The 140,127-nt window shown below is 53.8% G+C and overlaps 2 protein-coding genes across 7 annotated transcripts; one reads left to right on the plus strand and one right to left on the minus strand.

Annotated features, from left to right (window-relative positions):
* Positions 1 to 2,021: 2,021 nt before the first annotated feature.
* On the plus strand, positions 2,022 to 62,082 carry STARD8 (StAR related lipid transfer domain containing 8). 6 transcript variants are annotated; one of them, XM_080366227.1, is made up of 15 exons: positions 2,022 to 5,285; positions 9,709 to 9,742; positions 46,931 to 47,002; positions 49,566 to 49,647; positions 52,371 to 52,434; positions 53,385 to 54,757; positions 55,892 to 56,065; positions 56,576 to 56,735; positions 57,032 to 57,230; positions 57,371 to 57,581; positions 57,842 to 57,956; positions 58,314 to 58,529; positions 58,973 to 59,190; positions 59,370 to 59,546; positions 60,209 to 62,082. In XM_080366227.1, the coding sequence occupies exons 1-15, from the start codon at positions 5,241 to 5,243 to the stop codon at positions 60,324 to 60,326; spliced, it is 3,258 nt and encodes a 1,085-aa protein (XP_080222353.1). In that variant the 5' UTR covers positions 2,022 to 5,240; the 3' UTR covers positions 60,327 to 62,082. The 6 variants fall into 6 exon arrangements, with proteins under 6 accessions (XP_080222353.1, XP_080222352.1, XP_080222351.1 ...); XM_080366226.1 differs by lacking the exon at positions 2,022 to 5,285 and adding an exon at positions 6,651 to 9,173 and having other exon boundaries at positions 9,329 to 9,742; XM_080366225.1 differs by lacking the exons at positions 2,022 to 5,285; positions 9,709 to 9,742 and adding an exon at positions 32,467 to 32,831.
* Positions 62,083 to 62,102: 20 nt separating this feature from the next.
* Positions 62,103 to 91,626, minus strand: LOC308053956 (relaxin receptor 1-like; the record flags this gene model as incomplete). The annotated part of the gene is given in 9 exon segments (XM_080365945.1): positions 62,103 to 62,407; positions 62,744 to 63,252; positions 63,370 to 63,498; positions 63,500 to 63,524; positions 63,891 to 64,184; positions 72,049 to 72,150; positions 72,153 to 72,372; positions 91,054 to 91,121; positions 91,512 to 91,626. Coding segments are annotated over 9 exon segments (1,764 nt in total). The 3' UTR covers positions 62,103 to 62,105.
* Between the last annotated feature and the right edge of the window lie 48,501 nt (positions 91,627 to 140,127).

Here is a 140,127-nt window from a genome sequence, read left to right on the forward strand (position 1 = left end):
AACCTGCCCAAAGCAGTGGTGCGTTGCGCCCAGGCGGGAGCCGAGCCAGCCGTGTGCCCCTGCGCCCTGCTCCAGCCCTGCACAGGGGTGCACATGCAGTGGTGGCAGCACAAGGAACAGGTTGGTTTGCCGGGTGAGTGGTGTGTGCCCCACGGGCAAAGGCCAGGGCATTTCCCCTTGTCCTGGTCACAGCACCAGCCCAGGCGGTACATTCATAGCCTGTCTGTCGCTCCTCAAAGTAGAAGCAGCAACTGCCCTGCTGGCAATAACTCTCCTTTATTGTTAAATGGCCTCTTTGTGTGTCAAGGCTGATCACGCTGGATGGAGATCTTTCATAATCAAGCCTGCATTGGTCAAAACTGTTCCTGTACTGATCCCGTCCCACGGCATTGCTCCTGGCGCTGCCCGCCACCTCCCAGGGCAGTACTCTCTGGCAAGCGGGGCTGACGTGCCGCCCAGGGCGGGTGGGTGGCAGAGCCATGGTTCCCTGCCTGCCCAGGGACGTTTGGCAATGCCTGGTTGAGCAGCAAAGGCCAGGAGCCCCATTATGAGTGACAAAATTAGGTACCTATTCCAAGAGATGACATCTGTTTGAATGGTTTGTTTTCACAATCAAAACCAAACAGTTTAGACTCTCATCTGTTAAAAAAAATAATACACAGATTTGAACAGTTTTCTCATGTTCCTGAATGCACTGTTGGAGACTGGAGCACACACACTGAGATTATTTTTAATGAGGAACTTTTTAAGGGTAAAGCAGTGGTGGCAGGCAGGCAGGGAGCTCTCTGCAGCATGGGGCAGCCGTGGGACAGCAGGCACAGGAGGGTGTCTTCTGCTGCTCTTTGATGTTCACGTGTCTCGGCAGGCTTCTTGTGGTCCAGCCACTGTGGTGCCTGATGCATCTTTAATACCAGGGCACCCATCTTGGCAGAGACCCCTGGCCTCTTGGGCTGGAGCCGAGGTCTGTGCTAGGGCTGGCATCTGAGCCCCAGCCGTGTGTGCTGGATCTCCCCAGCACAGCCCCTGCAGCCCCTCACCCAGGGCCACAGCAGGGCGGGTCCAGTGCAGGAGGGGTCAGCCCTGTCCTCACAAAGGCACAGTCCCTGCAGCCACCCTGGTGATGCTTCCCATGGGCAGCAGGTCTTAAGTCTTCTCCATCTCACATTCTCTGGCCATGCACACAGTGTCACAGCCCCAGTCCAGCGCTGCCAGCCCTGCCCCAGCATCACCCGCCCAGCAATTCAGCATTATTAAAAGAAAAGGGTTACTGTTCCTGCTATGCTAATAGGGCAAAAGCCTGCTCTGCAGTAGCTGCTCCCTTCCCGACCTCAGGGAAATGCCTGCATACAGCGGCAAGTGGAAAATCACTGCATGTTAATGGCTCAACGGGGCTGCTCGCTGCACGGCGGAGCTTGCCCCCTGCTCACACCTCTTCAGATGCCCCACAGTTTCCAGAAGAAGTGGAGCCAGCCCTCGGAAACAGTACCAGCAGTGATGGTGGCTTCTCTTGCCGACGAGGACGCTGCCTGGCAGGCTGCAGCCTTTAGCTGTTATTAACGCTAATTGTTATTAATGCTGCGCCTGGTGCTGTTGAGCAACAGCCATGACAGCAATAGCTCATCAATGGGACAGGAATAGCTGCTGGCCGCAGGGCTGTTCAGAGGTGACATGGGATCCTCTGGGGGATGAGCTGTTGTGAGAAAAGGCTGTACCTGTTCTACAAAATACTGGTCCTGTCCTGTGACTTACAGAGAAAGCAAGGTGTTTGTCACAGTGCTGGGTCTGGTTGGTGAGCATCCTGGTGTCTGTCCCAGCTCTGGGCACTGTGGGCAGCGGATGGAGCAGGGCTGGCATTCACCATGTGGAAAACTCCTAGTGAATGTGTAGAGTTCTCCTTAGAATCAGCCTTTTAAAACAAACTCAAGTATAGAATGGGTTTTCATGTAAGTCTGAAGGTGACAGTGATACATACATATATATACATATAAAATTAATAGAAATTGCTTTTCTTTTGCTTGTAGATGCCTGTGGAGCTGGTACATTAGAAATATTGGGAAGAGACAAATGCAGCAGTGGAGTCTGTGTCCTGGCATCTCTTGGCAGAAATACACACTTGGTGTGTACAGGCTTCAGCCACTTCACAGTGGATCCAGTCCCCAGGACCTATTCTTACCTCAGCTGGTATCCTCGTGTGCTGAAAGAGGGATCCTAGATTTAAAATTACTTGAATGCTTTTGGGATGACTGGATAGGAAGGAGCTATGCAAGTATGCAGAAGCCTCTGTGGTTTGTCTCCCAGGCCCTGGGAAGGAGACAGCTTTCTTCTATTTGCACTAATTTAGGGCTTTTTGCTTTTGGAGGAAGTGGAAGAAGGACTTCATGCTGCCAGACCAAGCAGTGAAGTGAGGTGCTGGTGGGGTCATTTCTCCAGGAGTGCCTTTCTGGTGGGCTGGTGTAGTTATGGTTAAATCTGTGGGGCTGCCCCATTTTCTGCAAGGACTTTCCTGGTTTTGGCAGGGTAGAGCCATCTTTGTTGGTCAGTTGTGATTCCCTTGGGGATGGCTGTTCGACACCTGACTGCTACTGACACAGGCAGTTGCCTGTCCTGCCCCCGAAGCAGAGCGCAGTGCTGACAGGTGAGCCCCTGGTGGGAAGAGGAGCCCAGCGGGGCACAGCCCAGCAGTGCCGCTGTCCCTGCAGGGACGGTCCCTCCTGTGACAGCTGCCTTCAGCCCCAGCTCTGGCAGAGATGGAAAGGAAGGAGTGTGTCTCCTGCACCAAAACCACACTGAGGGCAGGAGGTCTAGGTACCTGCTGGCTCATGCACACGCATGTGCCCCTGCCCGCTTGCTGGTCTGGCTGGGTGTTCTGCAGGGGATGCCTTTCTGAGGAGAAAGCCAGTAAGAAGTATAGAGAAGTCTTCCCAGGTCACCTGGAGTGATGATGGCAGTGAGGGACTTTTGCAGGAGACTGTAGTGGTGATGCCTTTTGGTGGCCCTGCCGCAGTGGCAGGTCCCCTGGCAGCTTCAGCACTATGGCAGCGGTACCCAGAAAGCTGAATGGGACCTCTGGAAATGGGCACTTGTCCCAGCTGCCTTATTTCACTGCCGGCAACTATTTGCAAGTCCTTGGAATAAAAACTGTGTCCTGTGAAGCAGCAGTGAGTGAGTTATGGAAGGTGCCTTTAACTCCTGTGTGTACCTTCCTATGGGTAAAACGCTCGTAGGAAAGGTGACAGCAGGCAAGCGTGCCATAGAGGTGAGACTGACTTCCCAGCCCCAGGTGTTTAAAGGAGGAGAAAAGAGGCCGACACGCAAAGCTTACACTGTGCTGCGGTGCCCCCAGCCCTGCTGTGCTGGCCCAGTAATGCCGGGGACACAGCAGAGGAGCTGCAGCCAATGCCAAGCCCGGGAGTGGTGCCAAAACCCACTGAGAAATGAGCGAGGGGGAGATGGAAGGAGGCAGCTGGGGCTGGGGCTGACACCGCCTGTGTGCTGCTGCTGGGGCCATGCCAGTGCCATGCCAATGCCACCAGGGCAGCACTGCAGATCCAGGCGGGCCTGGGGATGCTACATGAGTGGCAGCGCCCTGTGCCATCTTCTCCAGGCTGCTGTGTCATTGTGTTCCATGCTCATGTCCTTGCCTTATCTCCCTGCTCCTGCTTCCCATGAGCTGTGACTGTGCCCTCTGCTTTGGTGAGGAGAGCACCAGCAAGACTGGCACCGATCCTGCTGGAGCAGAGGTTTGGGGTGCAAGCACACTCCTTTGGCCCAGCAGTGGTGGTGGCCAGGAGGAGCTGTTGCACCCTTGGGACGTCCTGTGCTTGCGCTGCTACCAACCCATGTCCCACCAGCCACAGCTCACTCATGCTTGGTTTGCTCTCTGCTCCTCTCCCTGCCGGTCCTGTCTTCCTTGGCACTGGTGACAGGCAGGAAAAAGCGGCAGAGGTGGCCCCAGGATGGGCAGCAGCTGTCTGCAGAGGTTCTGGTCCTGCTTTGGGGGGGCCCAGCATCACATCCTGCTCTGCCCTCACTGACATTTGGCAGCAGGCTCAGCTGCTGCGTGCACCAGTTGCTGGGGTATTGCACTACAAATGGCACCTTGTCCGGGGGGAGAAGCCACCACGCTCCTGCGCGCCAGCACATGCTACCCACCTGCTATCAGCATGCATGGACCCAGGGCTGTGCACGGGCAGGATCGGCCCCTGGGACGCATGGAGCCAGGCACCAGTCTGGGGTGGGTGGTGGGCAGGAGCGGTGCCGCCAGCTTGCTGGGCATCCACCGCGTGTCCTGTGGGAGCGTGGCTCAGCCCGGGCGTCACTGGGCATCAACTTGCCATAGCTTTTTCTGAAATGATCACATATAACACCACTTGGTGGGGGTTTCTTATGTGCCTGCAAGATTCTAGCCTGGGGGGGCCCTGTGCACTGGATGGCTCGAACAAAAGCTTGTGGCATTGCCTTTTATCACTGTCCTTCTTGCAAACAAATGCTAAGCTCACCCACATGTTTGCGGAAGGGAGCTCAGGAGCAGTGAATGGAGCCGGAGCGAATGGCTAGGCCACATTTGATGACTGGGGAGTACTTTTTCCTTATGTTTTTCTCCCTGCTGGGGTCAGACCTGCAGGCTTGCCAAGCGGTGCCTGCTGCTCTGTGTGAGGCTGGCCACAGCGGAGTGCGGGGGCATCCGGGCATGATGGTGTGACTGCGTGGGTACAGCTTGTCCCTCGGAGGGGGAGAGCGTCAGGAGCCCTCTCGAGCGCAGCTGTGACCGCTGCTGGGGCTGGAGTCAAAAGCTAAACTGTTTGGGGTTTGGGTTTCCAATGTCCTACATGTGCCTTTGACAGCCAGACTCCCATTTCTCCTGCTCTGGGGGCGTTTCTTTTCCCACTGCCTGGGAATGGGAGCACTGCTTGGTGTGTTTGAGGCAGGAAGGAAAGCCTGGAGCTGTTTAAAACTCACAATCTTCAGGGAATTTCAATCGCTGTCCAAGCCTGTTCACAACCAACTGAGTAACGGTGCAGGGTTTGAATCGCTGGCCCGCCTCCGCAGGCAGCTCTGCCTCCTCCCTCCCTCCCTCCCTCCGCCCTGCCTGCGCCAGCTCTGCCCGCACTAGGCTCTGCCCGCACTGGGCTCTGCCCGCTGCCTGCCGCAGGCAGCACCCATGGGAGTGCCGGCGTGGGCTCTCCCTGGGGCTGCGGTCTAGGGGGGCTCTGTGTCTGCCACCCCCTGCCCAGCCCATCATGCCATTGCTGGATTTTTTCTGGGCTTGCTTCAAAAGAGCCAAGGTAAGGGACTGTCTATTTGAATGGTGTCCATCTTTCTGACAGCCTCCTAATTTCAGGAGAAGCTGCCAGAAGGGACAGCGGGGGAGGCATCTCTGGAGGGGCTGGGGCTTGCTTACAGTGCTTTTGACATCTGCTCCAGAGGGATGTCGTGTTGATGCCCCACACGCAATGTGAAAGGTTAATTTTGGATGGGCTGCATGTGATGCATTGGTCCATGCACGCTACGCTCACCCACTACCCACCAGCCAGGTTACCCGTGCCCCGGCATGAGCAGCGCTGAGGGCAGGCAGGGTGCTGCACCTGGCCAAACACCGGTGTGTGCATGGGTGCTATGGTTATAATGCAATTATCAGTGGGCTGTGTGTGCTGCCAGCCGCCTGGCACGGTCAGCACAGGCCAGGCTGGGTCCTGCCATGGCACAGCTTGGGTGGTGCAGCTGGGCTGGGGGCACCCCTGCAAATGGGGGCTCACCTGGAGGCTGCTGGCATGACAGCAGGACCACGCTGGGCTTTGCTGACCTGGAGGGATGGGGCGGCTGCGAGTGGGATGACAAAGGAACAGCAAGACTGGAGGCCTTGAGTTTTTAATTTCCTGCAGCAGTGGTTCTTGCGGCATCTGGTATTTTTCATTTGGGTTTAATTCCTCATCTGTCGCCTTAATAGTGTGCAACTCTCTCTCTCTCTGACTGCCCTTGTTTGCTGTGTTGGCTTCATTGTATCACAGCCTGTTCCATGTGGTGGTACGTGTGCTAGGTAGATTTTGGAGGTGGTGTGAGTATGGGTCTCAGGAGCTTCAGACTGGAAAAAGCAGTAAAATCCCTTTACAAGCCGCGCTGTGCACCGGGCTGTGTCAAGCAAGTGGATCTGCCATGGTGAAATCAATGTGGAATGCATGCTGTTCCCCCGGGGTTTCAAGCAAAGCTTAAAATAGTTACATCTAAAAATGACATTTGTGAAATTCATTAATAATATTAGTAGCTGTCTTATCCCAGCTGTCTCCAGAGAGTTTAGCAAGTCCTTGTTAACCCTCCTTGTCCCCACGAGCTGCGTGTTGTCACTGCCAGCGTGCTCATGGTAGCACGGAGACGGAGCCCGGGTCCTGCATCCCACCTTGCAGAGCTGCAGCCCCCAAAGGGTCCAGCGTGGCCCGCGCTGGGGTGCCCGACACCCGCTGACTTTGGTGAAGTTGAAGGCAACCAGCAGATGGCTGGCTTCAGCCTGTCACCTCAAGCCAGACAAGGGGCCGAGTGGGCATGGGTGGCAGGGAGGTGGCAGAGAGCTGCTGATAACTGTGACATGGCTTCTGCCCTCGCTGTCCCCATCCCCCCGCCCCCCCCACCCCATCCCCCCGCCGCCGGCTGCAGCTGCTCCTCTGGCTGCAGCCCCGGGCAGCACACAGGGCATCTCCCCACCCCGACACATTCCTGGCCTCCCTCCCTGTCTGAGGATACTTGCCCATCTGAACATTCCGAATTTACTAATTAAGCTGATATTTGTACTTTTGCAGGATGCCTGGAGCAGTGTGGGGACGGAGTGTGGGCAAAAGTCATTCATGGGTCTGGGAGTAAATTTGTCCTTTGAGTCTGGGGCAGTTCCTCCTCACTGTCACCCCAGGCACTGCGGTATCATGGCCAGGGGACTGTGACAAGGGAAACACTAGGCAATCAGAGGCTCCAGGAGGTATTTGGTATTTGACTCTTTGCCATGAGATAGGTGGCCTTTACACTCCGCGTGAGCAGAACAAGGGTGCAAGCCCCTTAGCTCACCACCTCCAGCTACCTGCCATGGGGAAAAAAAAATAATCTGTTTCAGTAAGTGTAGGCAAAGTGGTGCTTCCCTTGGACCGGTGGCCCAGCAGTGAAGGATGGGGACTCTTTCTGGATGCTCAGAGGCGAGGGCCAAAATGATGTTTCTGATTTTTGTGCTCCCTCGTTATCTCAGCCCATGAGGGTCTTGTCAAACATGGCATCACAAAACCCCAGATAAATGGAGCTAAGGGTCTCCCTGTTAGATGTTACAGGAACCTTCTTTCTAAGTTTGGGAGTGGTTGTGCTCTTCGTGCAGTTCCCTGTGCTGGTTTTAAGCTTCCCATTGCTCTGCCTGCAGCAACACAAGTCTGGTGGACACTTCATTTCTCTCTTCTTCTATTGGCAGACTTCTGTTTCCATATTTCCACTTCAATTCTACAGCAGCCGCCCCCCACAAGCAAACAAGACCTGGCTGATGCCTGCCTGGGTCCCACAAGTGCTGGACAAGCCACTAGGAGGCTTTGGGAGAGGAGCAGCTGGGGAGCGGCTCTACCCATCTGGAGCCAAGAGCTGCTCCCAGGCCCGAGCAACTGGGTGGGCTTCGGGGCCAGCTGGCCCCCCAGGAAGCCGAAGGGACAGAGAACACCACCTTTCTGATTTCCCTTGGTGAGCACTGATGGTCTCGCATGCAGCTGAGGCTTCTGCTTCAGCCTGGTTTCCCGTTTTCCTCCCCGTGCCAGTGTTGCTCAGCTACTTGCCCTGAACAGCGGAGGAATTTCTTGGAGAGGGAGAAACATGCAGGGCTCTGTCTGTGGGATTAAAGCTTTCCAGGTTAAATGAGGTGGAGCTGTGGCTGGTGAAAGATTTCATGGGAAAAAGGCATTAGGGCTAAGACATGACAGCAGGGGAGAGACGGCTCCCCATAGCAGCCTCAGCACTGGGACCGGCTATCCCTGCCCTTGCTGTGGGCTGGGAGAGCAGCCCTACCTCACCCCTGCCAGCCCTGCTCCCACTCCGTGGGCATCAACTGCATGTGCTGGCTGCAAGGCTGATGTTTTCAGAGCTTGTGATAACAGACATGATAGGTGTCCCAGTGATCATCTCCCTGTCCAAACATTTTCAGCCCTGATGCTCTCCAGTTGCCCACATGCTGCCAGGTTGGGGCTCAGGCGTCTGCCCAGGCGCTTGCTGAGGAGGACAGAGCCGAGCACACCGCTGGAGCCATGGCTCCCTGCACTCCTCCCCAGTGGGAACAGATTCAGCAATGCCAAACGAGCCACAGGACACCGGTGGCCTCCCCATGCAAACGCGGGCATGCTGTGAGGTTGCAGTGGTAGCCCTCGTCCTGCTGAAGGGCACCTCTTGGGCAGGTGCTGTGGCAGAAGCCTGGCAGCAGGGAGATGGTTAAGTCCCCCCGCCCCGGGTCATCCCCAGCCCTGCTGCCCGGGCAGGAAGAGGGTTCCCGGGTGGCCCGTGGGAAAGGCCGGCTCAGCAGCGCTGCATTCCTGCAGCGATCCCGCTGCCCTGCCGGCACCTCTGGCCCTGCTCGGCAGGGCTGCGGCTGTGCTGTGGGGGGCTCGCCAGGGTCTGGGGAGGGGCGTGGGGAGGTTGCCGGGCTCTGCGCTTGCCTTGGGACCTGGGCAGTGCCAGGACCCTCCGCCACCTCCACCTCCGTGCAAATTGCTGTCACCTCCCATGTGCTGGCGAGGCTCTGCTGTCTGTAAATCCCATTTCCCTTGGCTTTGCCCCCACATAAACTATCCCCAGGCAAGAGGCAGCCCCTGTGCGTGGTGCTGGTGGCCCCTTCCCCACCCTGGGTGCTGTGCCCATGAAGAGGCCTGGGGAGCGAGAGGCCACCCAGCTTTCAGCTTTTCTTTTTTTTATTTTCCTCCTTTCTTTATTGTTGCCTTTCCGTGCCTGCAGGCACCTTTGTATGCTCTGCTTCCAGACCTGCTGCGATTAAATTATGGACATCTCCACTGCCATCTGTGCAGCTGCACAGGTACCAAGGGACATGTTCGGGGGGACACCAGCCCAGTGCTTCCTCCACCAGAGTGAGGGTCTACCCCACAGCTTCCCCATCAGAGGGTCCAGAGCCAGGCCCAGCTCCAGCATAGGAGCGGACATGGGTGTGATGCACGGTGGGTGGTGCATGGGCTGTGGATGGCTCAAGGGTGTCACCTATGGTGCAGAGCAGAGCACCACGGTCCATGCTTTGGGAGGAAAAGACTGCGTCCTCCAACCTCTGTTTTTATCCCTTGCTGTGGGTCTGACAGCCCTGTCTCTTCTCTGGCAGCTTTGCAGCATCCTTGTGAAGCTGTCAGGCAGAAAGGTCCATCTCTCCAGCCCCATCTCTCTCCCTGGCTCCCTCGCCTGCCCCATGGATGCAGAGCTCCTAGTCCTGGCTGCCGTTCCTCCTCCGATGGCTTCCAGCAGGCCGGGAGCCATGGTGGTGGACGCATGCTGGGCACACTGCATTTGCCCAGTGCTGTGGCCTTTGCTAGAACTCTGCTTATCCTTAGAGCTGCAGCAAGCACTGCCAGTGGCAGCCCCTCTCCTGGCAGAGGGGAGGCTGCAGTGGGGACTGAACATAAGTGTGAGTGGTAGGAGTCCATGAATGTGAAAATCAAAAGGATAACGAAATTATTTCTGTTCTTTTTTTCTTTGTTTTCACAGTGCTTCACATTGCTAGAAGATAAAAAAGATGCAGGTAAGCTGCGACAATGTTTTTTGGGGTAGGAATGCCTTTGCTTTGGGGTGGGCAGGGGTTACGGGAAGAGGTCTGTCCCCTTGCTGGGCTACCGGATTATTCTGCCAGTGCTATGATTTTCCCCCTAAACTTCTGTTTTTCAAAGGGGTAGCAAAGGCAATAGGTGTGAGGCACTGCCAGCCAGGGCACCCACCAGCCCCAGCTCGGTCCCCAGCAGGCACCCCCACAAGACATGCCCAGCCCCTCTTTTGCCCCATCCCTTCCCCACTCTGCCTGCAACTGCGGCTTGGCCATATGTTGCAGTAATCACCAGGTAGTGGCATGAAATCCCAGCTGCTGTGTGTGCAGAGGAGTCCTGCAGAGAGGCATGAGCCCCATTGCTGGCGTGTGTGCGCTGTCATAGCTGTGCCAACGTGGTGAGCCGTTCAACAAGCACAGCACAGCCCTGCAGCAGCTCTGCTCCTTTCTCTTTCCTTTTCAATTCTTCTCTTCTTTGTGGGTGAACAACTTTGTGCTCCACAGATAATCTCATTAGGAGTTGCAGAGCCTGGAAACTGCCATGCCATAGGAAGGAGGAGGGTCTCCCCTGGCTTGCAGCCACCTCAGCTTTGTGTGATTGAGATGTCTCACCAGTGACAGCTGGACTGATCCATGGTTATTGTGCATGTGTCCATGGGCTGCTTCTGCTCTAACTATCCCTCTGCAAAGGTGGGGGAAAAGGCTGGGGGTCGGGGCCACCCTGCCATGGGAGGCTTGTGGGTGCTGGCGAGGCTGGGGGCTGGTAGTCTGCGGGAGGAAGAGGAGGAGGTGTGTGCCTGTGAGGTTGGGGACCAGGGATGGGGACGGGGCTATGGGCTCCCAGATGGAGCACAGCCAGCTGCTTGTTTTAAGAACACTGCAGGGCAGCCACTGCCAAGCGTGTCTGAAACGGTGCTGCCGGTCCTGGCTGCTGCTTTGCCGACTGCAAAGAAATGCTCTGGATCTTGTTTTGCCCTTGTGTTCCACCCTGGAGAAACAGCCCTGCTGCCAAGCGTGGCCCAGCTCGTGGGAAAGATGGGTAGAGGTCCCGTATTTTATAACGTCACTGCTTGGTGGCATGGAGAGTCTTTGCTCAGTGTCATCTTCAGAAGTAATCCTGGCCCAGCCCTACAGTCAGCTTGTGTCACTGGCTCTCAGCAGCTCTGGAAGCGGAGGGACCCTGGAGTGCTCCTCTGCCCTGCGCTGGCTCCTCTGCCGCGGGCACAGAGCTCAGAGCAGCCCCCGAAGCCGATGGCTCTTGGTGGTGAAGGGAGGAGCGGTGCTGCCCATGCTGCTGGCCAGAGCCTCCAGTGCTGTGAAAAGGGAAATGCCGCCTTACAGGGAGCCTGTGGGATGTGCCCGGGGATCTCCGAGCAGTTCCCCTAATCAGAGGGCAATGTTTTTCACCCACATAAGGGTGAGGTGAGCACAGGAGCCCAGGAGCACAGGAAAGCTCTGGGCAACAAGAGGTGCTTTGTGAACAGAGCTCCAGAGGTAATCCTGGGTGGTCTCTCTGGCCCTTTCACCGGAGTGATTAAGAATCAAGAGCTTGTTAAAAAGGGTTAAAGAGCCCTGTGCAAGGGAATGGGCAGGGAAGACTCCTACAGATCACATCTATGGCTAGGCTTCTGGGGAGGAAAGTGATTACAGGTTTTTTTCCCCTTGGTTAAAACTGCCTGTAAAATCTAAGTTTCTCCTAGTGAAGGCTCAGCAACATTCACAACAAACCCAGCTGACACTCGTCCACATCCCAGCCTGATGAGCTCCATGCTGCTGGAGGGATGCTCAGCCGTCACGGTGTCAGGCTTGTGTAGGGGTCTGAGGGCAGGAGAAGCAGGACCCCTTGTGTACGTGAGCAGCTGCGTGGTTTTATGCTGAGGGATTTATCACCTGTGATTCGATGCATCGGCTGGAGCCGTAGCGGGCTGCTCTGCATCACTGCAGTCCACGACAGCATGGTGCCTGGTGGAGTGTGGTTGAAGCTCTGCCTTTCACATGCTGGACTTGGAGCCAACCTGCGGTCAGTTCATACCCTCTGCTGGGGTTTTTGAAGCTCTGAGAAGAGGCCAGTGCAGTTGCTTGCTGTCCTCTTAGCTGATTGTCCCTAGAAGCTGTTCTGACAAATGGGTCACTTAAGGAAACATTCAGACAGTGGTCTCAGGAGACATCATTCCCTTCCCTGATGACTTTTTAGTCTCCTTGGGGTGGGTGCCCAGAGGACCTCAGCTCTCAACACAATGGCATGAGGCCGGATGGAGTTGGTTCTGTGTTTGTCCTGGTAATTGTTGGGAACGTGCCTCTCCTGGCTTTTCCATTGCTTCCCAGAGCCTGGCCCTGATTCCCCCTATGGTAGCGCGGCTCTCCCAGGACACCCAGCAAGCTCCGGAGCTGCTGCCCAAGGTACAGGCAGAACCGTTCCCAGCTCCCAGGCTCCGTCCCTGCCTGGAGCAGCCAGGAGCTGGGGCTGTGCTGCCACGGCCCCTTCCCTGAATGCCAGCTGTATGAAGTCGCTGCAGCTTCCCACTGTTATTAAAATAGCTGGGTATGCCGTGCTCAGCTCCCCAGTGGAAAACAACTTGGATGTCATCTGCCTTCTTGGAGGTAACATTTCAGCTGGAGCACATGGGGACTCGGTCTCCTCCCGGCAGCGGCTGCCAGCCCAGTGGGGCATCGCCGATGCCTGTGCCAGCAGCGAGTGCCAAGGGAGCTGGTGGACAGTTGTCACCCTTAACCCACCTCCACGGGCAGTCACAGTCTCTCAGACAGTTTGCATCGAAGGAAAAATCCCAGGACTTCAATTTTTGAGACAAACCAGCCAAAGCTGTACAGTGGGCTACCCACACAGCGGCAGGACCCCACCTCGCACTGCCGTGTGGTCCCCTCCTGCAGGCAACCCCAGGCTGTGTGGGACGGCTGAGCAGTCCCAGCTGGGGCCAGATTTCCATGGATTTCCCAACCCTCCGCTTCCTCTCTGATACTCACTTCCCGTGTATTGTTCTGGACAAAGCAGAAAGGAAAGGCTTGCAGACCAGCCATTAAGGTGAAAAAGGCATCCTCCAAATAAATCCCTGCTGACGGCAGCATCAGGCCCCTCCAGAAGTAGGATCGGGAGCATGCTCTGCAAATGTCATTAAGTAGTGGCTGCCTCTAGCTGCTGAGGGACAGGGACTGAGCTGATGGCTTCTTTCAGGGCAGCCAGGCATGAGGTTGTCACATGTGGGAATTTGTCACGTGTGGGAATTTTTCACTCGTGGGAGGTGTCACGTGTGGAATGTGTCACACGTGGGAGATGGTCATGCATGGAAGGTGTCACGCGTGACACATTCAACATGTGACAAATTCCACGCGTGGCCACCTCCCACGCGTGACAAATTCCACGTGTGACACCCCTCCCCGGTGGGACCCTTCCCCGGCGGGACTCGCCCCCCACGCGTGACACACATGCACACCCACCCACCCCACCCCCGCGCATGACCCTCCCCCGGTGGGGGACCCCCCCTGTGAGACAAACCCCCTCCACGCGGGACCCATCTCCCCCCCCCGGCGGGACCCGCTCCTGGCGGGACCTTCCCCCGGCAAATTCCTAGTGGAATTTGTCACGCATGGAATTTGTCACACGTAGAATTTGTCTCGTGTGGGAGGTGTCACGCATGGAATTTGTCGCGTGTGGGAGGTGTCACGCATGGGAGGTGTCATGCGTGGGGGTGCGCTGCCAGGGGCTGGGCTTTGTGAAATTACTGAAATTGCTGCTTACCTGTGACAGACCCTCCTGTGCCCCACTCCCGGGCTCCCCCCTCACAGGGTTTGCCGCTTGATGTGACCTGTGCAGGTGCTGTAGCAGAGCCGGGAGGGTCTCTGAGCATCTTTGCCCCTGTGAGCTCCTATCAGCTGAGCCTGGGTTTCCCACTGGAGCCGGCAGAAGCCCCCTGGGGGTGGAAGCACCCCCTTTGCCCTCCTCCCCATCTGGGCAGGATAAGCTATCTGCGCCTGTGCCCTTCACAACCCGAGATGCTCTGTCCTCAGCTGCTGGGGAGTGTTTAATTCGGGGAACTGTGGATCTGGCCCAATAATCCATCTTTTTCAGCACCAGTATTGTCTGAGCTTCCCAGCCATGGCAGAGATGTTCAGTGTGCATCTCTCGGTGTGATCTGTTCCTCAGAATAAGCCTTCACCCGTAGCTGCAGTGTGGCCTGGCCAGTTTTCTCGCTGGATCTCACCCATAGCAGGGGAGGGTTTGAGTGCTGGCAGGCGAGTGGGCAGCATGGGCAGCAGAAGCCAGGCTGCAGTGTGGGCAGCATGAATGGATTCCCAAAAATGTCTTGACCTGTGGCTTGGGCTGGGCTGCATCTGGATGCTGCCTTCCCTGGTAGCTCAGGACTGAAACTGGCTTTTGCTGAGTGCGTGTGGCTGGGGGGGGCTGCCTTGGGGTAGGCACAGCTCTTCTGGGGTCCCGTTTATGGTCCCCTCTAAGGGCCAGGCCAGAGTTACTCCTTTGAGCCCATTACTGGAGCTTTCCCAGGTTTAGGTCTGGGTGTCCTGAGCAGCTGGGTGGCTCCTGCCCTCCCTGCTGGGAGGAGGAAGAGGCAGCTCCCCAGCCTGTTCACCCTTCCTGGTATTTTTTCCTAGTATCCAGCCAGCCCCAAAAGGCCTTTGTTGAATTTTTTTCTTGTCCCTTCTCAGCAACACCCTTTGGACCATCCTAAACAGCCTCTCTCTTCTTGCTGGTGGTGGCTGTCCAGGTGCTGGGCAGGGCACCTCCAGCTCCCCGAGCATCCCGCTCCAGGCTCTTCTATCCCTTCAGTCCCCCCGCATTAATGCCTTTGCCAGGCACCCGGGTGAGCGGACACGTGTGCACAGGCGCACACTGGGCACCTTGTGCAGGCGGCGGGACAGCCTGCAGGCGCTCTGCCATTCCTCAGCAATATGCTGGGAACTATTAATATCGCCAGGCGTGAATGTGGCTCATTCATGGGGCGGCGCGGGAGGAGCATGCAGTATGCGCGATTTCTGCTCCTCCCAGCATCCGTCCCGGCAGCACAGCCTCGGCTTTCCAAGCGTCAGCGGGACAAGTGGGCACCCGGCGCTTCAGTCCTGCCCTCTTTGTTCATAGTTCAGTGTCTCCGGGAGGTTTCCTGCCTCTCTGCCCCCACACCCTCCCTGTTCCTGCTCTGCATGAGGAAATGAGTGGAAGAATGCTTGAAATCCTCCTTTGTGCTGAGCGCTTTTTCCACTGGCCATCACTGTGCTGCTGGGGCCACCGGCTCTGACCCACCGCGGTGTCAGGCGAGAGGCAGCCCCTGGCAGCATGAAGGGTTGTGAGCTCTGCCCTTGCCCAGCCATGCTCCCTGCGCTGGGAATGCTGCTGTGTCTTTCTGCCTCTGCCCCTTTCCCACTTACATGGCCAGAGTGAAATAGCAATCTCGGTCAGCACCCCAAGGCTGTGCACCCATCCAGAGGTTTTGCTCACCCTCCATCCCTTTCTGTCACCTTCCCCAGCAGCTGGGAGCAGCACATGTGGATGTTGGTTACTTCTGGGGGTCAAGGCTCAGCTGGGTTCCTCGTAACCTGACCCCCCCTCTGACCCCTTGTCTGCCTACAGCTCTGTAGCAGGGTGCTTGCAGCCTTCATTGCTTTTAGTGACCTCCCACTGATGTCCACCAGCACCGATCAACAGCCTCTCCCTTTGCCGGGGCTGACTGTGGCGGTGGCACTGGCTCCTCACTCCTCAGCGGCAGGAGCCCTTGAACCCCCTGCCCACTGCCCGGCCTCTGGCTGGCAGGAGGCTCCCTCACACAAAGCTGTATGGAGACGTCCAAGTCAACAAGGGCCTCACTGAGAGGGCTGCTGCCGAGAGCCCCTTCCCTGCGGAGGCGAGGGCTGTGGTGTGCAGACGGCTCTACAGGGCTGGGGGGGGGAGCAGAGGCAGTTGGGAGGTTGGTGGGAGGAGGGTCAGGAGCTTGGGGCTCAGGAAGGCAAGAAGGAGATGTACATCAAAAGCCTCTCAGACTATCAAAACAATGGAAAAAGCCTGGTTTTCTTGCCTTGATCCTCACACGTTAGGGTGCTTGGGCAGCACTCCAATAAGTAATTTAAAGAGAAAAGCTGGTTTGTGGCAATGTACCTGCTCTCTCTCTTGCTTTTCTGGTCACCCCATGCCAAACCACTGCCTGTCTCTCCCTGTGTTGCATCTGTGTTCGCTATCAAGCCTCTTGCTCAGCGTCCTGTCACTTCCCCTCACACTCTCCCTCCTCTCTGCTTCTCCCTCCACACTCGGGCTGGTGCTTCCTGACCTTCAGCCCTTTTGCCTGAATTTTCTTCCTTCGTGTCCACCTTAAACAATGTTTTTTCCACCTCTTAGCTCCCCCTATTCCAGACCCTATCCCCGTTTTCTCCTTCGCCTTCTTGCAAATAGTCAGTGGCTGGTCCTGCCTGACATCTGGCACCCAGAAGCCAGGCTGCACGGCGTGCACCGTGGGGGGATCTCCCTCACCCTGGGCTGCTGAGGTGGTACCTGCCCAGCAAGGAAATCCCCTGCAGCAGGGGGGGTGCAGATTTTTGGGAAAACAAGTCTGATGAGAGCAGCCTCTTGGTGCCTTGCTGTGGCTTTTGCCACCTGCTTGCTTTGATGGGCAGGGAGGGCTAGGAACAACTGGGCATCCGTCCAGGAACTGTCCTGGGGGAGCAGCCTGAGGGACCCTCGTGGGAGCGCAATTGGGCTGCAGCTCCTTGGTGTCCTTGCCCTAGAGCCCCCAGCCCGCTCCAGGGGAGGCCAGGCCAGGCCCTGCAGTTGCCGCTGCCAGTCTGGGAGGGGAGGGAGGGCGATGGCGGAAGGGGCGGGGGGGTGTGGGCAGCCCCCTCCCCAGCCTGCAGCGGCTGCGGCTCCGGGGTTTGGCTTGTCCCTGCGCAGCCCTGGCAGCGGCCCTGGGACCTTCAGCCTCGCTGCTGGGGACCGGCACTAGGGACCGGCACTGGGACTCCTCTTGGCTCGGCAGCGCCACCGCGTCGCTGGGCCGGGCTGGCCCCGGGGGGGCGGTGGGATCGCGGGGGCGGCGGGATCGCGGGGGCGGGCGGATCGCGGGGGCGGACCGAGCCCCGCACCTGCCGCGGCCGCGCTCACACCGACAACAGCCGGAGCCGCGGCAGGCACAGCCCGACACCCCCCCCGCGGCGGCGCCGGGGACAAGGGGTCCGGCCCCCCATCCTCCTCCTCCCCCTCCCCCCCCCCACCCCCCACCCCTCCGGCTCGCCGGGGCTCAGCTCCCCGCCCGCCCCGCGGTTTGACGGCGGCGCAGCAACAGCCTGACGGTAAATGCGCACCCGCGCCTGCTGCGGGCGGGGGGCCCGTGTGCTGGGGTGGGTTTGGGGGGGCATCCGGCGGGCTGCGGGGGGCGGCTGCGGGGGGCTCCGCCGCAGATGGAGCCGCTGCCGGCCGCGGCGGGGCTGTTACCTGTGGCTGGGCACCGCGTGTCTGCGCAGACACGGTCCGGTGCGAGGGGGCTCTTGCTGTAGCCGGGGAAGCTGGGAGCTGGTGTGTTCCCTGATACCCTGGAGCTGTTAGTTGGATCCCCGTCATTCCCGGGAATCTCAGCAGCGTGCGGGGCCAGAATCCGCAGCTTCCACTGGAGCTGCTTGTTCTGTGGCTGGCCTGTCCGCTGCCAGCACCCCAGTGCTCTGCGAATGGGGGGTGCGGGTGGGCTTGTCGCCAAAGTCGGGGATAAGAAAGCTCCTTGAAAAACGTAGCACTGAGAAGCAGGCATTCCTAATATTGCAGCACTGGATGCACATTCGGTGGGATGCATCCAGTGCTGCAATACAGGAATGCCGCTTCCCAATGCTACGTTGGTGTTAAGGTGTTTTCTTTTTGCCGATGTCAGTGACAGGCTGGCTGTGGGTTTTGGGCTGCCTGGAGTTTCTCAGGGCTACTCTTCCCCCTCCTCTAGCTGGGATTACTGACAATTAAAGCGGTGATTGGAGAAGCACAGATTTTCCATCTGATCCAGAAAGTCAGTGAGTTCATGGAAAAACTGCATTGACGTCAGTCAGGAGGCTTCGGATCCGGCCCTTTCGCTATAACGGGGGGAGGCTGGACTCGGCGTGCAGGCTCCTGGCACTGTGGGCACGTGTTCCCAGTCAATCGTTTCTCTTGGAGACCTTCGGTAGAAATGGGCCGGTTTGCTGTGTGTGCATAGTTTGTCACGTTGTGAGCTAGCACTGATCTGTCGGAGCGTGCTGCCAAGGTGAGATGCTGTTTTATCAGGGGTTCTTTGATCGTGACTAACTTAAACACCATCTCTTTGTGTGTTTGGTCTTGTGGTTTGTGTTTTGGAACAGCTTCTTGGTGCAGAGGGCAGAGGAACCTCTTCTTTTAAAGAGCTTCGTATGGTCCCAGGATGTCCCAGCACGTATCGTGATGTTATTGGCAGGAGTTTGCATTCTTTTCCATGTGCATACTTGAATTCTTATCAATGAATATGCTTTTTTCTGTTTACATTTTAACAGAAATGCAGTTAAGAGAGGTAGCAGTGCTGCTGGAGCAGGCACAGCAGCCACTCGCTGCTCTGCACACATGTCCCAGCGGGCCTGCTCCTCACCGTGAGCTGGTCAGGGAGCATGGTGAACCCCATCAGCCTCGCTCCATTCTTGTAGGGAAAAAATTAGCTCCCATCCTTATGCCAAAAGCTCGTCAGTAATTTTGGTATGTGACAAAGCATCAAGTCCCAGTGCAGAGCAAGTATCAAACCTGGCTTCTGAGGCGGCACTCACATTCACTTCATGTACTCGTGCTTCCTCTGGAAATACTTTTCTAATGAAAGACTGGCTGAAAAAATCCAGTGCTTCTCTTAAACATTCCTCATCTGCATTGCCTCAAATGTCCAAAACTGAGCATATGCATGGGACAGGGTGCCAGCAGTTTAGTTTTGTAAGATAAAAAAACACGGTTATGCCTAAGGGTGCTTCAGTACTTCCTCTTGGTTTTTGTAATAATTTCAAAAAGATTTCAAGGTTCTCAAAGTCACTTGAAGTCAGGCAGGGGAAAGATAGGTTGCCCTTTCCCTGAGGGTGTAGCAGAGGTTGCTGCATGACTTTGCACCGAAGGAACAAGCTGGCAAGTTGGCTGGCACCGAGCCCCACAGGTGCTGCAGGCAGTGCCAAGAGCAGGTCGCCTGGCCCCTCTGTGCCACAGTGGAGCCTGGCAGTGGTGGTGGGGAGGCAGAAGGGGAGCTGCTGGAAGCCAGGTGCTGCCCTGGCTTTGCTTGCCTGGTGAACCCGGTAAATCATCCCCCAGTAGAGAGGAGAACCAAGTCTTCTTCCTTAAGCTGTTCATTGCTTGAAGACCCTGAAACAGTTTGCCTGTTGCAGGGGTTTGCAGGCTTGCATTTATTTGCACTTTGCGTGTTTTTGGAAGAGCTTTTATGTTCGGAGGTATGTGGGAGTTTAATCCTCCAAATACAGGCAGTGTGTTGGCGGGGAGGCTGTGGGGGCGAGAAATGCCTCCTGGCATGGTCAGTGCCAGGGAGCTGCGAGGGTCCTGTGGGACAGTGGGACCTTCCCCGGGGCTCATCTGCCCAGCCCAGTGTTGTATCACATAACACGAGTATCTCCTTCCATCTCCGCCAGCCTGATAATGGAGATGTTGCTCCATTCCTCTGCCCACCAGATTTGGTGAAGCATGCTACTGCCAGAGCCCAGGGATGAAAGCTGAGCTGGTTTTGCAGTATAAAAGGCTTTCAGGGGCAGCATGCGGGCTGCAAAGGCTGGGATGATGTTGGTTTTGCGAGGCTGCCCGCCCCATGCTGTGCCCGTGCTGGTGGCACAGCAGTGGCACGCTGAGGCGAGAGGAGCTGCCTGGAGCAGCAGCACCCTGAGCCATGGGTGCTGCCGAAACTGCCCGGGGCCAGCTGAGGCAGGAGCTGAGGCATGTGCGGCAGCGGGAACATCTGCATGGAACTGGAGTCTTCTCATTTCCCAACTTCCCTTTGCCCACAAGCTCTTCCAGCCCCGCTGGGAAGTGTGAAGGAGATGTTTGATTGGATTTAGCGCTGGAAGAAGGGCTGCACTGGAAAGCGGTTGGAGCCTTCCCCGGGCCAGTGGCGAGCGCGGAGGAGCCGTCCGGTAACCTTTGTGCCGAGCTCCTGTGTGCTCCAGGGAGGACCAGCAGCGTGCAGCCACATTCCAGCAAGGCCGGGGGTCTCCCGCCCAGTTAATGATTGAGCCACGATAACCCTTCTTGTTCGAGCCTTTCTGAAAGTCATCTCCGGATACTTACATTAACTTTTCCAGGTTGCTGGGGCTGGGCACGGAAATTTAAAGAGACAGGGTCTTTTCCTACATTTGCAGCAATAAGTTCTCTTTTAGGTGCAGGAGGTGATGGCTTGCAGGTGCTCATTGTCTGTTTGCTTTCTGGTTAATTTGACGCATTTCTGACATGGTTCTGCACAAGGGATTGCTGGCGGTGCGGGGCTGCACTGGCCTTGCTCTGCCATGCTCCAGGCTCATCCCTCCTCTATCTCATACTCCTCTGGGGATGACTTTGGATGCCATCCCTGGGCTTGTGGGATGCAGCTACTGCTGGGTCCAGGAGCACCCAGCCCCTGTCTGCTCAGTCATGATGCCCATGGTGGCTGTCTCACCAGCCCGCTGCTCTTCCCTCTACCGCTTGGTTAATAATTGACAGGGTCCGCGCGCCATGTGGGCATGCTTGCCCAGCGCAGAGCTGTTTGTCGAGCCAGTTGAAGGATCCCTTATCAGAAAAGGGCACTTGCTCCCCAGTGCCGGTTACAGTGAGTAGATGTTAACGGCTGGTGCTGGGAACTGGCCTTAATGAGCGCAGCATCTTGGGGGACCTTCCCCAGTGGGCTCAGCTGTTTGGTGTCCTGCTGCATGGAGGCACATATCCAGCTTGGGTTCCTTGTGCTGTCCCATGGCTGAGCTCAGCTGTCCCCTACTGTGGCTTCCCCAGTGTCTGTCTCGCAGGTCCCCCTGAGATGTCCTGGTCTGTGTCACAGATTGTTGCTGCTGGTCAGGGGGAGCTCGGGGCTACCAAAACCCACTGGCCAGGCAGGTCCTGGCTGTGGTTTGGTGTCACAGCTGGTGTACGTGAGATGCAGCTGCTGAGGTGCAGGCTGGTCCCTAGCAGAGTCTCTCTGAGCTGGGTCTAGCAGTCGTGCAGGCTTTGCAGGGAACTCAGCCAGCGAGAAACCTCTCACTGCTGCGACTGCAAACACTGTGCTCGGAGCAGGGACAGCAGTGAGAGTTTGGGGCAGTCATCGAGGTAGGTGTGATGCCAACCCCGGGTCCACTGACCTGTGTGTGAAGTGAGAGCAGGAGCAGGGGCAGCAGCTGGGGGCTGAGCCCCACAGCAGCAGTGAGGGGTCTCTGCTCAGCCTCATGCAGCGCTGTTTTTGCCCCAGCCAGGCTGCCTGCCTTGGGACACCTGGGCAGAGGTGCACAGTGTCACAGCCCAGGATGCTGCAGGAGGGGACAAGCCTTCAGCAAGGTGTGCTTGTGCTGCCATTGCCATCCAATGTGACGATAGTGCCCAGGCTGATGGGTGGTCAGGATAAATGCCAGAACAGCTGGCTCCCGGGGCAGGCAGCGTGGTCTTGTGTGAACATCTGGATTTCCATGGACCCTGCAGCCAAGGCCTGGGCCTCCCGTTGCTTAATTGGGAGCAGGAGTATGGTGGCTCTGAACCGAGGGGCCCAGCCCAGAGCCCGGATGTGCCGGGGGATTTCCTGCCCTTTATCTGGGAGTGAAAAGCATCTGATGGCAACATGTGCATGCGGGACCTGCAGGGAGCCTGCTCCTCCTGGGCTGGTCATGGGCTCGCTGTGCCCCTTGGGAGCTGGCTGTGATGCCAGCCTTCAAAGCTCGTTGGGGCACAAGTGATTAATATCACTATTTAAGGACCCCACGCTGCCTGTGCAGGTGAGTGTGGGTGGGTGGCAGTGGGAGAGAGTGCTTTGGACCCGCAAGTCCGTCACTGCTCACTGACAATTTATTTGCAAAGGTACATCATGATGGGGTTCCTATTCCCCTTCTCTGCCCACCCACCCCCACCCCCCCAATTTTGTAAGAGTGTTTTTGGTGCTGTGCAGGGCACAAGTTCAGTTTCTGAATGGCCTGTTTCCCTGGTGCAGCACAGAGGAGTCATGCTCTCCCCCCATTCCTTCTAGGAATGGCAATGGAACGCTCCCTCTGCACCCCTCGCAGGGTGCTCCAGCTGCGGTGCTGCCGGATGTTTTGGGGGTCAAACCAACGGCTGCCAGCTGGAAAGCGGGTGTTTGTGGAGCAGGGGCAATAAATCTGCAGGTGTGGAGGGATCCGTCCCTGAGCTGTGAGCTTCCCCTGCGACTGTGGGCAGTGCAGGGTTGAAGCAGAGGGGCTGGGGGACTTGTCCCCCTTCCTCCTGCCCCTCCTGCCTTCCCACCCAGGACGCATGTCTGCGGAATGGGGTGGCTGGCAGCTGGCAGCTCAGCCTGGGGCTGGGGCAGGAAGCAGAGGTAGAGATGACAAGAAAGTGAGCGTTTGAAGAAAAAAGGAAGGAAAAAAAGGAAAGGACTGAAGAGGATGAAGCATAGCTGCAAGCTAAAGGCTGGGCTTGTGGGCAGCAGGTCGGGCTGGGGAGGAAGGTCCTGGGGCTGCTGGCACTGGTTTGCTTGAGGGGCGGTGGTCTGGTGAGGGGCAGCTGGGGGTCCATCTGCTGCTCCCAGTGAAACTGGAAATGGCTGCAGGCAGAGGTGTCACAAGGCTGTGGGACAGTGACACTCAAGAGTGACTCAGACCACACTTGATCTTGTTTCGTCAGTGTCATTGGGCAAGAGCAGGACGTCTGGGCAGCCAGGGCCAGTGTTTCAGCTGTGTTTTCCCAGGCAGAGAATTGCCACATGGCTGCTAGATGCCTTCCTGAGCAAACCTCCTGGGGAGGCTGCTGGCTGGTGAGAGCTGCTGCTGTGAGCCTCCTGGGCTCGGGCATGCACCAGCCTCAGTGCCTGGGGCTGTGCATGAACTGTCTGTGTGATTTCTCCTGGGATGAAGTCCTGGGAGCTGTGGTGCTGTCTCAGGAGCAGCAAGAATTTAGGAAGCAGTGGTTCTTTCCCAGCTTAAAATGCAGGGCTTCTGAAAAACCCAATGTTTGAAGCACTTAGATGTGCTTGAGATTGTGTGTATGAGAAAACAGGTCGTCGGTACCTGCCATGTGCTGGGGTGCCCCATTTCCCTGCCTGGGTCCCCTCAGCCACCTCCTGTTCCCCTCCGGCCCAGGGACGCTTCTCCTGCCAATGGGAGACTGAGCATTGCCTTTCATGGGTCGCAGCAAAGCCAGCGTTTTATCCCCCCTCTTGGTTTCATTCAGCATCCTTGCGCCCATCTCCAAATCTTTTTATGTTCCATTACAAATGCTTCCGATTCTGATCTTTTGTTGCTAATTTGGAGCAGGAAATGTTTCTTGCTGGACAGTTACATGGCCTCGTTAGTTTCTGTGGTGCATAAATCTTCTGTCTATGGCCAGCTTGGCAGTAGCTGCCTGGGAGTCGCAGAGGAAGGTACCTGCGTGTTTGCTGTGTCTTCCCAGGGCCTCATCCTGTCAGCAGGACAGATGAGTGCTGTGTTGTGGCCATCCTGAAATGGGACCGGGAGTGTGGCAGGTGGGCTGCAGAAATTAAGCTGATATCCAAATAAATGATTTACAAGAGCTGCTGTAGGACGTTGCAGTGTTTCCTCCCCGGCCGCTCGCACCATCTGATGGGAGTTGCTGTCCCTTGGCAGGGGTACCCGTGTGCGGCACGGAGCCCGTGGCTGGCAAAGGTCCCTGCTGGTGAGATGCCCGAGCTGCTCGGCTGAGGTGCAGGGTGTGTGCTGGCAATGCGGGTGCTGGGATGCCGGGGATGTGGGGCCAAGCGGTTAGTGATGGGGCAGCGGCAGCAGCATCCCAAATCCCTGTGGCAGCAGTGGGGGCTCTCGGCCGACACCGCAGCTCCCCATCCCTGAAGGCTGAGGGAGGTGAAACCCCACCTGCCATGTTGCTGCTGGCAGCAGTGACCAGCCCATGCAGTGGTTTTGCTGTGAAGACCACTTCATTTGAGAGGGGCTTTTTTTGTCCCAGTTAAATGCATACCAGGCACAGCACAGCGGTGAGAGCGCTGGGGAGCTCCACTGGTTTGTCCAGCAAATATTGCAGATTTCAGCTGCCTGAGACATCCATCCTAGAAACTGCCAACATCTGCTGTCTGATTTGCTCTTCCTAACACCTTCTGTGGGGGCATCTCCAGAGGGTTTAGGTACCAAAATGCTTACTTGATCTCTGGATTGCCTTGCACAGCTTGTCTTGGCAGAGCCAGAGTAACAACCCTGCTCTCCTGGACCCTGTTTGCAGAAGCATCCTTCTGCTGCAGAGCTCTCCAAAGCACTTGTTGCTGCTCTCCAGGATGACTGCCAGCTCATGCAGGCTCTCCTCCTGTGGGCATCAGGGTTATTCACACTGGGTACCTCAATACACCAGGCAAAAAGCCCAGGGGCTGCGCAGAAATTGACCCTCTTCTCAGGAGGCAGGTGTGATCTCCTGCTGAACCTTTGACTTGTGCTCCGGACGGACGCTTGCTTTCCAGCCAAGTGGAAGCTGACCCTGCTGCTTTCCTTTCCCACGCCCAGGGCCTGCACACACCTCTGCAGCATGACTTTTCCAATTCTGCTGCCATTCAAAAAAAAACCAACCAAAAAAACCCCAACAAAAACCACAACAAGTATTTTAGGCATTTTGCAGCAGCAGCTGAATTGTATCAAACTACTTTGTGCATCTGAGACTTAAAGCCCTGAGTATACATCTTTTAAGGGGCACACTTAGGGAGGCATTGCGGTCCAATGACAAGGGAAGGGCTTTTGTGGATGCAGGGAGCTGTGCCGTGCTCTTGGCTTTGCTCCTGACACTGCTTCAGGAGAGGCTTTGCCTCAGCTGTCTCCTCTGTAGAAGAGAGAGAACAGAATTGCCTTCTCTGCAGATTGTGACCTCTGAATATCGGACACTACTGAATCCTGCCACTGAGTTTTATTTATTGTTCCTGCCCCATAACACTTCCGCTCTGGCAGCCCTGGCAGTGCCTGTGCCCATGGCAGTGCTGTGGCAGCACGTTGGTCGGAGGGCTCTCCCGGGATGCCAGATGCTCCCTCTGCCGCAGCACTGTCCTGGGTCCCCAGGAGGGACGGGGAGGGTGAGCTCTTCTCCCTGCACTGGGCTGTTTGCTTTGGAGCCTCCTTGACTGACTGTTTTGAGACAGACGCCTCTCTGTGTCCTGGATTTCCTGACTTTCTTCTCTTTTTTCTTTCTTGTATTTTGTGTAGGGGTGTTGGTATGAAACCAGTATTTTACTTCCTAAGCCTCCGTATGTCGCTTTGCTCCCCAGCCCGGCTGGACCAGATGCAGTGCTATGCCTGCATGGGGCAGGAGCTGCTGGGTTTGGAGGCTGGTGTTGCCGGGAATGTGGGGGCTGGTCTGGACACGATCCTGTGCAGCCTGCTCTAGGAGAACCTGCTTTAGCAGGGGGATGGACTAGATGGTCTCCAGAGGTCCCTTCCCACCCTGACCATCCTGTGATTCTGTGGAAATTAAGAGTGGGTCCCAGGCTATGAGCCTGTTCTGAGGGTGCAGTGCTCTCCATATCAGAAGAGTTTGCATTTGGATTATGGGTTTTGGACCATTTTTGCTCAAGACCTGGTGATGCTGCAAGGACACAGGGACCTCTGGCAGGAGTCTCCTCTCATGTTGCCAATCTGGAGCACACACACCTCGAAATTCCCTGAGGCATGAGGGTGGCTGAGTTTGCAGCAGGGACTGAAAAGGTTAAAGCTGCTTTGCAGTGTGATTTTTTTTTTTTTTTAAAAAAAGTCATTTCCTTCATGTCCAGAGACAGTTTATTTTCTGGGCATTCTCCGGGACTCAGGGAGGTGCCTTTTCTTTAAGGCATTTCCTGTAAGCAAGTTTATATTTGGACTGGGGAGGGTGTGGAGAGGAGGTGGGTGCTGAGGAGGGGTCTGGTAGCCTAAGCCGAGTGACCTCAGCTTTTGGCTCCTTGTCCTAAATTGTTTGAGGTGCCAGCCATGGGAGCAGTGGCCGTGGGACCAGCCGTCGGAGCAAGCGAGGAGTGGGTTCCTGGCCCCTGGCAGCTCTGCCGGTGTGTGCGGGGTGTCAGGGACCCAAAACACCTGTTTGCACTGATGGCTCGGAGTGAAGAGGAGGGCATGAAGCTGTCAGTGGTGCAGCAAGCCCTGGTTTACATTAAAGCCTCAGTGTTTAAATATAAGAATAAAATCCCATTACTGATCCCCCGCCTTGTTCTTGTGGCTGGTGTGCCCCCTCAGTGCATTTGGGAGCGAGGGGCTAGTGCCCAGCGTGGGGGCTGCACAGGGCGGGTGGCCAAGCGGGTGCACCCTGTTCCTCTGCAAAATGTGGTTCCCGTGCAGGGGGATTCTCTGCTCGGGGATGTGCTTGGGTGCTGTGCTGTGCCGGCTGCTGTGGTGCAGCTGAACCACGGGGTGATGCACCCCAGCACGGGCTGGCTGCTCCCCTCCACCTCGCGGGGTGATGGAGAGTGAGGGTTGGCTGTTCCTTTGTCTGCAAAAAACATCAGAGAGGAGCTGCATGCTCTGGAAATGAAGCTGCCCCGAGCTGGGAGCAGGATTTGGGGTAAGGATCCGAGTCATCTGCTCAGGCAGCAGCTCTGGTGGGAATTTGTGTTGTGCTGGGTCAGAGAGCAGCTGCCTTGGGCTTGGAGCTAAGCAGCTTTGTGTTTGTCTTCCCTCTTGTTGCTTCTCCCTGCTAAGTAGTGACCTACTAAAACACTGTTAAGTCCTTTTCTAGTGTCTGTAGGGTTTTTACGTTAGCATTAGGAATTTAAGGAGCAGGCAGGTTTATCTTTGCTGTGATTCAGCACTGCTAACACCAGAAAACAGCTGTCTGTCTGTGCCCAAGAAGCGGTCAATGCCAAGAAAAGGTGATGTCATCCCCTTCCACCCCTTTAAGACCATCCCTTCCATTACCTTTAAGATGATGAAGATTAAGTGCTGCTGGACCCCAAATTCTGACCTTTGGCTAATTCTGTTCCCTCTCCCAAGGTGGCTGAGTCCCATTAAAACCAAAAACAATCAAGGAGATGTGGTAATAGAGAAAATAATGAAAATTTACTGTGCTCTTGATGCCTGTAGTGCAGGTTTAACTCTTTTCCTGTTGATATTTGATCAGACCTTGGTTCTTGTGCAAGGTCCTTGGAGCCCCGCCGCCCCTGTGGGCTCACCTCCGAGGCAGCACTGTGGTTGAAGCTATTCTTCCGTTGTTCCCCCTGCCAAGTTTCTTCTCCCCTATTTTGTTTTCTTTTTATTACTGTGATTTCCTAACATTGGAAGAAACGAGTTATGAAACTGGAGTTATCCAAACACGTCTTGTTTGAAGATAGCGTTTCATCCAGCAGATGCAGCTTCCTGCTCTGTAAATGGTTTCCATTGTTTCGCCTTGGCTCCCAGCCCCATCTCTGTTGGGGCCACTGGTAGTGTCGCTCTGCTCCGGCAACCCGAGGAGCGGTGGTCCCAGCCACAAAATGCTGCTGACTATGAGGCAGTCTGAAAAAGCTGAACTGGGAACACTGGTATTCTGTAGATAGCCTCCAAAAGTGTTTGTGGGGCTGGCTGGAGGCTGCCTCTTTGCACAGGTTAACAAGGCAGCGTGCTTGCTGTGAGGCTGCTGCTGGGGTGTTGGCTTGGATGGCTGCTGCTCCAGCAAGGGATGCTCTGGTTTTCCAGTATGTGCCCACTCTTCCAGCAAGACTCTGTCTGGAGCATCCAGTTGGTACTGTTTCTGCTTGAACACGCATCGAGTACATGCTCCAGATACCCACCTTGCTGATACGTGCCAGTAGGATCCCATATGTTTGAATGGGATTCAGCCCCTGGGGCGTGTGACTGGGTGCCTGCTGTTGAAATGGAGATGATACTCAGCATGGAGAGCAGTTGCAAAATACAACACTGTTACCAGCACCACTCTTTCAAATTTCAGCTGCAATCCAGCATCATCTTGTGCCAGGCCAGGTACAAAGACAGGTGCTGGTCTGATGGTTGGCATCCAGACTGCAAAAGGGGATGGAGCCAGGGAGGAGAAGGTAAATAACATCAGGTGGTGCTGGTTGGTGTGATGGGGGTTACTCCCACGCAAAAGAAGTGGCGTAACTTTTAAGTCTTTCATAGGCACGGCAGAGAGAGAGGGTTTGTAGATGCACCTGCAGGTGCCTGCCGGAGGGTGCTGCTGTGGTGGGCTGTGGGGTGCTGGATGGAGAGCCCACCGAGGGCTCATCTCCGCAGCCACAGGCATTCCTTGCACTGGTGCAGGGTATTTCTGCAAAACATGACATGGGAAGCATTGGAAAGAATGGAATTGTTTTATTTATTTTATTAAAGATGTTCAGTTGTCACTGGGAATGGGAGACCTGGGGCTGTTTGGTGGAGAGCCACCGAGCCTGCAGTCAGTTACCCACACAGAGGAGCAGGAGGAAGCGAAGAGGTCCGCATGGTCCTCTGCTCTTCTGCTGCTGTCCTCTGGGTGCCCTACCACCAGAAGTGATGCTGAGATGAAGGTGGGTAGTTATTGGGGGTGCTCTTGCAGCTGAAGGGCTTGAGTGAGGATGTTTGTGTCTAGTGGAAAGCACGCTCCTGCTCTGGCATGCAGGTTCAAAGAGATGGGTGAGGTGCTCATGTCATTCCCCATCCTGCCCTCCTTGATCAGTCCCCAGACGCTGGGAGAGATCCCTGTGGTGATGATAGGACATGTAGCGTGAAATTGATGTGCTCAAGAAAGAGAAAAGTCAGAGCTTGCTGATAAGCTGAAGCTTTTGTGCCTCATGCTCCATTCCCTGGGTGCATGGGTGCTGTTAGCCGTGACCTTGAACTTGGCAGAGCGCGGTACGTGGCCTGCAGCATGAGCAGGCTGCGAGTGGTTGAAGGGTTCTGGGCATCAGGAGGGTGCAGGCAGGCTGGGACTTGGATGAAGGTGAATTTTTGGTGGATTGCCTTTCTCTTTCCGTAGAGCCTGTTTTGAGAGGAGCTGGGTGTGCCCCAGACCTCTTCCTCCAGCGCAGGAAGCCGTGGCGGGGGTCATGCTGTCCCTGGAGCTCAGGCACAGCCATCCTGCTGCCACTGCAGCCCGTGCCAGCGATGCCTGCCTCTCCTCCTCTTGTTCTCCACAGCTTTCCCACCTGCTTGAGAAGCAGTGATTTATTTCTTTTTAATTAATTTTTTTTTCATAAGTGGAGCTTTTCTTGTGAATATTCTTTACGGGATGTGGAGCCACAGATGTTTGCTCATTAATTAAGTTCTGCAAAATACTGGCGGAAGCAGCACCAAGCACTTGGCAGAGCTCTGCGGTTTGACGTTTTTCCTTCCTGCCCCCTTCTCAGCTATGCGAACCCTGAGTGAGCCCTTCACTCTGTGATGGCAGCCTGTACCTCTGCCCCTTCTTCCCTGCCCCATCAGAGCTGTGCTTTGGGGTGGCACCTCTCGCTTTGAGGTGGCGGGCTGAGGTTGCCCAGGCAGGGTCCTGTGAAAGGAGCCCATGCCTCGCACCTCTATTTCTTTGGCCACGGCCATCAGAGAAGGCAGAGGGTAATGAGGTCAGAAGTCTCAATCAATAGTATCTGATAAGTTCACCGACACTTTATCTTTTGTCTCCATAGTGAGGAGGAAAACATGGCGAATTGCAAACATCTGTCTTGGCAGGGCCAGCCTTCCCCAGGTGCCCAGCTCTGGGTCAGGATGGGGCACCTTTTGGGCCTTGAAGCCTCCGTATCGCAAATGAACACGGAGATCTCCAGTGTCCTTGGGCTACACCTGCCCAACTGCTTCACCTGCTGTCTGGGGGTACATGTGCCACTCCTTGAACAGGAGCTGTGCTTGTAAATGGCTCCTGGCAGCGTGGAGATAGCACGGATAAATACAACTCCATGTTGTGTAAGTCTGTGTTTTGTGGATTATTGAGGCACTCTTGTTTCTTGGCCAGGCTCCTGAGCCCACCGGGGTATTAAATGATGCACTAGTGGCCGCTCCCCTTGCTCCCATCTCTGGCTTTGCCTGGAGCCAGGCTGTGCTGGCCGTGGGCAGGGGGAGCCATGGGCTGCCAGTGAGTTCCTGCCCGCGGCCGCTGCAGCTGCTTTCCTGCCCAGGTCGGTGCCATGGCCCTGCCCGTGGTGCAGAGGTGCCAGCAGCTGGTAGGGCATATCCTGCCTGCTGCCAGTGGCTGCCAGCACCTCCCTCCTGGTTACTGCCTTGTTATCTCTCTGGCCCAGCTGGTGGGCACATGTAATTTATCTGGTAATGGCTCCTTGTCCAGGGGGGAAAAGAGCAACAGCAGGCAGGCCTTGCAGAGAAGGAGAGCATATCAGGGAAACTGAGCCTGGCAAGTGAGGCTTGACCTGCCTGATGATGCTGGTGGTGTAAATCAGTAGTCAAGGTTGTGGCAGAGAGCAGGAGACCAACCACTAATCCTACCCTCTTGCGTTGGGATGGCATCCTCAGGCAGGGTGAGTGGGGGGCTGCATTGAGACCTTCAGCAGTGCAGTTTTGATGGATGGCCTGAACCAGCACTTGGTACACCTTAGACCCTTCTTGGGGCAAAAAAACTGTGAGTGTGCAAGCTGCAGGTTGTGTGGGGGAAAATGAAGGGCAGAAAGGGATTCTGCTCATCTCCAGCCCTCTCCACCTCGGCAGGTGCAGGGTGGGAAGGGTGCTGTGTGCTGCTTCCCAGGAGTGCAGGTGGGGATGGCAGAGAAAGCCCCACCTGCCTGCGCCAAGCAGTCCTGTGCATCCCTCTGGTGCCAGCGGCAGGTCCCGGCGTGGGGATGGGCACACCAGCGTTCTGCAGTGGAAGTGGGAGGAGATGCCATATCCCACGCCTCTGTCCAGGAATGCTCTGGAAAGCCAGGGAGAGCAAAGATCAGCTCCTCTGCTCTGGCTTGGTGGTCTTAGCCAGGAAGGACATTGTGACCCTCCGCAGCTCTGCAGGCAGGCTGCTGGCAGGTAGGGACAGAATGCTCCGTGAGCAGCTGGCAGGCAAGAGCAGTGAGTCCTTCAGTGCAGCGGTCATGGGTCGTATCACCCTGCACATGTGTGTGCGTCCGTGCGTGCCATCCTGCCTGCCGGGCAGGATCTTGGAGCATGCCTGTCTGTGTGCATGCCGCTTTAGCTCGCTCAGCTGCGCATAGGTGAGCAGCCATGCATCCATGCATCCAGGCACTGGAACATGCATTTTTTTGGGGCAAGAGCAAGGTACAGGCTGGCTCAGATGGGGCTCGATAGCAAAAGGCTGTGGTGGCTGGTGGGCGGGTGCTGCCAGCCCCCTGAAGATGCTGACCAGGATGGCTGGTGTGCCGGGCTAGCCTGTTGCAAAGGGATGGGACTAGAGGCTTTCACAGCCTGCTGTTTCAAAGCAGCTCAGCACTTGGTTTTTCTAACCACTGGTAAAAGCCGAGTGTTAATTAAGGGCTTTGAGTCCCTTCAGAAAACATGGCATGTGCGAGTTCAAAATCAGTGACTCATAAATGAGGTTTAGAAGGATGTGAGCCGATTGATTTACCACAAATGACGCTAACCTCAGCTCTAAGGTAGAGGTTTTCTGAGGCAAAGGTTGCCTGAGAAACATCAACAGGAGAATTGCCGCACGCTAGTGAGACTGAAAAGTAATGCTTGCTCAAGAAGACATAAACATTTTGAAGAGTTGTTCTGAAGGATGCAAAGATGACTGCTGGGGAAGTTTACATGTGTAAAATACTGCCGTGCAAAGCATCTTAAGCGTGGGACTGAGGCGGTCCTGAGGGGCCCCGGGAATGGGCAGCCCCTCTGAGGTGCAGGGAGGGGGATGATGCTGCTGAGGTCCCTCACCCTGCAACACATGGCTGTACGGGTTTTGAGCCCTGGGGAGGGCTCTTCCTGGCTGGTTTCCTGCTGGCCAAGAAGACCTGGGTGAGCACCATGAGGACAGCCTTTGCTTTGGTCCTCCCACTCCGCAGTGATGGGGAGACTGGGGTTCCTGCAGCCTGCATGGCCCTGCAGCAGAAGTTTTGTTGGAGAGTTTCCTCCATGTGTGATCACAGGTGAATATTCCAGTACAATTGTCTGTAGGGCAAAGTTTTCCTAGTGTAACACCTAGAAAGCATCAGATGCGGGCTGGAGCCTCCACCAGCCCTGTGCATAAGCCCATCATCAGGAGGGGAATTTGTTTCCCGTTAGCAGCAGGCTCATCCTTGCTGTGTCCAGCTGCGAGCACAAGTGAGACCATTGTGCTGTTGGGGCGATATTCAGTCAGGCAAGAAAACCCCCAAGTAGGTCTTGCTGTGACAATGCTTTTTTCACTTCCACAGGGGCTTTCATGTGGAAGGGAAGCTGGAAAAAAACATGCCTGTTCCTGCAAAAAGGCGCTGCTTTGCCAGTAACTGGCCTCTGTTTTCTTAATGCTGCTGCTGCAACAGTTGGTGTGTTCAATTAGGGCTTCCTGCTGTCTTGTAACCCATGGGCTTCTCCTTGGCCTGACCCGGGGGAGGTCCTCCTCTGCTTCTGACCTTGCTGTCTGCAGCCGCAAGCAGCGACTCGGATGCACTCAGCGTCATCGCTTCCCTTGAGCCAGAATAGCTGTGCAGGGGGGTGTGAGCTCATGTGCCTGTTAAATGCCTTGGAAGTCTGGGAAGTACTTGGTTAATTAACAGAACTGAAGCAGAGGGTCATTTTAACCATCTCTGAGAAGTGTTTTGTATTGCTTACAGCAGAGGTCTGAGATTCAGGACTATCCTTTGGCTGCAGACCAGTCCAGTTCCCCCCATGCATCCTCAGCCCCCCCGCCGCAGTGTGAGCGGGCCCCTGGGCTGTGTCCCTGGGGCTTTGCTCACCTCGGCTCCTCAGGAGATGCTGTGCTGCACACGCAGGGCCACGTCTGAGGCTGCGTGCAGGATGTGGGCAGGCATGTCCGTGGAAAGGGGCACGGGGCTGGCTGGCAGAGGTGGCTGTGCTGGCTTCTCTGGCAGGAGACAGACAGAGGGGACCAAGCCAGGTAAGTCAAGTCTGTCATTCCCGTGGTTTGTCTTCCATCGGGATTCAGCATCTTGACTGTCAGGCCAGCATATGAGTCTATTACATTGCTTGAGGCCAGCTTTTGCATCCTGTTTTGTAATATTCGCTGACATTCCCCACATTCCTGGCAAGGAAACTTCTGTGTGATTTTTTTTTTTTTTTTTTTTTTAATATTCCTTTGTCTTTTTGCACAACTGTGACATCTTTTAAAACTACTTCTCAAAAAGTCCGTTGGCCTGCTCTCTGCAGCAGCTTCTGTTAGCTTCATAAAGAAAAGGAAGCCTTGAGCTTTGACTCCAGCCCCAACACCATCTCCTTCCAATGGGGAGAAAGGGAAAAAAAGAGAGAGCAAGGGTCATGGACTCCTGTTTGACATGGGTGACCTCCGTAAACCTCAGGTCCATGCTATCTGGTTCCACCCTTGTCCTAAGGTTTCACTCTGACCTCCACATCTTTGTGATGATTATGGGCTTGTTAGCTGTGCTTTCATCACTGCTGCAGCCCGTGTGGACAGCTCAGTCTGGAGGGTCCTGGGTTTGGAGCAGAACTGTGTTTGAAGGCAGAAGCCACCACAGTGGTCCTTGTGTTGGTGTCCTGCCTCTAGCGCTGGCCTTTTCTGTCTTACCTACCATTGTGTAAGGAAGCAAGCTGAGGGGTGGGTGGGATGTTTTGCAATGCTGTATCCCTTGATAGGGGATGAGAGACAGATCCTGTTTCCCGCTGGGAGTAAGAAACAAGGTGAGAAAGAACGAACCTGGTGTTGAAGCCCATGGTGCGACCTAGTGGAGAACTTGGCTTGAATCAATACAGCTTGTTACCAGCTGCATCAGGTTATGTCTGGGAAACACGTCAGCCCTCCTTCAGTCATCCTGCAGCCTGCCTTCGGAGAGACCAGGAGGAGACCAACTTGAGAAGGAGAAGTGTGAGCCAATAAGCCAACCTGCAGGTCCCCGTGCCAGGTGTTCTCCTGGGCCCCCCTTCCATTGCTTCTCCAGGCAGCAGCTCTCCAGGACATACAGGGAGCCCCTTGGATGGGGTATGCCAGCTCCACCTTTCTCCCAGGGGTGAAGGGGACAGTGGCACTGGGACCTTCTCTGTGACTCAGAAGGAGCTACAAGTTCAGGGACCCTTTCAGCCTCCTCTCCCGGGCAGCATTGCAGTTTGCTTTGGATAAGGGGATGCCTGGCTGTCTCTCCCATCGCTTTGGAGCCAGCAAAGGCTCTCTCCTCCCTTCTCTCCCACCTACAGATGTTGGCGGACTGGAGACCCAGGAGGCAGCTGCTGTTCTTTTGCTGCAGCTGGAAATTAATGGTCTGGTTTCCTTCTGTGGCGCCATGGTAGCATTAATTGCAGGAAGGTCCCACCAGTGATAGTGGTGGAAGAGGTTTTTCCTGGGGAGAATCAGACCAAATTCCACTTGCTGAGGGGGAGGGTGCTGCAGCGGGCAGGATGTGTGTGTGGCACCTGCCTGTGCCTCCCTGCACGCCTTGCCCTGGCTGGGACTCAGCCCCATTGCTGGCGTGAGTGTGGGTGGCATGTCCCCTGCAGAGAGCCAGCCTTGGCCACCACCATCCCACAGCTCCAGCCTGCACCTGCGGCATCAGCTGCGTTTGGTGTCCACTGTCACATGCACACAGAAAGGTCTTCTGCACTGTGAAATGCGGTTGTTATTTGTTACTGGTTGGCTAAATCCACTGCTGGCTTTTAGCAATACTCTCTTTGCAAGAGGAGTGCTTGCTTTCAGTCCCAAGAGGATCAAGACCTCTCAGTTCAGGGATTTCATTAACCTGCTACGTCAGAATAGCTTTGTGGGATCCCTGAGCAGCTTTGGCAGAGTGCATATTGTGAGCTGGAGTGGGCAACAGCCAAGGCACCCTCCGTTCAAGCACGCTGAAGGGCAGCAGCACTGCTGTCTCTGAGGCACGGTACTTCCCTACATCGCTGGGATGTGAGATCACATTTGGAAGCGGCTTTTGACTCCTCCTGCGTTGGTGGATATTTTACACATGGACGCTGGTAACTTGGATGGCCACTGAGACGCCTCCCCATCTGCCGGGCGATCGCTGTTGTCAGCTGGATGCCCTTGCTGTCATGTGTGCGGGTGTTTTCATCCCGCTCCTTTCCAAGGTTTGCTGGCAGATGTGTTTACCAGCCTGCTCCTCTCAACTGTCCCCTCCTGCACTTTGGACCGAGGGTCTCCCCTGCCGGGTCCTGCTCAGCCGAGGGGATCTCACAGCTCATTCTGTAAACCGTTTATGCCAAAAGCCCCGGCTCGGGGGTGCGGTTGCAGTGCACTTTTTGTTACAGAGGCTAATCCTGTGTCAGTCACAGCTTCTTGCTTGGACCCTGCTGTTTCCTCAGCTTCGGTCTGCCTGATAACATTGGGTGAGTCCTGCCTGGATGGAGGGAAGGAGCCCTCGCAGGGCCAGGTGGAGCACCCGTGGGTTGAGCGCAGACCATGAATTTGTAGAAAACGAGGCAGTTCAGTCTAGGTATCTTGGATAGCAGGTGCTCCTGTTCATGTCCCTCAACCGTCTTCTTCCAGAGCTTTTAGTCCTCATTGGTATCTTGGGGGACTGGGGAATTTATGATGGATGCTTTTGGGTTCCCCAGCCTTCCCGTCACCTCTGCTTGGGAAAGGCTGCGTCCACATGCGCTGGCCTGCCTGGCTGTGAGCGGCGGGTGGCTCCCGCTGTTGGCAAACAGCCGGCCAAGGGAAGCCCTCAGCTCGGCTTTACAGTCAGTGGTTTGGCTAGTGGCTGTCTGATGGGCTGAGAAAGGGGGCTTTGGTGGCGTCGCTCTGCTTGCTCCCAGCAGGGCAGTGCCGTGCACTCCCGGTGGGTCCTGCTTCCCGAGCCTGGTGCCAGCAAAGCGCAGCCCTGCGCCAAGTTTCACACTTGAGCATCTCGGTACGTATTTTTTTCAATTATAATTGAAAGGTGCAACCCACCTGGCTGCAATGGGCACCCCGTGGCTGGCCGGCCGCAGCTAGGACAGGCTTCCCTGGTGTCCCTGCTCCAGGGGACGTCCCCGGCCGCTGGAGTGGCTGCTCTGGGGGAAGCAAGCGTGTCCGGCTGCTCGGGCAGCGCTGGCGGAGAGCTGGAAACAGTTAAGCAGCGTGTCTGCGTGCATGTGTGCTCCCCGCCTGCTCCCACCCCCGCTGCTGGAACAGCTCAGCCTTTGCACCGCCGGGGATGTCCTGTTTGCTTCTGCCGAGAAATTAGATGGCTGCCTGGGCAGACAGGGTCAATTTTATTAGCTCGGTACAGTCGTCCCGCATGGAAAAATCGGAGCTCTCCAGCTGACCGCCTGTGGGAAGGTCTTTGGCCAGGAGTGCTGTTGCCTGGGGTGAATGGTGCGGGGGTGGCTGAGGTGGGGGATCAAGGAGGCCAGTGGTCATGCTGGTATTTTTTTCTGCATTTAATCCACGGTTTCCAATGAACAAAGCCAGGATTAACAGCTTCTGCCATGGTGAGTCTGCTCGTGTCCCAGCTTTGTATTTGTATTTGGAGCTTTCAGCCAGCAAACACACTCTTGGGGGAGATGGGAAAGTCTGTGAAGTGACCTTTTATTCTTGTCAGAGATTTCTTGAAAACAGCGTTTCCTTTGCAGCAAGTCAGTTTGCTTTGGCTTTTATGCAGCAGGGTGAGGGAAGGGTTAGGAGGTATGATTTGTTTTGTTGTTAAGCTTTTCTTTTGTGATTTCTTTTCTTGAAAAACAGAACAGATTTTCCTTTACCATATTTCTTTTTTCCTTTTCTTTTCTTTTCTTTTTCCTTTTCCTTTTCCTTTTTTTTAATTTTCTTTTCCCTTTTTCCTTTTTTCTTTTCTTTTCTTTTTCCTTTTTTTTGGGCGGGGGTTATTTTGGTGTGGGGTATTTTTTCTTCTTTTTTTCTTTTTTCCCTTGAAATGGTCTGTAGCTTCTGTCCTGATGGGAGTGTGCATCCTGGGAGAGGGGCTGCAGTTAGGTGTGGTGTGAGCCCTGAGCCCTGATGAAACAAGGCACTAGTGCCGAGGGTGTGGCTGTGCATGGTAGGAAGGAGAGGGGAAATGTATGTGACAAACTTCAGGCTGGTGTCAGTCGCACTGTGTGTGGCTTTTCTTTCAGCCCCTCTGTGCTCCCTTCTTAAGATGCAGTGGGTGTGATAGATCTGCAGCCTTTTTAATATCTGGGCTTATTTCTCACAGAGTCAGCCAGGCTGGTGAAAGCGCGGTGGCCACACGGCGTGCCAGCTCCTTTTAATCTTCGGTTCTTTCCTGAGCCCAAGCCAAAATACCTCCCCAGGAGCCTGGCCCCCGCCTCCTGCCAGGCATGTGCGCGGTGCCAGCCGTGCCGTGTGCCATCACCACCGGCCCGCGCTGGTTTGCTTCAAAGCGGCTGTAGCAAGAGACAAGGAGGGCGCGGGGAGCCGGGCGAGGGCTGCCCGCGGGGGCAGGCTGCGGCGTGGGGAGGGCAGCGCCGCCGCGGCAGCTGCGCTGTGAGCAATGCCCAGCGGTGGTGGTGCCATCCCCAGCCCCGTCCCCAGCCCGAGCCCCTCAGCCGGCAGGGACCCCATAGCAGGACCAGCCTCCTGCCCCTGCGCACACAGCTGCCCTTGCAGGAGAGAGCACAGAATGGTCAGTGAAAGTTACTCGGCTGCTTGAAACTTACATTTTGGGCTTTGTTGTTGTGGTGGTGGTTTTCTGTTTGTTTTTCCTGGTTTTTTATTTGTTTTTCCTGTTTGTTTGTTGTTGTTGTTGTTTTTTATCTGTTTTATGCCTCGATTTCTAGTTACTCTGGAAGGGCTGCAGGGAGATGTGCCTGTCGGGTGGAGGCTGCCCTGCAGACCCTGGGGGCCGTTCTGCCAGTGAACCTCCAGCATGCCGTTTGTGGGCTGAGGGGTGAGATCGGGGCCATCTGCATCTGTGGGACTCTGTGGTATTAAAAACCTGAATTTTGCAGAGATCTTTCTGACAGGAGGTAGGATTTTCACAAGTTTAACGATTAGCATGTGCAGGCATCAGAGTGCCTTTGCTTGTGGGGCTCCCCATGGAGCTGCAGCAAATGCAGGGACCAGGTGACGGAGCCTGACTGAAGCAAACACCAGTGGGCTGCTGGCGGGCAGGAGGGGGCATGACTGTGGAGTCACACATGAGTCTGCAATAGGGGACTGGTGAGGAGGATTATTGCACAGAGCTGGGGAAGTACTTGATTCTGGCTTAGTTTTGTATTGCAGCCTTTAAAAAGGGAAGAAAAGAGCCCTAAAGCAACTCTTTGTGCCTCTGTTGAGCATTTAGTGCCCGTTTCTTCCTGCAAGGACAGGTTTCTGTGCCAGGGCTGTGGCAGTGCCTGGCCATTGGCTTAGGCAGCCAGCGGACCAGGTGTGACAGCTCTGGCTCTGGGCTCAATGTCCCCAGGGGCTCACAGCACTCCCACCCAAGGCCACAGGAGCCTGTGCATTCTTCAGCTGGGAACCGGATGGGTTTATAATTCCGTATGACACAGAAAAAGCTGCAGAAAGACCACAAGGGAATGCTGCTTTGTGGGGTTCCTCTGGTAACACACCCTAGTGTCTATTCTAAATAAATGCACAGAAGTAGGAGGAAATTCTCTCATGTATTAGACAAGTAAATATTTTTTTTTTAATGCCTGGATTTAAAAGTGGGAGCTGAGGATAGTTCCTAAGCGTGTAGTGCAACTGCCACGGGTTGCATTGACTGGAGATGCGAGCCCGCAGCACGTGCTGCATTGTGGAGCTGAGAGCTCTGCAAAGGTGAGAGCTGCTGCTGATTCTCTTCAGCAAAACTATTGTAATTTTTCTTTGCCTTGACCTTCCTGGGCCTTTGGGGATGGCTTGTGTAGGTAAATGCATGCAGTGTAAATGCTGTGGTGAAAGCAGCACTGGGATGCAGCTCTGTGGAGCTGAACCTTAGAGCATGCTGGAGGTGGGGGTAGGCTATGGGTGCATTGTTTTGTTGGTGCTGGGTCTAATGCTCTTCCAAGCAGCAGAAAGATGGACACTTTATGTTTGTGTAAAGAAATGCATGATGTGATCCTTCCTCATCGGGGAGGTGCGGTTTCGGGCAGTACCTACGGCAGCTGGTGGGTGCTGGCTGTGCCCTGGTGCTACCGAAGCGGTCAGGTGGGGAGCTCTGGCACCACTGGCTGCCCTCGGAGGGACAGTATCTGCTAAGTCCAAACGAAGTGTGTGTGAGATCCATGGGACTATCAACAGGAAAACAACAGTGCAAGTTTAGAAGGGGTGGGATACAGGATAGGCAAGACAGATTAATTTTCTTCAGCATCTGAGTAGCAGTTTTCATCTTGCTTCTCTCCTGGATTTCCAGTAGCAGAGATGAGAGCAGCCAGCCAGCATGGCCACCTGAACAGCAGAAATGCGTATACATATGCTAACATATAAACATTCAGTGCTTTCCACGTACACAGCAATTGCCTTTGGATGGGGCGGGCTACCCTTTACTGGTGAGTGCTTGCTTGCTGGCTGCAGGCGCAGGGCTGTTGCAACACAAATGTGTGGAAGGGGGAGGCAGGCGAACCTGCAAAGCTCTCTTTTCATTCCACAGCTGGGTGCCATCTTTTTCTTTCAGCTTTTTGGGGTTGTACTGGGGTGTCTTGGTGCTCTTCACTTGGTAAAGTGTAGTGATGGGCAGACAGATCCCGCTGCTGCAGTGCAGTCACTCTTACCAGCATCACTGTTCCTGTTGGGTGCTTCAGCCTCGCAAGGACTTTCCAACTTCTTTCCAACTCATTTCCACTGGGAAGCTTCTCCCTGTCCCATGTGCACAGGCGCATGTTTGTAGAGATACAGGCAGCTCAGCAGAGTAAATAGCAGCCTGAAACCGAGGAAGGGAATAATGTAACCGATGCCAAAGAGAAGACAGTAACTTCACCCCAAGTCTAGACTGGGGCAGAGGAGAGCCATCAGCTGTGCTGGCGCTGGTGGACCTTCTTGGGGTGGTGCATAGGGTGGACTGGAGCCAGAGGCCCTCTCTCCCCTGAGCTTGCTTTGCCATTGTCTTCTTCAGATATGGAAACCAAGGTTCGTGCTGGGCTCCCTCGTCCCGCGTGAAGGGGGCTTGCTGCTGCACTCGAGGGGATGGGTTCCTGCCCCATTTGTTGTTCCTCTGGGGTCAGAGCAGCTGCGAAAATGCAGGTGGGGGAGACAAGGAGGATGGATCAGGGTCTTCACCTTCCTGGCCCTTTGTTTCTGTTCCTATTGATGCCCTTTCCATCCCCTTCTTCCCACCAGACATCTGCTCTGCAGCTGCAGCGCTCAAATGCAGGATGTTTAACCCCTGAACTCCCAGGGACAGTCTAAAGCGAAGGGCCAGCAGGAGGGGTCCTGAGGTGGCCAAAGGTGCTGCAAAACTCTTAAGAGTGGAGATGCCTGTAGGGAGCAGGCATCTATAACATCCTGTGGGACACCCCCACCTGCCCTTGTCCAGTCTGCTGTGCTGCCTGTGACCTGAAACCGCAGAAAGGAGCAGCCACCAGCTCCAGGGCACTGGCCGCAGCCTCATTCCTCCAGCTTGCTTAGCCAGAGGCAGGAGCAGCGCTGCCTTGCAAAGGCAAACTGTCACGCTGGTGGCAGGGACACCCTGGCCCAGCCTGTCTCTGCCACCCCACCTCATCCTGCAGCCACGTCCAGCGGACAGTGTGGCCAGCAGCCCAACTGGTTTCTCCTCTCCAGCAACTGGTGCAGCCCATGCCTCTTGGGTATGGGTCAGGTGTTCGTTCAGCCCTGCCTTGTTGAGACTACAATAACACCCCACAAGAGGAGGAGACCCTTCGCTGCTGCAGAAGTTGGCTTCTCTGGAGGTGACTGTTAGGCTTTGTGGTCCCAGGGGAGTGAGTACCGAAAGGAGAGGAGTTTTCTCCCTTTTCTAAATAAAGAAGGTAACAAATGTGTTTGCATGTTGCAAAGGTCTGATGAAGCCTCATTCGTTTGGGACTGATGTGGCTACTTCAGTGCTATCTTGCAATCTTTATTAATAGGCAAAAAGGCTGCAAACATGAGTTTAAATTGCTCAAGGTGATGTTTATGGAAGTGGCAGTGTTCCCTGTGCAGATGGGGTGCAGCTCCTGTCTCGGGTGCCAGCCTGCAAGGGGAGAAGCTGCTTTCTTGCTGGGTATGGTGCAGAGCTGAGCTCCCTTGGGCTTCCTCACGGCTGTGGTGTGCACCATAGAGCACAAGGTTCTACTCACTTTGGGTGCAAAGGGCTGTGTTTTTAACTTTCTTTAGAATGGCACAAGACTACTGTTAGGCTAGTTGCAGGAAAGGAAACCAAACCTGTCACATCTAGTTGATAAGTGTAGTTACATGCAGCCCTGGAGCTGAGCCAAGATATGAGCAGGGCAGAGATAAGGTGGGGGGAGCGCTCCCGGGGGTGACTGCTGCCCTGCTGCCTGGAGCAGCCCTGCACAGCACCACCTCTGCCCTGCGCTGGGGGCACCCACTGGAGCAGAGCCTGTTTTATTACCTGGAATCTTTGCTTTGACAATAGAACAGCAATTTGTCTGGCATCCCAGGGCCCTTCCTTCCTCTCTGCTGTCCTCCAGAGGGGTTGCTGGCCAGCTGGGGTTTCCAGCCTTGCTGCCCTCCAGGGCAGGGCAGGGGGGCTGTGAGCATTGCCGAAGCCAGGTACTGCCTGGGGGCGATGGGGAAGGAAAGGGGGGCACCCGGGCAGTGGCTGGAGGGCAGCTGGGAGCAGAGAAGCTTGGGGTGAGCTTTGGGTGTGGTGCACGAGGTGATGCAGAAACCCAGTGGCCCTCCTCATGGGTGACCAGAGGGCTTCTTGCCCAGGTTGTCCCAGCCGGTTCTTGGGGACTGACACCTATGCAGACACTGGCCAGGTATTTCTGTGCTACTTCTAGAATCGTTTTTACCTCTGGATTTCCCTTGTGTTCGTGTGCACCACACAGCAGCTGTCTGGGACGTGGACGTGACAGCAGCGGGCTCTGGTATGCGCCGGGCAGTCGGTGCCCCCGCGGTGCTGTCACCCCTGGTGTGGTGTCATCGCCAGGGGAGCGATGCCCCTGGGAGCAGACAGGGCATTTCAGGGCTGGAGGTGGTGGAGGCATTTAAACAATTCCTTGTTGGCAATGTAGCAAGGAGCAGTTCCCAAAACTTGTGAGACCTATTTACTGCATGAAGGTTAATTATGGAAACCCACTGCATCTGGGAGAATGTCCAGCTGCGTTTCTCATTCCTATCTGTGTGCCCTGTCCGTGCTGGTAGCTTTGAAATCTCTGCGGTTTGCTGGATGGTGCTGGGAGCTGGCTGGGCTGGAAGCACATAACTGGGATTTATCGGTGCTGTGTGCCAAACTGCGTGTGGATGTGGGATGCCTGTGGCTGTGTAAATTCAGCGTGCCTCTCCTGCTCTGAAAGGCCAGGTTGGTGTGGACAGAGGTAATTCCTCTTTCACTGGCAATGCCCCTGTACCTTCAGCAGCAGTGGGATAGGTGTTCCCCGTGGGAAACTGCTGTTTCAGCTCCTTGCTTTTTCAAGCAGTGAAGGCACAAACCCCTGGTTTGGGAGATGTCAGGATTTTCTGTCATTTCTGTAACAAGTGGGGAACTACTTCTGTTTACAGGCTGGGGGGGGGAAGCTGAACTCCACTTTTGCATAGTCACTGTTGTAGGCAACAGTTTATTTTAAGACAGAATGGAAAGAAAACACACCAAAACGAAAAGAAGAAGCAGCGTTCCCCTCGCTAGTGCTGGAGTGTGACAGCCTTAGGCTTGGAGCTCCAGCCCTCAGCTGCCAGGCAGCTGGTTTCACGGCTTTCCATTAGGTAATGTATGGGCAATTTTGTGATGTGGTTTTCTTTTCACACACTAATTGGCTGTGTGGGACTTTTTATAGGGAATTTGGAAACTTGCTGTGAGAAGCTAGAATCCTGGGGTGTGACTTCTCATTTTTTATTTTTGGTTTTTAAAGCAAAAGTGCAGAGCTGGGGTTCTGGGAAGTGGCTTTCCTGCCTGTAATTACGTTGGCCTCCGGTGTTCTAGCTCGCTCATTTTAGAGCTCTTATTGCATCTCCCAGGCTTTTGCCCATCCACGCTGGTTCCAGGTCAGGGGTGGGGTGGCTGTACCCCAAAATGCCACGGTGCAGTGACTGTGCAGGAAGGTGCCTGGGGGAATATTGTCCTTTTTTTCCACCTTCATGTTGGTTTTCATCCTTTTCTTCCACTTTCACTAACAAAATGAAACTCTTCTCTTTCTTCGCTTTTGCTTTCAACCCCATGCCCCTGCATGCTGGGAGGTGCTGGGGGGGGTGTCTGTTCCAGGTTTCCCACTCTGTTGGGGACACACCTGCCTGCAGTGCCTCCATCCCTGAGTCCCTTTGCAGCAGCCAACCTGGTGGAATTGCTCCCACTGGACTCACTCAGGGCATATGTGATGGACCACACTGGCACTTGGGCCACAGCATGTGCTCCTTGTTGGGTACAGGAGATGGGGAGACTGGCTGTGGATGCCTTTTCTTTGGGAAACACCATCCAGCCTCAGGAGCTGCTGGAGAAGGGCAGAGGCTTTGCCTGGGGGGAGATGGGGACTCTCTGGTGACTTGTAAGGGCTGTGCACATCGGGAGCTGTTTCCAGCGAGCATGTTAGTGCTGGTTTCCCCTCCATTGGGATGTCCAGCACTTGCCAAGGGCTTATCTCACATGGTGAGCTTCCTCAGAAGTGGGAGATGTAATGAGACCACTCATCCGCCTTCCCTGTCTGCATTCGTGAAAACGGTTAGCAGCTTTCTATGTGTGTCTGCACTTCCCCTGTCAGATATGGGTGAAGATGTGGCTGGCAGGTTGGTGGTGGTACTGGCAGTGGGCGTAATGCAGACATGCAGAGGAGAGACAGATTGCACAAGTCTTCTTAGGAAAGCCCGCTGAAAATACCAGGAACCCACCAGCCCTCTTCCCCTGCACAGAGCCCTGTGAGTGCCCAGGTGAAAGCGCTGACATCTTTGTGCACCTTGTCTTCATCTGCTGCTCGGTCCCTGGTGAGGAGCCGGGGGAGCTGTGCAGCCCGGTGCCTGGTGGGCACGGGTCACTTGTGCTGTTGCACACTGGCTCTGCGGCAGCGGGTGCCCATGCACGGGGTGTCCTTGGGGTCCTCTGAAGTTGCGTTCAGTGTGTGGTGGGAAGGTGGCTTCATGGGATTTATCCTCTTGCTTCTTAGGGAGGTGTGGGCTCTGTGAGTGTTTGTGTGCCTGCCTGTTTGGTGTCTGCGCGCCTGCTCTTCCTGCAATACAGCTTGGATGGGATCATTTCTGCCACATTTAAACTACAGATCTCAAAGATACTATGTTGCTACAAGCTGCGGAAAAGCATTTGCTGACCAAAGAAGGCAAGAGACCCTCTCGCCTGCACTGCTGAGGGGTGGGTGTAGTGTGCAATGAGCCTTTACTAGACATCAGAGAGCCCACACGCCTGGAGATGCCGCCTCCATTGCTGCTGCTTGTGGCTTCTCTGCCAGCATGGTTCTGCCCAGCTTGAGGCAGCGGCGGGTCTTGAGGCAGCAGCCCCTGGTGCTCGGGCTGCCTTTCCAGCAGAGGCTGCAGACAGGTGCTGGTGCTGCCGTCTGTCTAGTGCAACGTTTGGGTCTTTGGGTCCCCTGTCACCCCTTCAGGTTGTGGGGAGGTCTGGGGACATGGCTTGCAATGGGTGACCCCATGCATGGTGTCTGGCCGTGGCTCCGGTGCTGCTGCCAGGGCCTTGCCCGTTTGCCACCCACCTGTGCCGTCGGCAGGAGGGTTTGCCTGCCCGTCCTTCCTGCGCTTCCCTGGGAAAGCACATCTGTGGGAAGGGTGGGTGGGCGGAGGAAGCTGGCTGGTGGCTCCATCTGGGACACAGACACTTGGAAACCTTTTCTGTGCCAGCGCTTCAACACAGGGAGGGCTCCTGCCTGGGGTGGGCAGAACCCCCTGGCCCTTGGTGGGCTTGCTCCCCACTGCATGGAGCTCCAGGGGGGATGCAGGACTTGCTGCAGCAGGCAAAGCCTGGGACTCGGCTCCAAAACAGGGTGAGCAGAGGTATGCTCCTGCCTGCCCCCCCTGCACCAGCCCTGTGCTGGGAGGAGGTGGCGGAGGGGAAGGAAACCTGCTCCGATTCCACCGGGACGATGGGTGGCCTTGCTCAGTCCTGCACGGGAGCATGCTGCTGCAGACTGCAGCCCCGGTCCCCAGCGGCTCCCCAGCCCGGCGGGGTGGCCACGGCCACCCTGGGTGTCACACGGCTCCTGCGAGTCCCCTGGCCGGCGGAGTGGTGCCCATCGGCACCCCGGACATGCTCTTCTACCAGTTCAGCCCCTCCGCCGTCGGGGTAAGCTCGGTGTGCCGCTCCGCTTCTGGCTGCCGTGCCCTCTGCTGTGCGCTCCTGCGGGCAGATGCCAGCCCCATCCCACACGGAGCAGTGGGCAGTGTGGGGTCGGCACGTCATGGGGCAGGAGCAGCTGGGAGGCTGGTGTTTCTCTTCTTGGCTGGGGGCAGCCTGAGCTGCAGCCTCTGGCTGTGACAGCCCCATGGCCAGCAACTTCGTTGTGAGTGAAAAGAGGAGCAGAGCAGAGCAGGAGCGGGGTCTGACAGTTTTGTTGACCAGGGGGCTGTGTGAAATGCCTGTCCTTGGACACTGCCAGCCCCAGGGATGAGGGAGGGATCTGCTCTCTAGAGCCATCATGACCAAAGACTGCTCACATGGACCATCAGTCTTGGTTGGTGCCCTCCTGGCCAGACAGCCACAGCTACAGGGTGCCTTCCCCTGCGGAGTTGCTGGGGAGCACGGGAGGGCTGCGGTGCTCCACGGGGACCATGCTGGCCTGGTCAAGCTCCACGGCTGAGGTCTCCACTGGGATTACTGGGTTTGAGCCCTGCCGAGGGTAGGAGGGGTCAGTGCTGGGATTTCGGCTGGGCTCATGGCACAGCCAAGGACAGCTGCACGGTTTGGAACCCAGATGCAGACGCTTGTTCCAAAACTTCTTCCAAAAACTTCTGAAGTATTTGGGTTCAGGGATTTGGCTTGGTCCTGTCCTTAACTGAACTGCTTGTTTTGAGCTTTTTTTCTCTTCCCCTGCTGTAGCTATGTAATTAGAAATACAGGCAGAGCTCTCAGCTGAGGCTGTTTGGTGGATGGTGATGAAATTGGGGTGTTTCACTGCAGCCTGCTGGGTGGATCCAGCCTCAGTCCAGTCCGTGCTGGGAGGTGCCTCCGGGGAAGATGGGCGAGACCCTGAAACTGCCATCACATTTTCTACACTTGAGGTCAAATGTTTGTCACCCTCAGAAGTATAAATCACAGCAGACTAGCATACTGCTGACACCAGACAGCAGCTTGCTTTGGCTGCGTGAACTTAGGGCTGTTTTCCCCTAAATTTGAGAAATTTCCCAAAAAAATAGTGCTGGCCATCAGATGGGCTCACCCAGACGATAGCTGAACCGTGTGTGACAGATGGGTTCTACACCAGCCAGGCAGGTGGTGTAGAAAACCAGGGTTTTGGTACCTGCCAGGGTGAATGCCAGCTTGAAAGAAGAGGTTTGGTGGTCCGGGATGGTGGGAAGGAGGAAGAAGGAAAGGTTTCTTTGGCAGGCTTTTCTGGAGAATATTTGCAAAAGTGACTGACTCTAAGCTTTGATGAGCTCTGAACTAAGTATTAAAAATAAAGATCTTCCTCTTGCCTGGTGATTGCCTGTCAATCATACAGTACTTGCCTGGCAAAGTACTGTATGTGGTTTGGTGGGTTCAGAAACGAAATGTTTTCATCTGAAGGTTAAAATTGTGTCTTATGGTCGTATCATTCCTGTTACCTCCTCCTCCTCTTGTCATGTGCTAGCGGAGGGGCTAAAGCCGAGCAGTTTCTGCTGCCTTGGGCAGAGAGCTGCCCCTGCGCACGGGCATCCCTGCCCACTGGCACAGCCCGGGCTCCCCAGACCCCCTGTCTGCAGCCCATCACCTCCTCTGCGTCGGGCAGATATAACAATAACAGGGGCTCGGGTGCCACGGGAGCGGGGGGAGCAGGCTGCTGCTCTGGGGATGATAGATAAAACAGGGATGCTCAGGCTGGTTCTTTGCTTTCTTTCAGAAACTGAAGCCAAGAAAGCTTGTGACTGGCTGCGAGCGGCGGGATTCCCTCAGTATGCCCAGCTTTACGAAGGTGAGCACTGGCTGCTCCTGCTGGCCCCAGTCCCTGCTCTGTACCTGGTCTCCTATCCTGTGTCTCAACCAAATACCGCGGGTGGCTGCAGGGAGAGCTCACAAAGCTCTGGGGATAGGGCAGGGAGGATTGTTTGCTAATTATATGATTACGTGTTAAAACTTTAAGCCCTTGAACTTGGCCATGGCCTGGAGAGCCAGCCATGCTGTTAACTTTTCTGCATTCCTGAACTTTTCCCCTTTAGGCAGGGCTGTGAGGAGTCCCCGGGGTGGCTGCTGAGGCCAAGGGCAGGCCGGCTTTGGAGAGACATCAGGTTTTCAGTAGCTCAGTGAGCGCTTGCAGTGGTGGGAGCACAGTGGCAGCCAGTGTAGGTAACATAGCGTGAGCATTTCCTCCCTCCCTGCTAACGCATCCTGCAGTCTCCTGCCCTGCCTCGTTGTTCTATTAGGCAGTAAGGTCTGTGCTTTTGGAGGAAGTGATGCTGGGGAGGACCAGGTCCCCATGCCACACAGCTCCCAGGGTGCAGGTGATGGACAGACCCCCACCACCATAGACCCACTCCCACCTCCTCATCCACGCACCCCTGAGCTGTTTGTGGGTCTCGCCTCTGGCTCAGCTGTGTTTACTTCAAACTGGTGGTGGGATGGCCGGTCCCTGCCGGAGGGTGGTGGTGCCAAGGAGTGGTGGCTGCAGCCAGCCCCAGCTGGCTGGGACAATAGTGGGAAGCTGGGTCTCCAGCGGGCGCAGCGATGGCTATTGTTCAGCAAGGGCACTTCCACCGCCCCCCGCAACACGTGTGCAGGAGCCACACTCGTGCCCCTCAGGTAATGGCTTTACCGGCTGCCTATTTGCTTCTGGTTTCTATTTTAGGGGGCAGGCTCTTAGTGTGGCCACGTGTAAGGACTGGCCAGATTCCTGCAGGGGAGACCTAGCCCCAGGTGTTGGCTCCTAACAGTGTTTACAGCCAGGGTGGTGAGGAGCGGGTGCTGGGTGCTGGAGTCTATGAATAAACCAACCCTTTTTCCAGCCTCTCTGAGCAAAACTTTCCACATCCTCCGAGTGTTTTGTTCTGTTTTTCTCCCCAGCTGGCAGGTCTTAGCATCCCCTTGGTAATTGCACTCGATAGCTTCATTAACAGCCAGGATTAGACACGTTCAGTTAATGGTCCAGGTCTTATGTACCTGATCCCAGCAGAGCTGTCTCAAAGTGCACAGAGAAGAGGAGGGAACTGGATGGAGGCCCTTGGGCAGCCTGCCACCCTCACCTAACTTGCCTGGAAAGAGCACTGCCCAAAGACCCTGGGCATTTACCATCTCTGGGTGCTCCTCCAGCCACTTCTGTGAGGCCAGCTAGCATATCTGCTTGTGGAGACCTGACCTTTGGGGCATGTGGGGGGATTGAATGAGATGCTAGATCCACAGTACCACCATACCAGTATGGCTTTTTTGCCCTTGGGAGACCTCTTAGCAGCTCCTAGCTCTTCCCAGGGCATCTGAGAGGCTTTCTTGACCGTGGGGGATCAGTGGGAGAAGGGAGTCACTGATGAGCACTCAATGCATGTGTAATGGATTGTGTTATGGGACAGCAAGATGTTTCTTGGGCAGCATTAGGGAAATGGTCACTCTCCAAAAACCACCGTGAGGTGCCGAGGGGAGAAGCCAAGGGGGTCCCTGTCCCTCCTGCAGTGTGTGCTGCCGGCAGTCCAGGCTCCAGATGTGCTCACCTGGGAGCAGAGCTGTGCAGGGGTACCTGTGTGGGTGTGTGAAAGCGCTGCAAAGGGCTGGTGTTTATTTGTGAATCTGCTTATCTCTCCATGAGCTACAGCCAGCCCAGCACCCCAGCCCAGCAGGAGCCTTTCCTGTGGGCTTTAACTGTCCTGGGTGTGCATGTCCCCAGAGCAGTGACAGGGTGGTTTGTCCTGCAAGGGGGAAGCTGACTGAGGTGGAGGCAATGCGAGGGATAACTGTTGCATGACTGTGACCCTCTCTGAGTGTCTGGGCTGCTGCAAACCCTCGTGCTCCCAGGCCGGTGGGGCTGGTTTCCACCCTTCTCCTTTGCCTGACTCATCCCTCCCACCTCTGCACTTGGCTTGTGCTCACCACCATGGCACCCGGGCATCCCTGGCCTTTCCATGCCTGCCCCATCTGTGTCTTGCTGTTCGCTGGTTGCCTCCTGGAGCTGTGGGCACGAAGTGGTCCCTTGGGAGGACCCGCTGCCAGGAGCCCAGGTCAAATCCTGCCTGCAGAGAGCTGCTTCCCAGGCAGCTCGGTGGAACCATCCCTGTCTGTAGGTTCCCCTCCCACAGCCATGGCTGTCACAGGTCATGGTGGCAAAGCAATGCCCCAGCCTTCCCAGCTTCTTCTGACTCATACTCGTGGCCCAGAAGCCTCCCACACCTTTCCTCTTCGCTGCTCTCCCGCATCCTCGGCTCTCCATCATCAGCATCTCCTCCTCTTGCCCCTCGCAGTCTCTCCCTCCTCCTACGCTCCCTGCTGGCCTTTGTGCCTGGTGCAGCGGCTGGCTTGGAAACAGAAGCTGATCTTCCTCTCGCTTTCCTCCCCAGACTCGTTGTTCCCTCTTGACATCAGTGCTGTGAAGAAGGACCACGGCTTCCTGGACCAGGACTCCCTCAAATCCCTGTGCAGGTAACGCTCCCGTGCACCCCTTCAGGGCTGCAGGCAGCAGAGCCAGCACGAGGATGTGCCCCAGGCGAGGGCTCGGGGCAGCCGCCCGCGGTCCCTGGGGCCAACAGGGCGGTGGGGTCTGTGGGGGGCCTGCCTGGCACCTTGGCTGCGGCTTGGAGCCCACCTGGGCGCTGGCGCTCCCTCTGCAGTGAGGAGTCTGGGTGCGTTAGTTTTCCGGATCAGAATAGCATGCGGGCTGCTGGGTGGTGCTGGGGAAACAGCAGCACTTTTTGTTTTGAACAAAGAGAGCTCCTGGGGAATGGAAAGATCTCCCAGGAATAATTTTTCTCTTTTTGTGGCTTTCAGGTTGTGTTTTAATTTCAAGCTTGAGTAACTGTGGCTTATAGAACTCGATTAGAAATGGCTTGTTCAGAGCTGAACTGTCAAACTGAGCAGAGATGCAAAGGGAGACCCAGTTTTGCTGTCCCTGCTGCCCATGCGCTCCCCTTCCACCTCCAGCTGCCCTGGGCGGCACCTCGTGGGCTGCAGTCCCAAGGGGAGGGAGCCCTGTGTGCCCAGGGCATGTTTTATCTTGCTTTGTGTTGCAAGGTTGCTTCGTAATGTCTCCGAGAGCAAAAGAGCTTGGAAACCACATCTCTGCATCAGAGCGAGCAGACTGGCTTGGTTGTTGGCATAAGGCAGACTGAGGTCAAAGCACCTGCAGATGGAATCGTGTCCATGGACGGAGTTTCACTCGGTCATCAGGCACGTGCTGCCTGTGAAGGACAGAAAACACACAGTGAGGGGTTTGCTGAGCTGTGGTGCAGTGCGAGGGGCTCCATGGAAGGCGTGTGCCGCTAATTAGTGCTTTGGGTGGGTCATTAGGGGCTTCGGGAGCGGTCTGTTTGTGCTGTGGTTTGCTTCGTGCAGGTGAAGTCTGTGCTGGGGAGTCCCTCCTCCTCCCTGGAACAACCCTGGCCGATTGCTCCAACAGAGGATTTCTGCGTTCACAAGTGCTCACTGGCTTTGTGTGACATTAGTCATCCTGGTGCCTGGCAACACAGCCTGGTCATACATTTTCCAGGAGGACACGCTACTCCTTGCAGCAGCAGGGCTGAAAATAGCTCCGGGAGATGCCACAGGGTGTGTTGCTGCAGGGAGGCAGCGTGTGTTTCAGAGATGGGGGGAACTCTCCTGGTGCTGCCAGTGTGAGCAAGAGCTAACACCCAAAAGGAGGGACACCGCTCAACCCCAGCATCGGTCCATCTGGTTAGTTTGTCTGTCCAGATGGTCTGTCTGTCTGGACAGGCTGTGGGTGACTCAGCCCTGCCTTGGCTTTTGGGCCACATCATCACGCCCGTGCTCCCACGCTGACTCCATGCGTTAACTCTCGCTGTCCCTCCCACAGACACCACTGCTGAACAGAACAGAGAAGGGATGGGAAAAGCATCTGTTACTTACATGTTTTCCCAACAGACAGGCTGCTGTGCCAGGCAGGAGGGCATCCCCTGCGCTGCTTCTCGGGTGCCCAGCGAGGTCCTGGGTTTTCCTCCTGGTGATGGCAGTGGGGTGGGAGATGCTGAGAGGTCTTTGGCCAGCCCCCTGTCTGAGCCTTCAGGTTCTTTTGTCATTCTTTGGCTGGTCACAGGAGCTTCTGAGATTGTTTTGCTCTAATAACCAAGAGCAGGTCATCCCTGCCCACTCAGGCGACCGGTGCAGCTGGGTGGGCCACACAGGACGGGGATGACCCTGGCCCCCTGAGCTGTCTCTGGGGTCCCTGAGGTGTCCCATTGCAGCATTTGTCTAACAAAAAGGTCAAGAAGGACACTGAAAAGGCAGCTCTTCCAAGAAAATGAATCCCTTGGAGATGTTCTCTCCCCACCTAGCACACGTGTGCTCCCACCTCGCTCCCTTTGCCAGACTTCATGTGTTTAGCCACGATGCAGGGTGCATTACAAGATCCCACTCTCAGTCAGGGGTCTCAGTGGGACTGCAAAAGGGACATGAGTCAGATTTTTGGTAATATGTCGCTGAGGTTTGTTTTTTGGCTGTGGAGACATGGTACTTGCTGGGCTGCTTGTCCGCAGGCAGCAGGGTGAGGGTCACGGCTGCACCACAGCCATCAGTGGGCCAGCTTACAGAGCAAACCCTCAGCAGATGGAGGGAGCTGGGATGCCTGGAAAACACCGCCTGAGAGGTGGCCAGTGGCTGCGTGGACCCAGCAGTGCAGGGGTGCCATGAGCAGTGGGAGATGGGCATCCTTGGATGCTGTGGCTGTGGGAGAGCACTGGCGCTGGGGTTGTTGCAGGCATTTAAGCATGGCCAGGACATCCCAGTGCCTGTGCAGAGGGAGTGAAGTGCTGCTTTGATGGCTGCATTTGCAAAATCCCTGCTGGCACGCAACCAAGGGCTTGTGCCACTTGTGTGCTCGAGCGGTGGCCCCCCTTGGCTGCAATGATGAAGGTTCACATGACTGGGTGCCTGGGCAGGTGGCGAAGGCGTGGGGTGTCCACAGAGGTCTGCAGGCAGGCGTGCAGCTTGTGGTGTGGCACTCCCCTGGGAGCAGGCTTGGAGCTGTGCCGGGCTCCATGTGTCCCTCTGATCCCTGGAGCTGCAGCTGCTGGGTGACAGGTGACAGTGTACAGCAAGAGCTCTGAGACAGAAAAAGAAAACAAAGAACAAGCAAGCACTGCAGCCTGAGCAGGGGCCAGGACTAGGGTAAAACCTCTCTTGGTCCCTTGCAGGAGGCTGATGACCCTGAACACATGTGCCTCCATGAAGCTGGAAGTTCACTATCAGCATAAACGGGTAAGTTCAAGGGCAGGCGAGGGGCTGAGGGGTGCGGGGGAATGCGTGCTCACTGGTGGAGCAGCAATCCTGTGTTCAGTAATAACACGGCGTGCTTCAGGACTGCCCCAGGTGTGCAGCCGTGCCTGGTGCTGTCATTCATTTATTTCACTGTCTCCCAGCACAGATGTGGCCCTGGCTGGATTAGCAGGCACCTGTGTTTGCCCTGTGCCCCCACACCTCTCCAAGGCTCTGGTGGTGGCAGTCAAACCACAGGAGCTGTTACACCCGTGCCAGGACAGCCAGGGTGGTCTGTGCAGGGCTGTGTGCCTGCAGCCTGCAGCATCACCCTCGGGGTCTCTGCTGAGCTGGGCTGTGAGAACCCCCAGCAGCACATCTCCAGGAGGAAGCCTGACCCCGGAGAGATAGGTGAAACCGGCCCATGTCACAAACAACAATTAATATTGGCATATTAATAACAAAACCTTTTGTATTTCCTTTAATGAATAATACATTTTAAGTGCACGGCAGCTTGGTGTTTAGTATGTGGAAATCATTACTGGGTGTATCCCTGCTTGTTCTGACTGCCCTTCTTTTGGCTTGGGAAGGATTCAGCCCTGCATCCCTTGCTGTGCTGCCGTGTGTGGCCCCGGGGTTGTGGGGAGGCTCCGCAGGGATGTCCGGATTGCTTGTGAGCTCTCCAGAGGTGGCCTGGAAGCAGCACCTTCCCCTTTCCAGTGCAGTATGGCCCTCTGGCATGGCACAATAATGCCTGGTGGCTTCTGGAGCCCTCTGTTGCTGAAGGGAGCTGGTTTAAGGGGGTGTGCACGCTGCTCGCTTCCCTGCCTGGGGCTCTGCTGGTGGCTGTGCCCACCTCTGGGGTGCTTGTCCCAGGAGAGCAGGCTGGGGGGACATGCCAGCCCTCTGTGGCTCCAACCAACTGATTGTCCCCTGTTCTCAACCACCCACAGAATGAAGACTCCGAAGAGGAAGACCTGTGTGCCATCAGCAACCGGTGGGCTTTTCAGAGGGACAGCAAGAGGTGGTCCCGGGTGGGGTCCATCGATGTTCTCTCCCAGAGCTCCGAGGTCCTGAGCTCCACCATGCGACAGGCATCCAGCCGTGAGAGTGTCCTCACGGACCTCAGCACCAACCCGGAGGCTGTGTCCTTGCACAGCAGCGGCAGCGTAGGCAGCACGGGTGGCATGCTGGGCATTGGGGATGCACCACCCAAGCCCCTGTCCCCCATCCATGTCACTGCTGCTGCCATCATCGCCTCCAGCCACAGCTTGAGTGAACGCTCCTTGCTGGAGCAGCCCTCGAGCCACAGCGAGAGCTCCAAGGAGAAGCCAAAGAAGCGACGGTCTCGCAGCTTCCTGAAGAGAATTGAGTCCCTTCGAAGGAAGGACAAAGAGAAAGCCAGCCCAGACGAGAAGGTGGCCCCAAACAGCAGCATCGCAGCCACACCAGGATGGGGCTCCCTGAAGAGTAACAGGGACCTTGCAGCCACCAAGGCCAGCTCCTCTAAAAGAGGGATATCTGCTTCTTTCCATGGCAAAAAACACTTCTTCTCGGTGTCGTACAGGACTAACCGCTTGCTAGGCTTAGGTGGGAGCAAGGTGAGCTCTGACTCGAAACGCAGCGGAGTCTACCTGGAGGACTATGAAATGGCCATGACAGGCAGCGGTGACTGGGCTGCTGGAGGGTGCCAGCACCGGCAGGCACGCCGGGGGGACTGCTTGGTCTACATTCCCCAGGACCACAAGCCAGGCACCTTCCCCAAATCCCTCTCCATTGAGAGCTTGTGCCCCTTGGGTGGCAGCTCCCTGACCCACTGGAAATCAGGGAATGTGCCCATCGGGCTGGTGGGGGGCAGTGGGGGCGGCAGCAGCAGCAGTGTGGAGGGCTCGTCCTCCCCACGGGGCTTTGCCTGCCGCCGCCGGCGGGGCTCCTGCAGCTCCCTGGGCAGCCGGGTCAGCGTGTATGACAACGTGCCAGAGTTTGGCAGCAGCGAGGACTTCTGCAAGGACGGGGAGGTGACCTATGAGAACCTCGACGACATACTGCAGCACATGTGGGGGCTGCAGCAGAAGGTGGAGCTCTGGTATAAAGCCATCTCCCCTGATCTGGCTGGGGAGGAAGGGGGCGAGGAGGAGGAGGAGGAGGAGTTGGACTCAGGAGGGGAACCCTCCAACCTGCACTTTGAAGAGCGGTCCATGTCGGATGTTGGCACTTCTGCCAGTGACTTTGACAGCACGGGCAACTCCCTGAATGAGGCCGAAGAGATTGAGATGCGGGAGCGCCGGGACTCAGGGGTGGGAGCATCCCTCACCAGACCCTGCAGGTGAGCATGGACCGGGGCTGGGGCTGCACCCTCCTCCCCTCTGCCGTGCCTGGGAAGGGCTTGGTCCTGGAGCTGCCGAGGTGCCGCTGGCCAGGGGACCACTGCGAGCCCATCCCCCCAATCCACGGGTGCTTCTGCTCAGGGGGAGCAGCACCGGAGCTGTGCCTCAGGGATGCTGGCCGGTGCCCTGCAAGCCCGGGCTTAATGATCACCCTTTAGCTCGTGGCAGAAGCCGGGTGGAGGGAGGGAGATGCTGCTGGGTGGGCACCCTGGTACGGTGCAGTGAGGCAGGGAAGCAGCTAGGGTTGCTGGTGCGCTCTGGCGGCTGCAAGCCACCGCTGCCAGCAGCTGCTGCCTGTTGTGTATAGGGTGCGACCTTTCTGCCTGCACCTGTAATTAAATGACTTTTCATGTACTAATAACAGATTTAAATGAAGGAGGCACTTGCTTCCAGTGTGCTAGTGCTCCCTTGTGTTTCCCCTGAGGAAACTCCAGCCGTTCCAAATTCTTTTCTAGTTCCTCCTAGGCTGATGCTGGAGGATGATGAGCCTTCAGGCAGGCATGGAGGGGCATTTTGTTAGCTAGGGATGTCCCTTGTGCCGTTCTAGGCTTGAGGATGCAGTAGAGCAGCACTGCAGGAGCCTTTCTGGAGCAGCATGGGCTCAGGGAGGTTTTTAGCAGGCTCCCAAGAGAGCACCACCTTTTTGGGGTGTCTTTTCTTCTTGAGAAAGAGGGTGTTGTATATGTCCTCTTTGATGTAGCATCATTCTGCATGGTGTCACCCTGAGCATCTGAGCTCTCCCCAAATCTCCTGGCAGTGCAGTGCAGCCCTTGGGTGCTGGTGCAGGTGCAGTGCGCCTGAAGTGCAAGGGGTGGTCTCAGGGGAATCTGAGGGACAGGACAGTCCTTTGAGGCAAGAGGTGGTGTCTCTCATGCTGCCCCTGGCACCCTCTGGCAGTGGGTCTGCGAGCGCCAGGAGGGAGGGAGCAGCACCCGTGGCACTGGCGCTGGGACCCCTGGGCTCAGCCCGGCTGCTGCGGTGCCCACACCTTCCCACAAAGCAGCAGGTGCCATGGGGCAGGGCAGGACCCTTCCCTGGGGCCACCAGATCTCACCGCCAGCCTTGCCCCACAGGAAGCTGCGTTGGCACAGTTTCCAGAACTCGCACCGGCCCAGCCTGAACTCTGCCTCCCTGGAGATCAACCGCCAGTCCTCTGCCCAGCTCAACCTGCTCCAGAAGTGCTCCCTGCTCCGTCTCACGGCCATCATGGAGAAGTATTCTGTGCCCCACAAGCAAGCCTGGACATGGTGAGCTGGTGGGGAGGGGGACTGGGATGATGCCCATGTGGTGGGCAAGGGCTGCAGCTTTGTGCTGTGCTGGGCGCTGCCTGCCAGCCCTTGTCCTGCAGCCTGGGGCAGCTTCAGTGTGTGAAGGTGCTGGAGAGGGGGGCAAAAAGCTGAAACAAAAGCTGGCTTTGCTTTGCATGGCTGTGGGCTTCATTGAAAGTGTGAGCTGGGGGCGGACACTTGGGCTCCCAGCACCATCTGCATCCAGGAGGGCTGCTGGCATTTGTGGAGCACTAAAAAGGCTGCAACAATGTAAGAAAGTGGGACAGTGGTTTCCTTTTGCAGCCAAGTATTAAAGCATTTTTGCTTAATAAAAGGTGCTGCAGTTCCTGCTCAAAAGCTGCCTTGCTTAGATTCAAAACATGGCAGAAGCACGTGTCCATGTGCGTTACCTGGGGTCCTGCTCCCCTCTGCGTCATGGTGCCACGGGAGCTGTTCATTGTACTAACATCTGTCTGTCCCACCCCGCAGGACTGTGCCCAAGTTCATGAAGCGGAGTAAAGTCCCCGACTACAGGGACAAGATGGTCTTTGGGGTGCCACCCATCATCAACGTGCAGCGGACAGGGCAGCCACTGCCCCAGAGCATCCAGCAGGCAATGCGCTACATCCGCAGCCAGTGCCTGGACCAGGTGATGCTACAATCGCTGGCAGTGCTGTGATTTGGGAAAAAACCTAGGTTTTGGGGTCCTTTTTGTTCAGGTCATGTGGTGCTTGGCTGTGATGAGATGGGAGTGTGAGGCTGTGGGAAACCCACACCCGCTGGTGTCTCCTTGGCTGTCCCTCACTCGGGCTTCTCCCCTGGGCTGCAGGGGCGTGAGGCTGCTGGGGAAGGGGTCTCCTTGCCAGTGCTATGGGAGTCCAGCCGGGTGCCTGCTGGCGCGGTGCCTGCTCTACACTTGGGCACCAACCCGCTCTTCCCCGGCAGGTTGGCATTTTCCGAAAGTCAGGGGTGAAGTCCCGGATTCAGGCGCTCCGGCACATGAATGAAACCAGCCCTGACAACGTCAACTATGATGGGCAGTCAGCATATGACGTGGCTGACCTGCTGAAGCAGTATTTCCGTGACCTGCCAGAGCCCATCTTCACCAGCAAGCTGACCGACACCTTTCTGCAGATCTACCAATGTAAGTGCTGGGCTGGGGACGAAAGTTGGGGTCTCCCAGGGAGGAGGCAGCTCTTTATTCATTTGGACAGAGGCAGTGCAGGCAGGTGGTGGCCCGCAGGGATGGACCTGCTGACCGTCAGCTTTGTCCTGTGCTCACAGTCGTGTCGAAGGAGCAGCGGCTGCAGGCAGTGCAGGCAGCCATTATCCTCATGCCGGATGAGAACCGGGAGGTGCTGCAGACCCTGCTCTACTTCCTGAGTGACATTGCCTCCGCGGAGGAGAACCAGATGACTGCGGGGAACCTGGCCGTGTGCCTGGCCCCCTCCATCTTCCACCTCAATGTGTCCAAGAAGGAAAGCACCTCGCCGAGGTAAGGATTGGACTGGCTCTGGCCTCCCCAGTCTTCCTGCAGCCCCTGCCTCCCCGTCATCCCTTCCCTGTCCATTGTGGTAGGAGGCCAGTGGGTTAGGGTAAGGCATGGGGGGGACATGCAGGCTAACTGCACAGCCCCCCCATCGCTCTGCTTTGCAAAGTGGGGGTCTGCTGCTCTGTGTAGAGAAAGTAGAGCGATGGGGAACTAGAGACAGGGGTGATGCCCACCCAGTCCCAGCGATGCCTGCTCCCCTGCAGAGTGATACACAAGAGGGGCACCATGGGGAAGCCTGACCAGAAGGACCTCAATGAGAACATGGCTGCGACGCAGGGGCTCTCGCATATGATCACCGACTGCAAGAAACTCTTCCAGGTGGGTGGTGGTGGTGTGTCCAGCCCAGCATTGCCCTCCCTGGGTGCTGGCAGCAGCAGATGTGACCTCACTGGTGGGGTACTGGTCCTGCGGAGTCAGTGTGGGGTGAGATAAGGGCACACATCCTTCAGCTGGGCATCTGCCACCAATTAGTCAGCCCTTGAGCAAAGCCCAGCTGCATCTTGTGGCGGTGCAGGTCACAAGCTGCAGGACATATGTCCAGCGAGGCTGTGCCCACCCTCCCCCCCTCCTTAGTGGGATGAGGAGTTAATGGTTTTCTAGCCACCCAGGACCACTCACAAAGTCCACGTAGCATCCATCTGGCTTGCTGAAGATCTCTGTACTTTTGGCTTGTAGGTCTCCCATGACATCTTGCTGCAGCTGAGCAGCTCCTATATGGCTGCAGATGCTTACCCCCATCCCCTGTCTGACTTCATGTGTCAGGGGGAAAGCAAGGATTTACATTCCTACTTTGAGCAGAGTGTCCAGAACCTGCTCAAAGAGTCATCAGAGAAATTCAAGGGGTGGCTGAGCACCCCAGGACCCCTGAACACGGAGCTCTCCTGCAAAAAGGTAAATGCCACTGCGTGGAGGGGAGCTTGGGATCACACAGGGAAGTGTGCACGGCGTGACCACTGGGTTCTGTGGGCACCTGCTGACCTGCTAGCAATCCCGTGGTGCTTGTTCTCTTATGTGAGGAGGGATCAGCAACCCCTTCCTAGAGTAGGGCCTGAGAGAGGGGCAGCTCTGGGATGGAGGGTTCCCCGTGCTCAGCAGTCCTGGGAGGGAGCCTACCATGTTGTTAGCAGAGGAGCTGGCTGCCTGTGGCCAGAGCCTCTCCAGCAGCTTGAGCAGCTCCCATCCCCTCCCGTCCCTCACTAACCAGCAGATGTAACCGTGCTGCTCCACGGTGGTGGGAGCTATTGGTAAAGCTGCTTGGGGGTTAGCACTGGGTGCCATTGGGAACTTGGGAGTCCTATGGGACAGGCTGCCTGACCCTTTCCTTGGCCCATCAGGTTGGAGATGGGCACCCTCTGCGCTTGTGGAAGGTCTCCACAGACGTCGAGGCCCCTCCTGCCATGGTGCTGCACCGGGTGCTTCGGGAGCGTCACCTCTGGGATGAGGACCTGCTGCAGAGCAAAGTCGTGGAGGCCCTGGACAAGAACATGGAGGTCTACCACTATGTCACGGACAGCATGGCACCGCACCCGCGCAGGGACTGTGTTGTGCTCCGGTGAGGGTGGGGAAAAACCCGAGCGGGAGAGTTTGGTCTTGGTTTGGTGGAACCCATCTGGCTCCAGCCCTGGCTGCGCTCCCTCTCTGCTCCCGGTGTGGGCCCTGAGGTCACAGCAGGGCCTGCCCGTGGGTGGGCACACAGGGACAGGAGCTCAGCGGGCCTGTGCTGTCCTGCAGGTGCTGGCGCATGGACCTGCCGCGGGGAGCCTGCCTGCTCATCTCCATCTCGGTGGAACACGACAAGCTGCCGGTGGAGGGGGGTGTCAAAGCCATCGTACTGACATCCCAGTACCTCATTGAGCCCAGCGCCATGGGCCGCTCCAAAGTGACCCACATCTGCAGAGCTGACCTCAGGTAATGGGGCCCTTGGTGCCACTGCATCAGCGGCTGCGTCAGCCGTGGGGGAGGTTGATGGAGCAGCAGGCAGTGGTGGGGTGCAGGAGCTGCTCGTCCCTCTGCTCGTGCAGCACAGGCGGGGTTGCAGCTCACGCAATACAGTGTCTGCCTGCCCAGAGGGAGGGAATAGGATGCTGGTCTGGCGCCAAGTTTTAGCTGCCACATGGTTACTGGGAAGGGAGCCACCAGCTCAGTCTTGCAGTGCTGGCCATTCCTCTGGTGGCTCCGAGTGTGGCAGCAAGTCCCCTAAAGCTTCTGCAGAAAACCCGGGGTCCCACACGGGTCTGAAGCACAGCGTGGGTGCTCTCCTCTCTGTGACGAGCTGTGCTGGGGTGTTAGTGGTGTGGGCTGATGCAAGGGGCAGTCTGGTCACCACCCTGGGCTGGTGCAAGCGTGGCTGGCTCACAGATTTCCCCCATTTTGCTTCATGTCTGTGGTGGGGAGCGAGGGAGGTGGGTTCCCTTTTCGGTCATGTACTGCTCGTTCATCGTCCCATAGTCCATCACAGCTGGAGCCAAGGCAAGTGCCTGTCCCTAAGCAAGAAGTGGCGTGCTGCAATTTGGCCTGTGCCAGGGTCTCTTCTGCCCGCTCACCCTCCTCCGGCCTCTTCCCTTCTCCAGGGGCCGGTCTCCCGAGTGGTACAACAAGGTCTTTGGCCACCTCTGTGCCATGGAGCTGGTGAGGATCCGAGACTCTTTCCCAGTCCTGAGTCCCAACGGCCCTGAGACAAAGATCTGAGGCACCAGGAAGATGCTCTGTCCAGTCTGACATGGACTTGCCGGTGGATTTGGGCTGGGGCTCCTGGATGGGACGGTGACACGAGCAGCTGGTCGTGGAGGGGAAGGTGGAGGCTGGCACGCTCGCAGGCACATATTTATAAGCGTCCTTTTTCCCTGGGCTGGGCATTCTGCATCCCACCGTCCTGGTTGCTGCTTCAGCCGCCCCTTGCTCAAGTGTGCCACGCAGCAGGCTGTCTGCAGAGGAGAAGCCGTGCAGCCCCTGGTCTCCGCAGGAGGTCGGTGAGCAGAGGGAAAGAGAGGGGCTCTGGGGGTGACCCCCAGGAAGGCATCCCACAGGCAGGGCTGGGAAGCAGCTGGCTCAGGTTCAGCTGGGTTCCCCCATGCAAGCCGGGAGCAGCTGGGAGGGGGGCGAAGGTGCGTGGAGCAAAGCAGGAGGGTATGGGAGAAGTGAGCGGGGAGGACAGTGTGCCTCAGTAGGTCACAGTGCTGTGTTGGGAAGTGAAGGGTGGGCAAACGAGGGGTGGATTGTGCTGTGGTGTCACCCAGCGGGGACCGCCAGGAGTCACAATTTGGTAGTGGAAGAGGCCGCTGTTCTGGGAGGAGGGGGGCTACACAGAGATATATAGGTATGTCTTGAGTGGTAGAAAAAAACCTATTGCACTTTTGGTGCTGAATTTCATAGAAGAAAAAGCCCCCCAGTCCTGTGCCTCGCTTTTGCTCAGCTGAAAGCCCTCTCTTGTGCACGGGGTTTCGGTGGGGCTGAATGGGCGATGCTCCAAGCCAAGCCTGTCCCTTCAAACCAGCCTACCAGCTGTTCGGAGGAGCCCCAGGGCAGCTGCCTGGGCAGGCGGGTACCAGCTGGGCAGGGGCAGTGCCCGCTCAGGGCAGTTCGGTGATGGCGCTGTGTGAGGGAGGGACACGGCCAGCGCAGCAGCTCCCCGTTCATATTCCAGTGCTGGGGAGAGCGGAGGAGGGCAGAGCAGCCTCGGCAGCGCTCTGGAATGAAAGCTTTGGCCAAGGCAGCGTGAGTGCACCAAAGGGCTGTGCTCATCCCAGCTAACGAGGGGACCGTGCCAGCAAAGCATGGTAGCCCAAGCTGGGCCAAGCATGTGCCAGTTGCTTGGGCCAGGCTCAGTCCCATCCTCTGCAGTAAGGTGGGAACTACAGGTGGCAGAACCTGTGCCCCTCCTGGGTGCAGAGCTGCTTCCCTAACGCTGCTCCCTCAGAGATGACCATTCCCCTTCCCATCCCTCCCTTTCCTCCACAGAGAAGCCGTTTGCGTAGCTAATAGCACCTGGGAGCTAACCTGGTTTCTCTGTTCAGGCAGGGACCCAAATTACCAGACAATCATTTCAACTGGAAGGCAACATGACCCACACATGGGAGTGGTTCCCCAGTGTCAGTTTTGCTGTAACGCATCCTATCTGTCTCTCTTTTGGTGAAAAAAAGTAACTCAGCCTGTATTCTTTGTTTTTATATATATATATTTTATATATATATAAAAATATAACTAACATTTGGGGGAGTGATTTTTCTCCTAATATTTTAAATTTTTTTTCTATCTATAAATACTTGTACAGATGGAATATTAATATATAACTCTAGCAGTAGAGCTCAGCACGAGGTGATGCTCACTTAAAAGACGTGTATTTTATATTTAAGGGACTTTTGTATTATATGCAACTGCAGCAGATTGTTTGACTTGGATCGGGGCTGCTCTTCCGATCTGTGTAATTAATAAAATACTAATGGTATCTGCTGGCTGATGAGGAAACCTTCATGCTGAGTGATTCTCCAACAAAGGAACATCCCAGAGCTGAGCAATGCACTCTCCTGGGGGGCTGTGGAGCTGCCTGGCAGGCTGGGGAGCCACAGGCATCCTTGTGCTGCCAGGGAGGGGCAAGTGCTGCAGTGTCCCCAGGGTAAAGCTCCTGCGGGATTTGTGCAGCTCCAGCTGCTGGGTCAGCAACCAGCCCTTCACCTTCTCCTGGAAGGAGGTGGTGGTGACTGTGCAAAGGATGGGGTTCAGTCTGCTGTGGCGGGGGAGGATGAAGATGACCACCCAAGAAGCAATGGTGCCTGTGCCAATAAGAATGCAACATTAGGCAGCCAAGGGGGGCTGCCCCCTGCCCAGGGGTAACCCACCCACTCCAGCCCATGCAGTAAAGTGGAGCGATGCCGTTCGTGGGCTCACGGCTGGAAGGACAGCCTCCCACAGGAGGGCCATGGCTGCTGCTCCCTGTGGAGAGACCAGGGGCCCAGGGAAACCACTAACCCTGTCCATCCCATTTGGGGGTGAAGAGGGATCAAAACACAGCAGCATCTACCTCAAGGCCTCCCAGCCCAGGGACTCACGGTGGGCAGCAGCCGGCGGTGGGCTGTGCTTCACAGCCTTGCCAGGGGATGTGGGTTCACCTGGGATTTCCACCTGCAGCAGGGAGAGCAGCTTGAGGAAGAAGATGGGTATCCAGCAGAGAGCACGGGTGAAGGCGATGAGGAAAAACAGCTTTGTGGTGGTGACTTCCCAGGAGCAGATGACTCTCTCCACTGTTTTGGATGCAACGAAGTGGATGGAGAACATGCTGGACCAAGCGAAGACGATGGTGATGAAGGGCACAAGATTCAAGCCTGGAGAGGAAGAAATCTCGCCCAGAGCGTAACCAAAGCGCAACCCTTGCGAGCCGGGATCGGCAGCGCGGCCAGCAGCAGGGCTACTCCGACTGTTATCACTAGAGGGGGCAGAGACATCTCGGAAGCCCTGGCTAGTCCCGAATCCAGCCGTAGCCCAGTGATGCCCATGCCCATGGCCAGCTCTGGGGTGAGGCTGGGCACAGCGCCAGGCTGGAGCAGCGACACTCCCCAGCTCGGGGTGGAGGACAGAGCTGACAACCCATCTTACAGGGTCCCAGCAGGGTGGCAGTACCCTGTAGAGTCAGATACCCCACTAATGGAGGCAGCGCAGGCTCTTGTGGCACCCTGGAGTGGAGGGTGGGCTAGACAGTCTTGCTCCCACCAGGAGTGCCCATCCTGCCCCACATCATCCCCGTCCCTGGGTCCTGAGCCCTGAGGTATATGATGCTGAAGAAGCTCTGGGCTGCTTGCCCAGGCTGGACTGCAGTGGGAAGCACACCCCATTCCTCCCACAGTAATTCCCAAAGGATTCCTTACACTACGGGTACGATGCTGAGGGAGAAGGCTGCAATGGTGAAGTGTTAGATGCCCATCAGGCCATCTGCACCTGGGGACGGATGGACAAGGAAGCATGAGAAAAAAGCCAGTGGGCAAATGTAGCCCTTTGCCTTAACGGCACAGCCGTAACACCATCATAGTGCCGGGCAGCCGTCGCCTTTATGTGTACATATAGTGAAAAGAGGTGCCTGTGAGTGCCTGTGGTGGCTGAGATGCCCCAGGCACAGAAGGATGCACAGAAACCCATCTGCCATCAGCACACAGAATAAGATGGCAGCAAAGAGGACCCAGCTGCACTGAGGGAGGGCTGGCATCCGCTGGACAGGCTCTCCCTGTGGAAGTGCTCGTGGGCAAGCTCATCTGCCTTAGTTCCCTCTGCACCCCCCACCAGTCCCTGCCCCTCTGCCACCCAGCTTACAGCATAGTGACATGATGGCCATGGTGCGCTGGCTGTGCTCCGTGGTGATGAAGGACCGCATGCAGATGATGAAGAGGGTGCCAAGGCAGGTGATGACCCAGATGAAGATGCACAGGTTGACGTTGGTGAGGAGGTTGTCGAAGGAAGAGATGCCACGAGAGCTGGGCTTGCAGGAGCACACACAGGACACGTAGCTGTGTTTACTGATACTTTTTGAATTAACTGTTGGAGGGGGAAGGTTTTCTGGCTCTCACTGGAACCAGGAGCAAACACGGTCTGGCATTCACAGACCCCAGCCCCATACCCTGAACCCTGCCTGCTCACACTGGCTCCTTCCAGCCTCTCAGCCATATTTTTCCTTGTCTGGGTAGAGAAGATCCCACCCCCAGCTTCCCTAGCCAAGAGCCTGGGGAGTTGCACAGACCAGGGGAAGGGAGATGAGGAGCTTAGGGGGAGGAAAGAGGCAGTTGCAATGCAGGGTAGGTAGGTGTGGGGACAGGGTGATGCCAGCACACAGCCCTCCCCATGACACCACTAGGGCAGGGATCTGGGGACACACACAGAGCTTGGTGGGGCCGAGCGAGGCAGCTCCCTGTTTGCACAGTACTACAGCTGGTTTTGGACACTAAGCAACACCCCAAAGCCTTTGCAAAACTGGCTGGAGGCACCCCAGTGCTCTTTGGAGCACGTGCCACAGCCACACTCTTAAATCTGCCGCTATTCAGCACTGTCAACTGATAAATACAAGAGTGTGTTCCTCCAGCCCACAATTCTCAAACTAACATTTTAAAATCAATCCCTTATTCAGATCCTTCAAGTTCCATTAACAGGGATTCACATTTTCCCCTCTGCATATTATTTTAGATTAATCTTTTGAAGCCTTATAAAAGCCAACCCGTATAAGCTTAGCAAAACTTCGCATTAGAAAATTACTACCAAACTGCAATGTGAAGCTCATTTCTGCTTATTAATAGATAACAGGAGAGCAAATGATTGCTTATTAGCAAGTCAGGTAGAAAATGTACCATATTTGTACTGCGAACAGACCAATTACAGAAAGGAAGATCTACAGTTGTCTTTCATTACAGGTACTTTAAAATGTGCATCTGGAGAAAATTAATGATTTTTTTTTTTTCCTTACAAAAAGAAGCTGAAGCGCTCGCAGCTGGCTGTGCCGTCCTGTTTCCATCCTGTGTGTGATTCCTGTCGAGCCTGTTGATCTGCACATCTCTGGGGTTCTTGGGTCGTTGTTTCAGACCCAATTAAAAGGGCCTCTGATGGCATCACTTAATCACAGCTCCCAGCACACAGCTCAGCGCCAGTGCATGCCTTGGCCGCGAGAGTCTGCCTGGCCCACATTGCCTGTGTAGTGTGCACCTTCACAGATGTGGATCACACCTGGGAAAGCTTGGTGCTTCTGGAAGGTCAAGTTGTGGATGCTGGGGATCTCCAGCTCTTGCAAGCCCCTGCAAAAGGGAAACCAGTGCAGGGGATGCTGTGAGTGGCCCCAGGCTGGGTTTGGGGCTGCCAGAGACAGAGGGGACTCATGAAGACACTAGCTGGGGCAGGCTCTGGGGCAGCAAGTCTTTCAAACACGCTGCTCAGCATCTGTATCACCTGCTGGGACCTCCATCAGGAGCTGCAAGGAATTAAAGAGCATTTTGCAGACTTCTGCACGAGTGGAGGGAGCAGCTGGGAGACTAAGAGAATCCAACACCCTTGCTCTGCTGCTAGTGGCCATGTACACTGCTCCTGCATGGGGCAGCAAGGACACCGGGGCACTGCTGCTGCTGCATCTGCCCTTGGGGCAGAAGTGTACCCTGCTGCTCCTCAGAGGAAAGTGATATCTGGGGAAGGAGAGGGTAGAGCAGCTCCCGCCACAGATGATTCCACCCCAGTCCTGTATCACTACTGTCCAGATAAGCTCACTCTGATCCAGCAGCATTGGTACAGGGTCCCATGATGCATTCCCAGCTCTCCAGATAATCATAACAGATCCCCTGGGAGGATGGCTTGATTCCCCACCCCACTTCTGCCCTCCTGCCGCCACCCTGTGGCATCTGGCAGCCCTGTGCTCATGGAGAACGTAGGCACAGTGCACAAGTCTCCTGTCCTCCTCTCCTGTGGCTCCAGGAGCCATATATCTCTCTTTGGGAGATGTGTATGACTGTGACATGCAGGAAAACTAGACCCTGGGAGAGGCCCATGCATCACTGGAGCAAATCTTCTGCACTTGTCAGCTCTGGGAGGGCACCTGGGATCAGCCTCGATGACAGGAGGGAATGGGGCAGGAGCTCTTCGGGCAGAACAGAATAGACCGGAGCCAGATGGTATTTGACATGTGGAGAGTGGGCTCGCAAGCTTTATGGTCTTCCTCAGGGACATTTTTAGGGGACTGGGATGCCAGCAGAAGGGTCTGGTTTGGCTGCAAGCTCTGGCACTCATACACCATGGGAAGGTTTTTCCATGCAGTGTCCTGACACTATCTCCCACCCCATGAATTTGATTTGGGCAGCAGGGCTAGCCATCCTCCAGCCAACAGCTGCTGGGAAAGGCTCTGGGGGCCCTGAGCAAGTCCCTACAAAATACATATAAAATTCATGAAGCTGACTGTGCTGTTGATGCTGTGTACAAACATGGGCTGAAACCATGAAATGTGAGACAGCAGCCCCTTATCTGGCCCAGAGCAGTGGGAAACAGGGGTCCCAGCAGAGCCCTGGCTATCCCTTCCATGCACCCACCATGGGATGGGGTCTGCACTGGCAAGCGGAGGCCATAGCCAAACCCCCCAAGGTCCTCACAGCACCGTGAAGCTGCAGCACTCCTGGAAGACAGCCCTGCATGCTGCTTGGATCCTGTTCCCTTCCAGCTCCCTGAAGACTGCTGCTTCCCTACGTTCACCCCATGCGTCCCCACCATGCTCAGGGGTCATCCAGCATGATCCCTCACCTCCTGCTTGCTCCCCCCGACACCCCCAATCACCATCCACTGCAGGATGCTCCCAGCCCTTTCCAAGCCTTCCCTGCTTCAGGAGCCCGGCTGGGGAGTGGGAGCAGCGCCTGCAGCAGCCCCTACCTATCCACAGGCAGGGTACTCACCGCCAGCCAAGCTTCAGCATCTCCGCACAGAGGGAAGCGCTGGATATTTGAGTCAGAGAGTTGTTCAGCATGTACCTAGTTGGGAGGCAACAAAGAAAAATGAGCCCATGGCACTGTATGTTTCCCCAGGTCACAGCCCTGTATATTGTCAGGTCATGTCACTGCTCCTGGACAACAGAGTGTTTCACAAGGGCTTTCTGCTGGTCTGTGGGCTCAGCCAAGGGGACACCTGCACTGCATGGGCTGCTCATGCAGAAGCCTGGGGGCAAGCTCAGGGCCAGTGGTGCAGCCAGCCCAGAGCAGCATGGCTGCACTGGCTCCCATACATCCCAGCAGAGCAGCCACAGCCGCCTGGAACAACAGAGCAAGTTCAGACACCACCACCCCAGGCAAAGACTTGGCACACGCAGCTGTTAACAGTGCCGCAGAGCTTCATTCACCTTCTTTGGAAAAGAAGGTAATGATACGGGCACATTTGGTGGCTGTGGGAGATGCTCTCCAGTGAGCTGTGACGGGCAGGTCACTGGGAGACTGGTGAATGAAAACAGCAGCAAGTGACCCTGGAGCCACAGCCAGTAAAAGCAAATTTATAGCCCAAACTCCTGCTGGTGTTTTTCCCAGCGCTTCTGCACACGCCTGTCTGCAGTGTTCCTCACTGCATGTTTTGTGACTGCAGTTTCAGATTACTTGATCTGCTAAAAAAAAATAATGGATAAACAGAGTACGTCACTAAGCAGAGTGGTGCCTCTGCCTGCAAGGTGGGAACGTGTGGCTGTGGGCACTTTCTCCCACCACAGCCTGCACGGCTCCTCCTGTGGGGACAGAGCCAGGACAGCTCTGCAGACACGGAGTACTACCCAGGTTTTGCAGAAGAGCAAAATCTTGGGGTCACAACCCCTCTTCCCCAAGCCTGGTGCCAGCCCTGGTTGCCCTCCATCCCCCTGTGCCGACGGCCTCCCTGTCCCCAGGCATGGCCACAGCAGTTACCAGTCCTGCACGTCCTCAAAACCAGCTTTCAGGATTTTACAGCCAACTCCAGCAGTCACATCTCCAGCAGAGATGGTGCGAGCCCAGACCAGCAGCCACAGGTGAAGTGCTCTGCTTGCAGGTGTACACCCAGGGAATACAGCCTAAAACCTGGTATGTGAGCATGGACGTGCGCCTGTGCACTCAAACATGCACGTGTTTTTTCCACTGTAACAGCCAAAACATCTCCCCTAACGCTGACTCCAGGCTGCTGCCAAGGTTTCCAATCTGTATTCTGGACTATGGAGAAGGTGTTAAAGTCATCTTACAGTGCCTGCAAAATTGTTTTTATGGTGGTTAAAGCAAATTCCTTATTCTGTATACCCACCTTGGAAATGGCTGGACCTTAAAAACCCCTTGGCTTGAGGTGACCTGGTGTGAAGACGAGGGGGTCTTCAGCAGGGTGGTAGTTTGGGAAAACAACCAATCCTGCTTGCAGTCACTGACCCAAGGAAAGCAGTCAGCAACCCAAACCACAGGCATCGCTACCCATCCTGCTCATCAGTAAGTTCTGAGGCTCTGCTCAGGCCAACCTGCCCAGGACCTGCCTGTCCCTGTCCCAAGCAAAAGCAATTAACTAGTTCTAATCAGAGCAGGACTAATCCTAAGATCCTGCTCTAATCCTGAGAGCAGGAGATGGCATAGAGAAGCAGCAGCACCAGCAAAGCCTGCTGGTTCCCCCTGCCAGCTCCCGGGTGCGGGAGCGAGACACGCTTCTCCCTTGTACCATTACTCCCCATGCACTGGGGAGGGTGAGGAAGCCACAGCATTTTTGACTTGCCCTGGAAAAGGCTGGAAGCTGCCTGGAGAAGCAGCGCAGAAGGTAGCACGCAGACACCTACAGAGTGGGGTCTCCCCAAACCCTGCGGGAGGGCTGTCCTAACCCTACTTACAGGAAACACAACGACTTCAGCCCTGCAAACCTCACCAGGATGAGCAATCCTGTTGCACAGCATAGACACCCACCCACAGGCAGGGGGCTGCCCCCCTCTGCAGCCTGAGCCCCCTTTTCAATCCGGCCTAGGAGCCCTGGCTGAAGCATTAGATCCAGCTGTGGAGTCTGGATTCCTTCACAGTCAGGGTCTGTTGGATTTTTCCTCTCTTCTGCTGTGAAATAAAGATAAATTAGAAACCATTTGGGGAATTCAGGGCCGTGCCTGGCTTCTCAAAAGTCCTCTGGCGTGTTTGCATCACAGACCACCCTCTGCGAGCTGCTCATCCTCTGCTTTCCTTCCTTGGTTTAAGGAATCACTGCGCTGGTTCCAGGGCAAGTAAGAGGGGGGAAGCCTGGGGGGCAGCAGACCTGTCTGAGCTGCTCCTGCAAACGCAGAAAGGGGATGAACCATACTGTTAAGCGGCCTTTATGGTTTCTCTTCTGTAGCAATACCTTTATAAGCTCCATCTGTAAAACCACACACCGCATGGGCCCAGATCAAACACAGCCTCTGAGGATAAGCAGAAAGGAAGGTTATTAGCTGTACTTTCACATTTAGGCATGTATTTTTCAAGGTGATGGAGCTGCAAGTCTCTGTGTTTAATAGTGCACTTAAAGCCTTTTATATACGAACCACTGACATTGCAGCTCGGGAGCTGAGGCTGTCTAAACGAAGCCCATCACTGCACCCTGCTGCTGCTGCGGCTGCTCCAGACCGCGGACCAGCCAGCTGGAACGAGGTTTTGGACAAGACCATGACCAGTCCGTGCTAAACCTGGCCTCAGTAACAGGGGAGGGAAACTCAAATAGGAGCTTCACAGAAGAGCCACAACAGAGGCCAATTGCACCCCAGTCCCTAGGGCTGGTGGGGAAGGTGGGGAAGGGGGACACCCAGCTCGGCATTGTGCTCAACACCATCACAGCCCCCAGCATGGGCATGTTAATACAGATACTCTGAAACCATCATGCTCACATCCTTCCTTTCCCGTCAAGGAAATTAAATTATGGTAAATGCAAGGAAGAGTCAGGATCAGTCACAAACTCTGGGACTGGAGGAGGAACTTGCACCCACCAGAGGCGATGCAGGTCCTCAAACCCCCGGGGTTTCAGCTGTGTGATCCTGTTGTGGCCAAGGAATCTGGAAGCAGTGCAAAGGAGGAGAGTTGCTCAGACACTGCTGCTGATTAAACCTGCTTTTGCTAAAGCTGCTCTTTCCAACCTGCCTACAGCCCCAGCTCCCTTCATGCAGCCCTGCCATTGCTGGCTCGTGCATCCACTGCTCTCCCCTTTTATCACAAAGAAGCCAGAGAGCAGGATAAAGGTGGCAACACTCACAGCTTCTACAGACTCCTGTACCCAGCAAAACTGTTTGTCCAGCAAAGAATGGGTTTTATTTTTCTTCAGGTTCCTAGCAGGAAAACACCAAACCCAGGGCTAGAAGGCTAGGACAGAGGAGGGACCTTTCTCAAATGAAAACAGTGAAGACTAGACCTCCTCTTCTTGTGCAATACAAACACAATGCAAGGCATCTGCTGTTCATTAAAGCTACATTGCTAATTGCCCTCCCAATCTGCAAGCTTTATTTGCTGCAGATGATGTTTCCACACTCTCCTCCCTCCCTAGCTTCTGCTTTGTGCATGCAAAGGTACCCCAGGCCTCAGCTCTGCTGACTGTCTCTGACCCTGTGCATCTGGGCTGGAGGCTGGGCAGTGGAGGCAGGCTGCCCAGTCCCCACTCCAGGCAGGGTATGGCCACTCCCAGCTCAGTGCTGTTATGGGAGGCTCGCAGCAAGCAGCTGAAGCTCAGCAGAGAAGGGTCTTTGGTTCTTTGGACCCAGGGATAAGTAAAAGCCAGGGATTTTATTTCCTTCCCTTTAAGCTTTTTTCCTGCCAGGTGGCAGCACATGCCCTGCTCGTGCCTCTCTCGGGGCAGGGGGTGCATGTACCCATTTCTACTCACATCCCAATTGTGTTGAAGGAGACCCAGGAGACACTGGTGAGGTCCTGCTCAGTAAGTCTACAGCCCTTCCCCAGCACTGGCACTGCCCTGGGAAGAGCTCCAGCCCTGCAGACACGCAGTGAGGATGTGCTGGAGAGGGCACAGGGGGCCTGTGCAGGGCAGGGAGGCCCACGGGCTGGGGAAGGATGCCCAGCCAGGAGGATGGCTTACAGCAGGCATCACCCTCATCTTCCACCACCACCCTGCTGCTCCTCATAGCCAGCACATTGCCCAAGATCTACAACCAGCAGCTGTCAGCTGCAGCAAGGCAGAGGATGGGGACCACTGCTTGGCACCAGCTGTTGTGCATTGACATCAGTGTGCAGCAAAACCCCAGCAGCCTCAGAAGAGGGTGTTGGATCACACAGAGTAGCTCCAGCCCCATGGCTGTACCAGGTCAGAACACAGATTCATCCAGCCCTGCGGCATGTCTGCAGGCACAGTCACAATAAAATTTTCTTTCCTCCATGTCTAGCATCTCACCTAGCTCGCTTCAAGGATATCCTAAGCCAGACACTCCATCCAAGCCACTCAGTTAATCAGCTCCCAGAAGGTATGAATTTGTCCGGTCTCTAACTCATTTGCAGTCCTGGACTCAACATCACTGAGCAAAGAGCTCCACAACAGCGCTATGTATTGTGCAAAAAACCAGAATTCACTTTGTGTGTTTAAATCTGCCGAACCCACGTGTCCTGGCTGACAGTGCAGAGCCCCTCTGCTCCTTTGCCTTTCCCCCACAACCCAGAAATAACTGTCCCAGACTTATAGCAACAAGGGTTTTCCTGCACCCCAGCCCAGGAGAATTCCTGGTGGATCAACTCCTCCCTGGGGGGCACACACAGCTACTGTGCCAGCTGGCCTGAACACGCAAGAGCTGGATGCTGAAGCAGATCTAGGATTCCTCATAGAATCATTTCGGTTGGAAAAGACCTTTAAGATCATTAAGTCCAACTGTTCACCCACTCATGCTGTCACTGTTCCCAGGGGAAGAGCAAGGTCTGCTCTGGCGCACTCATGGTCGTGGATCCTGGTATTCCCAGGTTTGGGGGTTACTCACTCTGAGGGCATCCCTCTTTGCGGGGAGCTTGCTGCTGACTGCGGTTCTCATCGGCTCCATTATCACAGCCCCACACCCCGCTGCAGTGCAGGGCTGGTGGCAGCAAATGGAGAGGTCACCGCAGGGCAGCTGCCCCAAGGGGCATGTGTGCCCTCCTGCTGGGAGTGGGTCAGAGACAGCTCTGCCCGAGGAAGAGGAGGTGCTCAGTGCTGGGGCAGCACCTCCTGCCCCTGGACCCCTCACAGATGCTATGCTGTCATCTTTGGGAAGCTGAACTCCTGGGGTCACATTCTGCTTTGTGCTCAGCTCTGGGGACGTGCAGGGCTAGGGGTGCTGAAGGGTGCCTGTGCTGCTGCCACCAAGGACTAGCACCTCCACACCAGCACCCTGTGAGACCACACTCCGGCCAGGACAAGTGTGAGCTGATGGGGTCCCAGAGACTGCTGAGGAGGCGCGAGCATGCCCCAGGGGAAAAGAGGGATCCAAATCCTTGCTTTGGGAGCACTTTCAGCTGGCAAAACGCTGCCTTTAAGGCAGGAGACCTGAGCAGAGGCAGTTTGGCTGAGGAGCATGTGGAAATTCAGCAAGGAGAGCCCCAATAAACCGGCCACCCCATCTCTTCCCCCCAGCCCCCAGGCCACCCCCATCCCTGGGTGCAAAGCTGTCTTGTCTTGGCAGCTCTGGCTCTCCTTTTACTGAGCCCCTTCCATCAGAGCCATCAAAGATAGCCAGCTCCAGAGCCCTGTTTGTTAATATCCTGCAATTATCCACAGCAGAGGCATGCTTCAGATCCAGCTAAACGTTTCCACACAGCCCTCTTTGATCAGGGCCCTGGGAAGTGGCAGCTATCAGGCACCAGGGGAACACGGCTGGGGGGGACCAGCTTGTCGCTCAGGATTTTCTCCAACTGCCAGGCTATTAATGGCTAATTGTGCGTGCTATAGTTAAAAGTACTTTGCCTCACTCACACACACTGCTGTGTGATGCGGAAAGGGGTATGATTTAGGGATGACTGGTGGGGACTCACAATACTCCAGCAAGCAGCATCACATGGACACAGTCCCCTCTGGCCAGTCTGGCAGCCAAATCGTGGGTGCGCTGTCCTCACCAGTGCAGTTTTCCTGCAGACAAGTCATGCCTGGACCTGAGGAAGTTTCTATTAGCCTAGAAATATTCCCGCTTTCTGCAATAGCTGGCTGAGCTAGACATAAACTGCATGCACTGCCTGAATCCTTGCTCAGACATCTCTGACTGGCCAGGGGTTCTACAAGCCTATCCTGGGATTTACCAATGCATCTGGGGAAAACAAGGACTCCAAATCCACACAAAACCCCGTGGCTGTAATCAACATGATTCAAAGATTTGGAGTAGTCTTTTGTGGCTCTATAAAACTTTCCTAAAAACTGGAGCCATCCCAAGCACCTCTGGGAGGGACCTCTGTCCACTTGAAGCCATAAAGCAGGTCCAAGTGGCATTTTTAGCAGTCCCATACCATTGCTCTTTGTCTCCCACCTTGAATCAGCCACGATCCCACATCCTAGCCACTGGGCATGAAGGGAAGGCCCAGTTCTATAAGGTTGTAAAGGCTGAACCATCACCTTGCCTGGTGGCTGCCTGACAGCGTGTGGGAGCTGGGAGGGGGCAGCTCTTCATCCCTGGCTGGGGACCCCTTGGGCTGACCCGACCTTCCTGTGCCAGGGGCTCTGTGCCATCAGAAAGGGCCGTGTCCCTTTTTACCACAAAATAAAAAATCTGGGTTGTAGCCTTGGTACAATTAGTTTAGTACATTGGGCTCCCAGAGACCTCTGTTTTGGAAGTACCTGCCTTTAACTAGTCTTTTTGGAAACCAAGCGGTAATTTTAGATTTTTTATAAACACTTGTGGCTATACTTCTGTATTAGACATGTCCAAACTCACAGGGGTATCGCCCATGCTGCTGCAGAACGCCGAGATGTGTGACAACTGTCAAACGAATTACTCCCTGCCTGGGATGTTAAAAAGCATACCTGCTATTAAATGTTGCAAAGGTTTAGCACTGAAAATTAGTTTATGTGCAATCTTTTGTTTCTTTAGCTGGGAGCAAGAACATCTATTTCCTTCTGATAACACAACCACAAGGTGAGTCTGTGACAGACAAGTGGGTGAAGACTGCTGCGCGTGCTGGAGGTCTCCCCTTTCCAGCCTGCCAGTGCCGTGACAATGTCACATATATCTAAAACAAGAAAGACACGAGCCAGCACATGGCTGCTTCTCTCTGGTGAGTGGTGCAGGCAGCTCCTGCTCCAGTGGCACTTTCCAGGGAATTTGCCCACGGGCAGCTCGTTACCAGACAGCCTCATCCAAGACCTCCTGTTAATGCAGAGACTCAGTGACTTCAATACTTCTGTGCGTGATTTGCTTTATGAAGCCAAACCTCTCCAAGAGGACAGATACAGACAGATCTCCTGCATGATGATGGGCCAGTTGCTTAGTGCCACACTGTCTTACTCATCAAGAGCAAATTTTTGTCCACCCAAAGCTCAGAGGGGTGTGGTGAGGGCTGGTGCTCTCCGGATTGCATCAGCTTTGAAATGGAGGATGTTACGGAAATACAACAGGGAGAGGGAGAAAAGGGTAGGCAGTGCCCTTGGATGGAGCCAGCCAGTGTTGCTCCCTGGCACCGGCTCCTACAGACATGTGTGGCGCAAGTCTCTACCAGCCGTGCATGACCCTGCGTGTGGCCTCCCCTGCTTGCATTGCTCCAAAATGAATAGGGCTTTCCAGCTGCTAACCTCTATCCAGCTGGGAAGCAATAGAAGTGTCACCATCAGCATGACACAATTTGCCTGGAACGAAGCCAGTGCCTGGAATAACACCTTGCTCGGAGCCATCTCCTCTGGCAATGACATGACTCATGCCACCTCTTCCCAGCTGGTCAGACCGGGCTGGGCTGCTGCCAAAAACCAGGGGGTGTGGGGAAAAGGGAAAAGCCATCTTTTATTTCTACCTGTTAATTATAACTGAGCTGGAAGGGGAATTGATTTTGCAAGATTCATTTTTATACACTAAGACCAGCACCACAGCAGCATACAAAACCTACTTTACAGGGAGCAGGGATGGTGCCTACAGAGCTGCTCTCTGCCAGCAGGTCCAGCCCCCGCACTAGGGGCTCAGGTGGGTGTGAATGGGCAGCTGAGCAGGTGCACCCACCCAAGGGGGGATAAAACCCAGCAGAAAGCTTTGCTACATGGCACTCTGGTAGAGGGCATGCACAAGCAGTTGCTCTAACAAATTAATGTGTTGCAAGATGGACAAAAGCAAACTCATCATGTGTGACTGTTCCTTTTGATTTTCCTAAGTACCCGTTTCTCTGAGGCAGCAAATACAATAAAAATTTGTGCCAAGTTTAAGGTCACAGGTTTGAGAGCCTGCCAAGTAACAAGCAAATGGGCAGGAGAAACCTTTCCCTGCTGAACTATAAGAAAACACGGTAATAATTAACAATGCACACATCTGTATACAATCTATCCCTCTGGACAGTCCATATACACATCTACATTGCCTTGTCTGCTTCTCTAATATGGACCAGTTAATAGCTCACAGAACCAACTTCATGTCAGATAGGTGGAAATTGATGACTTCGCATGAAACTGCAAAGGGAGAATCGGAGGCAGCATCCGATACCCCTGGGAACTGAAGCAGCAGGGAGACCACCACTCCTTTCTCTGCAAAGCTGGTCTGCGGTGAAATACTACAACCTGCAATTGCTCTGATCCAGCTGTAAATAATCTCTGCTACCTTCTGCCCTAAAGAGATGCCGTGACCTGGACTTTCCTTCCTACACATGGCCTGCTCTCCAGCAGGCACGTCTGGATTTGCCTGGCCTGGCTACCACCAGCGGCTGCTGCTGCAGTCCTGGTCCCAGCTGGGAGGCTGCACTGCTTTGAAAAACCTGGCATGAAAATAAAAAACACCAAGAGGAGTAGAAAGCAGGTTTTGTGGTGATATTTAGATCTTCTCCCCGCCCCCTCCCCCCCATTTTCTTCTTCCGTATAATCTTTGAAAGCGCAGATAAGTGGGAGTGAAGCAGCAGGTCCATGCTGACAGGTGCAAAGCTGCCCTTCCCTTCCTTGCCAGTACTGCCTGGAGCAAAGCAGGGGGCCTTATCCAGCCCAGCAGCCTCTCCTTAACCTGCCAAGTCCTCCTGGACTAAGCAGCAGCACTTTTGCCTCCACTGCTGCTCTACGCAGCTAAAGGAAAAGCAGACTCAGTCTCTGCTGCCCTTCTCCTGGTGCGATCTGCACATCTGGGCAGGTGCCCACAGGCATTTGGGCAGCTCGCACCACTTCAGCTCTGACCCTAACAATATTCCTGGAGGTGCCAAGGGAGGTGCGTACATATGCTGGGCAGGGGTTTCCTCCCAGGACAAGCAAGAGACAATTTCTGCCAGCCCTCGCTAGAGTGACTGAAAGCTGCATCACTGCTGGAGAGCATCCCCTGTAAGCCAGAGCCTGAGGTGTCGCTGCCTGCTGCAGGACTGGGAATTAGAGCACCTTTCCCATTGCTGTCCCCCTCTGGCTGGGGCGAAGGAGCAATAACAAAGACCTCATTTTTCCATGGCTGGTTAAGAAGCGATTGCTGTCCCCCGCTTTGCAGGTGGGGAGATAAAAGCCCTGAGAATGACATGATGGCAGCAACAGAGAAGAAATCTCCAGCGCCAGCAAACAGTTCCCAAGTCCAGCCAGGAGCTGAAGCTGAACTTGTGGAGAGGGCTGGCTTCATCCCAGACCTGGGGGGCTACAACGAACACCCCAAAGGCTCTCAAGGTGGCAGACAGCTGCACTTCAGAAAGGAAGGCTCTGTTATGAACAGCAGTGTTGAACTCTGCTGCTGCTGAGGCTTGACCTCTTGCTCCCACACAGCTCCACGGGTTTTCTCTCCAAAGTGTGATGCTTGCAGACAGGGGCTCTGGCCCCGACTCCCACCGCACAGGGCTGGTGGAGCAAAACCCAGACCTTGCAATAGCTCACTGTCAGCACCAGGGCTGTGTTTTGCCCACTACTTCACGGGTAGGGGACAGAAATCTCTCATCAGCAAACACCATGAGGACTACACCAGTGCTGCAGTGCTTGTAGAGAAATCAGTCTGGACTGAGTGAAAATGCCTGAGCCACAGCATGAGCCAGAACTTGCTCATACCGTCCTTAGCCTGACTTCCCCTGCTGCCGCAGCAGAGCCATGTCCTGGCATTGATGGGAACACAGCAGGGCTAGCAGGAAGCTGTTGCCTTCCACGTGTGAATCCCCACAGAGTTTCACATTCTTCTACACTTCTCCTGTGCATTATCGTTTTTTATCTTGCTGGGAAAAAAAGAGATTGCACAAATCTGACCAAAATCTGTAGGTCAGTGAAGCCAAACAGGTCCCTGCTGCAAGGGGAATGACCTAGGAACTGGAAGAAGTAGGAGACAAACTCTTTCTTAAGAGCAAGGGCATGTTAGCACTCTCCTTCTTACTGAGATTCATAGGCAAGGTTTGGCTGACTCATGGCCTTCAATAAACTCCAACGTTGGTGATGTAAGGAGGTTAGCTAGGGTGTCAGCTCCAGCTGGGAAGAAATGCTCTGCTGGCTTGTTCTCTGCAGCCTCAGCTGAGCACTTCTTCCCTCTGCGGTTTGTGTGCTTGCTCTGGCTGTGGCTGTGCTTCACTGCTGCTAATTTTGTTCTGTGGGCTGCAAAGCCATTTGAGGTTGAAACCCCCCAACATTAATGGAAATTTTAGTGAGTACTGCTACAAACCAGAACTGAATAACATTTTCCTGCTGCACAAAGGCTGCCATTTGCACATGCTCTGTGAAATAGGGTAAGTACTAGTCATGGTAGTCTAATACGCCTCTTGGCATGTAGTTTTCATTTTCATGCACGCTGAGACACTGTCCATGCACCCCGTACTGGGCAGCATCTGTGCAAGTGCAGTCACGCTTCCCTGAGGAGACGCTGCAGGGCTTGCTGGGCTGCTCCATGCAGAGTCTGCCTGTCAGGGTGCCAGGTGGGTTAAGATCCACCTCCACCGCCACCAAGATTGCCTCTGCCGTGGGGCAGTCCCTGTGAAAGCATAACATGACCTTAGCAGGACAGCTACCGAGAGGGAATTGGCAAGTAGAAAAGAGAACCATTGTAAAAGTTGGACTCCCTAAAGAAATTAGAATTCATAAAGGGAAACATATGGTTGAAGCTAAAGAGAAACATTAGCTTTGAGTTAGCATTTGCATTGTAAAGCAGCTCTGACCCTTGAGCTTCTACCAACATTACCTTCCACCGCACCCAGACTCTAAGAGCCAGGGAGGAAGCACATGCGAACCCACCACTGTCAGACAGGTCCTAGAGCTGAGCAGAAACATTGTTGCAGGCAACGAAGCTGTAAATATTGGAGTGAAATAATTACCCCACTCATTTATGGTTTAAACTCTGAGAGAGGAACAGAACCAGTTTCATCAGTGACCAACCAAGGGAGAGATGGAACAGCCTGTGACTGATCCTGGCTACACAACAGCTGAGAAGAAGCAGTGGAACAAATTGCTAAAGCTGTTTAAGCTGGCACACTCGGCAGTTTTCTTCCATATTCTGCAAACCTACATGCTTCTTCCTTTTGCAGATCATTGCAGAATAAGTCACAGGAAAATATCTGGGCCTTTGCTTTCCAGTCATCATGCTGAAATTGTGTGAAATTGCCAACCTTAAAGCAGACAAGAAGTTTGATCACAGCGCCTTGTTCTGATGTTGCATTTTAGACATAAATATTGAGCTGTGCTGCTTTTTAGGGTTTAAACCCTCCACTGCTTTAGGCATCTTAAGTACCTTGCAGGAGGAGGTTTGGGAGCCACTGAAGCAGGGAAATTCAGATTTTCAGGCCCAGAAGAACTGGCTCTCTGAAGGCCACTAGGTCTGGGCAAGGATTAAGCCAGTTCTGGGCTTTACTAGGGCACCAGCACAATTTTCCTTTTGCCGGTGGCTGGTCCTTCAGACGCAGAAAAACCAGCCTTCCCATGCTGATAGCTTCACCCCTGCAAGTCTGGACTTGCCTTGCAAAGCTGTGGATTTATCTTAAAATTCCTGGGGCTCTGCTGCATACTGTATTAAAGAGCATCCTTGGACATCTGTGCCCAATACTCCTGCTTCCTTCTTCCTCTCTGTGTTTCTTCCCAAACTGTCCAGGATTTTTACTGTCTAATTCTATCAATCATTAAACTCTTGTTTGTCACCCAGTGTAAGCTTATCACCTTAATTATTTTATATATATATAATATATATATAACTAGAAAAACCTATTGGCACCACAGAATTCTAGCTCTGACTGCGACATCTCTATGAAACAAACACCTTCCTGTAAAACCTATTTCTCTCAGAAACCATCTCCAGCAATCACAGCCCTGACTCCACATGCAAAAGCCGTGTTTGCAATAATAGTCTAATGTTTAGCAAACATCATTAGAACTAACTTGCCAATGAGCAGAAATAATTATCAGATAATTGTTTTGTGGACAGCCGAGTAGGGAAATTAGGAATAGTATTTTCTCCATGTTAAACAGGGAAACACAAATAGGGAAACAGAAGGACAAAAGGAGCTGTGTAAGGCCACACGAAGGGAGGGAGGGCTGCAGAGAGACGCCCGGTCTGATCTTCCACCCACCTGCAGCTCAGCTGTCCTCACGCTGGGGGCTGACACCCCAGGTCTGAGAGCCGCGGCGTTCCCAAAGTGCGGGATCTGGAGTCCCAGCCAGCTCATCACACTGCTGCTTTCCCTGCCGTCCTGCCAGCACCACTGCACCGCTCCCGCACCCCCAGCCAGCACCCCCCAGCACCCCAGGAAAGCCTCAGGGAATGTACCCTCAGCAAGCCCCAGGCTGCAGCAGAGGAACAGCCCAGGTGATGCTACTTCAACCACTTCACCCAGGTGTTGGGGTTCTAACAACTCCACCTGCAGCCCAGCCCTCCAGCTTGCCAAAAGCAAGCCAGGAGTTTGGTGTGTGTGGGGTTGGGTTATTTTTATCCTTTCCCACTGACCCCCTCCCCTCTTGCCCTGTGAACCCTCCCGGTGTCTGGGTCCGTGGGCCCCGTGCAGCTTTCTGCGGGCGGGCAGTGCCACCCATGGGCAGTGCCACCCACGGGCAGCGACACTTACGGGCAGTGGCACCGCGTCTGCTCAGGGGCAAAAATAGCCACAGTAATCTGATGGAAGTTTTGGGCACTGCGGGTAGCAGGTTATGCAAATGAGGACATCCGCTTTAATGGCATTCCAAGATTTTTAGTCAAATTTAATTACCTTCCTTCTTCCCCCTCTCTGTGCCTGTCCCTGATCAAATTAAAACAAACAACCCCCAGCAGAGTGTTTGTGACAGGAATCGTGTTTGAGACTAATTAAAACCTGATGATCGTCACCGAGATGAGCCTGGCAGACGTCTGTGTCAGGCAGCACGGAGGACACGCGGCATACTTGGCGTTGGGTGCTCCCAACGGCAGCTAATTAGCTGCACGCTACCGATCCTTTGTAATGCTGTGTCTTCCTGCCTGAGCTGCTGGCCGGTGGGGAGGGAGCTGGAGGGGGAATGTGTGGGTCTCAATTAGCTTCAGCAATAATTTAATGGACTAATTAATAAACCCATGTGGCATCTTCTCCAGGATGCTGCTGAGCCTGGCAGGGTGAGGTCTGTGGCATGGTGAGGTGCTGGCGGGGCCTGCCATCTGCCTTCAAACTGGGAAAGCTGGGGAGCGGGGAGGTGGCTTGCTTGAACACCCTGACTGCATGTCTGCGAGCAGAAGCCAGTCTGTCCTCTTTAGCTACGTGGTCCCCAGCACACTGCTGCTTAGGCTGGCCCTGGGCAGCTCTCCCTGCCCCAACCCAGCCTGGGCTCCCCAGTCCTGCTCCAGCTTCCCCTCTCCTGCAGACCTCCAGGTCTGACCTTGGTGAGGAGCAGCCCCAGCTGTCCCCTCTCCGGGTGACGTTACACAGCCCCCAGCAAAGCCCTGCCACCCGGGCTGCAGCACCCCCTGTGCCCCCCGAGCCCCTAGCTCGGTGCAGCCCCACTGCCTCCAACAGCTGGCACAGCCTCCTGTGGGAGCAGCAGCTCAGCAGCTCCTGCCCCAGGGACAGATCGCTGCGGGTCTGTGCACAGAGCTGCTCAGGGCAGGTTTTGATGCCCAGATCGTGATGTCTCTGCAACCTGCCTGGTGAGGAGTGGCCCAGGGGAGCTCTTAATATCTGCCTGTCATCACATTTGCTAATGGAGAATTAGGGCGGAAGATTCAGGGGCAGATTTTGGAAAGGCTGCTAGTGAGCTTTTGTGTGTCAGGCATCTGTCAGTGAGAAAGCACCAGGCCAGACCCCCTCCCTGCACCCCTTTCCTCATCCTGCCCGCTGCTACCTCCCCCCCTAGAGCCCAGGGGCTGGGCAGCGGTCTGCCTCATCCTCCGACTGCAGGCAGCATTGTCCCCATAAACCCCTGTCCTTGAAACCAGTGCTGCCTTTGCCTGAATTGCAGCTCTGTGTGGTGCTTGTCTTGCTTCTCAGGTCTGATGTCTGGGGCACCATCTGCCTTCCCTGCCTCCCGTCTGGAAAGCGGTTATCCTTTGAGTTGGGCGGGCAGGTACCAAAGGGCTTTCCCCTTTCGGGGAGACGGCATATGTGGGTGCAGACACCTGCTGTGTGAAGGTGCCCGACTGGCTGTGTGTGGGAGGTGATGTCCCTGCTGCCACCCCACCCTCCAGCACTGTCCCTGCAGTGGGGCTGGGGTTGCCCCACGGTCCACCTTCCCCTCAGCTCCCGGGCACCTTCACACTGCTTCATTTGCACCCGCAGCTTGGCAGCTCCCTCCCAGCACATGCTGCTTTGCACAGTTTGGATGGTGAGCCCACGCTGGAGTCCTCCCTCCGTGCCTCTCCCAGTGGTGGTTTCAGGCAGACTGTGAGCCTTCCTCCAGCGTGTCTTCCCTGGCTGCCAGCAGTGTCTCTGTATTCTTTCACACAGCCCTGCCCTGCCTGTTCCCTGAACCGCTGTTAATTCACCTGAGCAAAGGAGCAAGCACTTCTGAACTGCAGCAGATTATTTTTCCCTCAGAGGACAGTTGCTCTTTCCCTGTTGCTCCCAATGCCCACTGGGAGTGAGGCAGCAGCTCTGGCTCCGCAGCACCCGCTCCCTCCAGCCATGTGGGCTGAGGGGGGGGGGGCAGCCAGCACCCACCACCACCAGAAATAAAGACATTTGTAGGCATTGCGTGGCCGAGCGGTGAGGGGGAGAAAGTCACCTGTGAACCGCCTGTGATCCAGCTGCTTGGCAGCCTTTCCCCATCCTCAGGGATGTCCTTGTTATGGCATCAATGAAGTTACTAAATTATTCCTTTTTCATATTGCTGCAAATCAATGGGGCCTGGTACTGTCATATATAAAAGGCTGGTTTCAGTATTTTAGTTGGGAGAGTCCTCAAGGGGCACTGGGTTCATTAATTAAATACATTTAATCAATCTGGCCTACAAGGACACTGGTTATTTATTCATCAGAGGCTGCACAGTGCCTCACAGTACACGGGGTGATCTGAAAGGCAGTAAATAAACATGTAAATGAAAAGCTGAGACAGCAGAGCTTACTTGTGCCTGGGAGATTTCAGAGCTGGGTCAGATAATATGGGATCATATGTTTAATTTAACAAAATCCAATAAAAATTGTACCTGCAATGAACAACACCCTGGGGATGGGGGAGCAGCGGCAGGCAGTTCAGCCCAGGGTGCTGGCTGGGGCTGCTGGGGGCACGAACCCTGCGGGCTCTGGGGTGGGCAGGCACCTCGGGGGCTGTGTGTGCCAGCCCCCTGCCCTCTTCCCGACAGCCCGGCTGTGACCAGCCCAGCTCCGTGCGGGCAGGGAGGCACTGGGGAGCAGCAGCACTGCTCTGTGCCCGGGCTGGTGCCAGGCAGGCGTGAGCCATGGGACAGCTGTTACCAAAGCGCACGCGTGGCTTCCTGCGGGTTTATCTGCTCGGCTGCCTCCACTGCTGAGGAACTTGCAGCGTCGTGTTGCTCACATGCTCCTGAGAAGTAAATTACAATGGGAGCCTTTTAGGAAATAGAGAAGAGGAAGATTGCAGCTGATGGAAGTGAAAACAAAGGAGAGCAAATATGTCACTTTTCAGCTCATTCTTTGCAGAATTGTTCTCCACTCTTCTGAGAAATGCCGTGGGAGCCAAGCTGGCAGGGAAGCAGATGAGCTTCCTCTAGGTCTGCCTAAGCCCTGATTTTACCATTGTTGGAAAGTAGAGTAATTTCAATATCATCTTGAATGCAAAGACTTGCAAATTAGTACTGAATAAAACATCGATGGTCCGAGTGGGGCATTTCTGCATCCTTGATCCAATGGGTTTGCTGCGTCTCACAGTTTGGAAGAGCCTATATAACCCTTTTCCTGTTTCAGTTTTCACCCCTAAGAAGATGGATTAACCTCCACTGCTCGGAGATTTTGCAAGAGAGCATTTCTGAAGCAAAGACGAGGAGTTCCTGAGGCTTGACAGCAGCCAGGCAGTGCCTTTCCAGCAATCTCTGTGACCCCCTTGGGATGCTCCTGTCTGCAAGCTTCTGCGGGGTCTGGGCAGTGCCTGTGTGATTCATGGCTGCCCTGATAGCACAGCTGAATACATGGGGTGGGGCATGTGTGTGACCACCTAAAAGAAAATGTAGTCAGACCCCTACAGGTGTGGATAAAGGTGTGAAGTGAGCCAAGCAGCTGATACTTTAGAGCTTGTGGCAATACTGGCACAGGGAGCAGAGCTACTGGGATTGGATCAGTGCAGGAGAAGGTCAGGGACCCACACTTGCCCTTGGGAGGAACAGGGCTTGATGCCAGTGCCACAGGGCAAGAGGCAGATGCACCGCAGGGAGGATGGGAGGAAGATGAGATGCCACCTTGCCTGGTGTACCTGTGCAGAGATGCTTTTGCACATCTGCAGGGCCTGAGGAAGAGAGGTCCGGGTGGCTGGATGAGGATGATGAAGAAAACCTGTCAGAAAGTGAGAACAGGAAGAAGAACTGAGGAATAGTGTGGCAAGGGCAGAACTGTATGGAAACAAAAAAGCAAAGAGAAGCTTAGGCTGGGTTGTCTGTATTTGAGGATGAGCTCCCCCAAAGCACAGGAGGGTTTGGAGCTGGGGCTTTGCTCCTAGCCGAATCTGGCACCCCAGGGTGATGTGTGAAGGGAGGGAGCTCCCCAGGAGACAGTAAGGCAGGGGGTAAGAAGGAGCTTTTGTCAATACTGTGGGTGGTCAGAAGAGCCAGACTTTGCAGGGGAAAAGTGCAAATGGGTATTGAGGTTGTCAGAGTGTAGGGAGGGGCAGTGGATTAGCCTGTTAATCATAATAAATGAATATGCAAAGCTGGGGAGAAGGGTTTTTCCCACCGCAGCTCCCTTTCTCTGTGAGAACTCGTCTGACACGGATGTCACCCTGCCACTGAGCTATTTCCCCAAAGTCCCCAGACACCTGGAAAACTTTTGCAAACAGATATTCTTCCCACATTTCGTGAGTGCCCTGCCCACGAGTGACCCTCAAGGAACAAAAAGCCTTTGGGAACTGATGCTGTAGTGGTGAGCGGCTGGAGAGAACGTGAGAGTGGCCCCAGCCTCCTCCTTCTCCTCCTGCTGTCCGTGGCCAGCCAGGGTAGCAAAGCTCACAGCCTGCCCTCTCTCCCCAGCTCAGATCCTCCAGCACAGCCGCATCACACACAGCCCCATTTGCAGGTGTTTCGGGGACAGGTCCCTGCAAAGCTGGGGTAGGGCGCTGACCCCCCTCGGTGGGCTTTGCCTGTGGGGGCAGGGGCCGCACCTGCCTGAGCCCCCCCCCCCCCACCTCTGCTGGCTCCTGTACCCCCCTGGGCTGGTTTCTGTGATACCTGGGGTTTCCCTTCCCATTTTCTTGGAAGCTTGAAATGGAAAATTAATGTGAACAATATAAACTGTTAAATAGTTTCAATCATAAAGAAAGAAGAAGGGTTCAGTTCCGGGTTTTGGCCTAATCTAGTATTTTTCCAAGCTGGTTTCTACCCCCACGTCCCAGGCTCCCTGTGATTCACAACGACCTCATTACTTCTGAGTTAACACAACAAACTTGGCTGCTACTTGACAGTTTATTAATACTGGACTCGTTCCCATGAAGATGTGTCCTATCTAGAAAGAAAATGCTTTTATCATATGTCCCAAGTTTCTGACCAACCCAGTCAGTCTCTAAGCTTGCCTGGTGTAAGTGTGAGAGCACAAGGAACAATAAACACAACCTTTTACACATTTTTTCCTCCAAAGAGCCCAAAGCACAAACACAGAATCACAGAATCACAGAATGGGACCTCTGGAAAACATCTACACGTCCCTGAAAGATGCCCTTGGCAGGGGATGTGGAGGAGTTGGGCCATCCATCCATGACACGCAGTAAAGCATGGGCACAGTGCAACACCTGTTACAACAGCAAAGTGCAACAGCTACCTCCCATTACAGAGATGAACAAAACACATTCCCCTAGTGCAGCACATTCCTGAAATACCTGAACAGAAAATCCATACACTTGGAAATGAAAGCATTTGTCCTTTTGCTGTCTTCACTGTTAGCTGAAGGAGTGTGCATCTTCTCCAGGGGCTGCATGCTGAAAGACAGATGGTGAGAGTAACTCCAGTTGTCGGTCCCTGGGGATGTGCAGAGGAATCAGTATTTGGCATCTGATTTAGCTCTGCTGCCTCCTTGAGTCACCACTGTCCCAGGCACTGAAAGACATATGGGCTTCTGAGACAGTTAAATTAAACCTTACTAAACAGAGGGGGATGCGATCACCTCCTCTGAAATGTCAGCTGGCAGCTTGTAATGAAGATCCAATGAATCCACGCTTACTACCTTGAATTTGAATGTCTTCCTCCTTCCCCTCTGCAGGTCAGAATTAAAATGACCCAGGAGACGAAGGCTCTGCAACCTGCAGTGAAACCCACACAGGAAGAGCTGGGCCAGTGGGCAGGACAGACCTCTGAAGCTTCTGAGAAAGGGGGAGCACCCTCTTTCCAGGTGCTTGGGCTGCTTTGTCAAAGCAGAACTGGCTGCAGTGGGCACTCAGGGCAGGGAGGGGTGGTTTCCCACTCATCTTCAGGTGGGACCATGGCTGGGCCCTCACCTCTCATGTGCCTGAGCATCACGTCTGGTGGCTAAAATCCTCTCTCCTTTCATGCATATAATCACTGAAGCTTGTCATGTCCCAGACTGTCTCCTGACTGCTTTTCACTCTTGCCAGGCTGGTTTGGCTTCCCTCGCCAGCTGTACTGTTCATGGGATGAACTTCCACTTACAGGTACAGCCATGGCTCCTGAGCAGTCTCCAGGAGGGCAGACAGCCTGGCCCAGCCCAGCCTGCTCCCACCCACCTTTCCCCCCACAGGGTTTGAGCTCTTGCCTGGGGAGTCTCCCTGGGGAAACATCCATGGAAGGGATGGCAGTGAGCAGCACAGACAGCGCTGGCTCTGGGGCACGTGTGACAAGGGCTCCCAGGAGCTGGGCACAAGCCAAGAGGAGCTTTGCTTTGGGGACTGCTTTGTTAGCGGGGCAGGCGAACACCTGAGAAGCAGAAACGCTAGAGAGGAGGAGCAGGCAGACATTCCAGGAGAATCCACATCTGTAAGGAAGCAGAGTGGGGTCCAAGGCTGTAATACATCCCAGATGAGGCTGATGGGGAAAGTGCTGTAGCAGAGCATGAGTCATTGCAAGTGGAGGGGAGAGCAGCAGCTCTTTGATAATGGGGAAAGCGACTTCACTTGGCTATTTAATCTTCATTTGCTGACTGTGCAGCTGAGAGCCTTGCACAAGGGTCCTCTGGGGACCTTGGCATCCAAACCACTCCCTTGGCTGCTGGACCAGTCTGTGTGTCCTTCCTGGGCAAGTGGCAGTGGTGTTCTGGTGCCCACAGGCTTCACAGGGTGCAGGGCAGGGGGAGATGGCAACTGCCTGCAGGGCCAGGCATGGCTGAGGCCAGCTTTGGAGGTCTCCAGAAAGTTCCGTCCTCAATGCAGGTAGGACTCATCTCACCCACGCTGGCATGAATTGATGAAGTTAAAGGACCTGGAGTGAGGTTGAGTCAGGTTGTTATGAGCCCCAGAGCTTACGTCTTTGAAGACAGTTATGTCCCCTCTCTAGTATTCTCTCTTGTGTAAATCTCCCTGATGGTTCAGCCTGTCCTTCTGATCCTTCTCATCATTCTTCTCTGGCCTTCTCCCCCGTCTTTCTCAAATTTCTATGCCTCAAACTGCTTTTCCTGACATATCTCCAGGGAAAAGTGGAGGAGAGCTTATATTCCATGTGTCTCAAAAATGCTGGCACTGTCTAGGCACCTAAGGCAACTTTTGACTTTCTCAGGGTGGAGTGGTGGACTCATGCTAAGCTTGAAGTCCACCGCAATTCTCTGAGCCTGCCTCACCACTCACCCCTCCTTCTGCTTCTGTGCACTTGATTAGTCCTAAGGGCAGAATTTCCCATCTGTGCCTGTTGAGCTGCTTCACTTTTCCCCCAAGACCATTTCTTCTATTTCTCAAGATCATTTCAAATTCAAATCGTATTCCTGTGTCCTTCTTGCTCTATCACATATGCAAAATAAACAGACAGGCTCATTCGATCAGCTGAGCCATTAATGAATGCATGAGCCCTGCTCCAGCCCTTCTGAAGCCCTGCTCTGTGCGCGCTTGCAGCCTGGCAGTGAACGCTGGGTAACTTCTCCACGAGTGCGTGTTTCGGGCAGGGAGCACCCAGTTCATAAGCATTTCAGTTTTTCTCTCCCTTGATTATGAGTGTGCCATGAGAGACAACATCAAAACGCACTAAAGACAAAATATAGGATAACTCCTGCTTCTCTCTATCCAGAAGGCTGTTGCTCTGTCATAAAAAGAAATACTAGCTTGGCTTGACATGATTTGCTCTTGAAAAAGCTGTGTTGACTGCTTTCCTTGCCTTGTTAGCTTCTCACTGTTTACAAGCTGTCGGGAGAATGTGTCCTGGTATTTTCCCCAAAAATGGAGTTAAGTGCCCGGCTCCTCGCACCCACCGTGCTGAGGAGGGCGCCCCGTTTTGGTGCTGTGCAGCGGCGGCTGGCCGATTGGGAGCCGGCCTGTTGGTTTTGCCTGGGTGATGGAGCAAGAAGGGCGCAGGAACAGGATTTGCCAGTGCGCAGCAGGAAAACCTTCGTCCAGCCCTCGGGGACAGTGAGCCAGAGCGCTGGAACCACTGGCCCACCTGAGCGTTAATGTCATTACCACTGGTGGAGGCAAAGCCGTCTGAAGGCCCCAAGGAGCCCTGGTGGTCCCCTTGCCCCGGTGGTCCCCCTGCCGCTGCAGCGTGGGAATGGGGGGTTTATCCCAGTGCTGCGTGGGGTGCGGCAACGGCAGAGGTCACCTGCTCTGCGGCCACGCGTGGGGCCGGGAGCGGGTCCGTGTGTGGGTCTGTGCATGGTTCCGAGTGCGGGTCCGTGCGCGGTGCCGGCTGCTGCCGCGGGAGGGCAGGCGGAGACCGCGGGATGCCCGGCCGGGTCTGCGCCGGGCTGCCTGCGCAGCATCTCCGCTTCCCAGAGATCCAGCCCGTCCTGCCGTTCAGCAGAGGAGGATGCAGAGGAGGGAGCGAGCCGCGCAGCAGGGTCTGGGGGCTCACCAGAGAGTAACGACCTCATTGGTAAAGTGAGTTCTGAAATCAAACCGATACAGGGTTACAAGGGGGAAACGCCCCAGCCACTAAAGAGGGATCCCTGACTGTGGCTTAGAAGGGGTGCACTCAGTCCCTGATGGGGCAGGGGGGAGGCACAGAGAGGGGATGGGCCCCAGCATGGTAGGAGAGCAGGAGTGGGTGCAGAGATGAACCTGCACCAGGACTAGGTCACCAGACTGCACCCAAACTCCCTCCCTTCTGAGCTGGGTTTTTCTGTGGCTCCTTCCCGGAGCTGGAGCAAGGCTGTGGGGATGCCCCTGTCTGCAGCTTGGCAGGCGCCTCCAGAGATCCAGCTCATAGATGTTGCCTAGGGTTGGCACCTGCTGCTGCCAAGAGCATCCTCTTCAGAAGCCGTTTAGCTCCCAACTGGCATCTCCCTCCCTGCCTCACTCCGTCTGCCACTGGAGATGCTCAGATGAAAGTGGGACCTTTGTTTCAGGGGTGTGGAGCTGGCACTTGCCCCACCTGCAGCCAGCATCCCTGCTGGGACACGCTGCAGTTGCCGGGGTGATGGTTATGATGTGATAAACAGAGGGAAATGCTGATGACGCCAGCTGGGAAAGGGCAGAATGAATTTTATTTCAAGTTTATTGAAGCACAAATTACCATAAAAAACAGCTTCCTTGTGTGCAAACAAGGGAAACTGAGACTCTCTGGGCTCAGAAAACATGCTTTCAGCAAACATCCCTGACCTGTTGTTTGAGCTGAGCTGTGGGTTTTCCATGGAAATGTCTGTTTACATTTGGAGACAGATATCAGGGTTTTTGGAAAGGCTCTTTTGGCAAGCGTGGTATGGAGGTGGCCACAGCAGGATACTCTGGCTTTGCAGAGAGCTGGCTCCCCTCTGCAGGATGCATGCACTGGGGCAACACGGGAGGCAGGGAAGGAGCCAGTGACCCCACGGTGGGACAGGAAAGTTCTTCCTCCCTTGGCCAAACCGGGAGAAGGCTCCCAGCAGAGGTTATGATTGGTCTTACAGAAGATAGAGAAAAGCAAGTTCTAGGTTTTACATCTAGTGCTATGTTTGTACAAGCTCTGGTTGTTGATGTATTTTCATCTTTTTCTCCCATCTTCCTGGGCTGCAGTATGTAGGGCTGGAGAGGCAGAAAGAGACTCCATTCTGCTCCTGCTCGATGACTTACTGCTGAGCTTGCCAAAGCAGCTGGCCTGGCTTCAGAGGAGCCGCTGGACCTGCTCGGCATGAGCTGTTGAGCTGACCGAACATGAGCCTCAGTGCAAGACCCTGGGACAGGGTCAGACACGGGAGAGAGCAGCAGCCGGCTCTGAAGGGGACAGCTGGTGTCAGCCAGAGCCCGGCTGCTCCTCAAGGCACTGAGACCTAAGGCAGTTTTACAGCGGATCCCAGCTGGACTTGGGATCCTCTGCCTTCGCATCCCAGCTGTGGCAATGCCAGTCTCCAAAACTGACTTTGGCATGTGTCAGACATCTCACTTCAGCCTGGCATCGTCCCTTCCCCTCCTCACCACCAGTGCCTGGCAGAGCGGGTGCAAGGCGGCTGCCCAGCCTGGACTGCCTGGCCTTGGGGAGATGCTGCTGGCCAGGTTAGGGTGCTCTGTGGCCAGGTTTCCCCATGCTCCATCGTCAGGCCCCTGTGGGAGACAAAAGCAGGTTGTGTGCTGCTGTGGGGTGGGAGCAGATTAGGGTAAAATGTGTGTGCATGGGGGTTTTCTCCCACCTCTTCTCTATTTTGCTGCTGGCAAACCATGGCAACCTGCTCCAGGTCCTCTGGAGGAGTTACGGCAAATGAGTTTATGGAAGAGCAAGTACCTCAGAGATGAATTTCCATCTATAGCTAAAAGTATCCACCACGGGCTCATTCTCTCTGTATGTTCCAATGAAGCCCCAGTGGCAGCCACTGCGGTATGGACAGTCTCTGGCAGGAGCTGCAGTCTACGAGTAGGGAAGATCTGACAGTGGTAATATTAGACTTGCTTGCAGATGGAATTGCATTTACTGATTTTCAAAACCAGGAGGGACCATATATAATTATCTAGTCTGATCTGCAAGGAGAGGGGAGCTGCTCAGAGTGGAAAGGCTAGTGGAAAAATTAGCCGAGAAATGCTGATTAGTACAAAGTCTTCCTGTGTACCCCATTCTGCATGACTCCTACTGTCCTGCTTTCAGGCCATCCCCCTGAGGATGAAATGAAGAAACCCTCAAGGAAATTTGAAGTGGCTACAGGAAATACCTGAAACTTTCTGCATCAGGAAATGAAAGCGGAGAAGGTCGAGTGGCAGAGAGGGGCCAGGACACTCACCCGGGGAGCATCCTCAGCCTGCAGGGGCTGTGCAGTTGAGGATGTGAAGAGAAGGTGGTCGTCCATGGCTGGGGAAAGAAGGGAAAAGGATTTCCTTCTAAGAGAAGGGGAAAGATCCTCTACACTCAGTCATGAAATCGCCGTTCAGATAATTCCCTGATAAGAGGAAAAAATTGCTGCTGGTTGCCAATATGAATCATTTACAGATGGAATTGTCAGTCCTTTTTGTTTCCACTCAGCTGGAAAAGAGCAGACATGCATTGAGAAACTGAGGCAGAGTCCAGAAGACATGACTATGCGCTTTCCCCCCATGCCCCACTTTGCAAGTGTTTTTCCCCAGCATTCCCAACCCAGCTGCTTTCTCCCCCTGCTCATGCATCCCAATGAATGGACAAGCTTGGAAGTGGCTCCAGCCAGCCCCAGGGCATGCCCTGCAGGCAGGACGGCCAGGCACCTACCTCCGGAGATGTCCAGCTCTTCTGGTTCCTCTGACACCCCGGAGCCTCTCTGGAGAGAAGAGCTGGGGGTGCCCCGGCTGGTGCCTGGGGAGGAGGAAGAGGAGGAGGAAGGCATCTGTCCACCTGCCCACCAGGCTGGGCGAGGACACAGCATCTGCTGTCAGGAGCCTGTTAGGAGCTGAGCATCACCCACTCTCCCCTCTGGTCTCTTCATCAGTGATGAACACATGCACAAATGGCCACTGCAATGAAATATATATTTATAACAATCATAATTATTATTCTTTCACCAATTTTCTCTTCCGTGGATGGAGCCTGGCAAAGACTACAGAGCAGGCAAAACTGCTAAAGCAGAAAGTAATGGTGCCCCCAGGACGAATAAAAGGCATACTTCAAACTAGCAGATGCTGCTGAAAGCCCCAGCGCAGGAAATATCTGCAGAATGAATCGGGAGTTTTATGGAGCTTGGTTTGCAGGTTTTATAAGAAAGTTTCACCAGCCCAGGAGGGGAAGGGAAACAAGGGCCAGGGGCTGGCACCTCGGGGCATGGGGCTGGCACCTTGGGGTGCCAGTGCAGGACTGCATCTCACAGTGATTTACAGATCTGGCATGAGCCCTGATAAGAAACACAGATGGTTCCCAGCTCACCGGTTCCCCAAAGCATCTGCGCACCTCAGTGAAAGCCTAGAAAGAGCTGAGGGTGGCGTGGTGCTGAGGGGCTCTGGTCCACCAGCTCTTGGTGGGTGAGGGGAGCCTCAGCCCTGGGGAGGGAGGGAGAGGGCTCTTACAGGAGGAAGGAGCAAGATATAAGGAGCAATAAATGTAGACAGCATTCTTGGTGAGAAATGGGAGGTCCCTGCCCCACACCCCTCCTCACACTTTCAGGCTCAGTCTATACCCACACTTCAGACTCTGCGTGTACCTCTGACTTGGGGAGTCCTGGGCAGAGGATCAGGAGATGGGACACGAACAGGCTGTATGCAAAGGACAGATGCTATCACCATTGTAGCCATGACTGCTGCTGCTGTCTGATGCCAGAAAAAAAAAAAAAAAAATCCAGAAAACAAGATTCCTGTCCTGAAAAGCCTTCAAACTATGCTGGGAAGAGCTCAGGCAATCCAGCAACAGCTGGAACAAAGGCATTCCTGCATGTGCTGCTGAGGTTTGGCACGTGTCTTGTAGTTCCAGGATTATTTTTTTTTTTTATAGTACGTCATAAAATAATGTACTATATTCTATATATTTTTATGACTGGCAGGAGAGCAGTAGAGGGCAGGGAATGGCGGAAGGCTGGCCAGTAGAAGGAAGGCTGTAGGAGAAGAGTCTCTAGAGGTGCAGCCCAAGGCGGGCGGGTACCCTGGGGCTGGGGTCTGGTCCAGTGCAGAGTGGGGCAGGAGTGGGTGAGTGGTGTGGTGAAGTACCCAGATGTCTGCGAGAGGGATGAGTCAGGGTGCAGGATGCCAAAAGCAGGCTGGTGAGGGAAGGAGGGGCAGCTGAAGTGGAGGGACTGCCTTGGTTCACTTCGCCCAGGGGGGATGTACGAAGGAAATCCCCACTGCTGGTTGGGAAGGGGCTGTCCCCTCCCTCCACAAGACCCAAGTACATTCGAGGTCTTTTTCACCCACTTGCTTGATGCTGTGTTGTTAGTAGCAAGGAAAGCATGGAGTTATGAAGGGTTTTGACAAATTGCCTCCAGCCTGGTTCTTGGGTCCCCTCTGAGCTGCTGGCAGGTTTCACTGTTGCTGGGTTTCTGAAAGGGGCTGGCCTGGCTCTGTGACAGTGAAGATGCACGGCATGAAGGTGTTTGCAACATGGGCAGTCCCCTGAGGGCACTGCTGAATGACCTTGCCAGAGAACTGCCCCTTCTCACGGGTCATGGGGTGAGGGAACGTAAGCCGTTTATAGCACAAGACCTGAAAATGGATATTCAGGGAGTAAAATGTTTCTGGGAGTCAAAGAGCAAGGGAGTCTGCTGAGATAACCCAAAGCATAACTCAGGTCATGTCTTCTCCACTTTTCCCTAGCGTCCTCGTACCTTCATTTTCCATCTAACTGGTGGCAGTGCCCCAGGACCTGCCTGCCATCACACCCCGCTCCCCCAGAGAAGGCACCAAGAGGGTGTTCTAGGATTCAGCAGAGAAGCCAAGCAGAGCTGTCTGCCGTTATGGGAAGGGCACGGTACAGAGCCAGTGCCAAACTGGAACCAAGCCCTTGGTTTCAGGATGGGGCTCATTAGATGCTTAATTTTTAAGATGTTCACTAACTTTATGGATTCTTTTCTGGCCAAGTGTGGAAACTTGCCTGTGGTCTCTGATGGCGTCTGTGGGCTCGGGCTGCCGGGGTGGGAGTGGAGCACGGCGTGTCAGGACCTGTGCCACCGTGGGTGGCTGGGTGGGAAGGCGGGTGGTAGCTGCGGGTTGCATGGATGAGAGCCCACCCGCCTGCACCAGGCATGTTCCTGCAGCACTTCCCGGGCAATCCCGGCGGGAGCCCAGGTGATGGTTTGTCTTTGGTCCCTGCCCCTGGGGCAGCTCCAAGCCTTTGATTTCAGAGGCTTGTCAGGACGCTTTAGCAGCCTCCAGAAGGTGCATGTAAACATGGTGATTAAAAAAAATGGTTCCAGGGGCTGTGCTGAGGCTAAAAATGGCACTGAGGTAGCCCAGAGAAAGAGAGGTGCCACATCAGCAAATATTTTTCTTTTTAATCCCCTAGAAGCTAGCAGCAGTGGGGAAGGGGTCACAGCCTGGGAAGCAGGAGGGGGTGAAGGCCAGGGTAGGACTCATCCCCAGAAAGCGGCAGGAGAAGAGAATGTATTGCTGTAGGCTCAGTGGAAGATGCTTTGACTGTTCAGCAGGGAAGGAAGGAGCAATTTTTAGATAAAACGATAGGACTGCCTAGACAACCACATTGTTTATTAGCGGGAAAGTTGGAGAATTTTAGAGGGAAAGTGTTATGAAGGTCATTTATTATGGCTGGCTCTGCAGAACAGCATCTACGGGTCTCCACAGCACACAGCTGCAGCCGGAGCAGTACCAGGGCTCGCTCTCTCCAGTTCCCAGCAGGTCGTGTAACAGCTCATGGATTTTTTCCCGGTAAAATGTACCTGGACAAGAAAGGTCACTTCTTTCCTCCTTTCTTTCCTGGTTCTCACCTTTTTCTCCCCACATCAGATGTGCCTTTCATTTTGTAACATACTGACAGGTGCTTAAGTTGAGCCACAACCAGGCGAGCCTGGCAGGAGCCGTCAGGGAGATGAAGGTGACTTTGGCTGCTGAGCTGAGCTGGGTCCAGCGTGGATGCTGAACACCAATTCAGCCTCGCAGCAGCTGCCTGCAGGTGATGGTCTATCGGTCACTCCTCAACTGTCTTGCAGCAGAGGGTCCCACCAAAGCTGCTCAGTAAAGCTCTGGTTAATGTGCTCCTAGCTCTATATTAGGGCTCATCAGACCTGCGTGAATAATGCCCGTCTTCAGAGCCCGCCCTGGTCCCTCCTCAGACTCAGTCTTCCCCACTTGTCTCCCTTTCTGGGACTGTATTTATCTTTCAGCCTTTGAGGAGGAGCAGGGAGCAGCGGCTCTTGGTTCACCAAGCGCAGAGCAGCAGCAGCACAAGGCAAGCAGAAGCCCTTTCAAAGCCGCCTGGAGGAGAAAGAGCTCTCTGAGTGCTCAGGGTATCCCCCTCCATTCCCTGAACAGATAGGCTGTGGCCAGAAGTTAATATTCCTCTGGCGAGGTGCCCTGCCCGGGGAGGGTGGCAGGCTCTTGCATTTAATAACTTATTTATCTTTCCTTATTGCGGGAATGATGACAGTTTTCATTATTAAGCTGCTAGGTAATAGTCTAGCCTTTGGTGGGAGCTGAATCATCATACCCTCTTTGCTGACAATTTGATTCAATTACCTGGGCGAGGTGTGACAGGGAGGAGGATGAGCAGTGCCCCATCGCTGCCGCAGTGGCTGCCTTCCACCCAGGGCGGCACGCTGGGGCAGCTGCGGTGCTCGCTGCCAGGGGTACATGCTACGCGAGGTTTAGCTCTCCATCGACGACCCGGGTGGTGGCTGTCCCACAGCGATGCTCTCTGCTGTCTGCCTGTGCTTGCCCATGTTGCTGCTGCGGGACAGACTCCCACCCTGAGGACCCCATGTGTTTCTCACGGTGGGGCTGTCAGGAGCAGGGCACTGTGTGGGGCATCAAGCACAGGGTGATGGGGAGGGCAGGCAGCTGCCAGCCGTAGAGCCACGGCCCCAAACCCAGCCCCAGCACCCCGCTCGGCACAGGTGCAGTGATGGTAGGGACACGGGAGAGGGCTCTCCAGCTTCTGCCTTGCCTGGAAAATGGCTTTCTCCTCCCTGGCCCCAAGGGATTCAGAAACCACCAGCCCAGAGTGGTGTGCACGCTGTGGTGCTGGAGGGAAGCCACAGAGCACCTGGAAAAGCGTGTCCTTCCCCGCTCTGCCCAGGTGCTCCCCAGAGAGCGGCTGCAGCAGCCAGGCGGTGGGAGCTCTGAGAAGCAGACAGCACTGGACAGCTTATGGACACGGACAGCAAAAAAAAGGATTAAGCAGAGAGGAACTGGCTGGGAGCTAGCAGTGTTTCTGTGCCTGCGCCGCTGCGCGGGGAAGCAGCTCTGTGATTGCTGCTAGACTGTACTTGTGGATGCAATGAGGCGGCAGTAATGATATATGCAATCAATTAAATATGACCAATTTTTAATTAGATGTATAAACATGCCTAAAGTTAAATGAGGTCTCTTTATAGAGAAAGAATGCAGCATGGTACCATATTAAATGAGAAACTCATGCACTTCCCAAATGGGACCTTCCCAGATTTGCACGTGGAGCTGCCTTTGGAAGCCAGCCCCTCTCCTTCCACTCAGCAGAAGCAGCTTCCAGCGGTCAGGGGTGTCTGGGCACGTGTGACACAGCCATTGGCAGGGCTGGCAGTGGGGAGGGGGGCTGTATCCTGCTCCTCCAGAAGCCCCAAAGCAGCTGGGATGGGTCCCAACATCTGCCCATTCCCTACTCAGCCCACCTTCTTCAAACCGTGCTTTGCAGCACCTCTCCCTCCTCAATGCCCTCCTCACTGCCAGGGCCCCCTGCAGATAAGCATGCTCTAGGCTGGGGTGCTTTCCCTCCCCTCCCAGATGCACACCTTATTATAATGCTGCCATTACAAAGGAAAAGAAACAGAAGAAAAAAAGTGAACCAGTTTCTAATTATGCCTTGTTTGCTTTCATTTAGAGCTAATTCAGCCCACACAAAAGTTATTCTCCATATTAAAAGAAATATATATTTAAAAAAAAAAACACAGATGCATGGCTTCATTAAAAAAATTAAAATCTAGAAACTAAGTAGTGTCTATTTCCACCTTTCCCCCTCTGATTAAAAAATATTTGCATTTCAAAACAAACCATCATTAATTTGGACCAAATGTTACTAGGGCTCTTCTTTCTAGTCAGGATAATTAAGCATGTGGCACGGTGGTGAATGACTCGTTCTTCATACAAAGGCGGAGATTAGCTTCTTCCTCTGGGCTGAGGTGGTGACTCCAGGGATGCAGAGCCCGGGCTTTGTAGCAGCTCATTGCACTGATGCCTCATAGCTCAGAGACCCAAAGTGGGGTGGTGGACCCCCTCTTGCCTGCCAGGACCAGGGCCTGCTGCCACTGTGGGGTACCCAGAGAAAACGCTTCCCGAAGGTGAAGCCCAGGCTGAGTGTGCACGTCAAAAATTAAGGGCAAGAAATCCCCCAGGGAAGTTTTTAGACCCAAACCTGTAATGATTCCTGCACAGACTCAGAGATCTGGCTGACAACAGCAGTATTTTGTGCAGGCATGGGGATCTGCCAGCACAAGCAGGAGGCCATGGTAGTTTGAGAAGAATAAAAAAGCCCCAGGAAATCCAGAGCATATTTGCAGGAAACCCAAACACTCGAAAGAATGGAAAGTCACTGCTGAAGGTGAGTGATCTGGCTCCAGCCCTGCACGCTGCTCCCTCCCTCTCTGTTTTGCTAAAGCCTTGGGAAATGGGACTGGGGGTGCCTGTCATCCTTGTTCCTGCCCCTGGAGCAGGGTGCAGCCCCAGGCCCCAGCTCAGCTTTTGCTCTCCCTGCATTGCTCTGGTTTCGTGGTGCTGCACTGGGCAGCGCTGTGCAGGGGAGGTGGCTGGCCCTGAGCATCCTGCATCCCACAGATCCCTGTCCTGGCCCAGGGTGATGGGCAGACATGTCTGAGGAGCAACAGTCCACCAAGGGTCCAGCTCCCTGGGACAGTGGGTGCCCCTGCACAGGGTGCAGGCACTGTGCCAGAGGAGCTCGGTGGCCCAGGATGGGGGTGAAGGAGCGCAGTGCCCCTGCCACAGTAAGCGCAGCCATGGGGTGGGGGCTGTGGCGCATCCCCCTTGTCAGCAGGGTCAGCATGGCTGCGAAAGAAACTTGCAGGCTCACAAGCCCTTCTACCCTTAGGTATCTGTTCCTTTTCTGTTGGCAAGTGCCCCGCTCTGGAGGTGCTGGAGCTGGCGTTGCACTCTCTGACACGCAGGTAAAGGAATTAATGAAACACAAGGCATGTTCCTGAGGATTTTTATCCTTCTCTAGCAGGGCTGAGTGCTGGTGGTACAGGCAGGCTGGAAGAAAGCATTTTTACAGCCTTTGGTTTGTCCTAAATTCAAATGTAATTTGAATGAAAGTTCCTAGATTAATTACAGGGAAGAAAATACATCAGAAAATGAAATACAGAAAACTTAGTGAATCACATTAAGAGTTTTGAACAGAGCTGCAAGGCTGGTCAGGACTGTGGGCCCAGCCTCAGCACCGTCTGGGTATTTTACACTTTCTTCCCAGGGTGACTTATCCTGGAAGGTCTCAGGGGGAAGGGCATCTTAACTCACATAAGGCTGGGAAGCCCGAGGAATCATATAGAAGAGCCACTTCGTGAGAGAGGGCCACTTTGAGAGAGCCTTCAGCCTCTGGGCTTCAAAATCATAAGAGTTTCATACGGAAGCTGTGAAATACAGCCTGCAGCCGTAGGAGCACGGGAACTGGTCTAAAACAGGCAATGAAGATCTTTGCTGAAGGGCTGCCTGCGCTGCTGAGGGCTGCGGATAGGGATGCTGCAGCTGACCTGGTGCCTCGCTGCAAGAGGGGCCAGGTAGGAGCCGGGCAGATGCTCTGCTGTGCAACTGCTCCCTCCTCCTACCTGTGTTTTGACTCCTGAAATGTCCTGTGGGCACATTGGCACAGTTGTTATGAATGAAAATGATTTACCAAGACTTTCCCTCATTGCAATTGTATACCATGTGGGTTTGCTACTGGTTTGACACCCTGGTTCAGGACCTGTGGGCACCCAGCAGCCCCAAGCTCCATGGGAATGCCCTGCTCCCATCCCCCACGGCAGTTCCGGCATCTGTTTTCTAGGGGATATTGGCCAGCATTCCTCTCGAGTAACATTCCAGAGATATTTACAAGATATGTACAGAAAATAAATACACAAAAAGAAAATTTATTAAAAATAATAAAACAGAGGAGATGAGGAACGTCTCACCTGCCCTGCAGCTGCCCATGGGCTGAAGCAGGAGCAGCCCCATGGAGGCTTTGGGAGCAGAATGGAGCCCTTAGCTTTTACCACTCCTCATGCTTTGGCATGGCTTTGGCATCCTTTCTGGAGCAGGGCATGGAGCTCAGCGAAGTCATCCTCCCCAGGGTCATACAGATGCAGCTCACTCCCTTGCTGCAGCTCATGCCCATCTGGATGACCCATCCACAGCATCCGCTGCTGCCGTGCCTATGATGCTCATAGCGGAGTGTGACACAGTGCGGAAGCGTTGTGCCAAAGAGAGGAAAAAACCCAGACTATTAATTAACAGCAAATGTACAGTTAATGGGGCTTTTTTCCCCTTTCTAAACAATTCATCAAATTGAACGATTCATACAAATGATTTCACTGAAATTTAGCTGATGGGGCACTAAATGCAGCTGGTCCGTCCTGCTCTGGATTTTTTTCTGTCCTGGCTAGAACAGAAAGCTGATATTGCAGCCTTGGATTTGGGATTAACTGCACACTTTGGGGATGGAGACAGTGGGAGTGAATAAGTTAGTGCTTCTGCCCCTGCCAGAATTTAGAAGATATAGGGGCTGTAAGTAAAGGGGTTACAATACACAAAACTGACATAATACGCACCCCATTCTTTATACACGCTCCTTTACTGCTTGTGAGTTCATTTAAATACAGAGCAGAAATTCCTATTGGGCCAGTTTAGGGACTGTAATAAAGCTGAGCTAGGGAGGAAGGCCAGGCTGGTTATTGGTGATGCCGTTACTGGATATGTCACGTTGTTACTGAGAATGCTTGACAGACCCCTGAAATAGCCTTGCTTCACAAAAAAAAGTTAGAAAAAAAATAAGGTTGTTAAATTTTTAGTGTTTTTTAAGACTGCTCTTATATAGAAAGAGGAAAAACAGCTGTTTACTGCTTTAAAGGCTTGTTTTTTTCCTTAGAAGTCACATTGCTTTTGGAATTTAAAGGTAAAGGCTAAATGTAGCCTCGAAAACTGCCCAATATTTCAAAGCACTCAGCTGCCTCTGTCTGAACTAACTCTGGGTCCCCGGCTGAGCAGCACCTTGGAGCGCAGGCTCAGCTTTAAGCATATGCTTAATGTCCCCATCAAAGCCGCACACTGGAGCGCCTTGCTGAGCCGGAGCCAGGAGGTGCTCCCATGTCTCTGCCTCCTGCACCCCACAGATGCCCTGAGCTGGGGGGCAGCTACACTTTTTGGAGAAGACAGGGGAGTTCATCCTGAAGTCCAGCCCTCTCCATGGTTTGTAACTCCAGTGCTTGCAGGAGTGGCATCCTCAGAAGCAGGAGGGGCAGAGGGCTCTCCAACTCTTGCTGGCCCCTGAGTGCCCTGAGAGGCTGGTGCACCAGAGCCTGAGGCAGCCCAAGGAGCCAGTCCAGTTCTCCCTGGAAACCCTCTAGTCTGTCCAACCTGCCTGTGTTTCCAAAGACTTTGAAAGCTGCTAACAAGCAGAAGCATTTAGCTCTCAGACCTGACTATTGTTTTCTGCTTCACAGTCTTGTCTTGCATCTCCAGAGGAGGCTGGGGCCCTGGGTGTGCTGGGACCCATGGCAGGCACCGTGCTCCGACCAGCACAACCACCAGAGAATGGAACAGAACAGAACAGAACGGAATGGAATGGAATGGAGTAGATTATTTTCAGTTGGAAGGGACCTACAGTGATCATCTAATCCAGCTGGCTGACCACTTCAGGGCTGACCAGAAGTTAAAGCATGCTGTTAAGGGTATTGCCCAAATGCCTTTGACAGGCTTGGGTCATCGACCACCTCTCTGGGAAGCCTGTTCCAGAGAGGTGGGGTGAGAGCTGTGGTCCAGGGAGACGGCGATGGACAAACAGGATCCAGCTGTCAGAGGAGAAAATCCTGGAGCCTCACAACTTTCCCATCCAGCCATGAAACAATCTGCTGATTTTATTGAAACCAGATCGCTGGCTTCATCCCGCAGTCGCTGCTTCAGCTGGTTTGTCACGTCCAGCGGCCCTCGGGAGCTGCCCAGCGCTGCGAGGGGAGCAGGAGAAGATGACAGAAAAGATGCAGGCTGGCCAAGTTCCCCTGCCACAGCTTTGCCCACCCTCACAACATGTACACATACGTTTCCAAAAAAGGTGGATCAAGGCATTGCCAAGATCTGGAGGGGGGGGGCGCTTAGAGCCCACATGGCTTCCATGAAGTCTTGCCCACTACATTTTTACCCTTTGGCTTGTCCTTTTCCCGGTGATATTCCAGTTGGTTCTTTCTTATACCTCTTTTCTTATACCTCTCCAGGTGCCCTAATTACAAAGAACGGGGCTGGCATCTCCTTGCCCTGGTGCTGTGGGGTGCAGAGAAATGCCAGTGTGTCCAGGGCTCAGCCCCAGCCTGATGCCCACATGTGCTAGTCCACCTCCCCTGACCTGTTCAGCCTGAATGAAAGTCCTGGTCTGCCCCAAGTCTGGGCTTGGCTGGCATCTGTGGTTCCTGTAATCAGGAATGGCTGAAGGTCACAGCAAATCAACCCAAATCATCACCATCACACCACAGCCACTCCACTTCCTCCATGGAAGCCCAAGTTTATCCTGAAAGTCACAACTAAAATAGTTCCACAAAGAGTTTGTGAGCAAAAGTAACCAAACCTGCTGTCCTAAGCTTGGAAATACTGATCTCTGTTGCAGTGGCATATGGGGACATGGTTGGCACCAGAGCATCCCTGGACTGAGAAAGCACAAAGAGGAAAAAACAGATTTCCACCAGTGATGCTGCAAAGCCTGGAGATTTTGGACCCTTTGAAATCAGCCGAGGGACTAAGTGCTAGCACACTAACAGGGACGTTAATGGTTGAGCACAGAGACCTGCTGACTTTCACCAGATTGTGCATGTTGTAGCACACCGGGTGGTGTTGCTGGAGAGCTTTACTGGAAAAGACACTGTTTGCTCTCAAGTTTCACAAATCTGGCCTTGGGACTGAACCTTGAGGAGCCCAGTGAGGGGTCAGGGTGTCTGGAGGGCTTCACTGGGGTCCTTGAGGGGGCTTCTTTGCCCCCAGCGATGGAGGGAGGTGGGCAGCTGGGTAAAACTACCCACCTGTGCCAGACTCTCCTTTAATGCCCTGCACAGGACACAGAGCAGACTTTGGTGGAGAGCGAGTTCCCCCTCACCTTAAAGATCCTCACTCAGTGCTTGTTTTGCAGTGATCTGACTGACGTTAGTAGTGGGGAGAACTGGACAATAAAAATAATAAAAAAATGGAACTTGCAACTAGCTGGCCTGGAGTCACTGTCCTAAAGGGGAGAATAGTGAAACCCCAACCATCTGAGGTGTCAGAGCAAGATTAAACAACATATGTGCTTTTGTTTCAAAATGCTACTTAAAGGGTGGTGCTTTGGTTTCATAATATTACTTGAAGGGTGTTAAATTATACAAAGGCAATACATGGTTTTGTATAAACCCTCTAAAGTCCAGAACTGCACCAGGATGAGCATGGCCCATCCTTTATAATCTCAATGATTCCTTTAATTGGCTCAATGTACGGTCCCTCACTGATGATCTTTTCCTGCTCCCCTGTGATGTAAAAAACACCAAGCTGCTTTAGGGGACTGCTGAACTACCCACCCTTGCCCTGAGGCTGATGCAAAGAAATATGAATAGCAGCAAATGTGGCTTTGACTGATTTATACAATTTAAATAAATAAATGTGAGAAATAAAGCACAACCCTGCTTGGTTGTCCTCGCTCCAGAGGCCAAGCTTGGATGTAGCAGGAGTTGGAAATACAGATTGGGGGGATTGCAGGGGGACCCTACATTCACTGCGGAGATATTGGTGTTTCTGGCCTCAGCACAAGGACAGGCAAGGTGTACCATGCCATTCCCAGGGGGCCAGCCTCATGCACCCCAGTGTGGCAGAGCAGGAGTGGCCCCGCTCGCCTGCCTGGGCAGGTGTGCAAAGGATGCTTTGATAGAAATGCCGCCGGGGCTTGTCTGCCATGTGCAGTTCCGGGGAGTGGAAAGCATCAGCCCATTAGGGTTGCTAAGAAACTCGATCGAGCGCCAACTTACCCAAACAAAACAAGCCTGCAACTGGTACTTGAAAATCAACGGCGCCTTCAAACGTGGCACTCATTCCTCTGCCCCTGATTGCACATTGAAACGTTTGGGAGGGCTGCGGGGTGCTGGTGCGGGACCCCAGCCCGCTCCCGGCCCCCTTCACCACCAGCAGGCTTTACTGGGAAAGCATCTCTGTTTCGCTGCATGAGGGGGACTTAGGATGCTCAGACACCCGAGGTTTTCTTGCTTGGTTTATTAATTTCTGTCCAGCAGCTTTGGGGAAGGGTGAAGGACCCCTCTCCTGTGGAACACACAGATCCCCTCTGTCCGTGCAAAGAATTCACCAGGCATATTGTAATAATGCTCCTCACCAGGATAAGGACTTAATCCTGGCTGTTTCTTGCCATCCAGGAAAATACCCAGAATGTTTTAACAAGACAGTGTGTTATCCACTCTCCCCCACCCTTGGCTCAGAGAAACCATTCCCAAATTATCACGGGGATGTAAGTGAAGTAATAACCTGGGATGACAGGCTGAACTCAAGGACCATTTGGCTGCAGCTAGTTAAATGTTTATTTTTGGCACTTTTTCACCAATGTTGGATTTTTTTTGAAACAGAGAAAATTAACAAAACCCGGAGCTAGCTGATTTCAACAAAGTGTTTTGATGAATAATATGCCATAATGGGCCAAAACAAGATAGGGAGTTTGTCTCATCCCACTGCACATCACATTTCATGCTTGCATCCGCTTGTTTCCAGCCTTCCTGCCTGGGCTGTGATTGGAGAGCCTGTTTTCTTTCATAATCTGCTTTGACTGCTCCAAAATGGAACATTTCAAGGATTCTAGAGAAAAAGGTTTTTTTTTTCTTCCATCAATGCCATTCCATCAAGAGATTTCTGCAGGAAGTTGAGGAAATTTTCTCAAAATGCAAATATCGTCCCTCTGTCATACGAATTCTAAATCCCAACACAGTGCAGGTCACAGAGGTGAAGAGGCAAACACAGCCCCCTGTATCTGTACCTTCCTAAAGACCTGAGCTGTTTTGGGAACAGACTGATCATTTTGATTTATTCAGATCATCTCTCCTTAGTGTGTTGGGTGGAAAAAGCAAGTGCAAATTGAATGAATGATTGATCATTAAAACTATGCGCTTATTTACCTTTGGTTTTGTATTTGTATGTATGGAATAAAAACCACCCACAAGCCCTCAAACCCATTTTCTCTCTAATGTTAGAAAAAAGAATTTTAAAAAAAGTGAGGGGAACTTACAGGTCTGTTTGTGGGACTGTCCCTGCTCTCCAGTCCCAGTCCTGGGCTGGGATGCTTGGACATCCTGAGGATGCCCTGTGGCAGGAGCAATGGCCTGGGATGCCTGGATAAGCTGCAGACCTCTGCTCCCTCAGGCAGTGATACCATGTGTTTCCATTTATAAATTAATTACATTTCAGATTAGATTCACTTGAGGATTTTGTGCTCTGGCTGCCTCTCTGGGGAAGCTGTCCCAAGGCATTGCTTCTCGGCTGGTTAGAAACATTCCAGCTTCTGGCTCTCAGCAATAGAGCAGTGTGTATAGGGAAAAAAACGTGGTTTAGACCTGGAGTCAACACTGGCCTTTAGCTAATGCTTCTTTTTGGGGTTTGGATTAAGACAAGGAGCTACCTGAAGGCTCCTGGAGCATGAGATAGGAAGCACAGCCCCTCTCCAAACCTGTGTTTTCAGAACTTGCCTGTAGGGCAGCCTGGGTTCTACAGCACCCCACTACAGCAGACGGACAGACAAGCTGCTGCAGACCGTGACCTTTTTGAATTGGTGCAATAGCATCCTCATCCTGTGGGCTAACCGGCTTCTCTGGGCAACAGCATAAGCCACTGGCGGGGAGCAGACAGCTCACTGGCCGCTGCTCCGGCTCCAGGCAGAGCTGCCCTTTGCAGGCAGGGCTGTGCAGGGACAAGCAGGCATTAGTGAGCACAAAGCCAACAGTCCTGTCAGGGACGGGCAGCAGGAGCAGCAGGACAAGGTGGCAAGGCAGCTGGAGGAGCTGTGTCCCATCCACAGCCCTGTGGAAGGGTGTTTCTGCCCTTCTGGGGCTCTCCTGGCACCCTGGGCAGCAGCTGTACGAGTGGCAGCAAGCAGAGCCGGTTTGCTGGCATGAATTATTTATTGGCCGTGCAATGGGTTTTGTTGTTGACAGGACTGCGGGGCTGGGTTATGAGCATGGTCTGGAGTGGCCCCTTGTGAGCAGCAGTAATGGAGGATGCTGCGGTGCTTGTCAGGCTGACGGACCACTGAGAGCTTGGGGAAAAGCTCCTCCACTCCAGCCTCCCAGGAAAAATGCAGTCGACTGCCAGATCCTGGCTGGATACCAGGGCACAGCTCAGCCTGGCCTCAGAGCATGCTTCAGCACATAGCTCTTGTGTTGCCATGCTGTTTGGGCAGTGCCAAAGTTAATTACAAAATAGCGGAGAGTCATGCTGGGGAAGGCTGTTGTGCTCCCTGCCTGAGGTCAGCTGGAATATTTGAAAGATGTTACAGGTGTGGGGATCTGATGCCTTTGCAGGTAAGTCTAACAGACGGTTTAGGGACAAAACATAATACCAGACTGGCTTTGGCTTGCACATCTTTTCCTGGGAGCTAGAGGGTGATAAGGGAGGTGGAAATGAGAATGTGAAATGGGATGCTCTGATACAAGAAACCTGTAAGGCATGCAGTGCAGGTGCTGTACACTCAGTGCCTAGCCATGCCTCTCCAAAAAGAGGAGAGGGAAAAAACAAATAAAATAAAATCCCAAATCAACTAAGCAACTAGAAGCATTTGCTTCAGGAGCATTTGTTCCAAAGCCATAAGTAATGTACTTCCCTTGACTGTAGTGATCAATGCTACTTACCCACATGCACTCCAATTAATAAAATCTTTGTGCGCTTGGCCCTGGTCCATGCTGGCTTTTTAGCATTGTACATCCCCTGGTGTGGCCCAGACCACTCCCCAGCAACCCCTGCCAGAGCAGCCTGCATGCTTTGCAGGTCCTCCTTGCAATCAGAGGGGATGGAGGGAGACTTTCTCTTGCTCTTGTTTGGCCCCAGGGGAGTCCACATGTCCGGACATGGCAGGCCAGCAGATGCACTGGTGAAAAAGCACCCAAGAAGGCTGCCTGGACAAGTCCAGAGAGGTTAATGGAACTGGCTCCTCCACCATTGTGACAGAGCCTGGCGTGTTGACTTTCAGGGTGGGAAGGCATGAGCAGCGTGGGGTAGCATCCTGCATCCCATACCCAGTAAAAGCCTGAGCTGGGTGCTTGGTGTGGTTCCCATGGCCCCCTGCTTTGGGTCCTGCAGCTGTAGCCCCTCATGTGACAGAGTGAGAAGGGCCAGGGGAGGCTGGGTTATGTCCCTGCTGTGACTGGTGAGACCCCCGAGCCAGAGCCGGGCCAGTCCTGCAGCAAGCTCCCCGCATCCCAGCTGGGATGGGCTTTCACCGCCTCTGCACATGTCCTACACACACTTCTTGAAGAAGATGCTTTACTTGAAATGCTTTTATTTGTGGAAATGCCTGTACTTGTGCACAAGCGGGCACATTCCCATGTGGCAAAGTGCTGTGTGTAAATGACTCTCAAAGAGAGAAATATCTCCCCGTCACTTTGCATACACAGGCAATTACTGTGTGAGAAGGCAAACGGGATGTAGCATCTAGCAGACAGCAAACACACCTGATTCCCCCTCTCCTTTGGGAACAAAACCAGATGCTTTTGAGTCTGGGGATCTGAGTACCTAGTGCCATTTCTACCTGTTTTTCTTCGTGCAGCCTCTAGACCTCAGAGACTTATTTCACCTTGATGCCAGGATCACACTGCTGCTGACAAAGGACAGCCTGAGCTATATGGGGCTCCACCAGCCCCTTCTCCTCTGTGTTGGCAACTCCCCAGCATCTGCCCAGAAGCAGCATCTGCATCCCTGACCATATCACCCCAACACCCAGTGCTCGAAGGCTACCTGCAACAAAGCTTGACAGCCCTGGGATTTCTAAATGGCTGTGGACTGAGTCACACACTGGCAAAAACTGCCATGGGGTCATGAACAACTTGCCAGCCAGAGGGGTCCAGGTGGTCATCCACAGCTCAAGTGGTGGCCGAGGGGTGAGGAGCACTTAATCTCCCTCGCAGTGTCTGGAGCCACGCTGTTGCCCATTTCTCTAATCTATGGGCAAAGAATCAAAAGCAGCAGCATTGCCTAGGGAATAAGAGAGATTTATTTCGAGCTAACATGAATGCTGTTTTGCAGCACTGGGATGTTTAACCTTGGCCAGGAGAAATGATCTCGCTATTGTATAGCAGATAATTAATTGTTGCAAAACCCCCAAGAGATCAGACAGAGGGCAGCTCCGAGCCAAATTCCCAGGTTTACACAGTGCCTTGAGCCACTTCCACCAGGCTGAGGGAGCCATCCGTGTCCAGCTCTCAGTGTTCCGCAAGTGCAGTCCTGGGCGCTGAGTGGGCAATTTAAAGCAAATTGGGGTCAGTTCTAAACCACTGCATCAAAAGTGCCTGAGTGGGTTATTGTGCGATGTGATGTGCCCTGAAGTGGAGCGTAACATCTTGTCTTTCCCCCTCCTCTGTTGAGCTCTCTCCTATCCCAAATAACTACATCACATCCCAACATCTCGTGTCCTGAGGGTTTCCCCCTCCCCTGGGGCACCCGATGTGGGTCCCCAGGCGGGCTGCTCTGCTGGGTGATGGTGCAGTGCGTCCCAGTCCACAGCTGCAGGACAGGAACAGGCAACAGGCAGGGGGATGCAGAGCCTGCTGTGCTGGTGGCTTGATCCCCTTGCCTGCCTCATTTACCACATTTCTGGCTGTTGTGGCACAAATCAACTTTTTGCATAAATCTCTCTGTAGCAAGAAGTCAGTGAGTTTGCTTAAGTGAGTTTTTTGTGTATTTTTAATAAAGGTCACTCTGTTTACTGGCAAAGGCAATCAATATTGGTTCATTATTTATAAAGGATCCCACTGGTCTGTGGTTGGAGCAAACAGCAAAATTTCTTTCGCAGCCTATTCCATCCATTGGAGGGTCCAGCTGCCTTCTGCCTCTGCCCAGCCTGGGGGTCACTTGATTTTAAGCCATGTGCTCCCCCTTCCTGCCCCAAGGTGGATCGGGCAGAAGCCCACAGCTCTGCTGCTCCAGCCAGGCACCACCGCTCACCCCTTCCCCACTGCTGCCTGAGGCAGCCCACCCGTTTCCATCCATCTCCTTACCCACAGGTTAGTCCCAGCAGCAGAGGGATGGACTCTGCCAGAGCTGCAGGCTGACCCCAACTACAGCAAGGAGCCTTCACTGTGCTGCCATTAGCGGTCATCCACAAAGACTTCAGTGGTCTCCCCCTTCCCCATGCCCATTCCTGCTTCCTCCTGCCCTTGAACCCCTTGTGCTGGCTTTCACCAGCTGCCTGACACTTGTGTTCATTTATTTGAAGCTGTGTCTACACGCAGAGCATGCTCTCAGCTAATTCCTGATGGCTGTTAGCCTTCAGCCTGGTTGCAGAAAAGGTGCATTGTTCCTCCCGAGAGCTGAGCTGCCCCTGTAAGCAACCCCATCAGGGCAGGGCTGCGGGAGTTACTAAGGATTAGGTTGGGGAGTTACTGGCGACAAGCTAGGGTGGTTACTTGGGGTGCAGAGCCCCCTCTCCCCAGACAGACAAGCAGCGTGGGCTGTGCTGATCAGGCACAGTGTGGGTGCTAGCGCTGAGGCTTCGTTTTCCCGTGGCTGAGGGTGCCTGTGGGGCGATGCTCATGAGCCCCCGGCAGCGGCTGCCCCTTGCTCCAGCCACAGCCCTGTCCCCCTGACATTGCTCTCTGCTTCCTGCTCAGAGCAAATCTGCAGCCATTGCTGTGTGAAAAACTGTGCTTACTGTGGTGGTGCTAGGAAGAGAGAGAAAGAGACTAATGCCTTAATAAATTTGATTTCAGAGCAAACAAGATGGCTGCTGTTGCACGCTGCAGCTATGTTAACCTGGTTTTACATTACTGGCTGAGATGGGAAGCACGGCTATTTTTAGGCTTTTAATATCAGTGGAAGAAAAGAAAAGGAAGGAAGAGAAAGAAGAAGAAAGTACAAACCCCATGGTGAATAACTGGCCCTGGGTGGGACTGGTGTGAGCTGTGAGGGCACACCTGGACCTGCTCCCCCCAGTGAATCCCCATCCAAGGTCCAGCCATAGGGCTCTGGGCACCCCAAGCCTCTGGCTGGTGGCTCTTGCAGGGGACAGCTCAGAACATGTCTTGGGGCTGGATGAGGACACTGCAGTGCTAGGAGGTCTCCAGCCCATGAAAGCGCACACAAATACCACGCAAAGACTGAAGCTCAGGGAAGTTTGTTGTGCTGCAGCATCACCATCCCTGTTAGACACAGGGGACGCGCAGGTACCACATCCTGCCCGTCCTCTGCTGCCTTCCCATCACACCAGTCCTGCCTCAAGTCCCACAGGTGTAATATCCCCCTCCTCCATCCCTCCTGGTCCTGATCCTCACCTCCATGGCAAAGGAGCTGCTGTCACAGAGAGGAGCTGCTTGGATAGAGGGTAGCCAGAGTGGCGCAACTCAGGAAGGGTAAGGGACATCCAGAGAGGCAAAGCCTTGCAGTCTTAGCTCCCAGTGCAGAACCCTTTGCTGGAGAAACCTCCCAGCTTTTGCCCTGGTGCTAATGAGCCAGAGATAATTAGAACAGATTCACACCTGGCCACAGTGTGTGGTTACCTCCCACTCAAAAAGCCCCTGTGGTGGCAGTTCCTAACCCAGGTTCTCCCCTCTAGAACTAAAAAAAGAGTTTGAAGGGGAGATTTTTTCACTTATACCAAGACAGTTTACACCAGGGATAACTTGTCCCTGCTTTTGGCAGGGCAGGCACATTCCCAGCACCACCAAACTATGGGGACTTGCAAGCAGCTCTTTCCTGGCTAGGGCCAGCCCTAGTTTTGGGGTGCATGGAGGATTAATGCCTTTCAGCCAGGGTTTTCTCCACACAGCTGATGAGGGGGCAACAGCTAAGGAGGTGTTTGTGTTGTCATTTGCATCATGTGTTGTTTGGGCACAACTAGAATGTTCTTCATGTAGCAAGCAAGAAGCTCCTCCTGAATTTTATTATTAGTGTTATAAATTGAAGGACAAAAAATAGAGGGGAGAGCAAAACACATAACCATTTCAAGTGGGAAAGAAATTGATAAATTCTCTTAAAAAGATGGGGAAAGAGTGTTTAATCTTCTTTTTCCCATGAAGACTAAGAAAAAAAGCTGAAGCAAATCCCACAGATGCACTGAGGTTGCTGAACTTACTTTTTCCTTGGGATAAACTTGTGGAAGAAGAGGAGGTGAGCTGCAGTGGAGCAGAGCAGGGTACAGGGACTGCACTCACCGGCACTGCAGGTCAGGGGCTGCCAGGCACCTGTGGCCAATTTGCTTAGAGTTCATTGACCTGAAATTTGGATTCAAAAAGGAAGAGAAATTTTTAATAAATGTTCCAGCAAGCTTCATTTGTGCTGTGGGGAGCTGCACAAGATTGCAGAGTGTAGGGATAAACCATCCTGATGATGTCAAAGCTCTAAATGCGAGCCCATCCTGCTGATGGGATTTGAGATCATGGAGCGAGCAGGGAGCTGGCTGGAATTACTGTCTGTGGGAAGGAGCTTGGCCGATGACCCTGAACATCAATTTGAAATAATCAGCTCACTTCCCCTTCAGAAAACCAAGTCCTAGGAGGTTTGCAATGGGAAGACGAATTAATAGTCCAGAACTATGTGTCGGGCCAAGCATGCTGCTATGTTTGAAGAAAAGGCCACGCTCCGAAGAAGCGATTGAGGCTGGGTTTCCCAAAGAGCCCTCAGCTCCGCCGGAGATGCTCAGAGCCAGATTTTGAGTCCCCATGAGTGCTGCAGCCAGCTGGGGTTGCAGCACGGCTGGACCACCCAGCATCCCCTGCTGGAGGAGGGAATGCTCTCAGTCCCTCAGGACCCCACAGACCATTTTCATCATTCTGGTTTTTATTCCAATTGGGTTTTGGCAGAGTGAGCACCGGTATGAGCCTGGGAAATGCTGCTGGTGCATGGCATTGGACTCCAATAGACTGCCACTAGCAGAGGGCTAGAAAGCAAAAGCTGCAGGGTAAGACAGGCATTATAGAAATAAACAATTTCTGAGAAAATATTCAGCCCAAGCTGCATTTGACCCTGCTGTTAATTCCTCCCTGCCCAAGTCCGAACTGCATTTCCCAAATATCAGTGTAAGAATGTATTTGCACAGCATAAACCTGATCTGTATCAACATCTTCCCTTTTACACTTCGGTCCCATTTCCCCAGGACTCAAGGTCTGAGAAGTTCACACTTGTTAAGGATTTGTCACTGTGCTAGGCAAAATTTCCAGCTCTTTGTCTGCCATTCCTTGCCTCTAGCCAGGGGAGCCTCCAGCTTCCTTGCTCCTTGGTGAAACCCTCTCCCTCCCCAGCCGCTTTCTCTGAGAGGGAGATTATTTTTATAAAGGCACGAACCACATTTCTACAGCTTCGTTACATGCTGATTTTTTTTCTGCTGCAAAACACTGCTTTCGGCCCAGGCCCAACAGATATCACTTCCCCCTAGCTGCTGGGCTCTGAGACACCAGCCAGTTCCAGTAACACCTGCGACAAAGCCCCTTTAATCCTTTCTGCCTTGCTTCTGCTTCTCCATCCCAAGCCTGCTTTCATTAATTAGTAGTGAAAAATAGGAATCATTAAAAAATGTTCTTCATCAAAATGTGCTCTCTTTCTTCTGTCCTTCTTGTCTGCTGGCACTCCATCCAATTATTCTGTGTGAAGAGCCTTTCCAGGTTCCCCCCACCCTTTTACTCCCCACCCAGGTCCTTCCCCTGCAGCAGAGCAGTGGGGGAGACTGGGGACTTGCCCCACCCCAAACAGAGGCACCAAAGCCAGGTAAAAGGAGGGGTGGGCAGCCTGGCATGACCACAACATGCCCAGCAGACAGAGCCCTCCAGGGGAGCTGAGATTGGCTTTGCCAAGGGCTGACGCCAGCTGTTCTGGTCCCAGTGTAACACCAAAAGCATGTGCCCTTGGCACTGCAGCATGATCTATGGACTCCTGTCTGGTGAGTAAACCCCTTCTGAGCCAGATGGGTCGGAGGGATGGCAATAGAATGAACAAGGAAAGGATGCATGGCTTTCATCTCTGCCCTGGAGAGCCTGCTCAGGCTGGGAAGAGGCAGATTCACAAGCTGGTGTCTCCTGCAGTGCTCAGGGACATCCCAGAGCCGGCACTGCTGGGACCCTCCCAGCTCCTGATGGCACCATGCTGCCTTCAGCCAGCTCTTCATTCGAGATGAATGAATGCAGGTCTTGCTAGTGACACTCACCCATGAGCCTGTGTTACAAGACGATAATAATGATGATGATGAGGATGATAGTAATAGAAATAATAAAATAGAACTTCCCTAACTTACGCTAAATAACTGGGAGGCCTCCTGGAAGTTAATGAAATCTATGGCTTAGCAACCAACAGAGCAAATACTGTTTTGCATAGCCTGGGTAATTCATCATCAGATGCACTTTGTTCACCCATTTTGACAGTTGTAGCTTATTTTTAATTATTGATGTTATCTCATAATGTCCCAGTAAACACATGGAAGTGAGTTCTGTAGAAGCAATGGGGTCCCTGTAATATGAAGTTGGAGAAATACTTGAAAGCCTTCCTGGTGGGCTGTTCTCTCAGCAGGGCTTAGGGATGCACAGACCAGCAGAGCCCAGGACACTGCTGTCCATGAAATGCCATGGAAGCAAAGGCAGTGCCAGAGCACCTCAGAGCCCAGTGCTCATGCTGGGCACAGGGCACCCCAACACCAGAGATCCCAGCGGCAGGGCTGGACTGTGCCAACCAGAAGCTGCTAGCTGCCCTTATTTACCTCTGCAATACTAAGCAAGTAATTTATGAACAAACCATTCTACCAGGCACAAATTGCCTTTGTCCTCTCTCCAGCCTTCCCCTCCGCAGTTTCCTCCTGCCCACACCATGTCCAGGGTCCCTCCGACCTGCTGCGCATCCCTCCCTCCGCTGCTCCTGAGCCAGAGGTATTTTGCAAACACAAATGCATTAACAAGCTGGCAAAACCCCCATGAATATTTCATGTTTAACATGCCCTCGTTTCCTTCTGTTTAATGGATGCTCTCCCCATTATGTCTCCGCTTGTTTGAGCAGGATACCTTTTCAGTGGAACATAAAAGCCGCTCCCCGGTGAGGTGGAGAGGAAACCACTTAGCTCTGTGATTCAATAGCCCCAGATGCAGACGGGTCCAGCCGCCCGCCCTGGTGTGGTCGGCAGATTTGGTTTCCTTTAACAGCTCCTCTTTCCCTCTCTCAGCCTTTTTTTTTTTTTTCCCCCACACTGAATTTTGCTGGCACGTGCATCTGGAAAGCCCCACGCCTCCCCCAGCTGCTCTCAGGTGGTGGTTTGTTGCAGGACAGCAGATGAGACCAGAAACCATCCTTCTGGGCAATGAGAAAAGCCCTGGGTGATACAGGAGGAGGGAGGGTGCCAGGGTAGTGGTACCCGATCTCTGCTTCCCTCCAGCTGATGCCTGGAGGGATGAGGGACCTTGGCACTGAGAGGGCACCAAGACTTGAGGGGCTATCCTCTGCCCTGCCAGGGCATGAAGGGAGAGCAACAGCTGGGACATGGGCAGCTTTCCCTCCAGGGGCTGTTGCAAAGGGACCCACAACTCCAGCCGGGAGGCTTAACAGCCCTGGGAGCCGCGGGATCTCTTACATGGAGAGGTGATGGGGTAGACCTGGAGGGTGACTGTAGGCAAGAACAGGAGGGAGGGGGTCTGCCGGTTGGAAACAGTGGATTTAGTGGCTTGTATGGTGGAGGAGAAAGGACAGTCCCCTGATCAAAGATGTTGCCCTGCAGTTTTCTGGGGGCATCATTCCCTTGGCATGTCTTTCCCCAAGGACCACCTCCTTCGGCTCAGCTCTCATGGGGAAGCTGTGGGTTGGAAGGTGCCACTGTCATTGAGTCGCTGCTGACCAGCTCGGACACAACATGTGTGGCAGTGAACAGACATTGTGGGTGTAATCCCAGGCTTTGCAAAATTGATGAGAGAAGATGTGTTAGCTGCAATGAGGTCCAAAAAGTGAGGCAAAAAATGAATTAATGTGACAAGAGTTTTAAAACTTTAAACACAGGCTGCTAATGTGGTGAGACGATGCCCATCTCTCCTGGAGACAGAGCTGTTGTGTGGAGTCCCACAGCATCACCCCAGGGGCTGCGTTTAGACCCCGCCACTCCGGAGTTCAGGGTTTGCTCTGCATTTCAATCCGCCCCATTGCACAGCCAAGCCTGTCCACCGATCAGCCCAGATGGGTGCGGGAGCTGGGCACCCTGCTGAGGTGCTGTTCTGGCTGGTGGTGCATCAGGAGCCCCAAGGTGGGGTCCCACTTCAGTCACAGGAGTATGGATCTGCGATTGTAGTGTGCAACTTCATCTTGCAACAGCAAACTTCGATGCTCAGCGTTTGGCTTCCCAGTGTGCATCCGGGCTCTTGCATAGGAAGCCACATTCCCTGAGAGGTCAAACACCTTTTGCTCCCTGGATCTTCCCCACGCTGGGATGTTTCAGGCAGTGAGGAGGGGCCTCAGTGAGAGCTGCCACTGGAAGATACTCAGGGAATCAAAGAGTGAAAAAGGAACTGATCCAGGTTTAATGAAATGTTACCTTTCACTTGCAGGGAAATATTTGTTTTGTTCTGGATCATTAGTTTTTAAAAAGTAAGATTGAAGGACGTTTTAAAAAGAAAGGATTTTGGAGAGAAAAATTGACACTTTTCATTGTTGAAATGTCAAAGGGAGGTTCTTAATCTGGAAAAAGAAAATTTAATTTCAAGAGCTCAGTGTGACCAAAACAAATGAAGGAAGCATAGAGCTGGTGTAGTTGGCTGACAAAAACTTTTACTCAAAGAGAATAATTTTTCATCTCAGAGGCTTCATTAGCAGCTCAAGTGCTGTGTGACCCCTGGATCCCAGTATGTATCCAACCCCGGTGGGCAGGAGAGCCTGGAGAGACCCCGGCCCTGCCCTGGCCACAATGCTCCATCCCATGTCCCAGCACAGGATGAGCCCTCCTGCATCCTGCTGCTGCCAAGGACCGGGATGGGCAGCGGGCAGGCACAGAGCAGGATGGCAATTGCAATTAGTTCTTCAGTTTTGATACAATTATAAATTACATGGAGTAGTAATGAAAACAAAGTCCCGTCCAACAGCATGTTCCTGCCAAGCCGCCATCAAGGGACTCTGGCTCGCATTCGATTTCCGCCGGTGATGGGGTGTTGATATACCCCATTTGTGTGTGTATATGATGGGAGGGCTGCAGACAACCTTCGTGCGCCGGGGCCGCTGTGGGATTGTGCCGGGGTCTCCCCAGCCGAGCCACAGCATCCCTGGGATGAGGATCCGGTAGCACTGGCAAGTCCCAAGATGCACATTTGCGCCAGAGAGCTCCACTCAAATACTGGCAGCAGCTGCCACCCAGGGAGAGCATCACACTGCACGGGGACAGGATTCTCCCGCCTCACCAGCAGATGAGCCCCCCTCCAGCTCCCACACCCGCCTCATCCTCTGAGCTCTGTGGGTATTGGGTATCCTGAAACACAGTGCTGTGGCGTGCCGCTGAGGCACCCAGCTTCCCCAGTGCTGGCTGGGGTGGGGGATGTCCTGGCTGTACTCCCAGTAGCTCCAAAATGTTGCTGCTGGAGGTCAGGGCTTATCATCTGTGAGAAACCTCTAATGAAATGTATGCGAAGGCTCCGTAAATAATCAGGAGTGCAGGATCACACTGTGGTGATCCACACATGGGACATTTCCAGGCTGGGGACAAGTCAGGGTCCCATGCCAGGGCGGAGGAGCTGGGCAGAGCCTGGGAGTGGACATCCACACCCTGAAGCCCTTTGGGGCGTGGCAGTGGGATGGGGTGGTAACACCTCCCATCTGGGGCTGTCGTCAGGCCTGGATGACTGATGCGACACGTTTCCCTGCACCCAAAGCACCAGTCTGATACCAGTGGAGACACCTTGGTGTCACCCATTCCCAGCCTGAAATAAGTCACTTGTCTGCAAGAGGTGTGGAGGAGGAATCCGGCTCCTCGGGTGCTGGGTCCTGATCTGGAGCAGAGCTCAGGTGGGAGGCTGTGCAGCGGGGGATCCCAGCCTGGTCCCTGTTCGTGGGTACTGGAGAGAGAAGGGGGTCCCTGGCCTCACTCCATAGCCAGTCACCACTCGACTCAGCCAGCTGGCAGCCACTCTGGGGCCCCTCTTTGCCCCCTCGCCCTCCCCCTCCCCAGTTCCCCTCCACACCTCCCCCGCCCCTCCTACCCTTTCCTTTTACATGCAGGATTTTAATCTAATTTTCTCAATGCAAATCTTAACAGGGAAAAGCCTTGAAATCGAATCTACAGAAATCTCCTTTCACAGTTCAGAGATCTGATTGAATTGCAAGCTTTGTTAATATTTGGTGCAACAGGGGGGAGAGAGAGGAGGTGGGGAGGAGAGAGGAGAGGAGCGAGTGGATCTGTCGGAGGGGAGGCCGGGGCCTTTTCAAATAATCTGTTTACCCCTGCAGCTAAGGAGCCCATTAGCAAGTGTTCTCGTTTCTAATTTCCCATCGTGCCGTGTCCCGCAGACCTTGCTGTGTTTATTTGGAGAAGCAGAACAAAATTGTTTGTATAATTAGATCTGCTACAAGGGCTGCCCTTGAAGGGTCCCCAGCAGGAAGCTTTCGCTTGCAAAAGGCCCCCGCCGCCACGGACCCCAGCCCCAGCCTGCAGCACCGTGCGGGGTGGCCAACAACAACACTGTCCCACCGGCATGGGTGCGGGGTGGCTGTGGGGGCCAGATGTGTTCCCTGCCTGCCTGCTGCCTGCCTGTGACTGTACAGACCCGCATTGTTCTGGGCTGCCCTCAGCAAACCAGGCAAGCTGCAGGTAGGGTTTTTCCCGAGGGATGAAGCCAAGGGCTGGGCTGGCTGCCCGCTCCCATCCCTGCCTGCTGGGAGAGTGTCAGGGCTGCAGGGTGGGCAGCAGTATTGAGGGGCAGGACTGGGCTCCCATGGAATGGCCACCAGCTGCCTGTCTCCAGTAGCCTGGTGGTCAAGCTCCCCATGCATCCCGCCCGGCTGGGAGGTGGCTTCCCACCAGCATGGCCATGGCCCCGAAATAGGTTGTTTTCCAGCTGTGATGGTGTGGGGAGTCTTCCTCCTTCCCCAGCTGCTTCCCTGTGGCCAGGGGTCTGGGCAGAGCTGCCCTGCTCCCACTGAACCATCATGGAGCCACGGATGCTCTCCCTGCTCCCCAGGCACTGGCTCCAGCAGCACCACGACGAGTGAGGAGCACTGTGACGTGTTCCCAGTGGTGCAGAGATGCTTGACAGATTCCTCATGCTCTTCCTGTGACCCTGTTACAAGCTTGAAAAGATGGATATTTTTGTAGGAGAAGTTGTGAGCAGTGAGTAGGTAAATCAGGTGTGAAGGAGGCAAGCTCAGGGCCAGGCAGCCCAAGCAGACACCTAAGATCTACTTATATTTTGAATCCAGGTTCAAAAAGTATTTTAGTGAAAAAGGGAATTTTTTTTGTTGTTGCCAACAATTTCAGCATGTTTTTGGTAAATGAAATAAAGTGCTTGAAAAGGCATACTTACAGAAAAGATTTTGCATGTTAAAAATTCTGGTTAGAAAAAAAAAATATCATTAAGAATATCTTCCCTGAAAAAATTGGAAACTTTTTCCTAAGAAACAATGACTTCAGTGATAAAAAGAACACATTTTTATTCTCTGTGGGGTAGAAAAATAGCCAAGCCCTTGCCCCCAGCATAACAGCTCATCCTGGGCTGCTGCAAACCTTCTTGTGTTGCCAGGCCAGAGCCAGCCGGGCCAGGGTGCACCGCTGCCGGCCCATCTGCCTCCGCAAAGTGGGGACGGGGATGCTGCAAACACAGGAGAGGAGAAAGGTGGGCAGCATTTCACCCCCAGTAACTTGTCTTCTCTTCCTCTGGAAGTGTTGCTAACTGCACCGCTGTAGGCTTAACCGAGGAAAAAAGAGGCTGCACAATCATTTAAGTTTTTTGCAGAAAAATGAAAAAATATTGCTGCAGAAATGGAAAATATTGTCCTTGTGGTGCAAGGTTTCACAGCTGGTTCATTGTCTATTGTTAAGAGGTGACTGACCCTGACAAGGAGCCACAACAGGCAGGCACATATGAAAGCACAGCTGAGGTGTCCAAGAGATGCTCTGCCAGTGTTCAGCACATTTCACTGCATCATCTCAGATCACCTGATTTCAAACACTTACTAAAAACCACAAAGAAATAAAAAGGATCTCTGGGCTCAGTGTGGATGACAAATTGCAGCATTATCAATGCTCAGACGCTCAAAACACACCATTTCCAACGTGAGTGTCCCCTGAGCTGTGGCAGAGAGTGACTGCCACACCCCGGCATGCCCACCGCAGCAGCTGCCAGGCTCTCACTGGGCACGGGCTCTGCCTCGTGGGACTAAGCCCACCTCAGAGCATCCTGCGTGGGAACCACCATTCCTGCTCACAGGGTTGTACCCAGGGGCTGCTGGCAGGGCTGGAGCTGCCAGAGACCCCCAGAGCATCAAGCCGCTTGAGGGCTGGAGATGTGACTGGAGGGAGCAAGAGCCCTTCAGGACCAAACCTCTTCTCCTGTTTTCTCTCTTCCGCCCTTGAGGTGGGTGGAAAGCAGAGGCCACGTGAACAATTTAATGGAGCAGAACTTGGCTTTAATCTGTTCCCATAAATGTTTACGATCCCCTAATTATTAACATTTAATGCTGTATTAATTCATTGATGGGCTTTCATTTTTGTTTTTAATGGCTCGGCAATTTCTGCTCTCCCCCTTTGCTCTTTTGTTCTTGAAAGGAAGAAGAGGTGGCAGTACGCAGCTGGGTGTGACGGGATGGGATGGCTTTGCCTCCTCCACTCCTTTTCCAGGGATGAAGGAGCCAGGGACCCACAGCCTTTCTTCCCTACACTGGGGAGGAGGGCTGGAAGAGAGAAAGGACCCTGCAGCCATGGCAAGGGTCCCTGTGGCTGGGACCCCTCCTTTCTGAGGGGGCAAAATGGGACTGGAAATGCTTGCAAGCTTCGGGCCAAGCTGGAGACATGGTGGAAACTGCAGAGGGGGAATCTCGAAGGAAAACCCCTGGGACGGAGTGCACGCATGGTTTTTTAAATACTGTTTATTTGAAGTGTCCTGCTGAAATGCTTCCCGCATTGCCCAGCTCACACGCGTCCCTCCCGCCACCCCTCATCCATTTCTTCACTGGCTGTTTATTTAAGTGTCCTGAAAACTTTATCTGGAAATCAGTTCCCTTCTCTTCGCCTTGTCTGCCTTTCCACTTTCTTTTCCTCCCATTCATCACTTTGAAAAATGACCCGTTTTCTCTCCCTCACTGGATGCCTCCTCCTCATCCCCATGCTGCCCGGCGGCGGGCAGCTCTCTGACAGCAAGGGCTGCCCGCTAATTAATGGTGCTCCTCTAAGGAAGTCACAACTACATCCCCAGGGTGACAGATGGTCCTTCTCACACCAGGACACACCGTGGTCCCTGGGGCATTGCTGTGGTGCTGGCAGAGTGGGGCAGCTGGGGATGGCAGAGGGACATGCCTTGTCCTGTCCATCTCATGGGGACCACAGTGATGGGGAGAGGTGAGAGATGGGCTTGCAAGAGACCCTGGCGTGGCGTTTCTCCCATCCTGGGCTTGGGTGCTGGTCTTTGCTGAGCATCCTCTCACCTGGCTGGATGCTGCAGCTTCCTACATCGTGAGAATTTGCCAGGAAAAAAAAAAATCAATTAACTAAACCTAAACCCTGAAACAATTATTTGTCCACTTCCTAACCTCATTTGGGAACCATAAAAACACACACTTATTTTAGGCTGACGTGCGAATGCACATGCTGTCTGCGTTTCCATGACTAATTTCATCTGCACACAGAAGCCCCCTCCCCTTTACCCTTTCCCACCTACATCTGTTCCCCACACTCCAGGCCTGGCCAGCAAAGCAGGGGAAAAAAAGCAGAAAAAAAAGGAGAGGAAGATGGGGAAATGCACAAAAGCTGTGGAAAAAATGTGTGGTGCGAGTTGGAAATTTCATTTTCTGTCTAGGGCTCTGTCACCTCGATGTGCAAGCTCTGCTCTGTAAAGCTGGGATTATCAGCTCTGGCATGCTGGAGCTGCCCCCAAGCCTTGCTGGCCCACGCCTGGCCACCCCCTCCCTGCCCGCCAACCCGGCACCTTCCTCCCGACATGAGCTCACTTGCAAATTCAAGCCTTTGCCGTGAAGGCTGGGTGCTGTGGTAGTGCAGGGGGCGTCCCCTCCTTGCTCCAGTTCGCTGTGATATTCACCTGGAAAAAAGTGCCGTAAAGCCTGACCCATGCTGGCGCCTTGCTCCATGCTGTAGGAGCTGCAGGCACTGGTGTGGTGGCCTGTCCCTGCGCCTGGCACTGCCTTCCAGCTGGGTTTTCCAGGCCCTGTATGGAAAATCCCACGTGGATCTGTGCTCATGCCTTGGTCCTGGGGAATGATGGAGGACAGTGAAGCTCTGGCAGCCCTCGGTATCCAGCCAGATCTTCACCTGCTTTTCTTTGTGGCTGGCCCCAAAAGCGAGAGGGCTGCCTGCTCACATCCTTGTTCTTCCACAAAGAGCCCAGGTGTAATTTCACAGTGAACAGCAAACACCTTTCACCACAGCCCTCACAGTGCTCTCCTCCCTGCGCTCCCTGGGCTAATCCTGAGATCCAACCGCTCTTCTCTGCTAAACCTCTTTTCCAGGCACACATCAATCATGGCATTAGCTATAACCGCATCCTGCCAGCATCAGCTGGACAGCATGGTGCTCAGGGAAGATGGGTACTGGGGCTGTTTCATTCCCATGGTTAGGCTCCTAAATTATATAAAATAATAGTCTCTAAAGAAATTATTTTTAAAAAGCTGTAAAAATCACTGTGTGAATTCCTTTTGCACTTGAAAGGGAGCAGAGCTGGAGCATTGGGGTATAGGCTACTGAGCATCTGCATGGTGAGCAGCTCAGATGAGTATGCTGCACCAGGGACCGGGGATCAGGGCTGGGAACAAGGACCAGGGATAAGGACCAAGGACCAGAGTGAGGTGGGGGGACAGCTCCTGCGGCACAGCAACTTGTGTGCATGGGTGCGGGTGTGCTCAAGTGTGGTGGTACCCCAGCTCAGGGCTCGATGACAGGGTGAGATTTCCTCTCCTGCCTCCCTGCCCTCCAGGAGCTCCCCATCCATCATCAGTTATTTCTGGGAAGCAGCCTCCCTGAGGCCAGCTGCTCCTGGGACGTTCAGTAAATACAGGCAAAGGCGCAGCCTTCAAGGTGAGGGGCAGTGTCAGATCCCTGCCAAAGATACCCTGTGTTTGGAAATGTTTTCCTTTCCCTTGATCATACTTTAGTTCTTTAACTGTGTTTTTCCTGCGGTTTTTCTTTATGTCAGCAATTAATCTATTGATCCTAATAAGGAAGCATGAATTTCCTTGGGAAGAAAGTCAGCAGTTGTGTCAAATGCAAACTGAGCAGGAGCACATGTGGTATGCGAGGGGCTGGGGTCTGGAGGATTTGCTGGGCAGGCAGGGAGGATGCTGCCATGAGCACAGAAACCACTTGTGGAATGGATGTGACCACGGAGGTTATGACTTGGCATTACTATGCAGTAGGTTTTTAGGAATGCAGGTAGCTACTTACATAGTTGCTCACCTATTAGTGTCATTCTATTAATGTATTTTTGTAGCTATTGATTAAACAGGCCCCTACAGATGGAAAATTTTAGGATCGGCTGGCAGCCACTCTCACTGCCCACTCTGTGCAGGCAGCACTTGCAGCAGAACACCCTGGCAGGGAAGGCTGCTGTGACATCTGGGACTCTAGCTGTTTTCTTTACAGTTTTAAAAAAATAATTTTAATTGCTGTTAGGCAAAGTTTTATGCAGGGCAGCAGGGAACTGTGTTTTATCTGGTTCATCCCTGCTGCTCCCACCCCAGCAGTCAGTCAGAGGGCAGCCAGGGACAGGGCAGGACAAGACCTCCTAGCTGCTCAGCTTGTCCTCCCTGGAGAGGCTGAGCCATTCCCCATCCAGCCCCCTCTCATCTATCAGATAGCTCTACCTGGGCTGTTCACACCTCTTTTCCTTTCTAGTCTTTTATCTCTGGCTGGTTTAGTCTCCCTTGGGATGCCTGGGTTTTCCAGCTGTGACTTGTCTATGACTCCTCTACCCACCCTGGCGTGGAGGCAGGTTGAAGAGGAGGCAAAGCCGTGGCTGCTTTGTGGAGCTCTGATCTGAGGCTTTGCCATGGGGAAGGACTTCCCCTGCCTCCCTCCTGACAGCTCTTGGAGAGGTAAATTTGGCCAGTGGAGCCCCAAAAGCCTCACCTGGAATGAACCCTGCCCACAGCATCACCTCTGATGGCTGCGAGAGGAAATGAAAGCTCGGTCTGTGGCAGGATGCAAAAGAGGAAGGAGTGTGGCACTTGGTGCTTGAAGAAAATAAGCTGTTACAGAGAAGCTTTGGAAATCACAGCTTAGCCTTTGCTTAAGGAGAACAGAAAAATCCCCATTGCTGCGATCCTCACAAAGGAGCCCCAGTAAATGGCACCCACCGGCCCCACAGCAGGGAAAGCCCCCAGGCAGGGTGGGCACAGTGGGGGATGCCAGCCTCAGCCAGCCTCTCTCTCCAGACAGAGAACATGTTACATTTCCAAGGTCTCAAGAAGGGCTCGAGTGGTGGGAGAGTGGAACAAGGAAAGCGAGCACTGGTGGGCTGGCTGGCGTCAGGCTCTCCTGCCAGCTCCCCAGCATCCCTGCCAGCCCAGGCAGCGCTGACAATGCCGGGCTGTGAGGCACAGATGCAGCCACTCGAGCCTGCCGCCCAGCTCCTTCAGCCTCCGCACAAGCCCTTGGTGAAAAATGCTGATACCAAGTTTGATACCAAGTCAGCTTTAATGGGAAGATTATTTGCAAGTCTTCTCCTGGCAGCAGCAACGGCAGCGGCAGTAGCAACAACAGTCTCTCTGCAAAGAGCTGAAAAGCTGCCAGGCAGATTTTCAAGTGAAAAGATGGCAATAAAAGGAAATTCGCCATTACACAGCCCCCTCCGCATCTCACCAAGCAGCTGCAGCAAATCCTGGTGCTTTTGTTTTTATCTTTGCTGAGCTCTGTGCCCATTTCTTGTATCCTGAGTCCGCTACCTCTTTTCTTTAAAAGCTGCAGCAGCGGGGAGGGACGGCAGCTGGGATCCTTTCTCCAAGTCACACTCCAGCACGTGGCTGGGGGAGTGGGATCGGACGTGCACAGGAGCCACTGAGAATGGAACAGCTTGGAGCAACCCCCCACCCCAGAAGGGTTTAGACCCCTTTTCCCGGGTGTGTGAGATGTTCTGCCTTGGCTTTCTTGTCAGAGTAAATGTCTTCTCATGCCTCTAGCACACCCATTTTCATCGAAAGTTAAGGTCCTTGTAATGATTAAATCATGAGAACTAACAAGCCTTCCCACTAAGGTAACAGGACAGCAGTTAATACATTAGAAATGCTTAAGAGCAGTGGGTGGGATAGAAATACAGTTTTACCTGTATCTCTTACAGGGAGGCTAATGGGAAAGCAGAAGGATGCTATCCACTCTCGCAGATGGCACATGGAGGCAAACTGAGGGCATCCCTGGAGGGGGCATGGCCTGGGTAGGCAGGGAAAGGAATGGAAAGGACCTCACCAGGTGCTGCCCGGTCCCTTCCCTTCCTTGGAACAGGGTTTGTTCCCAGCAAAACCCATAAAGGGACGAGTTTCCTTGAGTTCTTGTGCAATGAGGCTGCCAGGGCTGTGCTCAGACGGTGATACCATACACCAGGGGAGCAGGGCAGCTGGGGAATGTCCTCTGGTTTGCAGGAAAGTATTTATCTGCTTAAGTGCCCCTTCAGTGCACATGGGTGTGAGCTTAGCCCCCCTCCCTGGTTTTAGTTTTTACCTGACAAGACTTACTGAACCCCCTGCAGTGTGCTTAGCGGGGGTGGGGGGGGGGGGTGGTGGGGAACGTGGCACCGATATGCCATGTCCAGGGTGCTTTAGAAAATATAAACATTTGATTAGGTGTACCAGTCCCTATCTTTTCTTGTGATGTAAAAACAAGTGAAAGGTGTCTGGGGAGCATTTAGGAGGATGAAAGATGTACGTGCTAACAGAAAAGGCTTCCTATATAGGACAGAATTAACATGAGGAACTTGGCACATGAGTGAGATGGGGAGCAGGGCAGAAGTCACAGGGGAATTAGCAGTTTGCTGGGGTGATGGAAACACCTGTCACCCAGCAGAGAGGAGGCACAGATGCTGAGCATGTATGAGGGAAAACCTGCATTTCCCTGGCAAGGGAAACCCCTCATTTTAGCTTGGTTTTTTCCTGAAAACAGTGTGCTGGAAATTTGCTTTTCAGAAACGCTAAAGTGTTGGTGATAACTTGATACATTTCAACATTCCCCTAGCAGAAAGGTTTAGTTTCTTTAGTTTTGTCGCCGCTGCCTCCTGAGCCCATCTCTGCTGCCCACTGGGGCAGGGGGTGCTGGCAAGCTGCTGCTCAGCAAAGACCCAAATCTTTGATATGGGACTTGCCGTGCTCTTGTCGAGGCATCTGACACTGGATGCTGCAGAAGATTGTCTTTGCTCCCTGCTCATAGCATAGCTGGGCTGTGGCACTGGTGGGGGTCCCCTGACCTGACATCCCTCTGTCACAGCTTATCCTCTGGGAAAAGGTACCCGCTGCTCTGCAGCAGCATCACACTGCTGCTACCAGTGGCGGGAGGCCTGAGCAGCTCCCTCTTGAGAGCCTGGGCCATTTTCAGGCAGATCCCTTGGTATGCTGGTTAGGATCCCCAGGCTAAAATTGGGGTGATCCTATAAAGAAGGATAGAGAGCGAACCCGGTTCAAATGAAAGCACTTGTGGCTATGAACCTGGCAAACAGCATTTGGAGCTCTGTAGCAAAAACAAAACAGACCCAGACGGCACATATTTTCTTTCCTTTGAAAGAGAAAACACAAAGTTAGAGGATTTAAACCCTTTTTTCTTTTTTTAGAGGAATTAAAACAAAAATTCACATCTGGAATGACAACTCCTAACTCTACCCCATACCCTCCAAATTAATCAGGCCCTGTAATGGAAATGCTGACAGACTCATAACTCCAACCTTTCAAACACAGATCTGGTATTAAACTGCCCCTACAGCCCTCTAAGGAGCAGCACTTGAGCGACAGCATTTTGCAAGCACTAAAGAAGATGCAGGCAGCGCGGTGTGATGGCTGGTGATGGAGGGCTTATCCCCTCTGCTCGTCTGAAGTCACTGTCTGCTCCTTCTTCAGCATGGGGCTGCTTCTTCGCATGGCATGGGGCTGCACCGAACCCCAGGCACTCTGGGACCCTCAGATCCCCCTCCCCAGGGGGAACACGCACAGCTCAGCTTGCATGGCTGCTGCATCCCTCTGCAGTCCCTCACAGCCTCTCCTGCTGTGCCAGTGCACTGCCTGGTCACACTGGTGTTGTCCCAGTCCCCATGCTGTGCCCACCCACTCTGCTCTCAACAGCTCTCCTGGGACAGCAAGGGATCCTACTGCACCACACCACACCACTGCAATGAGCTTGTGTGTCGGGGCTTTTGGGAAATCCTGCCGTCCGGGGCTCAGCAAGCGCTGGCTGCACTAAGCCTGACATGTTCGTGTCCTTCAAAGCTGCTGGTCCTTTGCAATTGTTTAAACTTTGGTAGCATTAGTGTACAAGCTGTAAAAATAGAGCCTGATGCCAAGAGACCCATCTAACACGTCTTTGAACTTTATGTCAGCCTGACGGCAGCTGCAGGTCTTTCCTCTGTTGCCTCCCTGGGGCAGCTCAATCCTCGGGTGACCCAGCGGGTGTGGGGAGTGGGGGGCTCATTGCCCAAGTGGGAAGTGTCAGGACGGGGACATGGATTCAGCAATCTGCAGCCTGCGATGCATCTCAGGCAGAGGCAGGGTGGAGGCGAGCGCAGCCTGGGGCACCCTGCCTGCAGGCAGGAGCTGGCTGAAGGCTGGATTTGGGGCAGAGGGAAGGGGGGATGCCTGGGAAAGGAGGATATGGGAGGGTGAGGACTGGACAAAAGCTCTGGCAATGGCTAGTGTTGGTTACAGAAAGTTGCTTGCATGGATTCTCCAGCAAACAGCTTGGCTTTTACTGTGCCAGGGGAGCTCCTCACCCCTGTGACAGGTTTTCTGAGCTGCTGATCTGTTGCAGATGGGAACTTCTGTCAGGGGAGGGGAAAGTGTGATGGGCAGGGGCTCAGGTTTTACCTCTCTCCCTAGAGCAGGCTCCTGGCCATGCTGACCAGCACCTCATGCATTTGTGACAGTGACTCTAGGATGATGGTTAGTGTGTCTCTGGATCACAGCTCAGAGGGAAGAGCTTGGGGGAAAATGTGGACACCTGGGCAGGGGACAAGCAGAGGCAGGAGTCTTGGTGGGTGCTGGAGGTGCCAGCAGCTCTGGTACTGTGGTGAGGTAGTGGAAAAGGCAGTGTGGGAAGCGCCTGGGCAGCGTGGGCTGGCGACAGCCATCCTGCCCCGTGCATTCAGCTCTAGGATTGGGTAAAACAGCCCCAGCCTCCCAGCAGACTGACTCGGGACTGGAATGTGATGTGCAGTTCTCACATACTCCTTAATAATGTGGGGCTTTGCCAAACAGTCCTTGTCACTGGAGCCAGCACGGTAACATCGTCGCCTGCGGCTTCAGGGACACCAGCGGTCCCTGCACAGCCCGCAGCCCGCCAGGCAAGCAGCCCGGCCAGGGAGAGGGGCTGGAAACAGAAAGCTCTATTGTTTTCCCACCTGTCCATGTTACAAAGGGCCAAATGGATTTTCATGAAATGTTATTAAAAAATGAAAAGGGTTTGGCTTCCGGGCCGAGGCCCCATTTGCCAAATCAGCCCCAGGCAAAGTTTTATGACTAAGTATGTAATAAAACCCTTTGAAAGAGGGGCTTATAACTGAAGTCTCCATAGACCCTCTCCACTCAAGGGCAGCACATGGTGGATTGCAATGAGTTCATATCCTGCTCGGTCCTCTTCTGGAGGCATTTTTCCATGACAGGGACAAAATGACCCTCTAGACAGATGCATCGCTCCCTGCAGTGTTACACCTCTGCCTTCACTGGTAGCATCCTGCTGGGAGGTGTTGTGGTGGGCTCCCCAGCAGGGACCCTTCCTCTCTAGGGGAGCACAGCTGGGATGAGCATCGAGGGAGTGGGCGCGGAGGGGACAGTGCTCCAGACTCATGCCAGGACAGACCAGCTCTGAACAAGACCTGTGCTTGGAGCATGGGAAAGGAGCTTGTGTGCCTGGTGGCTGGCTAGGACGGTGCCTGGAGCTTCAGCCCTGCAGGGCCACTGCTTGCAAGCCGATGCGCAAGCCTCTGGAGGGCTCAAAAGGCAATTCTGAAGGTTTGTCCAAGGGTTGAAAATGTGTAAGCGCGGAACAGTTTGGGAAGGTCCTCAGGGAGTGAACTTGAAGAGGGCCGGCTGAATAATAGATCGATGTGAGTGTCATATATATTGTGGATGGCACACGTGCGCTCCCCACAAACGTGCTCCAGCTGCACAGAATTTTTATGTGCAAATTTTAGCTTTGAATTATTTGTAAATAATGTTCTCATTATTTTGCTAACTCTAATTAGGACAAAGGGGGAAGAAATTTAAGTATTTAGGCTGACTCCCAGGGAAACTTCACAGAGCAGAGTAACCCCATAGACTTCAGAACAGTATCCTAAAGGGAGCGATGGAAGCCCTAAGCCATTTAAATTTAGACTGGAGGAAGCCCCGGAGATTAATGCACAGGCCTGTATTGGCCCACCGAGGGTAGGTGAGAAGACAAAAAGGCCTTTTTCACTTCTCCCCATGGCACCGCAGTGAAGGACTACAGGGCAGACTGCAGATTCCTCTTCCCTGCGGTACGTCACTCCTCGGGCTGGAATCTTGTGCTCCAGTCTTTTGTGATCAGGGTTTAAATTGGTGTTTAACAAGATCACTACAGCAGAGTAATGAGACATCACTTCAGTGCTGCAAATACCAATCTGTAGTTAAAAACTGTATGTGTCAATTGATGGCTTTGTTTCCACAGTTGTCTTGTTAGCTGTCAATCACATGGCTAAGCAAGCCTTTCGCACAGATAGATGTAATGTGAGGGATGTAAGTGTAAGTGACTGGGTTATGTATGTTATTTGAAGTTAATTACAGTGGAAGAATGACAGGAGCTGGTGTTGGACAACGTGCCTTGGACTGAAGCCCGCAGGAGACATCAGCAGCCGGAGGGGCAGGTTTGTGCAAACATCCTGGGTGAAGGCTGGCTGGGGCTGGGGGCTGCGAAGGGGGGACTCAGCCCCGAGAGCCCGCAGGGTTCCCTGGGGACCTGGCTGGGCTCAGCCATGTCACAGTTTGCTCCTCAGAGTGGCTGGATAAGCCTGGTGGGTTTTGTCTTTTGCATGGTGTCTGACAAATGAGTCCTCCAGCTTTTCTTACCTTCTCCCTCGCCTGCAGAAATAGTCTGGTAGTGGGTGGCAAAGGGAGCCATGAATGTCTGCGAACCCTGTGCGCCACAGCAAATAGGTTCTCAGAGAGGAAACAGAGCAACCACCGTATAACACCAGGCAGATGGAGAGGAGCAATGCGAATACATCGGCTGTTGGCAAAGCTCTGACCTTGCTGATGATATGCTGATATATGGGTTTACCTTTCTCATCCAATGTTTCGATAGATGCCCTTTTAGCACTGTGTCATATCACAGCTGAGTGCTAGGAGTGTGGCGGTTCTGGGGATGGAGGGAGAGGGGTGGCCATAAGGCAGGAATGCAGGCCACGGCAATGGAGGGGCTTTAGCACTCCACTTGTGTCTAGCCAGAAAAATTGTGTGGGGGACAAAAGGCAGCAAATCCTGTGAGGGAGAGCAGGTGGGGTGTGTGCAAGAAGAGCTGAAACCAGCCCTGCATGAGGGGAGCAAGGGGGCCTTGTGGGCTCTCTGCAGTAACCTTCCCCCTGGAAAAGGGAGCAGCTGAGGCTGATCCCAAAATGGAAATCCTTTCCTATGAAAAATGCTCTGTTTTTCTAATAATAGAACACATTCCTGAAATTGGGTGAAATGTCATTGGTTTCCTCGACATCCCTCATCTTTCAGTGACTTAGAAGTACCAGACAATCTGTAATGAACACACATGTCATGCCCAGGCTGTGGGGAGCTGCCAGCATGTGGCATTTATTTAGTTACTGTAAGGGAAGGCAGAGAATTTAAGCTTTGCTGCTAACAATTCACCATGCATGAATATCTGGAAAAAAATCCAACCCAACTTCCTATTCATAAGTCTGGAAAATGTAGTCCAAGAACCCTGTCCTGTGCTCAGCTGGGAGCCCCTGACATCCACACAGGCAAGACCCCCAGCACATCTCAAGGGTTCTGAACCATGGTTCTTGGGGCTGGTCAGTGAAACACAAACTCCTGAGGCCCTCCAGTACGTAGGAAAAAATCTCACATAAACGCCCCTACATAGGCACTTTGTCTCCTGCACCAGCTATCACAGCCTTGCTGCTGCTGCAGATCTTGACTGACTTTTGGCCCAATACATGTGGGAAAAGAGAGGGTCAAAGAAAATGGTATCTCCTTCTCCTCCCTTTCCTCCTTCTCCTTCTCCTTCTCCTTCTCCTTCTCCTTCTCCTTCTCCTTCTCCTTCTCCTTCTTTCTTTTCCCTAACCCACTGGAAAATGCGTTGGTGTATGGTTGGGAAATCCTATGGATGAGCTGATGGTGGATCCTGTAGATGAGCAGACAACCATGCTTGTGAAGACAGCTGCATGGGTTCCGTGTGTGGGAGGGTGGCTGCATTGGCTAACTAGCCCCAGTAAACACTAGCAGAGGAGAGGGTACGCGATGAAGTACTGCTCCCTCTATCCCTGTTCTCTCTCCCCTGGGCTCGCACACACACAGAGCACAGGATGATGCCTGGATGTGCCCAGCCCGGAGCCTGGGTGCTACCTCCTGCCTTGGCTGGCCCCGTGCTCGGAGCAGGCATTCCACTGCCAGCCTGGCAGATCCCAGCCCCAGGCTGGCACAGCCATTTGTCAGTGTTGGGAAAAAAAAAAATTGTTAATTCTGCAGAGACATCACTGCAGAGTCCCAGGAATGAAAGGATTAGAATTTCAGCAAACCTGCTTGCATAGAAAAAACCCCAACCCCCTTGCTAAAAAATGAGTGCATTTTTTAAAACCATCTGATCACTTTGGTAGGATTCTTGGAGGATTTTTGGGCCTGCCTGAGCAATCCATTGTGCAGCTTGAAGGAGATGTCCCCATTGTTGTGGACCTCAGGCTCCTTGAGCAACCGTTCAGCACTACTCACCCATGATGGGGCCCTATGAAAATGTTTTGAGAAGCAGAAGCAGAAGACACTTCATCTCTCTAACCCGAAAAATGCGTGGAAAGAAATGACTGTGTTATGATCAAACTGGCAGGGGATGGCAATTCTGCTTCTCAACAATTTCAAGAGCTTGAAATTGATTGTTTTTTCTGCTGGAAACAAAATCTGACCTCCTGTAAGGTCTTGCAGAATGGCATAGTGTTGAAACATCCATTTCCAAATCAGAGAACTGGGGTTTTCATTTCTGAGCATCTGCCTCCCTCTCTCTGTTTGGAGGCGACTGCAGAGTCCTTGACCTAACCTGTTGAAAATGGCAACGAAATCAATGCGTCTCCACAAGAGTGCTCACTTCTCATGAAATCCTGTGTTTAGACAAAAATAGACTTGATCAAGAAACACTCCCACCAGTTTATCCTGGCTTCTCCAGCACTTGCTGAGCCGATTGACAGGCTGCAGCAGAGCAAGGATGTGGCACCCCATCCTAAAAGGTGAAAGGGATGATTTTGGTTTCCTTGTGCTAGGACAGGTGGGAAGGGCAGCTCTGTGCTCCATGGGGCTTACAGCCAGGCTGCCGGAGGGGCAAGCACAGGCATGGAGAGTCCATGCTCACATGTGGGGATGCTGGGCAGGCTGGTGTGAATGATCTTGGGGAGGCATTGCTCCCCCCAGACCCAAGTTCATGCAGGCTACTGTTTTCCTGGTGGATGTTGGAATGCAGCACCCATGGGGTGAGAGGCCAGTGAAATGAAATGAAAACTGCATGGACTCGAGTGGGTGATAGATGTCACTGTGCAATGCCTCTGCTGTGCAGAGCCGGGCAGCTTGGAGACTCTCGCACTAAGCTCAGCATCCTTGAAACACCTGCACCAGCATGCACGGGTGTTGGCGTGCAACAAAGACCAGCCAGGAGCAAACATCCCCCTTGGTGGTGACCCTGCAAAGCTGGCAGTGCTGAGCGGCACTCGGTCCTTAATCCCCATCAGAGGATGCGGCACAAGTGAGTTGGGGGGATGGCTCTGGCAGGGTCGGGTGGGTGGTCTGAAGCTGGTGACACTGGTGGGGTTGGATGGGGTCAGAGCAGCCAGTGCTGGCCATGCAGGGGACTCCTACAAGGAGCTGGCAGCCCTGGAGCCCTGGCATTGTGCCGGAGCCCATGCAGAGGAGAGGGGGCAAGTCTGGAGGAGAGATGTGTAATTCCCCCGACTCACATGTCCCTGAGGAGGGGTGCAGGTGTGGGCACGCGGGTCTGTTCATGCTGAGGTGGGCAGTCCCACTTCGTGAGCTGCGGGAGAAGGGAAGCGAGTGTTTGGAATTGTTTGGCGCAGAAGGGAATGAGCTGAAGACAATGTCAAGCTCTGTAAATATTTAGCAGATGAATGAGAGCAGGGGTTTGAAACGTTAGACAGCTGAGAAATGGCTGTTTTAATAATTCTCTTGATACATTAAAACTCAGGGCAAGGGGGTGGGGAGCAGGTCAGGGCAGGAGGGGAGTTGTTTAGAGATTCTGGGCTTGAGAAGCTGTCCCAGGCTGAGATTGAGCTTCAGCTGGTGAGCCTGGGCCTTCACCCTTGGGGACGAGGATGAGGAGCAAAGCACACCTTGCCTACCAGGATGCTGGGGCAGCCCTGCAGGACCTGGGCCCAGGGGTCTGCAGCTCTCTGCTGTCTCCCACAGTCGCGCTGCGTGCAGCGCTGGTTTTAGGGAGGACACATGAGAGGCAGAGGCAGAGCAGTCCCTTGGCAGACCAGGGCTGCTCTGTGGAAGCTGTCAGAGTAATGTAATTGTAGGACAAGAGCAGAATTGTGAGCTGACTGGTGACTGCAGACCAGCTTGCTGATCCTGCCTTTGCCACTTCTCTTTAGACTTAGGGATGCATAAGGCGAAAAGACCCAACTCTCATTGTTCAGACTTAAAACTCATCCTGTAGTCAAGCACAGCAGGATTTTGCCAGTCAGGCTCAGGCTGTGCCACTCCTGACATTCAGATCTCCCTGTTTTCTCAGTTAAGCATCTAAAGCTCTGGGTTGAAGGAATGCAGGACCAGACTAGCCCTCGCCTTGCAATCCTCCCTCTGCATCTACTTGGAGCCATGCCTGGGTTAGGACATGGGTCTGACTCACTGCTTTCGGTGAAGCACAATCAGCTTCTGGCAGGGAATACCCGAAGTCGTAATGCTGGGGCTTGGCAGGTGAGCTTGGGGGAAGCTGAACTTCAAGTAGTTTGCTTTCAGATGTGTTTGCAAGTTTGGAGCCTGCACGTAGAGTTGATTAATTGCTGGGGATTTTGGAAGGTTTTTTGTTGTTTTTTTTTTTTTAATAGTGTTATTTTAAACAAAACTTTGCAGTTCCCCTTTAAAGGAGACATCTGGGCTCAATGTGGCAGGGGGGGAAGAAGCAGTGAGAGTAGAGATGATCACAGGGAGAAGTATGCACAGGAAAAACACTGTCACTACAGGGAATTCATGAGGCAGCTCTCCTCTTTGCCAAGCCAGAGTCTGTTTGCAAGGCTCAGCCCCAGCACAGGGCATGCCCAACCTCCTGGCCATGGCTGTGCCCTGGCCAGCTCTTTGCACCACCCGGGGGACTCAGCAGGAGGGGGGGGGGCTCTTTTGCTAGGGACCCACTAGGATCTTGGCCCCTGTTTTGCTGTAGGGAGGTGAGCTGAGGTGAGATCCTGCTTCTCTGTGGCTTCCAGGCTTAAACATTTCAGAGATAAAAAACCATAATGGCACTTATGAATAGTTGTGCTAAGGATTCACCAGGAACTCGTGTTGCTGCCAGGTAGGCAAACAGGAGAAAAATATGAGAGAGATAAACCTTCCTGCCTCAGCTCCTAAAGCATCATCTGACTCCCTGGAGCTGGGTGGAAATATCTCATCCGTGTAGGTTGCCCCATCAATGATCTTTATGGGATGTCTCAGGTCTTCCCTGCAGCATCTGGTAGGGGGTTGGGAGGGATAGGTGTTTAGACTAAGCACAGCTCTGGTCTGGGCCTTTATGGTTGTTCTTAGGCTCCTGTATTATCTGGGCTTTGGGGCAAGTTGAAGCACAACCGAGACAGAGGAATAAAGCAAGGCTTTTTTATTTATTTGTCTTTTAATGCTCTGCCATATTCACCTTTCAGGAAATTTCTGTCTGCCTCCAAGTGGCAAGCTTCTTTCCTGGGCTCTGCACGCCGGCTCCACATGGTTTCATTTTCCTCACCAGCAATAATAAATCTGTTAGTGAAAGCATCTGCTGGAGGTGTCTGCTCTCCCATAGAAAAGCCTCCATGGCCTGCGCAGGATGTCCATGTCAACAGCTTACAAATCCTGCTCCTGCGCCAGCCTGGGAGGCGAGGGGCTGGGCTGGAGGCCCCAGGATGGGGCTGCCTTCCCTGCTGGGATGCCTGTTCAAATGCATCGGCAGAGGGTTCCTTTCAGGGGGAAAAAATTCCTCCAGTTAATTTTGTTACAGCCTGGTCTGCTCTGCCCAGGCTGCTGGGAGCTCCAGCTGAGGCCACCGAGGGCTGGCATTGCCCTTAGCTGGGGGACAAGGCGATGTCCTCACCTGGGTACTGCAGGAGCAAGCACGAACCTGCAGCCAGCACAGCAGCCAAAAGCTTCCTTGGGAGCTAAAGCCAATCACCTAACTCTGTGCCATCAGCTGCAAGGTCTCCAAAGCCAGTCTTCCCCAAAGAGGGGAAAGCAGAAAACATTGCCGGGTTCTCATTTTGGCTAATGTCTCTGCTCCAGCAGTGAGAAACATGTATTTTCAGTTAATTGAAAGCTGAGATTAATTCTTGACCCCATGACTCTGGGAGATGGCACTTTAATAAAGCTGATAAATAAAAGCTTTCTGATAAAAATTGCTTTTATAAAATGCAACACAATTGTTTTCCTTCCCTCCCCGTGCCCCCCCAGGCTCAGGTGTAGCCTGAGAGTGCCTAAGGGCAAAGACAGGTAATGAAACAAGTAGGCTTGTTGGTTTTTCCCACAGCAGAAATTGCCTGTGGTTTGCACTGAGACTGGCAGGTGCTCCGAACTGAGGCTCCGGCTTTACAAAGGACTCTCTGGACTTGAAGAAAACATGGTTACACTTTATTCATGTAGACCTTGTTGATATCTCATGAAAATTGTTTTGGCTGTACTCATGGTTAAATCTGGAAGTACTGACAGATGAGGGTGAATACTTTCCTTATGCCAAGCAAAGGCTGGAAATCTTTGGACTGTCAAACCTCAGCTCTTAGCTCCCCCTCCGACCCAGCCTCTGGCAGAGGCAGCGCAGGGGTTTGCTGGGCTGTAACTGTGTGTTCTGCATCAGCATCCCCAGCCCCGAAGGGCTTTGCCTGGGTAGCAGGGTGGCTCCTCAGGTCTCCACTTCTGGCAAGGGGGGTCCTCACCTGCAGCATCCCATGATAAAAGCAGCTCTATGGGTGCCTCACTTCGGGGGTGGCAGGATGGTGACGACCAAGCAGCAATGCCATGGCTTTCCCATGGGAGCTGGGCACAGCTTCTCCTGGCTGCAGGTCGAGCCCAGTGCTCAGTGATACACAGCTCTGACTGCCTTTGTCCCCTCCTCCTCTTCCTCCTCTTCCTCCTCCCAGCTGGTGCTTTCTTCCCAACCAATGCTCTTTTTTCCAGGCTCTCCCAGCTGTCCCCTTTTCCAAATCTACACCTGTATTACAGCTGAGCTTCTGCTGGGACGCTCACGGAGAGCTGACTTTACAAGGCAGCCCATGGCATTATCCTTCCCTCTGCTCTGGGTTTTTATCAATCTTGTATAACCAGAGAGCTTTTCTGGGAAAAGGAGCTATTTTTATTTTACTTCTTATAATAACCTGAGCACATTTCTGCTGGCATTAAACAAATTCCACATGGAAGATAATTAACGTGGCACAAGAGCTGTGCTGGGAACTATACAGACACACCAAAGGAATGAGGCAATTGCCCTGAAGATGTCTTGGAGCTGGAAAATGTTCACCAACAAGAAAAAACCATCATCATCAGTTTTTAAAGGTATTTGTCCTGCCTTGTAGCAGGAGAGTGAAGGAGAGAATCAATACCCCAGGGGACTATTTTATCCATCTCTGCAGATACACAGGATCACAGACGTGATTCAGCAGTCCAGCTCCACACAGATGAACCCAACATAGAACTTAAGGTCTCCTAAGACCCCTGGCTCAGTGTCCCTCCAGTGCTGCTGGGGTGTGTGTGTGAGCAGAACAGTTGTTCCTGGGGACAATGAATCCTGCTGTCCCTGTCCCCACTGCTGCGCTTGTGGACAGATAAGCAGCAGATAGGAGAAGTTGTTTTCTAAAGCACAAATCAATATTTATTATAATGAAAAGGAGAGAGATTGATATCAGGAAGGGTGATAATAATAATAAAAAAAAAACCAACAAAAACCCCTAAGTCTAAATTTATTATTTGTATGTATGGTCCAGGATGAAACAAAAAATCCCCAAACACAGCCTTTGTTGATTTCTTTTGCTTTGTAGAAACAGATTCCTCTGATATTCTCTCTTAGATTTTCCCAGGCACCCTGCTGAGATTTTGATGTTCGACTTGCATCAAGAATATTGAGTATGAAATCTAAACATTATTTCTGGTGACAGCTGATGGAGACACAGCGAGGGGTACTGGGGGGCACACAGGGGGCTCATACTGTACCTGGGGGAGCAGGAACACCTGGATGAAGAACAGGGACACGGGGACCACGGAGACACGAAGTCATGGGTGTCTTTGGGTAGGGCAGAGCATCATGCAGATCCATATTTTGAACTATCTTTAAGGTTGTCTTTATTATTTTAGGGTTGCAAACATCAGAAGCCCAAGTCCTGGGCTCTGTTACCAGCTTTGCCATCAACCCACTGGACAGGACTGTTTTGTGTGGAGGTAGGAGCCCATCAGTTAAAGGATGGTAGGAGAGAGGGAGGAATGAGTTGTGGAGCAGTTTCCTTCTCCAGGTTGTACCTGGTGTCCCTTCCTTGGGCCAGGGTGGGTGGCTGGGAATAATGTTTGGCTGTCAAAGCAGTAATAATGTAAAGCCAAACTGTTTCCATGTTAAGACCCATCAGAACCAGACTTGGGATTCTTCTGCTGGTCTGATGGCTTGTGCTTGGGTGTTATTAATATGTGAACAACAGACAGGTTCACCTAGCTGTTACGTTGCATGGCCACTTCCCAGACCCAGCTCGGGCAGAGTGCTTTCCTGAATCCGGACCTGGTAAGGCAAGAGGGCTGCTGATGGAGAGCAGTTTTGGGAAGTGGTTCTTTCCCCAAAATCTAAGGGACCATCACAAACCTGAGCACCTTCTCACCAATGGTGGCTTCTTAGAGTGCAACTTCTCTGATTACATCCGCAGAATACCCATGCTTAAAGCATAATTATATGAAATCGAGCATTTTGGTACATGTGAATCTGCTCGTAGGGTAAAGATGAGGGAGCATATGTAGAGCTTTGCTTCATCAGCTACTGGAAGGCTCCTAGATGTGAGGGTGAAGGAAAGACCCCATGTCAGACCGGGCAGTGCTGTAAAGGAGACCCCTATATAGGAGGCAGCAGCTTTCTGGGTAATCTGTTGGGGAAGATGGGGAAACTCAGAGGCAGAAGGAACAAGGCAGCCCTTGGGACAGTGTTGTGGGAATGGGACTGAGAGGATGCTTGGGTAAGTCACTGTCACTGTGCTGGTTCCCTGAGCTCCTGCTCCCCAAATTCCTGCTCTTTGCACCAGTCAGCAGTGAGGGAGAGCAGGGACCAGTCAGGAAGGAGATGCCTGCTTAATAAGGCAAGCATTAGTGAGAATGAAAAGCTTTCTGATTAATCAATGAGTAAAATTGCCGTTCATTATATCTCCACAATTCTTGTCTGTCTGTAATGGCAGCCATTAACTAATTGATTCTTCTGGGTACTGTACCTGGGTCTCTTCTGGTGCTGTTTTCGGTGACTCACTTGCTATCTCCTGTTGCCTGTCTTGTAGGTACTGATTTAGTTGTGTCCAGCCTTTCCAGCAGTGCTTCTGAAAATAAACAGTATTTCAGCATCAGGAACCTCACAGCTCATCAAGGCTGGGATTTGGGTCCAACTCTGGAACGAACATGCTGATAAGTGGCACTTTCGGATGATTCAATTAGCCGCCCTCCCACCCCATCCAGCCATTACCATGGCTTCCCATCACTGTGCTTCCTTGCTGGCTTCCTTCAGGCCAGGTTACCAGGAGGGGTTTCCCCACCGCCCCCCCAGTCCCAGCTTCTCTCCTCTCCAGATTCCCCAAACAGGCCTGTAACTGCACTTCATGGCAGCATTTCTTCCATTGCATATTTCAACCCCATTTAATTTACTCTTCTGAAATGCTTTAAAGCTCTGGAGTTTGCTCCTTCAAAGAACTTGAAGCTCTCCTCTCTTTTGCAAAGATTAAGTATAGCTTCAAACACCCGCAGTAACTTTCTTCAATTACTGTATTCCTGCTCAGAAACTTCTGGAGGATTAAAAGTTCCCCTGCCTTTTGCTTGACAATATCTTGCATTGAGCTGGGCCCTCACTCCACCAGCAGCTGCAGCTGAAAGCTCCATAAAGCCAGGTTAATCTGATTAAAAACCTGCAGTGTAAAGAGAGGGGGTATTTTATTGCCTTGCAACGATCCTAGCCCATGTACAGTTTTCAAGTGGAAAGGGTTATTTTCCTGCAATCTTGAAGTAGATCTGGAAGTCAAATGCTTTATTCCTGCTCACACATCATCACTTAGGTGCCAATTTTTGCTCTTCGTCTCATAAGTCACAGCTTCTCCAGGACAGGCAGTATTGCGGCAGGAGGTAAATGGTTCAAGATGTGAAGAGTTGATCTGGGGACTTCTGCACTAGAAGCTGGTAGGGGAAGGTGCATGGCACATCAGCATCATGGAACCATCTCCTCCAGATGCTCTTCAGGGAAGAGCTGGCATTTATGTTCATTACAAAAGACGATGCCACTGATCTGTACGAGGCACAGCTCTATTGAGTTAGAAATCTCTGTTCTTACGTGGTCCTTTTCTGGTATCATTGCACAAATCACTCTGAGTTGTCCCGCCAGGCTGACTGCAAGTCCCACGGCAACCAGCTCCACAGTACACCTGAGCAGAGGTTTGAAAATCCAATGTTTTCCCAACTAGCTGTTTGTTTCCCCAGTAACAGAAGTGGCTGCCAAGCCCTGCACTGGGGAGGGGAACTAGAGATGAAGTGAACCCATGGAGCCGGGCTCATGGCTGCCTGTCCCTTCTCCACAGGGAGAGGACCTGCCTGGCACTGGGAGGCTTCCCAATGGGATGTGGGGCATGGCTGATGGCTGCAGTTTAGTGGTGGCCAGGAGGACCTACTTCAGAGCAAACCAGACTGTCAAGGGATGGAGGTGGTGATGAAGAAGACTCATCAAGGGAATGAAATCCAAAGGGCCAGAGCAGACAGACTTGCAGTGCCTGGGGCAAGCCAGGACTGATGTCTCCTGCTTTCATCCAGACCTCGGGTGTGCAGAAATCTCAAGGGTCACCCATGTGGGTCAAAGCCTCCTTCCCATGACGAGGCCAGGCCAGAGTCTCGGTACCTGCCAAACAGGGTCCCCAGTGTGGGACCAGCCTCTTCCTCAGTCAGCTCCGCCAAAGCTCCATGCAGCAGAGGCAGAGGTGGTGGCCAGCGTGCCCTGACATGATGGCAATCCTCCACTGGCCCCTACAGCCAAAATCTCATGGGAGGTGCCCTCTTTACATGTATGTTTAGTCACCTTCGTGGGCGCAGCCAGGCTCACTGAAGGTGACTTGGGGCACGCTTCCCACCGGGATGTGGCTCTGCCCCTCCCCACTGCCTGTGGGAGGAGGGAGAACAAACCAAGGCACCTCCTGGGCTGGAGCCCACTGCCTGCTTGGGTGACTTCTCACTTTCACAGGGGTGAATCTGAAGTGCACAACATACTTCTTCCCCACCCAGGCACTGAAATAGTTCTGGAATTAATTGATTGATATTTGCAGAGACAGCAAGATAGTAACACTGAATGGCAAACTGCTTGTTTCTCTCCCTCTTTTTTATTTTATTTTTTTTATTTCTGCAAAGTTAAAGCAATATTCCGTGAACTTTCCCCAGAGGATGAACCACTGAGTCATTTGGGTTGGTTGGTTTGGGCTGTGTGGCCCAGCACATAATTTGTGCTGTGAAGAAGGACCCCCAAGCTGTTTCTGGTGAAGGGAGGGTGAAATTTATATCATCTCAATGAACTGATTCTCTTATCTGCATTGTCTGCTCAACATCTAATGAACTAATGAAATATGCAACAATTCAGCTATAAAACAGACCTCACTTTTAAATTAGCACTAATTAGAGATAATTATCTTGGCTGGTTTGATGTTTCTATGTAATGAGCTCTGGTTTTCTTTTGTTAAGAATTGGTGTGGTCAAATATATGAAACGGCACACTGAATTTCCACAAGTGCCTTTTATTCCTGACTTATTTGAACATCTCCAAGAGGTCCGCTCTCCCTTTTGATGCCGTTCCATTTGGCTGCCTTGTTGATGCCCTTTCT

Source organism: Falco punctatus (genome assembly GCF_963210335.1).
Source record: "Falco punctatus genome assembly, chromosome: 15".
Taxonomy (NCBI): domain Eukaryota; kingdom Metazoa; phylum Chordata; class Aves; order Falconiformes; family Falconidae; genus Falco; species Falco punctatus.

Coding starts and splice junctions, on each gene's coding strand:
- STARD8 (XM_080366225.1), top strand. CDS start 32,603: ATGCATCCTCAGCCCCCCCGCCGCAGTGTGAGCGGGCCCCTGGGCTGT. Junction 32,832..46,930: donor GACAGAGGGGACCAAGCCAG/GTAAGTCAAGTC, acceptor GCTTTCTTTCAG/AAACTGAAGCCAAGAAAGCT. Junction 57,957..58,313: donor ACTGCAAGAAACTCTTCCAG/GTGGGTGGTGGT, acceptor TTTGGCTTGTAG/GTCTCCCATGACATCTTGCT.